The sequence below is a fragment of the Pieris napi genome, chromosome 18 (genome assembly GCF_905475465.1).
Source record: "Pieris napi chromosome 18, ilPieNapi1.2, whole genome shotgun sequence".
Taxonomy (NCBI): domain Eukaryota; kingdom Metazoa; phylum Arthropoda; class Insecta; order Lepidoptera; family Pieridae; genus Pieris; species Pieris napi.
In genome coordinates, this window is record NC_062251.1 from 5370943 (window position 1) to 5488743 (window position 117801).

Here is a 117801-nt window from a genome sequence, read left to right on the forward strand (position 1 = left end):
TTCAAAAACCACCGAATAAAAATAACAAAAACGTACTCACAGTATGCGGCCTCGACACCAACCACTTGTCTTGTCAACGTCCGATTAACAACAGAGCGCGTGGCACACTGAGGCCTTTCTTTTATAGAAGGCGGGTGGGGATCGAAACCACCCACTATGATTTCTGCTTATATTTATTAAGCTTACAACATCACACACAGTACAAAATCTAATTATTTTACGAAATCTTACATCTAAAATGTGTGACAATTAATGTAAACGTAAGTTTCAAGAAAAAAAAAAGAAATTAATAATTTAAAAAAAAATACAATTAAAATACTTACATACAATACTTTTACGGCCTCTCCTGACCGTGCACCGTCCTCGGATGCACTGGTGATCTCTTCTTCGGGAGAACGGCATCTTGCTCGCCATGGTCACCAATATGTGGTTCGTGTATTCTTGAGGAAGCAGAAGGATCAGTACACGCAGCTAAAGGCCCACCAACGTCATCGGGGTATTCGTCTTCGCAATCTGTGCAACAGTAATCCTGTTAATTAATCACGACGACATTACATTAGTGCCTAGTCTATCATACATCACGCATCCAAGGCCCTCATACAAAATCGCACTACTAAAACTTATTTAAAAGACTTCACTTTCAAAAACCACCGAATAAAAATAACAAAAACGTACTCACAGTATGCGGCCTCGACACCAACCACTTGTCTTGTCAACGTCCGAGCAACAACAGAGCGCGTGGCACACTGAGGCCTTTCTTTTATAGAAGGCGGGTGGGGATCGAAACCACCCACTATGATTTCTGCTTATATTTATTAAGCTGACAACATCACACACAGTACAAAATCTAATTATTTTACGAAATCTTACATCTTAAATGTGTGACAATTAATGTAAACGTAAGTTTCAAGAAAAAAAAAAGAAATTAATAATTTAAAAAAAAATACAATTAAAATACTTACATACAATACTTTTACGGCCTCTCCTGACCGTGCACCGTCCTCGGATGCACTGGTGATCTCTTCTTCGGGAGAACGGCATCTTGCTCGCCATGGTCACCAATATGTGGTTCGTGTATTCTTGAGGAAGCAGAAGGATCAGTACACGCAGCTAAAGGCCCACCAACGTCATCGGGGTATTCGTCTTCGCAATCTGTGCAACAGTAATCCTGTTAATTAATCACGACGACATTACATTAGTGCCTAGTCTATCATACATCACGCATCCAAGGCCCTCATACAAAATCGCACTACCAAAACTTATTTAAAAGACTTCACTTTCAAAAACCACCGAATAAAAATAACAAAAACGTACTCACAGTATGCGGCCTCGACACCAACCACTTGTCTTGTCAACGTCCGATTAACAACAGAGCGCGTGGCACACTGAGGCCTTTCTTTTATAGAAGGCGGGTGGGGATCGAAACCACCCACTATGATTTCTGCTTATATTTATTAAGCTTACAACATCACACACAGTACAAAATCTAATTATTTTACGAAATCTTACATCTAAAATGTGTGACAATTAATGTAAACGTAAGTTTCAAGAAAAAAAAAAGAAATTAATAATTTAAAAAAAAATACAATTAAAATACTTACATACAATACTTTTACGGCCTCTCCTGACCGTGCACCGTCCTCGGATGCACTGGTGATCTCTTCTTCGGGAGAACGGCATCTTGCTCGCCATGGTCACCAATATGTGGTTCGTGTATTCTTGAGGAAGCAGAAGGATCAGTACACGCAGCTAAAGGCCCACCAACGTCATCGGGGTATTCGTCTTCGCAATCTGTGCAACAGTAATCCTGTTAATTAATCACGACGACATTACATTAGTGCCTAGTCTATCATACATCACGCATCCAAGGCCCTCATACAAAATCGCACTACCAAAACTTATTTAAAAGACTTCACTTTCAAAAACCACCGAATAAAAATAACAAAAACGTACTCACAGTATGCGGCCTCGACACCAACCACTTGTCTTGTCAACGTCCGAGCAACAACAGAGCGCGTGGCACACTGAGGCCTTTCTTTTATAGAAGGCGGGTGGGGATCGAAACCACCCACTATGATTTCTGCTTATTTTTATTAAGCTTACAACATCACACACAGTACAAAATCTAATTATTTTACGAAATCTTACATCTTAAATGTGTGACAATTAATGTAAACGTAAGTTTCAAGAAAAAAAAAAAAGAAATTAATAATTTTAAAAAAAATACAATTAAAATACTTACATACAATACTTTTACGGCCTCTCCTGACCGTGCACCGTCCTCGGATGCACTGGTGATCTCTTCTTCGGGAGAACGGCATCTTGCTCGCCATGGTCACCAATATGTGGTTCGTGTATTCTTGAGGAAGCAGAAGGATCAGTACACGCAGCTAAAGGCCCACCAACGTCATCGGGGTATTCGTCTTCGCAATCTGTGCAACAGTAATCCTGTTAATTAATCACGACGACATTACATTAGTGCCTAGTCTATCATACATCACGCATCCAAGGCCCTCATACAAAATCGCACTACTAAAACTTATTTAAAAGACTTCACTTTCAAAAACCACCGAATAAAAATAACAAAAACGTACTCACAGTATGCGGCCTCGACACCAACCACTTGTCTTGTCAACGTCCGAGCAACAACAGAGCGCGTGGCACACTGAGGCCTTTCTTTTATAGAAGGCGGGTGGGGATCGAAACCACCCACTATGATTTCTGCTTATATTTATTAAGCTGACAACATCACACACAGTACAAAATCTAATTATTTTACGAAATCTTACATCTTAAATGTGTGACAATTAATGTAAACGTAAGTTTCAAGAAAAAAAAAAAAAGAAATTAATAATTTAAAAAAAAATACAATTAAAATACTTACATACAATACTTTTACGGCCTCTCCTGACCGTGCACCGTCCTCGGATGCACTGGTGATCTCTTCTTCGGGAGAACGGCATCTTGCTCGCCATGGTCACCAATATGTGGTTCGTGTATTCTTGAGGAAGCAGAAGGATCAGTACACGCAGCTAAAGGCCCACCAACGTCATCGGGGTATTCGTCTTCGCAATCTGTGCAACAGTAATCCTGTTAATTAATCACGACGACATTACATTAGTGCCTAGTCTATCATACATCACGCATCCAAGGCCCTCATACAAAATCGCACTACTAAAACTTATTTAAAAGACTTCACTTTCAAAAACCACCGAATAAAAATAACAAAAACGTACTCACAGTATGCGGCCTCGACACCAACCACTTGTCTTGTCAACGTCCGAGCAACAACAGAGCGCGTGGCACACTGAGGCCTTTCTTTTATAGAAGGCGGGTGGGGATCGAAACCACCCACTATGATTTCTGCTTATATTTATTAAGCTGACAACATCACACACAGTACAAACTCTAATTATTTTACGAAATCTTACATCTTAAATGTGTGACAATTAATGTAAACGTAAGTTTCAAAAAAAAAAAAAAAATTAATAATTTTACAAAAAATACAATTAAAATACTTACATACAATACTTTTACGGCCTCTCCTGACCGTGCACCGTCCTCGGATGCACTGGTGATCTCTTCTTCGGGAGAACGGCATCTTGCTCGCCATGGTCACCAATATGTGGTTCGTGTATTCTTGAGGAAGCAGAAGGATCAGTACACGCAGCTAAAGGCCCACCAACGTCATCGGGGTATTCGTCTTCGCAATCTGTGCAACAGTAATCCTGTTAATTAATCACGACGACATTACATTAGTGCCTAGTCTATCATACATCACGCATCCAAGGCCCTCATACAAAATCGCACTACCAAAACTTATTTAAAAGACTTCACTTTCAAAAACCACCGAATAAAAATAACAAAAACGTACTCACAGTATGCGGCCTCGACACCAACCACTTGTCTTGTCAACGTCCGATTAACAACAGAGCGCGTGGCACACTGAGGCCTTTCTTTTATAGAAGGCGGGTGGGGATCGAAACCACCCACTATGATTTCTGCTTATATTTATTAAGCTTACAACATCACACACAGTACAAAATCTAATTATTTTACGAAATCTTACATCTAAAATGTGTGACAATTAATGTAAACGTAAGTTTCAAGAAAAAAAAAAGAAATTAATAATTTAAAAAAAAATACAATTAAAATACTTACATACAATACTTTTACGGCCTCTCCTGACCGTGCACCGTCCTCGGATGCACTGGTGATCTCTTCTTCGGGAGAACGGCATCTTGCTCGCCATGGTCACCAATATGTGGTTCGTGTATTCTTGAGGAAGCAGAAGGATCAGTACACGCAGCTAAAGGCCCACCAACGTCATCGGGGTATTCGTCTTCGCAATCTGTGCAACAGTAATCCTGTTAATTAATCACGACGACATTACATTAGTGCCTAGTCTATCATACATCACGCATCCAAGGCCCTCATACAAAATCGCACTACCAAAACTTATTTAAAAGACTTCACTTTCAAAAACCACCGAATAAAAATAACAAAAACGTACTCACAGTATGCGGCCTCGACACCAACCACTTGTCTTGTCAACGTCCGAGCAACAACAGAGCGCGTGGCACACTGAGGCCTTTCTTTTATAGAAGGCGGGTGGGGATCGAAACCACCCACTATGATTTCTGCTTATATTTATTAAGCTGACAACATCACACACAGTACAAAATCTAATTATTTTACGAAATCTTACATCTTAAATGTGTGACAATTAATGTAAACGTAAGTTTCAAGAAAAAAAAAAAAGAAATTAATAATTTAAAAAAAAATACAATTAAAATACTTACATACAATACTTTTACGGCCTCTCCTGACCGTGCACCGTCCTCGGATGCACTGGTGATCTCTTCTTCGGGAGAACGGCATCTTGCTCGCCATGGTCACCAATATGTGGTTCGTGTATTCTTGAGGAAGCAGAAGGATCAGTACACGCAGCTAAAGGCCCACCAACGTCATCGGGGTATTCGTCTTCGCAATCTGTGCAACAGTAATCCTGTTAATTAATCACGACGACATTACATTAGTGCCTAGTCTATCATACATCACGCATCCAAGGCCCTCATACAAAATCGCACTACCAAAACTTATTTAAAAGACTTCACTTTCAAAAACCACCGAATAAAAATAACAAAAACGTACTCACAGTATGCGGCCTCGACACCAACCACTTGTCTTGTCAACGTCCGATTAACAACAGAGCGCGTGGCACACTGAGGCCTTTCTTTTATAGAAGGCGGGTGGGGATCGAAACCACCCACTATGATTTCTGCTTATATTTATTAAGCTTACAACATCACACACAGTACAAAATCTAATTATTTTACGAAATCTTACATCTAAAATGTGTGACAATTAATGTAAACGTAAGTTTCAAGAAAAAAAAAAGAAATTAATAATTTAAAAAAAAATACAATTAAAATACTTACATACAATACTTTTACGGCCTCTCCTGACCGTGCACCGTCCTCGGATGCACTGGTGATCTCTTCTTCGGGAGAACGGCATCTTGCTCGCCATGGTCACCAATATGTGGTTCGTGTATTCTTGAGGAAGCAGAAGGATCAGTACACGCAGCTAAAGGCCCACCAACGTCATCGGGGTATTCGTCTTCGCAATCTGTGCAACAGTAATCCTGTTAATTAATCACGACGACATTACATTAGTGCCTAGTCTATCATACATCACGCATCCAAGGCCCTCATACAAAATCGCACTACCAAAACTTATTTAAAAGACTTCACTTTCAAAAACCACCGAATAAAAATAACAAAAACGTACTCACATTATGCGGCCTCGACACCAACCACTTGTCTTGTCAACGTCCGAGCAACAACAGAGCGCGTGGCACACTGAGGCCTTTCTTTTATAGAAGGCGGGTGGGGATCGAAACCACCCACTATGATTTCTGCTTATTTTTATTAAGCTTACAACATCACACACAGTACAAAATCTAATTATTTTACGAAATCTTACATCTTAAATGTGTGACAATTAATGTAAACGTAAGTTTCAAGAAAAAAAAAAAGAAATTAATAATTTAAAAAAAAATACAATTAAAATACTTACATACAATACTTTTACGGCCTCTCCTGACCGTGCACCGTCCTCGGATGCACTGGTGATCTCTTCTTCGGGAGAACGGCATCTTGCTCGCCATGGTCACCAATATGTGGTTCGTGTATTCTTGAGGAAGCAGAAGGATCAGTACACGCAGCTAAAGGCCCACCAACGTCATCGGGGTATTCGTCTTCGCAATCTGTGCAACAGTAATCCTGTTAATTAATCACGACGACATTACATTAGTGCCTAGTCTATCATACATCACGCATCCAAGGCCCTCATACAAAATCGCACTACCAAAACTTATTTAAAAGACTTCACTTTCAAAAACCACCGAATAAAAATAACAAAAACGTACTCACAGTATGCGGCCTCGACACCAACCACTTGTCTTGTCAACGTCCGAGCAACAACAGAGCGCGTGGCACACTGAGGCCTTTCTTTTATAGAAGGCGGGTGGGGATCGAAACCACCCACTATGATTTCTGCTTATATTTATTAAGCGTACAACATCACACACAGTACAAAATCTAATTATTTTACGAAATCTTACATCTAAAATGTGTGACAATTAATGTAAACGTAAGTTTCAAAAAAAAAAAAAAATTAATAATTTTACAAAAAAATACAATTAAAATACTTACATACAATACTTTTACGGCCTCTCCTGACCGTGCACCGTCCTCGGATGCACTGGTGATCTCTTCTTCGGGAGAACGGCATCTTGCTCGCCATGGTCACCAATATGTGGTTCGTGTATTTTGAGGAAGCAGAAGGATCAGTACCCGCAGCTAAAGGCTCACCAACGTCATCGGGGTATTCGTCTTCGCAATCTGTGCAACAGTAATCCTGTTAATTAATCCCGACGACATTACATTAGTGCCTAGTCTATCAAACATCACGCATCCAAGGCCCTCATACAAAATCGCACTACCACAACTTTAGTTAAAATACTTCACTTTCAAAAACCACCGAATAAAAATAACACAGAACGTACTCACATTATGCGGCCTCGACACCAACCACTTGTCTTGTCAACGTCCGAGCAAGAACAGAGCGCGTGGCACACTGACGCCTTTCTTTTAAAGAAGGCGGGTGGGGATCGAAACCACCCACTATGATTTCCGCTTATATTTATTTATTTATTAAGCTTACAACATCACACACAGTACAAAATCTACTAATTATTTTACGAAATCTGACATCTAAAATGTGTGACAATTAATGTAAACGTAAGTTTTACAAAAAAAATAATAAAAAAGAAATTAATAATTAAAAAAATACAATTAAAATACTTACATACAATACTTATACGGCCTCTCCTGACCGTGCACCGTCCTCGGATGCACTGGTGATCTCTTCTTCGGGAGAACGGCATCTTGCTCGCCATGGTCACCAATATGTGGTTCGTGTATTCTTGAGGAAGCAGAAGGATCAGTACACGCAGCTAAAGGCCCACCAACGTCATCGGGGTACTCGTCTTCGCAATCTGTGCAACAGTTATCCTGTTAATTAATCACGACGACTTTAAATTAGTGCCTAGTCTATCATACATCACGCATTCAAGGCCCTCATACAAAACCGCACTACCAAAACTTATTTAAAAGACTTAACTTTCAAAAACCACCGAATAACAATAACAAAAACGTACTCACAGTATGCGGCCTCGACACCAACCACTTGTCTTGTCAACGTCCGAGCAACAACAGAGCGCGTGGCACACTGAGGCCTTTCTTTTATAGAAGGCGGGTGGGGATCGAAACCACTTACTATGATTTCTGCTTATATTTATTAAGCTTACAACATCACACACAGTACAAAATCTAATTATTTTACGAAATCTTACATCTAAAATGTGTGACAATTAATGTAAACGTAAGTTTCAAAAAAAAAAAAAAAATTAATAATTTTACAAAAAATACAATTAAAATACTTACATACAATACTTTTACGGCCTCTCCTGACCGTGCACCGTCCTCGGATGCACTGGTGATCTCTTCTTCGGGAGAACGGCATCTTGCTCGCCATGGTCACCAATATGTGGTTCGTGTATTCTTGAGGAAGCAGAAGGATCAGTACACGCAGCTAAAGGCCCACCAACGTCATCGGGGTATTCGTCTTCGCAATCTGTGCAACAGTAATCCTGTTAATTAATCACGACGACATTACATTAGTGCCTAGTCTATCATACATCACGCATCCAAGGCCCTCATACAAAATCGCACTACCAAAACTTATTTAAAAGACTTCACTTTCAAAAACCACCGAATAACAATAACAAAAACGTACTCACAGTATGCGGCCTCGACACCAACCACTTGTCTTGTCAACGTCCGAGCAACAACAGAGCGCGTGGCACACTGAGGCCTTTCTTTTATAGAAGGCGGGTGGGGATCGAAACCACCCACTATGATTTCTGCTTATATTTATTTAGCTTACAACATCACACACAGTACAAAATCTAATTATTTTACGAAATCTTACATCTAAAATGTGTGACAATTAATGTAAACGTAAGTTTCAAGAAAAAAAAAAAAGAAATTAATAATTTAAAAAAAAATTCAATTAAAATACTTACATACAATACTTTTACGGCCTCTCCTGACCGTGCACCGTCCTCGGATACACTGGTGATCTCTTCTTCGGGAGAACGGCATCTTGCTCGCCATGGTCACCAATATGTGGTTCGTGTATTCTTGAGGAAGCAGAAGGATCAGTACACGCAGCTAAAGGCCCACCAACGTCATCGGGGTATTCGTCTTCGCAATCTGTGCAACAGTAATCCTGTTAATTAATCACGACGACATTACATTAGTGCCTAGTCTATCATACATCACGCATCCAAGGCCCTCATACAAAATCGCACTACCAAAACTTATTTAAAAGACTTCACTTTCAAAAACCACCGAATAAAAATAACAAAAACGTACTCACAGTATGCGGCCTCGACACCAACCACTTGTCTTGTCAACGTCCGAGCAACAACAGAGCGCGTGACACACCGAGGCCTTTCTTTTATAGAAGGCGGGTGGGGATCGAAACCAACCACTGATTTCTGCTTATATTTATTAAGCTTACAACATCACACACAGTACAAAATCTAATTATTTTACGAAATCTTACATCTAAAATGTGTGACAATTAATGTAAACGTAAGTTTCAAGAAAAAAAAAAAAGAAATTAATAATTTAAAAAAAAATTCAATTAAAATACTTACATACAATACTTTTACGGCCTCTCCTGACCGTGCACCGTCCTCGGATACACTGGTGATCTCTTCTTCGGGAGAACGGCATCTTGCTCGCCATGGTCACCAATATGTGGTTCGTGTATTCTTGAGGAAGCAGAAGGATCAGTACACGCAGCTAAAGGCCCACCAACGTCATCGGGGTATTCGTCTTCGCAATCTGTGCAACAGTAATCCTGTTAATTAATCACGACGACATTACATTAGTGCCTAGTCTATCATACATCACGCATCCAAGGCCCTCATACAAAATCGCACTACCAAAACTTATTTAAAAGACTTCACTTTCAAAAACCACCGAATAAAAATAACAAAAACGTACTCACAGTATGCGGCCTCGACACCAACCACTTGTCTTGTCAACGTCCGAGCAACAACAGAGCGCGTGACACACCGAGGCCTTTCTTTTATAGAAGGCGGGTGGGGATCGAAACCAACCACTGATTTCTGCTTATATTTATTAAGCTTACAACATCACACACAGTACAAAATCTAATTATTTTACGAAATCTTACATCTTAAATGTGTGACAATTAATGTAAACGTAAGTTTTTAAAAAAAAAAAAGAAATTAATAATTTAAAAAAAATACAATTAAAATACTTACATACAATACTTTTACGGCCTCTCCTGACCGTGCACCGTCCTCGGATGCACTGGTGATCTCTTCTTCGGGAGAACGGCATCTTGCTCGCCATGGTCACCAATATGTGGTTCGTGTATTCTTGAGGAAGCAGAAGGATCACTACACGCAGCTAAAGGCCCACCAACGTCATCGGGGTATTCGTCTTCGCAATCTGTGCAACAGTAATCCTGTTAATTAATCACGACGACATTACATTAGTGCCTAGTCTATCATACATCACGCATCCAAGGCCCTCATACAAAATCGCACTACCAAAACTTATTTAAAAGACTTCACTTTCAAAAACCACCGAATAAAAATAACAAAAACGTACTCACAGTATGCGGCCTCGACACCAACCACTTGTCTTGTCAACGTCCGAGCAACAACAGAGCGCGTGGCACACTGAGGCCTTTCTTTTATAGAAGGCGGGTGGGGATCGAAACCACCCACTATGATTTCTGCTTATATTTATTAAGCTGACAACATCACACACAGTACAAAATCTAATTATTTTACGAAATCTTACATCTTAAATGTGTGACAATTAATGTAAACGTAAGTTTCAAGAAAAAAAAAAAGAAATTAATAATTTAAAAAAAAATACAATTAAAATACTTACATACAATACTTTTACGGCCTCTCCTGACCGTGCACCGTCCTCGGATGCACTGGTGATCTCTTCTTCAGGAGAACGGCATCTTGCTCGCCATGGTCACCAATATGTGGTTCGTGTATTCTTGAGGAAGCAGAAGGATCAGTACACGCAGCTAAAGGCCCACCAACGTCATCGGGGTATTCGTCTTCGCAATCTGTGCAACAGTAATCCTGTTAATTAATCACGACGACATTACATTAGTGCCTAGTCTATCATACATCACGCATCCAAGGCCCTCATACAAAATCGCACTACCAAAACTTATTTAAAAGACTTCACTTTCAAAAACCACCGAATAAAAATAACAAAAACGTACTCACAGTATGCGGCCTCGACACCAACCACTTGTCTTGTCAACGTCCGAGCAACAACAGAGCGCGTGGCACACTGAGGCCTTTCTTTTATAGAAGGCGGGTGGGGATCGAAACCACCCACTATGATTTCTGCTTATATTTATTAAGCTTACAACATCACACACAGTACAAAATCTAATTATTTTACGAAATCTTACATCTAAAATGTGTGACAATTAATGTAAACGTAAGTTTTACAAAAAAAATAATAAAAAAGAAATTAATAATTTAAAAAAATACAATTAAAATACTTACATACAATACTTATACGGCCTCTCCTGACCGTGCACCGTCCTCGGATGCACTGGTGATCTCTTCTTCGGGTGAACGGCATCTTGCTCGCCATGGTCACCAATATGTGGTTCGTGTATTCTTGAGGAAGCAGAAGGATCAGTACACGCAGCTAAAGGCCCACCAACGTCATCGGGGTATTCGTCTTCGCAATCTGTGCAACAGTAATCCTGTTAATTAATCACAACGACATTACATTAGTGCCTAGTCTATCATACATCACGCATCCAAGGCCCTCATACAAAATCGCACTACCAAAACTTATTTAAAAGACTTCACTTTCAAAAACCACCGAATAAAAATAACAAAAACGTACTCACAGTATGCGGCCTCGACACCAACCACTTGTCTTGTCAACGTCCGAGCAACAACAGAGCGCGTGGCACACTGAGGCCTTTCTTTTATAGAAGGCGGGTGGGGATCGAAACCACCCACTATGATTTCTGCTTATATTTATTTAGCTTACAACATCACACACAGTACAAAATCTAATTATTTTACGAAATCTTACATCTTAAATGTGTGACAATTAATGTAAACGTAAGTTTCAAGAAAAAAAAAAAGAAATTAATAATTAAAAAAAAAATTCAATTAAAATACTTACATACAATACTTTTACGGCCTCTCCTGACCGTGCACCGTCCTCGAATGCACTGGTGATCTCTTCTTCGGGAGATCGGCATCTTGCTCGCCATGGTCACCAATATGTGGTTCGTGTATTCTTGAGGAAGCAGAAGGATCAGTACACGCAGCTAAAGGCTCACCAACGTAATCGGGGTATTCGTCTTCTCAATCTGTGCAACAGTAATCCTGTTAATTAAACACGACGACATTACATTAGTGCCTAGTCTATCATACATCACGCATCCAAGGCCCTCATACAAAATCGCACTACCAAAACTTATTTAAAAGACTTCACTTTCAAAAACCACCGAATAAAAATAACAAAAACGTACTCACAGTATGCGGCCTCGACACCAACCACTTGTCTTGTCAACGTCCGAGCAACAACAGAGCGCGTGGCACACTGAGGTCTTTCTTTTAAAGAATGCGGATGGGGATCGAAACCACCCACTATGATTTCTGCTTATATTTATTTATTTATTTATTTATTTATTAACCTTACAACATCACACACAGCACAAAATCTACTAATTATTTTACTAAATCTTACATCTAAATTGTGTGACAATTAATGCTAACGTAAGTTTTACAAAAAAAATAATAAAAAAGAAATTAATAATTTTAAAAAAATACAATTAAAATACTTACATACAATACTTATACGGCCTCTCCTGACCGTGCACTGTCCTCGGATGCACTGGTGATCTCTTCTTCGGGAGAACGGCATCTTGCTCGCCATGGTCACCAATATGTGGTTCGTGTATTGTTGAGGAAGCAGAAGGATCAGTACACGCAGCTAAAGGCTCACCAACGTCATCGGGGTATTCGTCTTCTCAATCTGTGCAACAGTAATCCTGTTAATTAATCACGACGACATTACGTTAGTGCCTAGTCTATCATACATCACGCATCCAAGGCCCTCATACAAAATCGCACTACCACAACTTTAGTTAAAGCACTTCACTTTCAAAAGTATGCATCCATCATCTCACACATTCTCATACTTGAACTTGTAAAAGTTCCCACGTAAGGAACGTGAACCAGGACTGCGCCTGATATGTGTTCAAAGAACAAATCTTCCGGGACAGCGCCCGCCACGCGCACAGGATGCACGTCTACCAAGGCCCGCTTCTCAAGGTTGCTGGCCTCAGGAACACACCATGACAGCACTACATGGGCAGTCCGTTTTAACCAGCAAGGCACGCACTAGCCTGTAAGCATAAGTTTCACAATAAAAAATTAAATAGAAATTAATAATTAAAAAAAAAATACAATTAAAATACTTACATACATACTTATACGGCCTCTCCTGATTGTGCATCGTCCTAAGATGCACTGGTGATCTCTTCTTCGGGAGAACGGCATCTTGCTCGCCATGGTCACCAATATGTGGTTCGTGTGTTCTTGAGGAAGCAGAAGGATCAGTACAAGCAGCTGAGGGCTCACAAACGTCATCAGGATATTATTAAGCTTACAACATCACACAGTACAAAATCTACTAATTATTTTACAAAATCTTACATCTAAAATGTGTGACAATTAATGTAAACGTAATTTTCACAAAAAAAAAAGAAATAATTTAATAAAAAATACAATAAAAATACTTACATACAATACTTATACGGCCTCTCCTGACCGTGCACCGTCCTCGGATGCACTGGTGATCTCTTCTTCGGGAGAACGGCATCTTGCTCGCCATGGTCACCAATATGTGGTTCGTGTATTCTTGAGGAAGCAGAAGGATCAGTACACGCAGCTAAAGGCTCACCAACGTCATCGGGGTATTCGTCTTCTCAATCTGTGCAACAGTAATCCTGTTAATTAATCACGACGACATTACGTTAGTGCCTAGTCTATCATACATCACGCATCCAAGGCCCTCATACAAAATCGCACTACCACAACTTTAGTCAAAACACTTCACTTTCAAAAGTATGCATCCATCATCTCACACATTCTCATACTTGAACTTGTAAAAGTTCCCACGTAAGGAACGTGAACCAGGACTGCGCCTGATATGTGTTCAAAGAACAAATCTTCCGGGACAGCGCCCGCCACGCGCACAGGATGCACGTCTACCAAGGCCCGCTTCTCAAGGTTGCTGGCCTCAGGAACACACCATGACAGCACTACATGGGCAGTCCGTTTTAACCAGCAAGGCACGCACTAGCCTGTAAACATAAGTTTCACAATAAAAAATTAAATAGAAATTAATAATTTAAAAAAAAAATACAATTAAAATACTTACATACATACTTATACGGCCTCTCCTGATTGTGCATCGTCCTAAGATGCACTGGTGATCTCTTCTTCGGGAGAACGGCATCTTGCTCGCCATGGTCACCAATATGTGGTTCGTGTGTTCTTGAGGAAGCAGAAGGATCAGTACAAGCAGCTGAGGGCTCATAAACGTCATCAGGATATTATTAAGCTTACAACATCACAGTACAAAATCTACTAATTATTTTACGAAATCTTACATCTAAAATGTGTCAGTACAAGCAGCTGAGGGCTCACAAACGTCATCAGGATATTATTAAGCTTACAACATCACACAGTACAAAATCTACTAATTATTTTACGAAATCTTACATCTAAAATGTGTGACAATTAATGTAAACGTAATTTTCACAAAAAAAAAGAAATTAATAATTTAATAAAAAATACAATTAAAATACTTACATACAATACTTATACGGCCTCTCCTGACCGTGCACCGTCCTCGGATGCACTGGTGATCTCTTCTTCGGGAGAACGGCATCTTGCTCGCCATGGTCACCAATATGTGGTTCGTGTATTCTTGAGGAAGCAGAAGGATCAGTACACGCAGCTAAAGGCTCACCAACGTCATCGGGGTATTCGTCTTCTCAATCTGTGCAACAGTAATCCTGTTAATTAATCACGACGACATTACGTTAGTGCCTAGTCTATCATACATCACGCATCCAAGGCCCTCATACAAAATCGCACTACCACAACTTTAGTTAAAACACTTCACTTTCAAAAGTATGCATCCATCATCTCACACATTCTCATACTTGAACTTGTAAAAGTTCCCACGTAAGGAACGTGAACCAGGACTGCGCCTGATATGTGTTCAAAGAACAAATCTTCCGGGACAGCGCCCGCCACGCGCACAGGATGCACGTCTACCAAGGCCCGCTTCTCAAGGTTGCTGGCCTCAGGAACACACCATGACAGCACTACATGGGCAGTCCGTTTTAACCAGCAAGGCACGCACTAGCCTGTAAACATAAGTTTCACAATAAAAAATTAAATAGAAATTAATAATTAAAAAAAAATACAATTAAAATACTTACATACAATACTTATACGGCCTCTCCTGACCGTGCACCGTCCTCGGATGCACTGGTGATCTCTTCTTCGGGAGAACGGCATCTTGCTCGCCATGGTCACCAATATGTGGTTCGTGTGTTCTTGAGGAAGCAGAAGGATCAGTACAAGCAGCTGAGGGCTCACAAACGTCATCAGGATATTATTAAGCTTACAACATCACACAGTACAAAATCTACTAATTATTTTACAAAATCTTACATCTAAAATGTGTCACAATTAATGTAAACATAAGTTTCAAATTTTTTTTTTAAAATTGTATTTAAAAAATAAAAAACCTGCCTCACACCGCACGCAAGCCAACATATCACGCGCGCATCCTTAACATAAGGAAATAACACATTAGAAACAGCTTTTGACGGCTACCCTCAATATGAGAGCGAGGTAACGGCGTCCTAATAGACCGTTCACGGGAAGCACGTGGCAACTTATTCTAAAATTAACGGTTCTTTAAAAGGCTTATTTGTGAGCGAAATCCTATCCCACTTCTGATTTTAGCAACCAGAAGTGATAATCAAATAAAAAAAAACAATTCTAAAAAACCTACGAAGTGATTTAACCAAAAATAACTTAAAAAATAAAATAAATAAAAATAAAATATGTTTATTATGGAACATAAGATACATGTATCACTTATTACACGTCATTAAATTTGAATTTGTAGGCATCCCTACTCATCGGCAAAGAAGACAGAGGGTGTAGGCCGAGAGAAAAAGCCGGCGTAAAAAACTCTCGGTACTCTTTTAAAACAGCAAATCATCAAACAACACTTATTTAAAACAAATATCGCAAATCATTAAAGAACAAATCACGGTATTCTCGAAATCACACTAAATCTACCTTAAAATGTACTTATACAATAAAAACAACCGTTAACCTTAAAATAATTACACAAAAATCACCGAATAAAAATAACACAAAACGTACTCACAGTATGCGGTCTCGACACCAACCACCTTTCTTGTCAACGTCCGAGCAACAACAGAGTCCGTGGCACACTGAGGCCTTTCTTTTATAGAAGGCGGGTGGGGATCGAAACCACTATGATTTCTTCTTAACGAATTTGTAATAAACAAGTTTCGTGATATTACGTGTACTCGTTCCACGACCGAACCCGAATCGACCACAGAGTCAAACGGCAGTCATAGAAACGAATGTCAAAGATTTCTTTAATATTTATTATTAAGAAGTTTTAAATGATATATATACTACTTTCAATAATAACAATAATGACTATGGAGTCTTTATTATTATCGACCGTTAATTTATAGATCGTCGTTAATTTATAGATCTAGCAACATTGATAAATTAAATAAACCATGACACTAACACAATTTCTTCAATATTAATTATAAAGACTACAGACTATCAAATAGTCGTTAAGTTGCAGATCCATCAATATTTATTGATAAATAAAATAAACCATATAACGGTTTTCAACTAATTTGACCCCGATATTACCAAATGATGATGAATGTCAATTTCTTAAACATAAATAATAAATGCTATGCATTTACCACAGACTATCAATCCTTAATATTGTTTATTATTATCTTAAATATATTTTTTTTCTTGAATTAAATATCAATCTTTGTATTTATGTAACAAAAATACAAAGATTGATTAAAAAATCCTATACTTGACGCTGGCTAATGCACAGATCGTGCCAGAGCCATAAAAAAAAATTTGTTGTGGTGAAAAGTTTGTTACAATACAAGTTTGTTGTGGCGATTTTGTATTTCAGAGAGAGCGTTGAGTTGAGCTGTAACACTCCTCAGTTTTTACTGTTGACACTGTTGACTCCGTTTGTCTGTATACCCAATATCCACTTACTCCTAAACTCTGCAACAAATTGGCGGATTGGTAATGAATGGAATAACTTTTACGTTCATCTTGTAAGTATCGAACCAACATTGCAACCAAACCAATCTTTTTTCAGACCTTTCAATGCATTCTTTACCGAAACCAGACAATTTTCCGGAGCGTTTCAAAACATGGAATACCTTGGTCGGTGGCAAATTGGAAACTGAGTGGCTATACCTACTACAGCAAAAGAAAAGTTTGTGACAAACATTTCACAGACAGGGATCGAAACCGTTACAAGAGACTTAATGCACTTGCCGTCCCATCACTTCATTTGTTGGGTAAGTTTCATCAATAAACCATTACTTAACTTACAGAATTACTAGTTAGAGAGGTTTCTAATAGAATAGGGTTCTATACTTGTCAATGATTTGTTATCTTAATATTATTCTTACTATTTATTTATAAGTTAGTTAAACTGTGGGTCATGCATCTTCAACTCTTCGTCAGTTGTGTCAGTCTATCGTCCCATTGACACTACAGAGCTGAATGTGAGAGAGTGGGTTTGTGGAATCACCATCATCATCAACCTAAGAATTGGCCCACTGTTGGGACTTGGACACAGGCCCGTCACATAAATTATCCATTCTATATTCCACAATAAACTCCACTTTGGTTTAACAGACTAAATTATGAGCTGAAGACCTATTTTAAATCATTTGTGTTATGTATGGTAGCTAATCTGGTTAAAAAAAAATTTCCAGACAACTTTGCTGTGCTTGGAGATAGCAACAGGGTCTCAAGCAAGAATCAAGCTCTTCTAAAACAAAAAAAAGTAAGTAAATACATGAAACAGTAATATCAATAACCGTGCCTACGCTGTCTGTCTGTGGATCTGGTATAAGAAAATAATGTCATTTAAGTATCTTTAGATTCTTTAGTGTACAATAAAGATTTTTATATCTATCTATCCATGATTAATGTTCATTGTTTATTTGTAGTTATAGTGGAATATGTACACAGCATGATGCAGCTTTACTGTCCATCTTAACGGACCACAATTACTGTACGGTCAGCCGGTATACAAGGATGGCTTCCAAGAAAGGTGAATATAACATATATGATAATAATATATAAAAGAGTAGTTAAATACTAAAACCTGACTACAAAAAGGTTGAAATAAGACCAGCTTATAATTCAAATATTATATTTAATTAATCTTCATGGGAAGCCAGTTTATGAAATGCGAATGTGGGGTCTTCCGACAAGGAATATCTATGAGAGTAAATATATTTTGAAGGTTAAACAGGTCTTGTTTCAACCTTTTTGTAGTAGGGTTTAGTTTTTAATTTTCACTTAAAGTTCTTTAGTACCTATGTTTCGTATTGGATATTGTGTATATGATCTTTTTTTTTTCAACTTTTTATTTTGAAGCTACATAATATGTAAAATTTTTGAAATGGTCTTTAATTTTTGATACACTTGACGATGGTATTCGATCATGATGGTACCCGAGTTTAGTCAGTCATAATGGCACTTGTGATTTTCCTTTTTACACGCTTTATATTATTAGCTTCACCTGTATGTATGTATGTATGTATGTAACCGACTCCTTCGGACTCGATAGACGAAAAATATGGCACAGAGCGCCCCACGCTTTTTCACAATAATACCAGTATTTTTTGTTCATGACCATTTTCAACCTAAATTAGGAATTATTTTTCACTTTTTAGTTTGATGTGCTTTAAGAGCGTGTTTTTTAGTTTTTTTAAACTATTATTTATTTATATCTTTATGTTTTGAACATGTAACAAACATAAGAATATTATTTACAGGAGGAACCAAATATACCGTACTTCGATACCTGCGCAGCGAGATTTGTGTAAGAGAGCGAAATCTTTCAAAGACAGACTATCCCAGGCTGCTAAATTATGCAAAGTCAATGCCTTTAGAGGTGAAAAATATGAGCAAACGAGCTCAGCTCCGAAAGGTCGACGTTTTACCGTTGATGAAAAAGTGCCCTTTCACTTTATAAAAAAAGTCCCAAAGGGTATGGATTGCTCTACAAATATTTTACATTACCTTCAAGCAAAGCGATGAAGCGTCTTCTCTCTCAAGTGAAAATTCGTATGGGTATAAATCCTACGTATTGCAAAAAAAAGGGTGCGTGTACTTATGTACGCGCGTAAGAAGTTATACTTCTTTGGCTTTCTCTATTTTTTTTAAATATTAAATAAATAATAATAAATATTTAACGTTAATAATTTAATAATATTTAGTATATTATTCAATTATCAATTAATATTAATAATAATTATTATTTATCATTTTATTATATTATTCATTTAATTTAATAACTAGATATGGTTCATAACCTTTTAACTAAGTAACAATAGGTCTTTGGGAAAAAGCATTGCTAAATTTCTTTGAAAAATAATTAAAACTCCTTTATTTGTTTAAAAGGTAAATGTCATTATGGTCATTCAAAATTTGCGATCTTCGAACTTCACTCATATTCTATTTCTTTTTACTTGTAGATTGTCTTATTCCTATCTCGCTCGCGCACGCTACAATCACACTAACAATTTTGTGTCACAGTTGCGCGCGCATCGTAAAATTTCACTCTCATCAATTTTTCATAACGCGCCTAAAGAAGTATAACTTCAAAAATCCGCCATATTGTGCTGCGGAATAAAAAACACGACCGCCTCTGCAGCTTAATAATTGATGAAATGTCATTGAGAGCCCAAGTGACATATAATGCGTCAAAGGACAGTTTGGAAGGATTTGATAATAGGTATGAGGAACAATTTAATGACAAAAGAAATGCTGTATACCATTGACACCATAGAGGAGAGAGTTAAATGGGAGTATTATCAGCAAGTATATGCCGCCGACAAAAGGGCGCATCTTAGATAAAAAAAACTTTAGAGGTGTCAAGGGTCACCCGGATGGAACGAAATTCCTTTCGATTAATTTATATGTTAATTGGTATCATAACAGTATGATAGATTTTCTCGACACCAATATTACGACGAAAAAAAAAAGCCAACATCACGAGGTGTTCCCAGGCGGTCACCCATCCAAGTACTGACCTCGCACGACGTTGCTTAACTTCGGTGATCGGACGAGAACCGGTGTATTACAATAGCAAATAGCAAAAAAGTGTCGTGACAACCTTTCGTAAGAATTTTTTCCGTCTAACCCCCTTTCACAACGCGCGATAAGGAACTTCGTTCCAATAACTGAAGAACACTTGGTGCCCGATAAAATGAACGATATGAGAGTGAAGTTGGCAGCGGATCATCTCACTACCGGGGGTGATGTGCCGGAAGAATGCAAAAATTTAATAGACATTACACTTCTATTAGATAATATTTTTGACAGCTTAAATATAAGCTCTTTTCACGTGCCAAATGGCAAAAAGTATAAAGGTGCAGTAAAAAGAAACTCACCCCATTTTAAACTGTGGAGGAAGGCACGAAAAGTTTTAAAAAACTCGGGTGTCTGTAAAGTCGGTTTACTGACGATAGTTCAACGTGACGTCATAAAAAAATATTGATGGGATGGTTGCATTTTTCAAAAAAAAATTAAATTTTATTTGTTTGATAGGTATTTTGTATGGATATAGAGAAGGAGGTAAATGGAAATCACAATTGAATTGATCAAGTTACATTTATTACAATACAATTATGTCAATTTTAAATGGAACGCCTCAGTGCGAGGTAACTCCTCAGAGCGAGGTAACGCCTCAGAGCGAGGTAACGCCTCAGAGCGAGGTAACGCCGCATGCGTCGTTTTTTCGTGCGTGCAGCCGGCTCCATCGAATTATAAGACGTCACGTCAAAAATCAGGTTTACTGAAGTCACTATTCCGTCAGTAACTAACCTAATAAATACCATTGAAGGCATGGAAGAAATATGGAAAGTCGTCACAAAACAATACGACTTAGATGCATTATTAACAAGAAACGTAAACCAAGACCCAATTGGGAATTTTTTCGGGAACATTGGCAGTTACGGAGTGAGAAATGTTTCCCCTAACACTGTAGGGTTTGAAAGCGCACACAAGGCGTTACTGTTGAATAAGAGCGAGGCCGCATTAGTACGTTGCGCTGCGTTGCGTCGTCGCTGCGTCATTTTTCATATATTTTTGAAGTGAAACTTCTTTATCGGGGTTGGAAAAAAATTTAGTGTAACATTTGTCACATTTTTCGGTTACGCGCCATCTTTTTCTTGTCCCTACCACGGTTGATCCGAAGAGATTCGAAGCCATTAGTAACAAAAATATATAATAACGATAACAATGATAGTAATACTAATAATTCTATTACAATTAATGAAATTCTGTAATAATCTTAGTACTACATAGTAGTACAGTAATAAGTTAAAATGAAATAATTGTATTTGTATTCATGTCTATGATAATAAAAGCCTCTTGTTAAACTTTATCTAATTTAACTTTATTTAACCAATTTCTGTACAGTTGCATATAGTAGATCATTTTTCCGAAAAATAAGGTCATAAAGAAGTTTCACTTCTTACGTGTGTACACCTAGTACACGCACACATTTTTTATTATAACATGCCCCACTAGACCGTTGCGTCGTCGTGCGCGATGTTTCAACGGATCGACGGACGAGAGACGAAGCGGGAGGGAGGGTGATGCGCTGCGACGACGGACAGTGATCCATTACTAGACGAGCGTAACGACATTTTTGACGTGACGTCTTATAATTCGATGGGAGCCGGCTGCACGCACGAAAAAACATGACGCATGCGGCGTTACCTCGCTCTGAGGCGTTCCATTTAAAATTGACATAATTGTATTTATGCGTACAAATAAATGTAACTTGATGAATTCAATTGTGATTTCCATTTACCTCCTTCTCTATATCCATACAAAATACCTATTAAACAAATATTTTTTTTTATTTTTTTGAAAAATGCAACCATCCCATCAATATTTTTTTATGACGTTGTCACGTTCAACTATCGTCAGTAAACCGACTTTACAGACACCCGATTTTTTTACCATAATGAGTGAACAGGAGATTGATATTCTCATATCTTTGGTTCAAGAAAGACCCATTATGGGATAAATCACACGAATACTACAGTGATAAATTTCGTTAAGCGAATGAATGGGCAGCTGTTTGTAAAATAATATTTCAAGATTACGAGGAATTTGAGGACCAAAATTGAGGATTTATACTTAAGTTATTTTACAACTTTTATAAGTTAATTTATATTTTTTTCAACTGCCATGGTAAAGCCCCTTCCGGACTCATGAAGTAATTAGAAATTGATCTCTGATAAAATTTACGGTTAATGATTCTTCATTGACGTGGGGTCTCAATTGTGGGAACATACTTATTGCCATTTTGTCTCGTTGTCGTAAACCATCATGTTGTGTAACAAAATTGTGTAAAACACAACATGCTTTTACGATATTAATAGTTAAATCATATGCTGTATCAATTAGCCTATGTAAAATGCGCCATTTATTTGCCATGATCCCAAATGCACATTCCACGTATCTACGAGCTCTGCTAAGACGATAATTATAAACCCTTTTCACGTTGAGATTTTGTCCGCCGTATGGGCGCATAACGTGCTTACTTAAACCAAAAGCTTCATCACCGACGAGTACGTATGGGATTGGTGGTTCGTTAATATAATCATTTCTAAGTGGTTGAGAAACAGGTAATGGTAATTCATTTCTCATTAAGTAAATTCTTGTAAAGCGTCGAAGCGCTCCCACGTCGACAAAAACAAACTTATAATTTGAGTCAACAACAGCCAGCAAAACAATTGAAAAATAATTTTTGTAATTATAAAACAGAGCAACTTTTGTCCGGTTTTATCAAACGTATATGTTTCCCATCAATTGCCCCAAAGCAAAAGTTGGCTGTGAGATCAAAATCTAATACAATATTTTGTTGTTTTTCTGTAACCTCTTCTATGTACTGTGGTCGAAGATATTTCCACACAGCTTGACAAACTGACGAAATAGTTCTAGAAATTGTTGATCTTCCACGTTTAAATTTGAAATGCAAGTTTATCGAATTTCCACTGCCAGAGTACCTGAAATAGAAACACAAAAATTAAACAGGGTGGCTCATTTAGATCTGCAATCATAGATTAATATTCTTTTTTTTTCTTTCTTTGCAGGTAACGAGATCGTGAAAAAATGGATTAGCGTGAGAGACAACTTTTTCGATATGTAAAAAAATTAAAAGAACGGTTCGTAATTATTACAATCAGTTGCAATTTTTGTTGAAAATTACCCAAAATAAAACTGACCGTAGCCTTGAAAACGTGCCTGATGAAACGGAACGAAACAAAAACACAACATCATCTTCTCCATCTCAAGAAATGTCCTCGTTACCCCCAGGACCTTCTCGCTACGTGCCTGCAAGCCGCAAGAGACAAACCAAGCAATAGATGATTTCGAGGCGCAAACATTAGAAGCGTTGCATGAGACAGAAAACCACTTATCATTTTTAAAGGAATTTTGCCTTCTTGCCGTCCAGGCTTTACGAAATTACAGACTTTGACATTCCAAAGCAAAGTTATAAATATCATTACCGAAATGCGGTTCGGGGAACAGACTCAATCAACACCATTGCAGTCACGCGGATATCAAACTGGGCAACAGTATCATGCAACACCATTGCAGTCACGCGGATATCAAACTGGGCAACAGTATCATGCAACACCATTGCAGTCACGTGGATATCAAACTGGGCAACAGTATCATGCAACACCATTGCAGTCACGCGGATATCAAACTGGGCAACAGTATCATGCAACACCATTGCAGTCACGCGGATATCAAACTTGGCAACAGTATCATGCAACACCATTGCAGTCACGCGGATATCAAACTGGGCAACAGTATCATGCAACACCATTGCAGTCACGCGGATATCAAACTTGGCAACAGTATCATGCAACACTATTGCAGTCACGCGGATATCAAACTGGGCAACAGTATCATGCAACACTATTGCAGTCACGCGGATATCAAACTTGGCAACAGTATCATGCAACACTATTGCAGTCACGCGGATATCAAACTGGGCAACAGTATCATGCAACACTATTGCAGTCACGCGGATATCAAACTGGGCAACAGTATCATGCAACATGTATAATATGCCCTTAATAGCCCTTAATAGATAAGCTTGTTCAGTGCATATGCCCTTAATAGATAATAGCTTATTCAGTTTCTTAATAGATAAGTTTGTTCAGTGCATATGCCCTTAATAGATAATAGTTTATTCAGTGCATATGCCCTTAATAGATAAGCTTATTCAGTGCATATGCCCTTAATAGATTATAGATTATTCAGTGCCTATGCCCTTAATAGATAATAGCTTATTCAGTGCGTATGCCCTTAATAGATAAGTTTGTTCAGTGCATATGCCCTTAATAGATAATAGTTTATTCAGTGCATATGCCCTTAATAGATAAGCTTATTCAGTGCATATGCCCTTAATAGATTATAGATTATTCAGTGCCTATGCCCTTAATAGATAATAGCTTATTCAGTGCATATGCCCTTAATAGATAAGCTTATTCAGTGCATATGCCCTTAATAGATTATTCAGTGCCTATGCCCTTAATAGATAATAGATTATTCAGTGCGTATTCCCTTAATAGATAAGCTTGTTCAGTGCATATGCCCTTAATAGATAATAGCTTATTCAGTGCATATGCCCTTAATAGATTATAGATTATTCAGTGCCTATGCCCTTAATAGATAATAGCTTATTCAGTGCATATGCCCTTAATAGATAAGCTTATTCAGTGCATATGCCCTTAATAGATTATTCAGTGCCTATGCCCTTAATAGATAATAGCTTATTCAGTGCATATGACTGCAATAGATAAAGTTAAAGCTTATTCAGTGCATATGACTGCAATAGATAGTTAAAGCTTATTCAGTGCATATGCCCTTAATAGATAAGCTTATTCAGTGCGTTTGCCCTTAATAGATAAGCTTGTTCAGTGCATATGTCCTTAATAGATAATAGCTTATTCAGTGCGTTTGCCCTTAATAGATAAAAGCTTATTCAGTGCGTTTGCCCTTAATAGATAAGCTTGTTCAGTGCATATGCCCTTAATAGATAAGCTTGTTCAGGACATATGCCCTTAATAGATAATAGTTTATTCAGTGCATATGCCCTTAATAGATAAGCTTATTCAGTGCATATGCCCTTAATAGATTATAGATTATTCAGTGCCTATGCCCTTAATAGATAATAGCTTATTCAGTGCGTATGCCCTTAATAGATAAGTTTGTTCAGTGCATATGCCCTTAATAGATAATAGCTTATTCAGTGCGTTTGCCCTTAATAGATAAGCTTATTCAGTGCATATGCCCTTAATAGATAATAGCTTATTCAGTGCATATGCCCTTAATAGATAATAGCTTATTCAGTGCATATGCCCTTAATAGATTATAGATTATTCAGTGCCTATGCCCTTAATAGATAAGCTTGTTCAGTGCATATGCCCTTAATAAATAATAGCTTATTCAGTGCGTTTGCCCTTAATAGATAAGCTTGTTCAGTGCATATGCCCTTAATAGATAATATCTTATTCAGTGCGTTTGCCCTTAATAGATAAGGTTGTTCAGTGCATATGCCCTTAATAGATAAGCTTATTCAGTGCATATGCCCTTAATAGATTATAGATTATTCAGTGCCTATGCCCTTAATAGATACAAGCTTATTCAGTGCGTATGCCCTTAATAGATAAGCTTGTTCAGTGCATATGCCCTTAATAGATAATAGCTTATTCAGTGCGTTTGCCCTTAATAGATAAGCATGTTCAGTGCATATGCCCTTAATAGATAATAGCTTATTCAGTGCGTTTGCCCTTAATAGATAAGCTTGTTCAGTGCATATGCCCTTAATAGATAATAGCTTATTCAGTGCGTATGCCCTTAATAGATAAGTTTGTTCAGTGCATATGCCCTTAATAGATAATAGTTTATTCAGTGCATATGCCCTTAATAGATAAGTTTGTTCAGTGCATATGCCCTTAATAGATAATAGTTTATTCAGTGCATATGCCCTTAATAGATAAGCTTATTCAGTGCATATGCCCTTAATAGATTATAGATTATTCAGTGCCTATGCCCTTAATAGATAATAGCTTATTCAGTGCGTATGCCCTTAATAGATAATAGCTTATTCAGTGCATATGACTGCAATAGATAAAGTTAAAGCTTATTCAGTGCATATGACTGCAATAGATAGTTAAAGCTTATTCAGTGCATATGCCCTTAATAGATAAGCTTATTCAGTGCGTTTGCCCTTAATAGATAAGCTTGTTCAGTGCATATGTCCTTAATAGATAATAGCTTATTCAGTGCGTTTGCCCTTAATAGATAAAAGCTTATTCAGTGCGTTTGCCCTTAATAGATAAGCTTGTTCAGTGCATATGCCCTTAATAGATAAGCTTGTTCAGGACATATGCCCTTAATAGATAATAGTTTATTCAGTGCATATGCCCTTAATAGATAAGCTTATTCAGTGCATATGCCCTTAATAGATTATAGATTATTCAGTGCCTATGCCCTTAATAGATAATAGCTTATTCAGTGTAAGTATAATCTATTAAGGGCATATGCACTGAATAAGCTTATCTATTAAGGGCATATGCACTGAATAAACTATTATCTATTAAGGGCATATGCACTGAACAAACTTATCTATTAAGGGCATATGCACTGAACAAGCTTTTCTATTAAGGGCATACGCACTGAATAAGCTATTATCTATTAAGGGCATATGCACTGAACAAGCTTATCTATTAAGGGCATACGCACAGAATAAGCTTTAATATTATCTATTAAGGGCATATGCTCTGAATAACCTTATCTATTAAGGGCAAACGCACTGAATAAGCTATTATCTATTAAGGGCAAACGCACTGAATAAGCTATTATTTATTACGGGCATATGCACTGAACAAGCTTATCTATTAAGGGCAAACGCACTGAATAAGCTTTTATCTATTAAGGGCATATGCACTGAACAAGCTTATCTATTAAGGGCAAACGCACTGAATAAGCTATTATCTATTAAGGGCATATGCACTGAACAAGCTTTTCTATTAAGGGCATACGCACTGAATAAGCTATTATCTATTAAGTGCATAGGCACTGAATAATCTATAATCTATTTAGGGCATATGCACTGAACAAGCTTATCTATTAAGGGCATACGCACTGAATAAGTTAGTATCTATTAAGGGCATATGCACTGAACAAGCTTATCTATTAAGGGCAAACGCACTGAATAAGCTATTATCTATTTAGGGCATATGCACTGAACAAGCTTATCTATTAAGGGCATACGCACTGAATAAGTTATTATCTATTAAGGGCATATGCACTGAACAAGCTTATCTATTAAGGGCATACGCACTGAATAAGCTTTAATATTATATATTAAGGGCATATGCACTAAATAAGCTTTAACTATCTGTATTGCAATACTTATTCGTTAAGGAAAGCACCAGCTGGGGTCACCGGTACTATCTACCAGGCGCCAACTTATCTTTAATTAGCGTCTGTGCACTTGAAACACCGACCCAAGAGTCTTTACACCAAAGAGCACAAAATCGAAGTTGCAGGAAAGAGGTTTATTATTTTCTGCCTCTTACCTCTAATCGGCTCTTCAATAAATTTATCTTCTGTAAGCTCTCAATAGAGTGCCCAGTCTCTTCTTCCACACTCTAAACCTGCTGTTCTAAGCTCCTTAACTTCTGTTGGAGTAACCCACCTTCTAGTTGTAACGATGAAACATCTTGAATGATTCGAGGCACAGATGAAAGTATCTGAAATTATTTTTAAAACTTAAGTTAATTAGAAAAGCTCTTTCGGTTTTTGATTACGGTTAAAAATAATATTTATTGTACTTCTCAAACTCACTACTCACTCACTTTTTTTATTTATTTTTTTTATTGAGAAATATTTACAGCTTTTTAATAACTTACTTATTAAATACAATGTTCTTTTACGCCATTAAATAAATCTTATCATAATAGTTAAGTACTATGTAATAACATTAACTGGATTGGTAACAATAAAATGATTTTATTAAACTATATAAATATATATCAAAGAAAGTAATAAGCTAAGTAAAAATTAGTTAAGTATGGAGGTAAATATCTATTTGTTTGTATTTGAGTTCTTATGTGTGGGTAGTTTCATAAATACTAACAGGTGTGGGTAGATAATTTTTTATAAGTAGGAATTGTCACGGTGCAGCCATTATTGTTTAGTATTACTGTTATGATAAAAAAAAATCATGTGTCCAATTCACACGTGGTAGAAGTGAAACCTTCAAAAACAAAGTTTTTATAATTAAAATATGTAAATTAGACTTTTTCTTTACTAAATGTAGGATCTTTTCTTTAAAAAAATATATATTTTAATGTTAAATTTTTATTTATAACTATAATAATCTTTAATTTGGTAAAAACTAAAATAATAAAAGATTGAAATAAATTCACAAGATCCAACGTGGGAGAAAATGAGATAGGAAGCATTATACAGTGTATAAACTTTTAATTAAGTGTAGTACGAAGTTTTCACTTCAAAAAGTTTCTATAACTAATGATTTGTAAATAAAATTGATAAATAATCTAATTTTATAATTAAGCTACTTACTTGACTTACTTATTAAATTTTCATCAAATCTGTTTTTTTATTTCAGAAAATGTTCAAATACACACTAATTTAAAGTTTATACACTGTATAATGCCTCCTATCTCACTCTCTCCCACGCCAAATCCTATTAATTTATGTGTCTGTCTCTTTTTACTATAGGGCAAGGGCATACTATATTTAGCTTATCTATTAAGGGCAAACGCACTGAATAAGCTATTATCTATTCAGGGCATATGCACTAAACAAGCTTATCTATTAAGGGCATATGCACTGAACAAGCTTATCTATTAAGGGCAAACGCACTGAACAAGCTTATCTATTAAGGGCATATGCACTGAACAAACTTATCTATTAAGGGCATACGCGCTGAATAAGCTTTAATATTATCTATTAAGGGCATATGCACTGAATAAGCTTATCTATTAAGGGCATATGCACTGAATAATCTTATCTATTAAGGGAATATGCACTGAACAAGCTTATCTATTAAGGGCAAACGCACTGAACAAGTTTATCTATTAAGGGCATATGCACTGAATGAGCTATTATCTATTAAGGGCATATGCACTGAACCAGCTATTATCTATTAAGGGCATATGCACTGAACAAGCTTATCTATTAAGGGCATATGCACTGAACAAGCTTATCTATTAAGGGCAAACGCACTGAATAAGCTATTATCTATTAAGGGCATATGCACTGAACAAGCTTATCTATTAAGGGCATATGCACTGAATAAGCTATTATCTATTAAGGGCATATGCACTGAACAAGCTTATCTATTAAGGGCATACGCACTTAATAAGCTTTAATATTATCTATTCAGGGCATATGCACTGAACAAGCTTATCTATTAAGGGCATATGCACTGAACAAGCTTATCTGTTAAGGGAAAACGCACTGAATAAGCTATTATCTATTAAGGGCATATGCACTGAACAAGCTTATCTATTAAGGGCATACGCGATGAACAAGCTTATCTATTAAGGGCATATGCGCTGAATAAGCTTATCTTTTAAGGGCATACGCACTTAATAAGCTTTAATATTATCTATTAAGGGCATATGCACTGAACAAGCTTATCTATTAAGGGCATATGCACTGAACAAGCTTATCTGTTAAGGGAAAACGCACTGAATAAGCTATTATCTATTAAGGGCATATGCACTGAACAAGCTTATCTATTAAGGGCATACGCGATGAACAAGCTTATCTATTAAGGGCATATGCGCTGAATAAGCTTATCTATTAAGGGCAAACGCACTGAACAACCTTATCTATTAAGGGCAAACGCACTGAATAAGCTTTTATCTATTTAGGGCATATGCACTGAACAAGCTTATCTATTTAGGGCAAACGCACTGAATAAGCTATTATCTATTAAGGGCATATGCATTGATAAGCTTATCCATTAAGGGCATACGCACTGAATAAGCTTTAATATTATATATTATGGGCATATGCACTAAATAAGCTTTAACTATCTGTATTGCAATACTTATTCGTTAAGGAAAGCACCAGCTGGGGTCACCGGTACTATCTACCAGGCGCCAACTTATCTTTAATTAGCGTCTGTGCACTTGAAACACCGACCCAAGAGTCTCTACACCAAAGAGCACAAAATCGAAGTTGCAGGAAAGAGGTTTATTATTAGCCTCTTACCTCTAATCGGCTCTTCAATAAATCTATCTTCTGTAAGCTCTCAATAGAGTGCCCAGTCTCTTCTTCCACACTCTAAACCTGCTGTTCTAAGCTCCTTAACTTCTGTTGGAGTAACCCACCTTCTAGTTGTAACGATGAAACATCTTAAATGATTCGAGGCACAGATGAAAGTATCTGAAATTATTTTTAAAACTTAAGTTAATTAGAAAAGCTCTTTTCGGTTTTTGATTACGGTTAAAAATTATATTTATTGTAGTTCTCAAACTCACTACTCACTCACTTTTTTTATTTATTTTTTTTATTGAGAAATATTTACAGCTTTTTAATAACTTACTTATTAAATACAATGTTCTTTTACGCCATTAAATAAATCTTATCTTAATAGTTAAGTACTATGTAATAACATTAGCTGGATTGGTAACAATAAAATGATTTTATTCAACTATATAAATATATATCAAAGAAAGTAATAAGCTTAGTAAAAATTAGTTAAGTATGGAGGTAAATATCTATTTGTTTGTATTTGAGTTCTTATGTGTGGGTAGTTTCATAAATACTGATAGGTGTGGGTAGATATTTTTTTATAAGTAGGAATTGTCACGGTGCAGGCATTATTGTTTAGTATTACTGTAATGATAATATAACAAATTTTTTCTGTCGATTAATGTTTTCTATAGAAAAATAAGTAATTTGGTAATGTTGCATTTGATCTGTTTAAAGTGTACAGTAGGTGTAGGGTAGACAACGAACATCCAACTGTAGGACCATTTATTGCCAGTTCTTCTCGTCAATTCTAAACCCTTGATTCGAGAACTGGCAGTAAATGTAAGATAAGAAGCATTTATTTATTGATGTTTATAAGAGAAAATTGTGTTACTTAACTTAATAAATAATTTTGAATTTTCAAATAAAATTGTGGTGGTAACATTGTAGTTTTATAAATATTTTATTTTGGTAGCTTGTTTTTTTAAACTAAATAAATCTACTGTCTACGGTTTTATAACTATGCATACAACCTGCAGTCTCTTTGATTAATTTCAACAATGACAGTTCTGGTTTGAAATGCAAAATTTTCAGAGAATATAATCCAAAGTTTGTCTGCTCTATATCCTAACCAGTTACAGCACTAAAATTCACCCGTTTAAAGATATCATATTATAAAAACAGCATAGCTATGATTTCAATGCATGCCCCTTGGGTTGAGACTCATTTGCTAACCACTAGGCCAACACTGCCCTTGACCAAATAATGGCTATTAACGTACCCCTAGCGTTACTATTAAAGCAAGAAGATAATTATAATTACCAACTTACTTGAGTTGTTGTTTCATCTAATGAGTTACTAAGTTGTTTCATATACAGTTGAAGTCTTGTCACTGTATTGGCTATGAATATCTGAAATTATGGTAAAATTATCATTTTAAGAGCAAAGTTAGGAAATACAATTGTCCAGCAAGATTGTTTATGCATGTACCCACTTATTCGCTTCTATCATACATCAGTCTCGTAGCACTCTTTTAACTAAAATATACTTTTGTCTCTTTCTGCCAAACTGTGTGTATGCTCGGATGATGAGAGACAGATTAATTATAACTATTAACCTGATTTAGTTTGGGTGAATAAGTGGGTTTATTTTGAAAAGAACAAGATAGTATGAATAGATTGAAGTAAACTAAGCATATCAGATTAGAAGATATAAAACTTAACAATAATAATAATATGCATTTGACAGCTCATTGGTCTAGTGGTTAGTACCCCTGACTGCAAATCCATGGGTCCCGGGTTCGATCCCCGGCTGAGACAAACATCGATTTGATGAGCATTTGGTGTAGTGCTTAGGTCTTGGGTGGTTAAATATGTATTTTTTTGTCTATCTATCTATAATATGTATGTATATTCATTGCCTAGTACCCATAACACAAGCTTCACCAGCTTAGCATGGGACTAGGTCAATTAATGTGAATTGTCCAATAAAAAAAAATGCATAAAACAATTTATTGCTGATATCTCATAATATTGGTAAGAAAATAAAAGTGAATTTAACTAAATTTACCCACCTCTTTTTCTTGATTCCCACTAATACTCCAAGCTCGGTTGATCCAGTCCTTGGGGTCAAATTCATTATCAGCGAAAGTTTTCAAGTCCTAATTAAGAAAACGGACATAATAAGGATTTGTTTACTTTATGAAAACCTAAACTAATATCATCATTTGAATATATAGTACTGTAGCGTTTGTGTAGTACTTTCTTTCATATTTTGATGTATGTGGCAACACAAATACCGGCGGTTAATAAAAAGAAGAAAACTAATGTCACTCAAGACAGACTTCAGAGGAGTGAGATATGTATATTTTTTCCATGGGTTTTGCTATAAGAATATAAATTAATGACTCTTGTTTTGTGAAGAATAAACTAATGAACAAAGTTAAATATGGGTTATGATTTATTATAAGATAGAACATCCCATAGTACATACCATTTTTGCACTTTACGTATGTAAGTTTAGTAAAATTATTTGAGAACACTTTTTACTTCATAATAAACAATATGATTTTATTATATTTTACTACAATTTCTTAATGACATTGTATAATTATTAATTTAATAACAAATAATAATAGCGGACAATATACATTAGACAGCTGAGCTGACACATCAAATCCGCTGACGTCTGACACTATTGCCACATACCTATATAATACATATAACCGTTATATTATAAATTATAATGTTGAATTGTGTTTGTTGAATTTCACCAGATTTGAAAATCATTTAGCATTAATAAGTTATAAATTAGTGTGTAAAATAGTAATCACTGAATTCTAATTTTTTTTAAACTACTGATAACTGACAAGCGTAGTTAATAAAGATACGATTAGTTAAAGTAAGTATTATATTTTTATCTCCTTCTTACGTATTAGGATGGCTTAAGGCTTTAGAAAACAAATGATAAGTATTAAGTCCCTTCATAGTTCATTACTTTAGCGCGGTTTTAACTTTTAGCTTCAGTTCGTATTACAGGACAATAATATGTAAAGGCTTTTAGTCTGTAAATTGAGAAGACAATGGACAATTTTAAATTGTTTTTCTTTTATTTAGTTTTATAAAATGGTTTTAGTCAGCTGTCAGAATTTTTAATCATAACACAATGTTAGAAAAATATGGATTACGAAGTTTTATTTAATTTATATTATGTGAAATGTGAATGTCCTCAAATAATTCATTAGTTTTTATGTTATAATGCTAACGATTATTCCTCATTTCTTTGCTCAATATCTTAATACATTTATCAGTGTAATAAAGGTATATTCAATTTGATTTTAACAATAAACCGTACTTATAGCCTATTTAGTTCTAAACCGTATATATAGCCTAGCTACCTAATTAGGTCTTATATAACTTGGTGTGCATTCGTCTAGTCTGCTTAAGCCTTAACCTTGTGAATTTTATTTAATTCTGACTGTGTGAATGGTTGTCAAGCTCAATAAATTGACTACTACCATTATTTTCCCAATATATTGAATACTTCTGTTGGCACTTTGGCAGTTGCATTTTGGCAAAATATTTTTAGTTATACATATAGATGATTCACATTGGCAAATGTGTTACTAAGAACTGTTTTTAATAAATTTTTCTTGTATTTCAGCGCTAATTTAAGAAACTAGACATGAGACACAATGAAGGCAAATTTGATGAGAATTCATATTGTATGCTACTGAAAAAGTGTAAAGAAAAATTACCATGTGATTTCTGTGATAAAACATTTGAAAGCAGGTATGAGGTTCTTTATCCTATTTCTGAAGTGCATATGGTGATTATTTCTAGGCCTTTTAGACATCTAAGATTATAAAGCTGAATTTAATGTCTTATTATTAGATGTCAAAAAAAGTATATAGTCCTATAAGGAGGCAGATACTCTAATACAGGGGTCTCCAAACTACAGCCCGAGGGCCACATCTGGCCCACGGACAGAGTTTGTCCGGCCCCCGGAGAGCTAGCATACTTGAAAACTCCTTTTAGAGAACATTTTTTGTGTACTTCATTTTGGAGAAGGTCTTCTCACACAAATAAGTAGTATCAAAAACAGCCCACGAGCAAATTTATGCAACTTATCAAATGGTGTCAGTGGAAGACTTATAAAATTCCAACAAAGATGAGTTTTGATATTTGTTCTTAATTATATCACTGCACTGTAGTAATTTGATTCGCAATGGCATCAAAATCCGAGAAATGAGTATCAAAATTTATTTTCAAAGCACTCAACGTTTCGATTGCAAAATCGATAGGAAACTCAGTCTCAGTGGTGTGGCTGAATATTTTACCACCGGCAACAATAATATGGTTTTGGCCCTCGGAACTTACTGGAGTAATCAGTATGGCCCTAAAGCTGAAAAGTTTGGGTCTCCAGCTCTAATACATTGAGATATATCTGTAGCATATAATCATCTATTCTCTTCTTTCCTACACCACCCTCACTGTCGTGTAAGCAATAATAGGTGTAGAAGTTATTTTGGTTTTAATGGCAAGGATAGTTATTAATAGTTTCTTCAACCTCGTGTTATTAATTTGTTTCGCTTATTTATTTGTCTTCATTTTACAGATATTCAAACATAATTCACAATGCACATCACATTGTTATACCTTTGTTGAAGCAGGAAGTTCACCAATGCAAAGAATGCCTTCACCATTTTCAAACAGTTAACGAGCTAGTCAAACACCTTTTAGAGAAACATAATCAAGTCTCAGCATTGCAACAAACTGCTAACAAAAGAATATATAATGTTCCAAGTACAAGCACAGTATCAAATAAAAAATTAGAAATTATTAGCATTTCGGATGATGAAGATAATATAGAGAGTAAAGACAACATTTTAAACTGTTTTAAACATTTAGAAAAATCACCTGTGGAAAAAAAAATTAAGAAGGAAGATATATGTATGGTTAAGGGCTCAAAGAGCCAAATAGATACATGGAATGTGGCAATTGACAAGAGGGTGACGGGGTTTGATTTGTATGATTCTGTGAAAGATATTAAGAATGAAGAATATATATTGCCGGATGTGTATTACGATGTTAAAATATCACCAAATACAGATAGAACAATCACTAATTTACAATTAACAAATACAGAGTCAATAAGTAACTGTAAAAGTGGAAATAATGATGGAATGTTACAGACAAAATTGAATAAAGATAATGAAAGCTGTTTAAGTATAAATTATAATGAGCTAACTCAATCGTGCAATTATAAATGCAAGTATTGTCAAAATGTCAACATGTTCCCTAACAGGTATGTTTCTCAACTAATTTATAAATTATTCATTCATTAAATTTTAAGTTTTGTATGAATGAATTTGTGCTACAGTGTTTCTTTAATAAGTAAATAAGTTGATCAGCTATTGCTATACATATGTACTTGTATTTCTTCATTACTGAAGAAGTAGGTCAGCTATCTGTGTCTACTTGTACTGATATAGAATTCGGAAGCCAAAATCAAGGGGTTGTAGCATCATTTGTTTTAATTTCATATACATTTTAGTTTTTAATTAAAATTTAATAGATTCTATTAATTCAAAATTCCAACATGTATAAAAAACAGGGTGCGTGTACGCGCGTAAGAAGTTATACTTCTTTGGCATTGTTAAAAATAGTTTTTTATTGCATACAAATAATTTATAACTATAATTACAATTAAATAATCAAAGACTGGAAAAGGAGTCATTATAGTCAATAAAGTTCAGTTTACATTTGAAAAATTAAATAAATAAATATTGATTATTATTCTCTTAGATTAAGTGTAACATAAATTCTATTATTATTCGAATGTTGTTTTTTAAATTATGTCCAATGCCGTAGCATCTTCCGTTCATCGTAAAATTCCACTCTCATCAATTTTTCATAACGCGCCTAAAGAAGTATAACTTCAAAAACATTGCTTAATTCTTTCTAAGTAAGCATCTTTACTTACCATGTCATTTGTATGTACAAAAATAACTTGTACACAGAAAAGAAATTAAAATGAAACCTTAAGATTAGGAAACAAATGATTTTTATTCTATTTGATTCCCTTATTTAAAAATGTGTACTTTTAAATAAAATTCTCTCTATGTCGTTACTAAATAGTACTTTATGGTATTAAATTTTTTTGTTTACCTAAACCTAATAAAGAACCTAGAACAACTTTTTTCCTACGCTTTGTTAACCAATTTCTGTAAAGCACTCGAGTTTTATTAATTAATTAAAAAAAAAAAAAAATTAAAACGTTGCTGTGGCTAAGGTTTTCGTTATATTACAAAGTAGTAAACTATCTAAGGGAAACGGTAGAACACCAGTCATGGGGACCACCATGCTTTTTTGGTGGTAATGCCATTAAATTGTAGCTTATGTGAAACGTTGGTAATTTTCAACACAGCGCCATCTGTTAGAATTGTGACTATCAAATAATTTGCAATAATTTGATAGTTATCTTTTAAGTTAGATCAAACCGCACACGGTGTGCAAATTTGATTGAAATCGGTTCGGTAGTTTAGGAGTCCATAGCGGACAAATAACGTGACACGTAATTTATATATATTAAGATTGTTCATTATTTTTTTACAGATATGCACTGACACTACATCAAATATCACATTTAGAAATAGGAAACATCCAACCGAGTCTTTGCCTTGTATGCGACAAATATTTTAGTTCTGCCAGTTTAAAAAAACATGTAAAAGAAAAACATTGCAATATCATTCCGAAGAATTGTAAACTCAATTCTTGTACAATATGTAATTTTAAATACCGTAGTTATAAAAAACATTTATACAATTATCATCACAGTTTGTTTAGTTGGGAGAGTTTTCCAGAGCCCATCACTTTGAGTAATATGTATAAATCACATGGCAACATTGCTTTGAAAACTATATATCACATAAGTAGCTCCGATACAGATATTGTTGAATTATGTGGTAAGTGTTTCAAGAAGATGAACAATTCTAATATTAAATGCATAAAAGTCAGCACATGTAAGAAGCCGGGTTGTGAGTTTGAATGCAGTAATTGCCATGATGAGTTTTTAGAGATACATTTTGTGGAGAAATGGCATCCGGTGTTTGTGAGTCGGTTTAAGTTTGAGGAAGATGTGAAAAAGAGAAAGAAGAAGACAAATGAAGATCGGTTGAGGAATATTCAGATGCGATTGAAGATGATTAATAAATTGAGTCGGTTTTATGTCTGGTTTTATTTATAAAAGAATTACTGAAAATAACCTCAAAACCTTCCAAAAATATAAAAAAGGGTGCGTGTACTTATGTACGCGCGTAGAAGTTATACTTCTTTGGCATTATTAAAAATAGTTTTTGATTGCATGCAAATAACTAATTACAATTAAATAATCAAAGACTGGAAAAGGAGTCATTATAGTCAATAAAGTTCAGTTTACATTTGAAAATTAAATAAATGTTTATTATTATTCTCTTACATTAAGTGTTACATAAATTCTATTATTATTCGAATGTTGTTTTTAAATTATGTCCAATGCCGTAGCATCTTCCGTGGGCAACTTCATTCTGATAATTTTGTGTCACGGTGCGCGCGCATCGTAAAATTTCACTCTCATCAATTGTTTCATAACGCGCCTAAAGAACTATAACTTCAATAATATGAGCCGTTTATTATCTCTCTCGGCTGTAACTGTCAAACATAAGAACATTAAAGTAGCCAGTATTATTTGAAAATATTGTTAAATTTTTAAAAACTCGCAATACCAACATTTGCACTTAGATACTGAATTTTTAAAGCAATTTTTCATTATAAAGACCTTCGTAGTACCGACGACTATTTATTTTTTCTCCTATCCTGGAATCGAACCAGAGACCTCATGATGTGTAGTCAAACATGCTAACCACTAGATCCATGAGTTAAATAATAAATTGGTAAAATATTAAACATTGGAAACCTCGTCACACAAAGAATTATAAAGGTAAATTTTTTATTTAATGTTTAAATGTATAGTACGGGATTTACAATAAAACTTTACATCATACAAAAGAAAATTAAAATAAAACGTGTGTGTACTTATGTACACGCGTTAGAACGCGTGTACATAAGTACACAGTTATACTTCTTTGGCGTAACAAGATAAAAATCTAAAGAAAAACGCTTTTTACCGGATTAAAGTTATGTATTATTATTATAAATTTACAACTATTTGACATAATTTTAAATTTATCCGACGTTTCGCGTGCTTTACAGCGTGCGTGGTCACGGTGACTGAAGACAAAAGATGTTGAATGTCAAAAGGTATCACAGCTGCAGAGAAAGTTGCCTTATCTGTATTTGTTTCCCCGGAGTTGGTATCGACTAAAAGATGGAGGGTTTTGGCAAAAATGGCTCACGGTGTCCTCTATTTTCGCGGATTGTTTTTCTTTTTGAGATTTTAATTTGGATATTATTTTTTAATCCGGTAAAAAGCGTTTTTCTTTAAATGTGTAAAAGTTATGTAAATCAAAGACAATACTAAGATAAAAATCTTTTTTAAATTTTGATTCTACGTTTGCAGAAAAAACGTCACTAACAACACAGTTAAATAAAGTTTATTTAAATATCACAAAATAAAATGTTGACTATAGCTAACTTCAGGGTGTCGGTTGTTTGTGACGGTGTGCGCGCGCATCGTAAAAATTTACTCTCATCATTTTTCCCTAACGCGCCAAAAGAAGTATAACTTCAAAAACATACGAAAACACGACGTGTATTGTACTTAATAACTATTACTTACAAACGAATTAACTTTAAGTGAGAAATATCTAACAATACGCTTATTACAAAATTTAGTCTGCACCTTAGCACCTCCACACGCCCTTAACATGCCCATGTCGGGATTCACCACAATATTTTATTACTAGGCTATTTAACAATGATGACTAATATTTTAGAAAACTAGGAAAGTATCGATTGCCAACGGAACTGGCTTGGCAGAGCTAACAGACTTCATGTAACGTTCATAGATTTGATGTGGCAACAGCGAAGGCTCAAAAGTAAATTGTAACTAATTTCTTTCTGCGAGAACGAGTCATTTAATTTTGTTTATCAGAAACATAAATCACGCTTCGAAATATAATAAAATATAGTAACATAAACGACATGTTTACTCTGAAACCTCCTACGTTCCTTTCTCCACTGCTCCGGTCCGGCGTCGGATACCGGAATGAGTCATGAGAAAAATATCGGAAGGCCGGATTGCGCTTCTCCACTATATCCGATCCGACAATAATCGATACTTGTATATTTATCATGCAACACTTATATTAACTAAAACCCATATACTTTATTTTATTAATAAAACGTTCTAAATTATGAATATTTTATTGCCCAGGCAAGTTTATTACTTTTTTTATATTCATCGATTTTTTCCCCGCTAGTTCTTTTACATCTCTTTCCAGTCCAGTCAATTTTGTAGAAACTTCTTTTATCGCACACTCTGAATATATGACCTGATCGAAGGCGTCCATGCTTCGGGTTGTCTCTCTCCCTAAAATATGGTGAGGGGGCCGATGGCTGGCCATGTGTCATACTCGTGAACGGGTGCTACTTGTGACTAGGACTTGAATTCGTGTATGCGATGATGTTAGTTATTTCGACTATGTGTTTGCGTGTTGTTACCAAGAGAGTTTAAGTGCGTGCTCCTATTTCACCATGTCTCCTGCTGATAGAAGCAGATCTTTGTTTTTAATTTATTTTATTATTATTAATTACTTAAGATGTCACGTGGAACATTGTGTAATGGTTGCAGCTCCTTACAAACATTGTGTAAAACAAAAAACTTGGCGATTAAAAAGAGTGGCGGAGAGTTTATTGCCAGTTCTTCTCTTCCGTTCTACGCCCTTGATTTGAGAACTGGCAGTAAATGTAAAATTAGAAGCATGTAATGTATATTTCTTTTTTAACGTTCATAAGTGTACATTGTGTTACCTAAATGAATAAATGACTTTGATTTTATTGATTTAGACCGATTCCAACTTTTCTTGTTTTGTGTATTCTTCTCAACTTTAAGATGCTTCCTTTTTTTTTCTTTATTCCTACTAACAAATCAATTAATCTACTCTTTAATTAATAAAATTTATTCACGCCGACGACATTTCAACGTAATTTCTAATAATAGCAACAAAGGAGTGTTTATAATTAAAGTAATTGTTTTTGCCAAGTAGGTTATTTTCATTTTATCCGCACAAATTTTCTAATTAACTTTGCGTGGATTTTGTATATGTATATGTTTTATATATGTGGGGAAATATTTTAATAAGTAGGAAGGCTTTTAATTTAGTTTTTTCTTTAAAATATTAAGTGCTCGTTTGTTGAATGTTTCAGTATTTTTGATATCTATAAATGTACTTAATTCTGTTTCGTATATTTTGTTTATCTATAATCTGTTTTGGCGGTCTATATTGTCTATGTGGTTTCTTTTGTGTGACTTATAAATAAATAAATCACTTGCTCAGGTTCTACTATCATCATTATGCCTTCATGACCATGTACCACTGAAATGGCGTCACACGTTTTTGAATACAATTTCAATAGTTATCTCAATATCCATATCGCAGATGTCGCATATATATTTATTTCTTGACGTTCATAAGTTGAGGATGGATTGTACGTGAGGATGTGTATGTGGGGTGAGCTCATGATGCAGGTGATTTAGCGCCTAGATTCTAAAACTCCTTTTAAGTATATCACTACATAGTATAAAACAAAGTCGCTTTCTCTGTCCCTATGTCCCTTTGTATGCTTAAATCTTTGAAACTACACAACGGATTTTGATGCGTTTTTTTTTAATAGATAGAGTGATTCAAGAGGAAGGTTTATATGTATAATAACATCCATTAAATATTGGAGAAGTACTGTTATTTTTGAGGTTTCTAATGTGATGTCGTAAATAATTACATATTATTATAATAATAATTCAGTGGCAAGTATATATGAGTTTTGGCTTGGGATTGCATCTGTTATGATAATTTGTATTATAGAGAAATACTAAAGAAGAGTTGTACTTAAATATAGTAGTTACGAAATTGTAATTACTAAATACAATTAGCTATTTAAATGCATAATAGCCGATGCATCTTGCAGCGTTGAACCCGTGCAAAAATAACGCAATATTTGGCTGCGTTGAGAACAGAGAAGCTGTGGAGTATTTTAACTATTTTTTTGTATGTAGGAGACAAACGAAGGCTCATCTGATGTTAAGTGATCACAATCACCCAAGTCAATTTGCCAGAAGGCTCGCAAGGTTGCCGGCCTTTCAAGAAAGACGCTCCTTTCTTGATGGATCCTTAGTCTATTTATTTATTAAAGTTTACTACGGCATATATAATACTATATCTGTGGTACATATGTTTTATCTAAAATGTATGACAATTTAGTTATAGGTATGTTTTTTAAAAAAAGAGCGTGCGTAAAAAGTACACATGTCAGAAGGGAAACTTCTCTGGCAAACTAATTTTTAACTCTTGTTCATATTTATACAAATCTAAAACTTTAGATTTCCGAGACTTAGAGGGAGGGAAAAAGGTAGATATGTTAGGAATTTAATGAATTTAATTGTCATTAAAATATTAAAAGTTTCGAAAATTAATATAAATTAATAATTTAATTCTTTAAATTTATTTCTTCGGTAATAAAAACACGTGGCATTTTAATTTACAATTCGTCATTTGAGATTGCAATAAATTATTTTGCAATACTAATATTTCATAAATTCTCCTTACAAAGTTTTAATTTTAAAATAGAATAAGGGAATTCGCCCTTCTCACTCTCTCTCAATCGGCCTCAAACGCTCTCCCCCTTTTCTTCGACAAAAACTATTATATAAACTATAAAACTAATATTATTATCCGTAAAAAATCTTAAAATAAATCAAATAAATGCTCCATGCATTTCGTATTCAGCTACCCAGCGTAGATTCGACCAGTGTACTACAGTACAGTGTAGTGTCCGCAAGCAAAACAGCTTGCAACTTCACAGTGCGTATAAGGACGTTTATAAAGTATATGAACAGTGTATAATAGTGTTATATGTAGGTATATAGTGTATTTACTATTGTGTGTATGTTAAGTTTGCGAGTATTAATACGAAAGTATTCGTCAAGTGTTTTGCATTGTTATACTTATAAAAACGTTTAATATATTTCATTAATTGTGAATTGAATGCATCATTTCTGTGTGTTCTGACACATAGTTGTCTATTATTATTACGTAATTTAGTTTTTAAAAGAGTTCAAATAACACAACACTTTCCGAAAGCCTATACCAATCTGCTTTGGTTTTGGAAATTAAGGAATTTGTACATTGTTTTAAAGAACTACTCCTCAAACTACTACTTAAAATATTTACTTACACACACGCACACATACATAACATACATTCATCTAGAAGAGCAATGTATGAATGAATTTCTGTGGAAGAATCTTCAAGACCCAATGCGTACTCACCTTGTTTGAACAAAATTTAATTGATAATAAAATAGCTTCAAAGTAAAGTTCGAGTATATAGTATAGTATGTTTTCAATGTGAGGAAATCGGCATGTCATGAAAACACTCAGAAAAATGCACTATAAAAATTAATGAATTACGTAGAAATGTTTTTTTTTTTTTTTTTATAGAACGAGGGGCAAACGGGCAGGAGGCTCACCTGATGTTAAGTGATACCGCCGCCCATGGACACTCTCAATGCCAGAGGGCTCGCGAGTGCGTTGCCGGCCTTTTAAGAATAGGTACGCTCTTTTCTTGAAGGATCCTAAGTCGAATTGGTTCGGAAATACTTCAGTGGGCAGCTGGTTCCACATAGTGGTTGTGCGCGGCAAAAACTGCCTTGAAAAACGCTCAGTTGTGGAACGGCGGACGTCGAGGTGATACGGGTGGAATTTCGTATTCTGTCTCGACGTCCGATGATGAAATTCAGCTGCAGGTATTAATCCGAACAACTCCTCTGAACACTCTCCATGGTAAATGCGGTAGAAGATGCAGAGTGACCCCACATCTCTACGCAACGCCAAAGGATCAAGCCGCTCGGAGAGGGATTGGTCGTCGACGATTCGAACCGCTCTGCGTTGTATACGGTCAAGTGGAAGGAGCTGGTACTGGGGAGCCCCCGCCCAGAGGTGAGAGCAGTACTCCATGTGGGGCCGAATTTGCGCTTTATATAGTTGCATGCGGTGGCCCGGAGTGAAGTACCGCCTCGCCTTGCTGAGCACACCAAGCTTTTTGGAGGCTAATTTAGCCTTTCCCTCCAAGTGACCGCGAAACTGAACGTCGTTCGATATGTCAACGCCAAGTATTCCAATGCTGGCTGTGGCTTTAAGAAGAGTGTTTTCGAAAAGAGGAGTAGCGTCTGCTTTTAAGAACTTTAAACGTCATTCATTGGTAAACTTTGTTAGCAGTGTTGACCTAGTGTCTCCAGCGTACGACATGTCTTAGACCCAAAAAGTCGACGGCGTGCGTCAGGCATGGTTGATCACCTACTTGCCTATTAGATTGAAAAAATGATAATGAAACAGATTCAGAAATCTGAGGCCCAGACCTAATGAGGTTGTAGCGCAAAAGATTTTTTTTATAAGTGCGGGACAATAAAGCATTCATTCATAGTTCTTTCATATCAATTACAAAACTCTGCAATTAATTTCAAAATTTATCTATACATATTATGAAAAAATAATAAAAGAATTATATAAAATTGTAACATAAATGCAAATATTTTACGTAAAATCTATGCAGTAAAATAAAAAAAAATTGATAAAAATCTATGATTTAGAAAATTTATTTTAAGTTTAATTTACATTTAAATTTTAGTGTTACTAATTCTATTAATTTTTATAATTTAATAACAAATTACGTAGTAATTATAAATAAAAATCAAAGAACTTTAGATTTAGTAATTATATACTTATACATATTTAAACATATCTTGTGCCAGCAGTTGCGGTTATACAAAAATTTAAATAAATTTTATTAGTAAAAAGCTGGGAATAGAAACTTTATTTTAAAAAATTAAAGTAAATTACGAAAATAGTATACATATAATTATTTATTAAAACTAATCCAATTTCTTTTGAAATGAAATGTAACTTTTTGGTGTCATCTGTTTTGTTACGTCTGGTAATGGTGGTTTAATCACAACTTATTACCAATATAACACACGAAAATGTGTATGTAATATAAACAATACAAACAACAACTTTAAATATATATAACGATTTTATTAATGTTAATAATATCCGCATATACTATATAGGAATGTATTTCGCTAAATCTATATATATATATATATATAAGAAAAATTGTCTTCGTTTGAGGCTCCTTCACGCCTAAACCACTGATCGTATCGACATGAAACTACTGCCATTCTTCAAATTTTTCCTAGATGGTTTATGGCTATTTATTTTTTAAATTTCAACGTTCCTTCATTTTTTTATTGCTGTTTTACTTTTATGAAAATTTATCCCGCTAATAAAAACAAAAGAGGCTTCCTAGAACCTCAAAACGTCAACATCTGTTAAAAACTCGATATTCGAAAATTTTCAATTTTCTTAGCGGGAAGTTAAAAAGAAGAATTTATTATTTAATTTATTTATTTCCTATTTTAATTCGCCCAGCAAAGCGGACGGGAAACGGCTAGTACTATATAACCAATCTTTTAGGCTCGAACAAAACATTAAGTAGGTTATATATTGTTTTTAATAATTATTGTTGTACTCTAATCTCTGATTTATTGTTATCTGTGCAACGCGGGCACGCGTCCGATGACGCAACTATTTTGACACATTTTTAAGCCCCAATGACCGCGGACATCTTTCATCTCCCAGCTGTTATTGGCAATATGTCAAATTTATGAGAGTACAAATAGAAAATAATTACGCTAAATGCTCGTTACTTATTAAAGTAATCTTCAGTCTGTTTAGGGCCGTTGTATCGAAAATTTTATGTCACCAAAATGTCCAAAGCAGCGGGTTTTATTTCATATTAAAATATGTTGTCTCACGTCTATTTAATGTATATTGCGAATTATTATTAAATTATTTGCAAGAATATGGTACAAAAATATGTACAAAAATGTTATGGTGGTACAACCTAAAGTTTGGATATTCGGCCATACATAGCGTGCAAATTTATCTTAAAAGGAAATTAATTATTGTTTCACGTAAATAATTATTAATAGATTAGTACATTAAGTCGGTTTTTAAAACCTAGTAGAAAAGACCTTAATTGCCATACAAGAGATGTTTTGCGCATGTATATTTGAATCAAATAAGCTATTGCGTATATAAACTGCTATTTTCGTTATAGGATCGTAGTTATGTATATTTTTTATTTATATTATTATTAAATAATAATAATTTTGTTTTGTTTTGTTGACGAACATTTTTAGTAAAATATAAAAAATTTTCACCAGCGCAAAATTTTCGTTGCATTCTCTTCAAGTGTGAGAACAGGAAAGTGTGAAGTGAAGTGTTTTCATCGATTTCTGATACGGTGTGTTTGGTCGCTTGTGCGCTTGCGCGGCACCCACTTTATTAGCTTTCGCAAATATTCATCTAGAATTCATCACGTTCCTTTGATCATCTCATCAAGTCCACGTTTCGGTATCCAAAGTTATGTTGTGGAGATTTTTCAAGTTTTCGTTGGTAATTAATACGTCAACGAACTTTCGAGCCCACCTGTCAGTATTTTTGAAAATTCTTTCCTTCTTGATTAAGTCTTTTCTTAAGTATATAAAGACAAACATACATAAATTGTATAACTATTAAGATAAATACATGTAATTTGTGTAACTTAGTTCCTTGTCTGCCTGAAATTTCACAACCAAAATAATGAATTGCTTTGTTGTTTGTGGTTGGTTTATCAAATTCTTAATCACGCCGTGTTTCGCTATGTCGTTCCCATAGATCGAACTAATTCTCTAGAAGTTTTTTTTTTTTTTTTATATAATAGGGGGGCAAACTAGCCTGCGGGACGACCAAAAAGGGCAGTCTACGCAGCCCATAGACACCCATTTTTGCTTTGTAGTCCATCTTCTTCAGACGGGATTCTTTTTAGATAGAATCCTGGATTTTTTTATAGATTTAGATATCACGAAATTATTTATATTTTTTTAGATACACTTTGGGCAATTGTCTGGACCTTTCTCATTAAGTACAATAACTATCTTTTGTTTGCTTTAAAAAGAAGTCTTTGACATTATGAACTCCAACATTGCCTATGTACGCACGCGCTTTTTTATAAAAACACTAGCGGACCCAGCGAACTTCGTTCCACTTAACATTGTAATAATATCGTTTTAACTTTAGCTAAACTTAATTTAGGATTTATTTGAGGTAATAACATTAATACAACTTTTTTCCAAATACAGAAATGTTTTATTGCCTGCCATTACGAAAAAAGAATGACGGTTTTACACATTAGGCCTCCTCTCTCTAGCGCTAATATAGCGAGACTGCATGTTAAAGTACTTTTTGATATACAACATTTTTTGTTTTGTTATCCGGCGCAAGAACAAAGTGATAGGATTTTTTTATATGCGTAATTTTGTCAAAAGATGGCACCACATGCAGTTTGCATTCGTAAAATTAATTAATTATTTTTTTTTATTTGATAACTTATCCGATATTTTATTACTTATTCTGCTAATCGGAGCGGAGAAGAATCCACTAAAAAAGAGATAACTAACATCGGTCCAGCCGTTCTCGAGTTATAAGTGTTGTAACAAACACGACTTTCTTTTATATATATAGATAATATCCCGTTTTTTTCAGTATCTAATTTTTCGGTGACAAACCATCTCTCTTGAAATATTGATTACGAACCTATTCAATAATGTAGACAATTATTCCTGGCAACATTGCACGTGACATTTAGCCGTGAGCACTGCTTTAAATAATGGAATTTGGGCCAATCAATTCCTCATTGTTAGCACAAATACTTGATTTATGTAATTCAGACACGCAGACGAACGTAAAGTCTTTTGTGGGAATGCGTTAATTTGAATGCAGTGTTTATGTTCTAAAACAACGTATGCATACAATTAATGATATTGATAAGGAGGGAGCTTGTAGTTTATTGTTTATCAGAATGCCAAAATCGTAAAATGACTGCTTTACGACTGATTTGAGCGCGACCGCCGCTGTGAAAACCTCTGTAAGAGTTCGAAAAGTGAATTACAGAATCGCAAGGCAGGTTTGAATCCCGGCATTTGACTTTCTATGGTCGCATTTAAGAGTCGCTCGTACGATGAACATCGTGAGGAAACATGCCCTGATCAGCTACTTGCCTATTAGAAAAATCAATGGTCACTATATATATAGATAGTGCTCCAAATCCCAAATGAGTTTGTGTATCGCGATTCCAATTTCGACATCAGCGCTACAGATATCGAGAGAACTTATGAAATTGTTTCCTTTTCTTCACCCCTTATGTATTAAATAATAATAATCTTTATTCATTTTTACTCACAAAAACTTAGTACATAAACAAGTGACAGTTATATACTATTATAAATAATAGTTAAAAAAAACTAAAAAACACGCTTTTAAAGCACACGGGTTGCTCGATAGACGAAAAATATGGCACAAAGCGCCCCACGCTTTTTCACAATAATACCAGTATTTTTTGTTCATTACCATTTTCAGCCTAAATTAGGAATTATTTTTCAGTTTTTAGTTTGATGTGCTTTAAAAGCGTGTTTTTCAGTTTTTTTAACTATTATTTATTCTTTAGTTAATTTTTTTCCATTTTTTTTCGGATTATTGCATTGTCATCGATCTTTGACAGGTGCGCAAAGTTTGAATTAAATCTGTCCGTTAAAAGTGGGTCAAAATCGAGTCCGACGGAGTCGGATACATACATACATACATACTGGTGAAGCTAATATAAAGCGTGTAATAAAATAAATAATTGTCTTTCTTCTATTTAGGGAAAATGCTAGTTTGTGTGAGACTGATGCCTGCTAAAGGTAAGAGTACCAGGTCATCAGACCTCCACCACTTCGTATCGACAGAAGGTCTTAAAAAGTAGAGAAAAATTTAGTGAGAATAAACAATCATTATTACATAGGCAACGTTAACAAAAAACATATTTATAAAGATACACATATAAGGAAACCAAATGGGGTATGGGTGGGTGCGTAAGTGTGTGTGTGTGTGTGTGGGTGGGTGGGTGCCTGTGTGTAAGTGTGTGTATGTGTGTTAGTGTGTGTACGTGAGTGTGTGTCAAATGCGCACATAAAGGACGATTTGTGCACAGCCGGGGTCGAACCTACGACCTCAGGGATGCGATTCGCACGCTGCGTTTGTATATATACTTATACTTTGAAAACACTTTGAAACACAATCAGCCCTGCGATTCTGTAACTCACTTCACGAACTCACACAGCGGTTTTCGCATCGGCGGTCTCTCTCAAATCAGTCGTGAAGCAGTCATTTTATGATTTGGCATTCTGAAAAGGTGGAAGCTTGTACTTTATTGTTTATCAGAATGCCAAATCATAAAATTACTGCTTCACGACTGATTTGAGAGAGACCGCCGATGCGAAAACCGCTGTGTGAGTTCGTGAAGTGAGTTACAGAATCGCAGGGCAGTACAGTCTACATTTGTCTTTATGGTTTATAATGAGAGTGATAAAGACAAAATATTGATTAACCGGCTCTTATCTATTTTAATATGTTCATCGAATCGATAAATCTGTTGCGTTGAAAGTGATAATTTATCAAGCAATTTTATCGAAATTTTTGTAGTAATTGAGATTTGTTTTGAGGTTTTGAAAGTCTGCCACAATTTGACATATAAAAAATCGACGTGTAGTGCTTTGTTTCATGATCCTGTTAGGCCGGGAGATAGTGACACACAAAATAGTGGGGATGTTTTATCCCGCGTATACTAAAGCGTCCGTCACGTCCGAGAGCCAATCACAGCCCCCCCCCCCCCCCCCCCCGGTTCCCAGTTCCACTCCTCGGTCCGGTTTTCTAAGAATATTATAATTTAATTAAATTTTTATTCATGTGCTTTACAAAGATTATTCAAATACGAAGGCTAGATCAGCACATGTCAATATAACCTTGTTATCTATATATATAAAAATGAAACCCGTTTTCCGTTGTCACGACATCACATGAAAACGGCTTGACCGATTTGGCCAATTCTTTTTTTATAATATTCTTTGAAGTACGAGGATGGTTCTTACGGAGAGAAAAATTAAAAAAATTGAGTGAAAAAGTCTAAAACAACGCTTTTCTATATTCCCATGCATAATATTCGTAATAATATTTAAAGGCAATTTGAACTTTAATACCATATCATAAAGTTCAAGTGTTAGTGGAGGGGTTCTGGGAAGGTAAATTTTTTTTTTTTCAGTTTAATTTTCAGTCGCAGCGCCAATGTCGGCGCCGCGACTGACTTTAACTATTTACATGAAGTAAGTAGTATTGGTGCGTTTCTCACGATGAGCACACGGGTGTGAAGTCAGTGGGAAAAATGAATTCGCGAAAACAACTGAAACGACGATTTAATTATTTGTTGAAAAATTTATCAATTTTGCTGTTGAATGAGACCTTCGCAAAATAGAACTAATTTGAGTGTACGACCAACCAGGCTCCAGAAGATAAACTACTTGTTATATGGAAATTGTATTCGTTTTTACTACAAACTCCCAAGCGAAATTAGAGAATTATCACTAAATAAATTCAAAGCCCTCGTAAAACGTAAATAATTAATAAAGCTTTTTATAAATTTGACGAATATTTAAATGATCCTAATCCTTGGGATTGATTTGCTCCAGTTAAAACAATTTGTATTACTCAATACTTGGCGATTAAAAAGAGTGGCAGATAGTTTCTTGCCATTTCTTCTTAAGCCCTTGACTTGCGAACTGGTAGTAAATGTAAATTTAAAATTAATTTAACTACTTTTTGACGTTCATAAGTGTACTTGTTTACCTATATGAATAAAGATATTTTGAGTTTGAGATCTAAGTTGCGGTTAGGTTAGAAAAATTAATAACCAAATCATATGGAGCGAACAGTAATCGGATCCGATAGATTCTTCTATATGAGGCTGGTTCAGTCTAAATACCTGAAATAATTTTTTTTTTTTTTTTTAAAGACAATTCACACCAATTGACCTAGTCCCATGCTAAGCTGGTGAAGCTTGTGTTATGGGTACTAGGCAAACGGATATACATACATATTATAGATAGATAGACATATAAATACATATTTAAACACCCAAGACCTAAGCACAACACCAAATGCTCATCACATCGATGATCGTCTCAGCCGGGGATCGAACCCAGGACCCATGGATTCGCAGTCAGGGGTACTAACCACTAGACCAATGAGTCGTCAAAGAATATATTCGTATTATAACTACTATTTGGATAAAAAATAATCATTTAAATTACTTTCGCTTTTCAACACCATTCGTCAAGGCCACGAAAATTAAAAAAAAGACTCATTAACATCAAGGGCATTTAGTAAGTACTAATACATTAATCGTAGTTATTTGAAATCAATAGAAATGAATTTTCTCAGACAACTAAATAATTTAAAGGTAAAAATGCTTATATATTTTAAAATCCATATTATACTCGTATAATATGGAGTAAAATTTCACCTTATTCGGCAGCTAAGGACAAAGATCTAATAACTTTTATAAATCTCGTTCAAGACTTCATGCTACTTATTGCATATATTGAATTGTATGTATGTTACTCGATTATATTTCATTCATTGTAGTAGTTGATGCTCGATGTCCTTCAATTTCTTCCGGATTGGTGAGCATCTTGTAGTCCAGTTTTGTTTGTTTCGCCGGGTGTGGGAGATCTACGTATTTCACTCTCCTCTCTAATTCTTCGCCCTCCAGTATTTCCGTGCTGACCGTATCTCGTATAAGGCAGCGGCTTCTTGAATACGGAGGTCTAGTGGAAGTATGCCGGCCTAGTAGGGTTGCTGCGTGTAATGATGTCGTCCTATAAGTTTTTGCAATTTTTTGGACAAAGCCCCTTTGCAGATGATTTAGTTTTCTGCGTACACAGATTTTATTTGTCGCGGGAGCCCACACCGCTTCCGCATACATTAAGAAGAGGTTTTTGGGGAACTTTGACGTGAGGCAGTCGCCGTACTACTTCTATAAATGAAGAGGAGTAATATTGAAATAAAACAAATGTTACTGAAATTATGACAGACATTTAATAAACCTCCACTGGAATTAATTTCAAGCTTGGTAGCTATATTTATATATTTATTAAAATATTATGTTGGTATAGGTAGTTTCCCTGTAGTTGTGCTAATCCAGTCTAAATACTCATAAACCCTAGTGAAAACATCTGGTTCTCCTTGAGCACAAGGGATGTTCCAAGATGGAATTCCAACTAAAGAACCCTGGTAAGCAAGAGTGCCGCCGGAATCACCCTGTGGATTGGAACTAATGTAAATTGGTCACAGGCGAAATGTTCTACTTTTAATAAAAAAAAAAAATTGGCTCTGGCTGAATTAACAACTCTGCGGCTACTAGACAACTCCAAATTTAATAAATATCAAGTCGGGGTCATCAATTTAGGTATTGATTTTATTGTCACCTAGTTCGGAAATGTAAGAAATTAAAGATAATAATAATAATTGCCCTCGGCGAGCAAGATTAGCGTTACCAATCACCACGTACGCTAAACCCCTGGAATGTTTAATCAGTTTTTTACAGTTGTGACGCACAAAATTTTACAGTAATTACTACCAGCAGGGTTACAGTACAGTATTATTTTTAATTCTTAAACAAAAGCTTTTGTACTCGAAGCAGTTTAGCAAATTATTTATTATTTTGATTGGTGCATAATTAAATGACAATGTTTTATGTTTCCTATATCATTGAATATTAAAAGATGTACTGTACTTACTTGGCAAATGCCTTGATTAACCTCTTTGTATGTGCAGAGTAGTTTGTCAGTAATCGGATTATACTTTTTGTAAGCTTTGAGTGAGCTTTCCTGACATTCTTGCACCGATAGCGATTTTACTGTCAGCTTTTGTAGTTTACGTGGTCTTCTTTCTTTTGACTAAAATATATAATATTACTTGTATTACCTCATAACATAAGTATTTTTATATGCGGGTTCGCGGAAAAATCTACCTTAAAGAACGCCTTAGTTATTTTTAAATAAATAAACGTATAAAACGGTGCACAATGCACAAAGCAATTGGAGAGGTATCACCTTGCTCTCGACCACTTCCAAGGTTTTCTGCAGAATTATATTGGACAGGTTGTCTGGAGCCGTCGAGCCTCTCCTTCGCGTAGAACAAGCTGGCTTCCGGCCTAATCACTCGTGTACCGACCAAATTAATACTCTTTTTGTATCATTCTATAACAGGCATCAGAATGGCAGAGGGAGATTTATCTTACCTTTGTTGACTTCGAAAAAGCTTTCGATACGCTGAGATGGAGCAGCATATGGTCGCGACTCTCTAACATTGGTGTCCCGCCAAAGATAAATAATCTAATAAAGGAACTATTCTTGTAGAGTGACTCACGATGGCCTCGTTTCAGACGATATTCAAGTGCATGCGGGCGTCCGTCAAGGCTGCTTACTCTCGCCACTACTTTTCCTGGATGTTCTCGACGGGATTATGCATCGCACACATCAGAACAAGCGCCGCGGAATAGAGTGGGGATTAACCAACATCTTGGAAGATTTGGATTATGCCGATGACTTATGTCTACTAAGTCACAAGCACCGCGACATGCAATCTAAGTTGGACGACCTGGAACGCGAGGCGGGAATTGCGGGACTCAAACTCAACACCCGGAAAACGAATGAAATGCGTGTTGGAGTTGAGAACCGCACCCCATTACGGATGGGTGTAGAGGACGAAGAAAGCGTCCAAAAGTTTGATTACCTCGGAAGCGTCGTGTATGAAACTGGAGGTACAGAAGAGGACATCACTTCACGCATTGCCAAGGCCCGAGCAACCTTCGCACAATTTCGACCTGTATGGCAGTCACGGATGTTAACGCGTCAAATCAAGTTTAAAATATTCGTATCCAACGTCAAGTCTGTGCTGCTCTATGGGTGTGAAACGTGGAAGGTCACCAAAGACATGTCGCACCGACTCCAAGTCTTCGTCAACAGCTGTCTTTGCCGTATTCTGGGTATCTACTGGCCTGAAAAAATCTCCAACGAGCAACTTTGGGAGCGCTGCCGAGAAACCCTGCTCAGCCAGCAGATCAAGCGACGCAAGTGGAATTGGATAGGTCATACACTTCGAAGGGATCCCAATCATATTCCCAAGTAGGCGCTTGATTGGGACCCGCAAGGAAAGCGGCGGAAGCGTGGCCGTCCCAAGCAAACCTGGCGCCGTACAGTTGCAGATGAGGCAAAGAGAGCCGGAAAGACTTGGAGCGAAGTAAAATACGAGGCTCAAGACCGAACGCGATGGAGACTCACTGTGGACGCCCTCTGCCCCAACTAGGGGTTCTAGGACATTAAGTCAAGTCAAGTCTAGTATAAAACGGTAAACAGCAACATTAACTATATATTATTATTAATTGAAAGTTTTTTAAATGGCACCTTAAGTTGCAGCATGCCACTATGGAACTAGCTTTCCAAGTATCTATTTCCTAATTCCATTTACAGAAATATATAATATATATAAGAAAAGAGCAGTGTAAGTAACCATGAACGGCCTTATCACTTAACAAAAAAAATATTTGTATAATCTACTTACATTAATGAACCCAAATCCAGCTATTATGAGATCCAATCCACCTGGAGTATTCTCTGTTGGCAATTTGATTAAACCAACTTTCTTCCCCAACTGAATTGGTCTGTTCACTAGAATTAGACTTATGTCGTTCGCAAGTGAGGTTCTGTTGTAGTTTTCATGATTGATGAATTTAACAATTCCATATTTCGCGCCGTCGCCGAAATAGTCTATTGTACCAGCCACTACTTGTATTCGCTCTTTGGGATAGCTATAATTCATTTACATAGGTATTAGTCTAGTACTTACCAAATAACTCTGCTGATCTTATTTAGGTTAAAATCTTAATGGAGACCAAATTTTGAAATATACTATTGATACTCTGGTCGCGTTGGAGGTGATGCCAGTTATAGAATAGAGATTACACTTGGGTACTTTATCCTGTCAAAACTTTATTTAATAATAATCTTTATTATAAATACTAAAAATAGAAAAAGCCAGCCATGTCGTGACAGGCTCGTGAGAAATACATACTCTATCATGCAATGGGCTGCAGTCAACACCAACCAATGGGAGATAATAGAGCTTCCACAGAAATGGATCAGCACATTTCGGTTATTGTATACTCTCAATGAAGCCAGGTATGGGAACTCTCCTTCAGCAGCCTCCGTTCCTCCGACTATCTTCGGAACTGCCTTCGTAGCTAAAAAGAAATTAATAAATTTAATTTCAATTTTCTTTTTCCATCTCAGTGGTTGAGTCAGGCTTGGTCGTAGTCAAAAAATAAATCTAGTTCGTAGATAATAATTTTATTAACTTAAGAAACAGTCCTTTAAAACCTACCTTGTGCAGACCATATCAACACGCAGAGAAGCACCAAGTACCGCAACATGATAATGTATATTGATTCTAGAATAATAATCGAAATTCAATTACTGAGAATTTGGTAAAAACAATAAGTCCGATCATTTTATGCTAATGTGTAAAGAAGTTAATTAAATTTTATGAATTATCTATGCTTTTAAAACCTGTTGTTTTTCTCTTTACTTGTTTTTATAACATAATCACTATTTAAAATACAATTATAAAATTTTAGTTTTTGAATTCTCTCTACATAAATCGCTCAGGTAACGTACGATAAGTTACCAAACCTTTTATTTGTACAAGATGTCTTAATATTTAAAAGTTGAAATTTTTTCGTCGTTTAATAATGTATGGCAATATTATTTTCTTACTTGGACCCAACAAGGCCCAACCTCTACCTATAAGGGATTTAAGTGTGTGGATCGCATTAAATTTCCCCCGTCCGATTCGACATTAAGTCAATTACTAACAAGGCTAGAATGCGGGGAGTAAACTTTACATCGAGGTCTTCTCCCCGCAACAGCACCCATGCCTAATATCCTACCTTCACTCCGAAGGCAGCGGAGATCTCACCTTCCCTCAACTTGAGTAGCTTGTCGTCAAGGTAGTCCAAGCCATGGTGGTTACGCGCAAACTGAAGTATGATACCCCACGGTTGTGAAAAATGTACCGATACAGATGGATAACCACATTCGAATTCTCGGAGTTGATGTGGATGCTAGACTCACATTTAACAGACATGTGGAGAGGGTATGCCGGAAGGCCATCCAGATATATAAGCAGCTGGCCAAAGCCGCGAAGATCGAATGGGGACTATACCAGTAAGTTGTCGCGACCGCGTACACTGCCGTTATTGAACCAATCTTAATGTATACGGCCGCGGTGTGGGCTCCCGCGACAAATAAAATCTGTGTACGCAGAAAACTAAATCATCTGCAAAGGGGCTTTGTCCAAAAAATTGCAAAAACTTATAGGACGACATCATTACACGCAGCAACCCTACTGGCCGGCATACTTCCACTAGACCTCTGTATTCAAGAAGCCGCTGCCTTATACGAGATAAGAAGGGGGGTCAGCACGGAAATACTGGAGGGCGAAGAATTAGAGAGGAGAGTGAAATACGTAGATCTCCCACACCCGGCGAAACAAACAAAACTGGACTACAAGATGCTCACCAATCCGGAAGAAATCGAAGGACATCGAGCATCAACTACTACAATGAATGAAATATAATCGAGTAACATACATACAATTCAATAATATTTAGCCATATCACTAAGCACTTATTATGTTTTTTTAATGGTTTTACGTCCTTTGCATATTTTTCCATTTAATGTATACAAAAATAATTAGGCCTTGCTGTTGAAAATGGAAATTATGTTTTTTTACAGTCAAACTTCAATTTGTTTTACGTTATTTATTGAGGCTTTTGGATTTTATTTAACATCCTGCCAACGTAATGAAAAGCATCGCTGAGTAATTAAATTCGATTAAGGGTTATAACCCGACTTGACTTTAAAATATTCGTGTCCGAATATTCAAGTCAGCGCTGACTTCAAGCCACTGTACTGACTTCAAATCAGTTTACGCAGGGTTTTTTTCGGGTCAGCACTGACTTGCCTCGAATTTGTAGTCAGTTACTGACCCTGTGTAAATCAGCTCTTATAGAATGTCGCAATTGTCAGAAAATTTACTATTAATTTACTTATTTTAAAAGTAATAAATCAATAAGTATATTTAGAGATTTTCAATTTTTTTTTTAAACTTTTGATTTTTTTATTCACTTTGCTATTCTCTTATACAAATTTGTTATTTTTATACAAACCAAATTTTTAGGATAATTAATTTGGCATTAATTTACTTCTTCCATATCCATATGGTAAAATACGAAATTAAGCGAAAAAACTGGCCGCATGTATAACAAAAGAAAAGCAAGCTAGGATGGGAACCTTCCCTCTTTAGTGGAATTTTAATTTGGTCACATGTTACTAGTATGGATTTTCATTTTAAATATAAATATACTAATAATAACATAATTACAAGAATCAGTAATAAATAAAACGAATGAATACTATCCTAAATAAACCTTAACAAGAAACTGACTTAAATCAGTTCAAATAATGCACCACTAGATGGCGCTGACGGACTTATAAAACGAGCTATCGTTGTATTTTTAAATAGCGGAAACTACACAGACGTTACTTCCGTCAGAAAAAAAAATTTACTCCCTAGTCGCGCCTAAAGAAGTTTTACTTCAAAAACTACATATATGAGTAGGCGTAGGCATTTATATATTATATCTTTGGCTATATCTTTAGTTTAATTGTTGTTTGTTAAATATTTTTGTTAGCTGTAGGATTACGAACTAAAAAAATCTTTAATACTCTAACATTTACAGCCTATCGAATGACAAGACTGCAATGAGTGACGCGCGATCGGTTAGCGACTCCGAATGTTCAAGTTGTGAGGAAGACGTGGATTCTGGGATAGCTGATGAACCAGTCCCACAGAGACGGGACATTGACTGTATGGATTTAGCTGAATTCTTCACCTACTGGTAAGTTTTTTCTCACACATTTGTTGTCACCGACCAAAGTTGGTTGACTTTTATTAAGAGTCGGTTTTTAGGTGAAACTTCTTTAGGCGCATAAGGGTAGGCAATAAAAGGGGAAACGTCACGAAGATGTGCAGCGTTTTTGTCGAAGAAAAGGGAGAGAGCGATTGAGACCGATTGAGAGAGATTGAGTAAAAATACATGCTATTGGTTGATGTATTCGTTTATAGTTACATATTAGAACTTTAGATGGCAATTCAGTGGCATTACGTCTTGTGTAATAAACGAAAATTTTTAATTTATTTATATTATCATTAGCACGTATACAGTGTGAATATAGATATACAAATACTCCATGTATTTGTATATCTATATTCACATATTGGTACACGATCATCTATCGTGGCTTTTAACAACACGCAAGTACATAGTCGAAATAACTAACATCACCGCATACACGAATTAAAGTTAAAAAGAATCAAGACAAAATCCCTGGACAAAGGGAACACCTCTGTAAACATTTATAATGAGGTTATCCTATTACTTCCCTCGTGTAATGTAAAGTTTGTTTGTACATAAATGGTAATTGAGGAAGGTATAAACGAGTTTAGAAGGTAAGAAATCTACCTAATGCAGGTCTTACGCGTTTTAGAATAGCTGCGTAATAATAAATTTTAGAATAAGGTAATAAATAAAACAATGTATAGGGAAATTATTTATTTTAAAATATTACTAAAAATTAAATTGTTTTCATCGTCGATCTGAAAATTGACCGCCATAATCATTATCTACAACATTAACTCCCCCGCCATAATCATTATCCACAACATCAACTCCCCCACCATAATCATTTTCGACAACACTCACTCCCCCGCCATAATCATTGTCTACAACATTGACTCCCCCGCCATAATCATTGTCTACGACGTTAACTCCCCCCCATAATCATTATCAACAACACTCACTACCCCGCCATAATCATTATCTACAACATTGACGCCCCCGCCATAATCGTTGTCTACGACGTTAACTCCCCCACCATAATCATTGTCTACGACATCAACTCCCCCACCATAATCATTGTCGGCGATTTGCACGCCATTCTGAAAAAAAAAATACGTAGTTTTAGTTAAAACATTTAAAAATATTGTTAATCGCTTATTAATTTATAATTCAATGGTAATAGACAATAAACGAGCTGCCTTGCGATTCTGTAACTCACTTTACAAACAAACAAGTAAACAATAAACTACAAGCTCCCTCCTTATCAGAATGCCAAATCGTAAAAAGAACTGCTTTATGACTGATTTGAGCGTGACCGCCGCTGTGAAAACCGCTGTGAGAGTTCGAAAAGTGAGTTACAGAATCACAAGGCTGTACAATAAAAACTACAATCACTGCAATGACGTCATAGCCTAAAACGCGCTAACGATGTTATTCCAACTGAGGATATATAACTTCTCGACTTTAGCCACTAAGGTATAGTCAGATTAGAAAGGCGGGATTCTTTACTTTGCTCACTCTAGTGAACTTCTGTCCTAACGTTGAGGCGATTGACCACCCCACGACGGCCCAAGCCGAGGTCCGAATCTCGCAGGAGACGCCCATGCGCAAAAATCCATTCCGGAAGAGCTGAGCCGAACTGAGCTGACACGGCCCTTTAGGCTAACAGCGTGATTAAAAAAACAAACAAAAAATCCACTGAAGAAACCTCATTTCGCCCGAGTTACACTCGCAACAACAGCGGGATTCAACTAATAATATAAATCAACTAAAAATAGCCACTGGTGTAAATATACCACTGGGGCCCGTGACAATTCTTTTGATGGGGCCCTATCAGTAGAAATCTTTTCAGTTTAATTTCAATAAACTTCGAGATTTTCAGCGTACTCAATTAAACGTTGCATATGTCCCACTAATGGCCATAGGCCTCCTCTCTTAGGCGAGAGGGAATAGTCTATAGTCCACGTTAGCCCAATCCTTATTGGAGACTTCAAATTCATCCATAGAACATTATATCTCTTGGGCAGGGGCCCTTTTGGGTTGGGGGCCCGTGACATTTTGCCAGCCCTGCCACCCTATTGTTACGTCACTGGGCCCACCAGTCACTAGTCAGCATTTAGACTGATTCTGACCTCTCTTTATGTCAGAGGAACATCACCATTCTTCCTCAACACATAGCTAAGCCGTTAACAAATTCACAATAAATTGGTAAATCGTTAAATAACATTCTCTATTGAGACCGGCTATGGTTTTTTAATAGTATAGGGGAAAGCGAGCCTACCGGCCGCCAAAAAAGAACAGTCATAGCAGCCCATGGGCATTTTAGTAGCGTTTCTTGCCTTTGAGAGAGTTACTCTTACTTTAAACAATTGGAGGTCGTATCTCCCAGGAAAGACACCCACTGGAGTTGATTCCATAGCTCGCTAGTTCGCAAAAGAAAGTGTCTTGTGAAGCAGACCGTGGAAGATGCTGATGGGATCAACCCAAACAACACTTCAGAACACTCTCCATAGTATTTTTTTTAAAGACAATTCACACCAATTGACCTAGTCCCATGCTAAGCTGGTGAAGCTTGTGTTATGGGTACTAGGCAACGGATATACATACATATTATAGATAGATAGACACATAAATACATATTTAAACACCCAAGACCTAAGCACAACACCAAATGCTAATCACATCGATGTTCGTCTCAGCCGGGGACCGAACCCGGGACCCATGGATTCGCAGTCAGGGGTACTAACCACTAGACCAATGAGTCGTCAAAATATATACTTTATAATATCATAAATAGTATACTTTGTAGAATACGCATAGAGACGCAATGTCTCTGTTCAGAAGAGCCGATTGGAGATTGACAATTCTACAAGCCCTGTATTGGTATTTATTGAGCTGCCTTGCGATTCTGTAACTCACTTTTCTGTAACTTACAACCGCTGTGTGAGTTCGAAAAGTTAGTTACAGAATCGCAGGGCTGGTGCACAAATTAAATAACATATTTATTAATCTACTTACATCGCCTTCAAAATGGACACCACTCATATTGATCCGTACTCTTTACAATGCTATCGAACACTAAATACATACAACGCATTATCAATGATAAGATATCGTTAAAAACTATAAGTGAGGTATGTTTGTCACCTTGTTGCGCCAAATACGAATGTATTTCCTTCTTTTTCTTCTTTCCATTAGGAAGGTTTTCCGTCCATCTCTTGGAGCCTGTCTTGTCCTGTGCTACATGCAGCAACTCTTAGACAGTCGCAATACTCGTCCACTCCCTATTGAGCGTTCAAGTATTACGTAACGTATTTTTTCTTTTCGACTTACACCACATAATAGTAACTTAAGAGTCACTAGGTGGTCACGAAACGTTTTACTATACTTGGGTACAGTACTGTTCGTGGGTACTGAATAACGTTACGGTGAGTTACATGGGGGGGGTTTCAATAATCTCCAAAAATTGCATTACGTAATACTTGAACGCTCCCCAACGTTGCGAAGATTGATTTCTTCCTTCCACCGTTTACCCTGTATTTTACCCATTATAATTAATTGAAGGCGGTCATAGCCTGGCATATAGAACATATCAAAATATTAATCTTAAGTTAAGTTTCAAGTTCAATCTCTGCTTACGAATGTTATTAAAATAAATTTCTCCAAGAAATAAACGTTTTTTTATGTAGTAATCAATATTGAGAAATATTAAAACGATTCCTAGTAGCGGATTAAAATGTAAGATAACACAGTATGATGATAGTGTTCAATTAATCAGATGATGTCCTATTAATATAATAATTTAAAATAATAAAACTTTATTCATGACAAAGGTTGTCGCAAATTTCATATATATGTCGCTGTTAAGTAGTTAAATCAGAGTGTTAATTGAATCTCTACACAGTTAATTAAAGATCGATATTCAATCAAATCGTTTTGATTTAAATAAAGGAGCGTCGAAAACGTTTAACTATCTATCTGACCGAAAGACAGCGTGTTGATTAATAATGTAAAACAAGATGGCGGTCACGACAACAGCTGATTGCTTTTAGAGTTTTTTGTTTCAAATTGTGGTCTTTGGTGTGATCTCAAGATCTTGGAAATTCCGTGTTTTGTTTTATTGTAAATGTTTAGGTTAGGTTAGTAATAATTTTAATTGTGTTAGTAAGCATATTTTTCATTTGTATCGTTGATATTAATTTTGTTGTTAAAGATCTTTTGTAGTTCCTTTTTGTATGTCTTGTCTCGCCCATACAATTTTTGTGGAATAGGCTCTAGCTAGTATCTAGTTTATACTTAGGTTGAGCAACATAACATTAACTTAACATGTCATTTATAAAGATAAAACGAACCAAATATCTGCAGGAGAGCAGGTTTTATTTTTTGTAATTAAAGAAACATAAAACAAAAAAAATATATTTTTACTGGCTATTCACTTTCATAAATAATGAAACGTTTAACGTTTCGTTTAGGAAACTCGTTAAACGTTTCGTTCAGTCACTTGTCTGACGGAACTTTAGCGACTTAATTGAATATCGATCTTTAATTAAATGCCTAGAGATTCAATGCACTCAATTGATTTTACTACTTTACTGCGACATATATATTAGTCAGTGGTACATGGCACGATTAAAACCGTTTTTGGAGAAAAAGTAGGTTTCGTGTTACAACTAATCAAACACAAGTCTTATTTAGACTTTAAGTATGCGTGAATCTGCATGAAAAATAAAAAAATAAGAAAAGGAGCATCGTAATTAAAAGAAAGCTCTTCAATACTTGTACTGTACTAACTTATGGATCACAAAACCTACTAAAGCGCAATATACAAAGCTACAGGTGTGTCAAAGAGCGATGGAACGATGCTTGATAGGAAAGAAAAGAAGAGACAAAATAAAGAATAAAGCGTTAAGAATAATAACTAAGGTAACAGATGTTACAATAACAATAAATAAACTAAAGTGGAAACGGGCGGGACATGACAAGAGGAACAGAAAAGTGGAGCAAAAAGCTATTAAACTGGTGCCTAAGGCACAGCAAACGAAAAACAGATAACTCAGAAGGAAGACCACATTAAAGAAACAGCAGGTGGTACATGGCAGAGAGTGGCACAGTCAAAGAGGAATGGCGGGATTTGGAGGAGGCCTTTTCCAAAAAAGGGGAACACAGATATACTAGAAGAGGATTAAAATAGTTTTTTTTTTAATGTAATTGTAAATGTATCTATGTGTTAGTGTGTGAATGGGTGTGAATTGGGTGGTAAACAACCCAATTGTTCTTCGTGAACTCGGTTTCTTTGCACAATATTAAAAATTAAAGAGAGATATTAAAAATATTATTCTTATTGGTCCAATCGTGTTTGAGTTTTGCGCTTAGCAACATATTTTGCGATTCATTTATTTGTATAGATGACCTCCCAAATGTGTCTGGATAACTTTAGATTGGAACAGAAAACGCGTGATCATTTAAAAAGTCTTTGTAAATTACTTGTCATGATTATTTTAGAACACGAAAGTAATATGAATAAAGAAATTAAACAAAAACGCTTAGGACTATTTCGAAATACATTGCTACACGATTTTAATCAGGCGTTATAATTTTCTTACACGCAAGTGTCCTTAAGATATGTAAATGAAACTCTTTTGTTTTACGTAAATTATACTGTATGGGTTTGCCAAAGAATTATCTATTACAAATATATTATGTTAATTACATATTAAGTAATTCTTAATATAAAACTTAACAGAATATATAATCTTCACCATTAGATCCCTGAACATCCACATCCCTTTATACACTCACACAGCGACGGTATCACCTAAATTAAGGTGATCCCCCTGCCCGTTTGCCCCACGTTTTGTAAAAAAGGCCGGCAACGCACTTGCGAGGCTTTTCGTAATATCAATGGGTCCACTTAACATCAGATGAGCCTCCTGCCCGTTTGTTATAAATAAAGTCTTAAGTTGCTTATGTGGTTATAAAACCCTGCTGAGTTTTGCTTTCGTTAAGACATGGTTGTTTCAAGTCCCGTAATAGCATAGGCCAGTTATATCTGCTTGTAGCCGAGTAGCCCTAAACATTTATGCCGGAAATCAAATCCAAACAGTTTTGGGAAATAGGCACATTAAATCGTGTGCACTGTGGGCAATTTTAGTCTTCTCAATGGAGTCTAAAGTCTAGACAGTTTAGTCGGCGTTATTCAGCATTATTTATTTACACTTCGTTCCAATATAAAAATTTAACATAATCTAATATATACAATTTTCGTGTCGCGGTGTTTGTAGTTAAACTCCTCTGAAACGGCTCGACCGATTCTCATGAAATTTTGTGTGCATATTGGGTAGGTCTGAGAATCGGACAACATATATATTTCATCCCCCTAAATGTTAAGGGTAGTCCACCCCTAGACTTTTTTTATTTTTAGATATTTTTTTATGATAAGCATAAAAAAATACATACAACCCCTAATTTTCACCCCTCTACAATCAACCCCTATTTTTTATTATAAATGATAAACATGGCAAAACGACGTTTGCCGGATCAGCTAGTTAAATATAAAGGAGGGCAACTGGCGGCCTTATCGCTTTCGAGCGATCTCTTCCAGGCAACCACTGTGAGAAAAGAAAAAAATTGTATTAAATTAGATGAGGTAGGCAAGAAGTGCAAAAATACATATTTCATATTAAGAAAAAAAAGAAACAAACTACACTTATGAACGTCAAAAAAAATATGTATATTTATATATATATGAAATACTTTACATTTACTGCCAGTTCTCAAATCAAGGGCGTAGAACGGAAGTGAAGAACTGGCAATAAACTCTCCGCCACTCTTTTTGATCGTCAAGTTTTTTGTTTTACACAACGTTTGTAAGGAGCTGCAACCATTACACCATGTTCCACATGATAGCTTAAGTAATTAATAATAATAAAATATATTAAAAACAAAGATCTGTCCTCTAGCAGCAGGAGGCATGGTGAAATAGGAGCACGCGTTTACATTCTCGTGGTAACAACACGCAAATAAGTCGAAATGACTAACATCACCGCATACATGAATTCAAGTACGACCAGTCACCACAAATATTTACAAAAAGACTATTTCTTATAGTACAGGAATTGACATAAAGACATTTTGTCAGTTCACTCAACGGACAATTAAAATTGTCTGTTAATATACATTAATTATTGAAGTGAAACTTCTTTATCGGGGTTGGAAAACAATTTAGTGTAACATTTTTTCGTTACGCGTCACATTTTTCCGTTACGCGCCATCTTTTGAAGTGAAACTTCTTTATCGACGTATGGGAGAAATTTTGTAGCAGGTTACGCGCCTTGTTGCTTTTTGAAGTCAAACTTCTTTATCGGCGTTGGAAAAAAATTTACACACATTTGTCACATTTTTCGGTTACGCGCCATCTTTTTCTTGTCCCTACCACGGTTGATCCGAAGAGATTCGAAGCCATTAGTAACAAAAATATATAATAACGATAACAATGATAGTAATACTAATAATTCTATTACAATTAATAAAATTCTGTAATAATCTTAGTACTACATAGTAGTACAGTAATAAGTTAAAATAAAATAATTGTACTATTTGTATTCATGTCTATGATAATAAAAGCCTTTTGTTAAACTTTATCTAATTTAACTTTATTTAACCAATTTCTGTAAAGTTGCATATAGTATATCATTTTTCGAAAAATAAGGTCATAAAGAAGTTTCACTTCTTACGTGTGTACACCTAGTACACGCACACATTTTTTTCTAAGTATAGATTGTATCATCGCTCAGGGTACGCATAGATTGTATAATATCAATAAATCGATCTCAAGGAAACAAGCAATACACAATCAGGTGTTAATACATATTTAATGAATCAATGAATCGAACGACTAACTTTCACTGAAATTGAATTAATTAACACGTTTTCTCGGAGTTATATAAACTAATTTTACTTTGTTTCTAGTAAATAATTGTTATACATTGTCCCGTAACAGGACATGATTAGTCTGTATCACAGTTCTTGAAGTGAAACTTCTATAGGCGGTAAAATTTTTATGGAACGTCACGAAGATGTGCTTGTAGAAGATAAGGAAGAGAGCGATTGAGACTGATTGAGAGAGAGTGAGAAGGGTGAATTAAACATTATAGAAATTATATTTTTAAAATTAAAATTTCGTAAAGAGAATTTATAAAATACTAGCAAACCCGGCGAACTCCGTTTCGCCACCAGATGGCTTCGTTTTATGTAACATTTCGTTTGGTGATCCCGCTTTTCTGTTGAAATTTTTCCTGAATTTTCTTTGCTATAAGCCTCACGGAGCCGGAGACCTTTCCAACGAATGCAAAACCGTGGAAATCGGTTCGTGCGTTCTGGAGTTAAAGCGTCAGGAAGGAAAACCCGACTTATTTTTATACGTATTTTTATATAGTAAGATTAGTATTTTATGCAAAATAATTTATTGAAATCTCAAATGACGAATTGTAAATTAAAGTGCCACGTGTTTTTACTATCGATGAAATGAATTAAAACAATTAAATTTATTATTTATATTAATTTTCGACACTTTTAATATTTTAATGACTGAAGTCTCGGAAATGTAAAGTTTTAGATTTGTATAAATATGAACAAGAGTTAAGAATTAATTTACAAAGAAGTTTCACTTCTGACATGTGTACTTTGTACGCACGCGCTTTTTTTGAAGTGAAACTTCTTTATCGGGGTTGGAAAAAAATTTAGTGTAACATTTCTTCGTTACGCGTCACATTTTTCGGTTACGCGTCACATTTATTCGTAACGCTCATCTGTTTCTTGTCCCTACCACGGTTGCTTCGACGATATTCGAAGCCATTTAAAATATCGATAACAATCATATTAAAAATTCTATTACAATTAACGAAATTCTGTAATAATCTTAGTAGTAATAAGGTAAAATGAAATAATTGTATTATATGTATTCATGCCTATGATAATAAAAGCCTTTATCAAATTTAACTTTATTTCTGTAAAGTAGCATAATATAGATCATTTTTCGAAAAATAAGGTCATAAAGAAGTTTCACTTCTAACGTGTGTACACTAGTACACGCACATATTTTATTTTATAGAACAAACGGGCATGAGGCTCATCTGATGTTAAGTGATACCGCCGCCCATGGACACTCAATGCTAGAGGGCTCGCGAGTGCGTTGCCGGCCTTTTAAGAATTGGTACGCTCTTTCCTTAAAAAAAACATTTACAGAAATAATAAATTAATAAATAGAAGACTAAATATGTAAAAAGTTTGCCCTCTGTGAAGCTTTAATGCTGACATTCCTGTATTGCAATACTTACTCGTTGAGCGAGGAAAGCACCAGCTCTGGGGTCACCAGGCACCAATTAAAATCTTTTTTTTTTTTAAGTCAATTTACACCAATTGACCTAGTCCCATGCTAAGCTTTTGAAGCTTGTGTTATGGGTACTAGGCAACAGATATACATACATATTATAGATAGACATATAAATACATATTTAAACACCCAAGACCTAAGCACAACACTAAATGCTCATCACATCGATGTTCGTCTCAGCCGGGTCCCGACCCATGGATTCGCAGTCAGGGGTACTAACCACTAGACCAATGAGTCGTCTTTGATTAACGCCTGTGCAAAACCCACGGCCCAATAGTCCAAAGTGAACAAAATCAAAGTTATTGTGAACAAAGACCATTTTGTTACTAATATTGGAACGAAGTTCCTTATCGCGCGTTGTGAAAGGGGGCTAGACGGAAAAAATTCTTACAAAAGTTGTCACGACACTTTTTTGCTGTTTGCTACTGTAATACACCGGTTCTCGTCCGATCACCGAAGTTAAGCAACGTCGGGCGAGGTCAGTACTTGGATGGGTGACCGCCTGGGAACACCTCGTGATGTTGGCTTTTTTTTTTTCGTCGTAAGATTGGTGTCGAGAAAATCTATCATACTGTTATGATACCAATTAACATATAAATTAATCGAAAGGAATTTCGTTCCATCCGGGTGTCCTTTGACACCTCTAAAGTTTTTTTGACGTGATAACGTCTTTAAAATCGTTTTAGTCGGGTGACATGTTCAGAAACTTGTGTGAAACAAACCAAAACCTCACGAGCGCGATCGCAGGTATAACGAGAGAGAGACGGACCGATCTCCAGTCTCATCTCGAGCGCTGCCAGTCATTCCGTGAATGTATGAAGAAAAATGTATATCATAGTCGAATAAGTAAACTTGTCATTTTACACCCGAAATTTATCATCAAAAGTGTGAATAAAACGATAGATGTACTTAATTTAAAATTTGAAAAAATTGTTATCTTCATTAATTCCTTACTTCCCAAAAACTTATATCACCAATAAGACGTTATCACGTAAACATCTCGATCGTAAACCTACTTTACAAACAACCAATATTTTTTTAAATTATTTTGGGACTAGGAACTAAGTTTGTCCATTTAAAATGCAACCCTAGCAGGCCTTTGCCCTCTTCCTAAATGTATCAGCATATCTGAGTCAAGCAAAAAGGCAACGAGTGCGGCAGAAATAACACATCTATTTACATTCGTAACATTAACCAGTCTCCAAGCGGCATACTGGGGCGCGGACGCGACGCGCGAACAAATATCGTCTGTGCGCGCGAGCTTGACAGCTGTCACGCAGCTTTTGCAAATGGCCGTGTCGTTTGTCAAAACGCGCGCGAACAAGTGATCTGTGCGTTTATTGCGATGTTTTGTTTATTTGATGAAAAAGATGTTTTTGACGTGATAACGTCTTTAAAATCGTTTTAGTCGGGTGACATGTTCAGATACTTGTGTCACACCAAAACCTCACGAGCGCGATCGCAGGTATAACGAGAGAGAGACGGACCGATCTCCCGTCTCATCTCGAGCGCTGCCAGTCATTCCGTGAATGTATGAAGAAAAATGTATATCATAGTCGAATAAGTAAACTTGTCATTTTACACCCGAAATTTATCATCAAAAGTGTGAATAAAACGATAGATGTAATTTAAAATTTGAAAAAATTGTTATCTTCATTAATTCCTTACTTTCCAAAAACTTATATCACCAATAAGACGTTATCACGTAAACATCTCGATCGTAAACCTACTTGACAAACAACCAATATTTTTTAATTTGGAGTTAAAACTTATGAAGCATTTTATTAGTCGGTGAATTACATATATTATTGTGAAATATATACTTTCAGGTATTGTTAATCTATAGTGTATCTAATATATAAAATTCTCATGTCGCGGTGTTTGTAGTTAAACTCCTCCGAAACGGCTCGACTGATTCTCATGAAATTTTGTGTGCATATTAAGTATGTCTGAGAATCGGACAAAATCATGTTAAGGGTAGTCCAGTCCACCCCTAAATATTTTTCTTTTATTTTTAGATATTTTTTTATGATACAGCATTAAAAAATACATACAACCCCTTACTTTCACCCCTCTACGATCAACCCCTATCTTTTTATTATAAATGATATACATGGCATAACGACGTTTGCCCGGTCAGCTAGTATATTATATGTATATATATTTTAGATCAGTGTTGGCCTAGTGGCTTCAGCGTGTGACTCTCATTCCTGAGGTAGTAGGTTTGATCCCCTGCTGTGCAATGGACTTTCTTTCTATGCGCGCATTAAACATCCGCTCGAACAGTGAAGGAATTGCTTGCTATTAGATTGACAAATGATCATGAATTGACCAGATCTAAAAAGATTGTAGCGCCACTGATTTTTTTAATTTTTCATTGTAAATCTGTATAATGACAAATTCCACAACATCACTGCGTATTTTCGAAAGAAATAAGCAATTTAAGATCACCAAAACACACACTCTCACACATTGCACATTCCCACACACCTAAACAAGTAAATTATCGGTACCTAGGTGACACTAAGTTTTTTTTTTTATATAATAAACGAGCTTGCGGGACGACCAAAAAGGGCAGTCTGCGCAGCCCATAGACACCCACTTTTAGTGGGTACGTTGCCGGCCTTTGAGGGAGGAGTAGACTCGCTTTTTAAATATTTGGAGGTCGTATCTCTGAGGGAAGACCCCCCCCCCCGCAGCCGATTCCACAGTTCGCTAGAAAGAAAATGCCTTGTGAAACGGAAATAAAAATTAAAAAAAAAATTCCAACATATTAAACTCCAGGAGTTATGGAACCTGACATAAGTTAAATTATATATATATTAGTAGATAAATAATTAGAAGTGAAACCGAAATGTAAGCAATCATCGCACACTTGAAGCCAAAATGAGCATTTTGTTTTCCCCACACTCATATTATTAATATAACATTCTCGTTTCCGTAAAGTCCAATAGGTGTACACTATATTCTTTATAAGATATGTTTTATTTATTTATTCATTATAACAGTCAAATATACACTAATTAAAATTTTCTTTACCTACATAGCAATAATAAAGTTAAAACATAACAAAAAGAAAATTAAAACAAATTTAAAAAGTTTGGTCCTTGTAGCTGTGTACCTTTAACGCTGGCAGCATTTCCTCGCTGTATTGCGATACTTATTCGTTGAGGAATGCACCAGCTCTGGGGTCACCGGTACTATCTACCAGGCGCTAACTTAAATCTTTAATAAGCGGCTGTGCACTTGAACCCCACGGCTCAAAAGTCTCTACTCCAATGGGAACAAAATCGAAGTTGGAGGAAAGACTATATTTGAGCCGTTTATTATTTTCTGCCAGCTCTGCGGCCAGTCCAGCAGAACGGGGCAAACGTGTCCACACAAGTAGCATCCCATACCAAAGCCCGTCCCATCTTCCAAGGGATCAGATATCCCATCAGGCCGCTTGCCATCGTCTCTGGTGAAGCCTGTTGGCTCCAAAATGGCTGAAACATTGACAGAGGCAAGAGAACGGCGAGATACGTCAAGTTAGTTTTTGATGTGAAACATCTATAGCCGCACGTAAACACGATTTCTGGCGTGGCGACGCGACGCCACGCTATATGATGGTATATATATATACAGTCTAAATGCAGTAGTGTGTACGGTGTGTGTATTTCGAAGTCACTGATTAAACGAATTAAGTAATTGAAATAAATTCGTAATTTTTTGTATTTAATGAAAATAAATGTTTATTCAATAAATAATCATGGTTATCTGGAAATAAATCGTGATATTTTATTTTATCATTATGACATATTTAGTTCCTATCACAATCTGTTCTTTTCTGCATATTACTTTTACAAAATAATGTCGATGTTTCACATCTGCCAGGCGTCCCGTGACGGCTCATTTTTTTTTGTTAGTCTTGCAACCCCACTACCCCTAATTTTATGTTAGTTATAATCTTATATTTTAAACGATAAAAGCCAGTTGAGACCCGGCTTTAAACAAAGTCTCATTTAAATATACTTTGTAAACTCTTTATAATGGTAGTCGTTATAACTATAACCTCTCTATAACGTAAATATTGTTACATTTATTTAGTTTATCACAAAACCCATACATTGATTTTTATACGCAACAACATACTTAAGTGTAATTCTTTTTATAATCAGCTTACAAAAACCAATTGAGGTGCCGAAATAGCTAAGAAGGACACCTGAGGTCATAAACAGCCGTCTCGCCTTTGTTATTGTTAATTGCAATTGTGTGGTTAATTTGGTCTCAGTTACTAAACGCACCACCATCACCTGTCGTGTATTATCAATCGTAAACAAACTTTGAAACTGTCAAGATGGCCAGTAAAAGAAAAGCGTTATGTATTATATGCGTTTAGAATAATATACCTATTGATATCTCTTCACTCCCTATAACGATAACTCTTTATAACGATAAAAAATCGGTCACTTGACATTCGTTATAAAGACTTTATACTGTATTTGAACATATACAACAACCAAACTTAACTCGTGAGAAGCTATTATTCTATAATTAACGAACGAAAAGTCCCGAAAGATAAAATTGTCATTGCTAGAAACGTCAACCATGACATCAAAGACAGCCGGACGCGACCAACTTCCTTTTTACTCGAAACGGATACGTTTTTATTGATTTCTAGAAATTTCTAAAAATTCATGATCGAACTTACAGACTATATTACAGTGAATTGACGTATTATTATGTTATTAGACTAGTCTTAGACTTTTATTTGTTGTATCTGTATTTTTGAAATCCGATTTTATTTATTAATCTGGTCTTATTAAGTTGCAGCTAGGTGAGGGGTACCGGGTTCGATTCCGGTTCGACTGCAAGTTTTAATTTAATTTAAATTTGTTCTCGGCCTTTGGGAGGGTTGTGCGGTACCGGGCGAGTGCCTAAACCGTACATGGAGGACACCGTCGAATTTCCAAAGACAAGCACGAATTATAAAAAATCCTATACTTGACGCTGGCTAATGCACAAATCGTGCCAGAGCCATAAAAAAAATCGGGTTTATTTATTTCGTGATTCTACAGCTAACATAAATTATGTATATACAAATAACAATTAAACTAAAGATATAGCCAAATAAGGAATACATATATACAAAAAGTTCAAACATTTACGAAAGGGAAAAATCAATAATAATTATTAAATACATTTAACTAAGTAATACCTAATTCGGCTGTGTTGTGTGATAGTGTCAGTGTGTGTACGTGATGTGTGTATGGTGTGCTCATGATGCAGGTGATTTAGCGCTGTGGATATTATCAATACAAGTATTGATATTTAGCATATTCTTATAAAATCATGTTTAACGTGTGTTTTTTGACGAATATAAAGAGACCAAACAACTTTATACCAGCGCTAATACAAAGAATCATGTTTTGAACCAATTTTCAATGCACTGTATTAAGAGTTTCGTCTTTTATTTAATTTAAAATCAATAAGATCCTAAAATGGAGGGAATTTTTGAAATTCGAACATCACTATTTTTACTTTTAATTGTTTTTTTTTATAACTGGCCAGTATTACAAACTTCATAAATATTTCTTAGTGGCCTGTTACATGTCGTACATTTTTTTAACGAAAAATGTAGACAAAGAAATATTGTATCTATTCGTATATACTCTATATTAAAATGAAATACGATTTTAAATAATCGCTTTTTGATTTGAGTTAAAAGTAAAAGCAAAAAAGTAAAAGAAAACAAAAAGAAATTACATTTTATTTTAAATTATTGTTTTCATTTGGCCTATGTCATACTGCATACATTTCTACGTCCCTACATTGATAAACATTCTCTTTATATATCACATTGATAAACATAAATTATATAAATACACAAAATAATAATTTTATTGCAACTGTAAATAAAAGCTGTACATAAATTAGTATGTAATGTGTATGACGTCATAATTATTCTGGAAACTTCGTGGGTGCTTGGATATTAAACACGTAATAACTAATAACAACACATTAGGAAGATTAACAGTAGATACATATTAGTATGACTTTCAAATGAAATACTACGTTGTTGACATTCGAGTGGTATTCTTACGCCCCAACCCAATAATTAATCCACAATCTTAGATTGAAAACAATCTGAGATCAGATCGTAACAGTCGATCGATCTCCTATCTGCATCCCAATAACCAAACCCTACGAAGACTATCTATTAATGGCGACGAATAAAATGCTCTTTGTCGTTCTATTTTACCGAGTTTTACTCATATTTGATAATCAATGTAAACCAAATAAAGTAAATAAAACCGTACAAATAACATTACAATATACATGTGTATGTTTAAAACATAGCAAAAACTTTTTTAATTATTTAAAAAACTCGTGTAAGTTAAAATTTGTTAAAATAATTAACTATTGAAATCGAGCTTTCGTCAACTGTCATTTTATCTATCCACAGACACCGATACGACCTCCCATGGATAGCTTGTATCGACAGATGGCTATTACAATCCGTCGATTGGTTATTGGCACCCTTGTTACAAAATTTGGATAAAGATTATTATCTCCGATGGTGGATTATGGATTGAGATAGGTTATTGGGTTCGGGCGTTAGCTTATCGGTTCGGAAATTAAAACCACTAAAAACCGGTTTAGAGGGATTTTTTTCAGGGATTCAAACTCACCTATTAATGTTAAAAATAATTGTATATATTACGATGCGATAAAAATTATTCGTATGTACTTTTATTATTACCAGAACAACATTAATAACTTTATCTGTAATTAAAAAAAAATGTGTGCGTGTACTAGGTGTACACGTAAGAAGTGAAACTTGTTTATGACCTTATTTTTCGAAAAATGATCAACTATATGCAACTTAACGAAATTGGTTAAATAAACTTTAACAAAAGGCTTTTATTATCATAGACATGAATACAAATACAATTATTTCATTTTACCTTATTACTACTAAGATTATTACAGAATTTCATTAATTGTAATATAATTATTACTGTCATTGTTATCGTTATTATATATTTTTGTTATTTGCTACAAAATGTTACACTAAATTTTTTTCCAACCCCGATAAAGAAGTTTCACTTCAAAAACTTTGTTCGTGTGCGCGCATGAATATGTGTGCTCTCTGTCCTGTATATTACATACTATCACTTTTACCTCTGCCATAAATTTTAAATTAAATTTATTTGTACCTGTAATAAAAAGTTTTTATTCATAAAAAGAACAACATTAATACTTTATCTGTAATAAATAATAAAAAAAGTGCGTGCGTCCAAAGTACAAATGTCAGAAGTGAAACTTCTTTGGCAAACTAATTTTTAAGACTTGTTCATATTTATACAAATCTAAAACTTTAGATTTCCGAGACTTACAGGGAGGGAAAAAGGAAGATATGTTAGGAATGTAATTGTCATTAAAATATTAAGTGTCGAAAATTAATACAAATTATAAATTAAATTTTTAAAATGTATTTCTTCGGTATAATAAAAACACGTGGCATTTTAATTTACAATACTCTCCTCTCTCTCAATCGTTCTCAATCGCTCTCTCCCTTTTCTACGACAAAAACGTTGCACAACTTCGTGACGCTAATATTATTATTATTGCGTTTCATCCGTATAAAATTACCCTCATGGGCCTAAAGAAGTTTCACTTAAAAAAAACTGTGAATGTTGTGTGAACTCTATAATATTGATATTAAGACGCAATTACTCTACCCATAGAGTCAATATATTTAATCTTTCGAGTACAAACAAAAGTGAGAAATAAACACAATATATATAGATACATATAGTGTGTGCACACGACCGTTGAAATGTCGATAATTTATTCTGACAGTTATTGCCGCATTCGATATCGATCAATCTCAGACAATGTTTATTTAAAGAAAATATTTTATGCATACCTACTACATATAATACATATGTTTAACACTTGCGGCGCACCACCAGTATGTGGAACCAGATGCCCACGGGCAGGGCTCAAGAGAGAACCAATTCTTAAAAGGCCGACAACGCACTCGCGAGCACTCTGTCATGGATTTATCAATTAACATCAGATTTAGAAGTAGATTTTGAAGTAAGGAAGGGGATGACAGGTCTGGGCGTTACTGTATACGATTTTTTGCGTTTTCTGAGAAGATTTACTATGGTAATATATATATATTTTTTACCATAGGAAAGTAGAGATTTCAACGAACTGAAAGCACACCAACTTTTTGAAAAAAGCTGAAATTTTGACGTCAGAATTTTCGATTGAAAATTAGGGTGTTTTTTCGATATTAATTCAAAATAAGGTGAACAAATAAATATTTTTAATCAAATAAATTACAGTGTATTTGGGACATAGAAAGGTAAGTTTTCACCAAATTTCGTTAAAAAAAAATAATTTTTGTTAAAGATACAAATAAAAAACCAAAAACTTGGTTTTTTGAAATTTTCACATAAATTTTGAGGTTATGTGAAAAATGTGTGAATACAAAAGTTTTAGATCTTTTTATTACCTCCAACTTTGCCATTTAACTTTCTTGGATAGGACTTGTAGTTTTGCCGGAAATCGAGATAAACCGTTTTTTACCCTTAAAACTCCCCCCCTACCCCTTCCCGACCTCAGATCGACCGTAATTTATTTTTCCTTTCATTTTGATCATATTCCCCAGCTTTTCTAATGGGTTTCATCCTACTGTAATTTTTTTAGGTTTCAAAAATTATCGGCACTGGTCTATAGATAATACGTTGTTATAAAACTTTCAATGTATTATTTATACCGTTTTTCAATTGTGTAGTTTTTATACAAACGTAGAATCAAATTTTAGAAAAGATTTTTATCTTGTTACGCCAAAGAAGTATGACTTCGTTTTTTTTAAGTGTTGCTATATAACTATAGCAGTACTAAAACCGCCTTTAAAGTAATAAAATACAAAAATGCGTTGCACTGCTTTATTTTTTATATTACACGCCTATTTTATTTTAGTACTAGCTGGCCTGGCGAACATCGTACCGCCTAACAGTCGATTCTTTATTTTTTTTAAATACTTATTCTGCTATTTGGGACACCGGTCTAGCTAGTAAGATAAAAAAAAGAAAGTTGATAATACAACAAATACATTATGTCAAAAAATAAAAATTTACCTTCCCGGAACCCCTCCACTAACACTTGAACTTTATGATATGGTATTAAAGTGCAAATTGACTTTTAAGTATTATTACGAATATTTTGTATGGGAATATAGAAAAGTGTTGTTTTTTAGACTTTTTCACTCAATTTTTTTTTAATTTTTTTCTCCGTAAGAAGCATCCTCGTACTTCAAGGAATATTATAAAAAAAGAATTGGCCAAATTGGTCCAGGCGTTGTTGAGCTATGCGCTTACCAACACATTTTGCGATTCATTTTTATATAATACTAGTGGACCCGACAGACGTTGTCCGGCATGATATTTAAAGCGATTAGTAAAGCAAAGTATGAAAGTACCGACTGCAGCGCCATCTGGCGGGCTGATTTGTGAATCTAAACCATTCCCAGATCCCTTTGAACACACACAAAGAATTTCATCAAAATCGGTCCAGTCGTTTGAGAGAAGTTCTGTGACATACACACTCACAGAAGAATTATATATATAAAGATAATTAATTAGCCTACGGACACATCACCTGTTTATATAATTAGACTATTATTATATAATTAAACTAGATTATTTATTAGTAAAAACAAATCAATCAGCAGGTCAGTGCGCAGTCGCGAGCTACGCATCAATTCTGTCATTTCTCTGGCAATGGACTCATTGAGTCATGACATTGTTAAAAATAAAAACACGTGGTAATGACATACACTGATTTATTGGTGAATTATTGCGTTATGTCATCAGAGGTTGTTTGCGTGTGTTACACACATATAATATATAACATATAATATATAAAAAAGCGCGTGCCCACAAAGTACACATGTCAGAAGTGAAACTTCTTTGGCTAACTAATTTTAAGTCTTGTTCATATTTATACAAATCCAAAAATTTCCGAGACTTAGGGGGAGGGAAAAAGGAAGATATGTTAGGAAATTAATGAATTTAATTGTCATTAAAATATTAAGTGTCGAAAATTAATACAAATAATATTTTAATTTTGTTTAATTTATTTCTTCGATAGTAAAAGCACGTGGCATTTTAATTTACAATTGACATTTCAATAAATTATTTTGCATAAAAGATAAAATACTTATATTTCATGAATTCTCTCTACAAAATTTTAATTTCAAAATTATAATTTCTAGAAGGTAATTCGCCTACTGCGTCTCACATCGGTTTAGCCTGATCGGATAGACGTGTAAGTCTGAGTCTGGTAGAGTGGTAGATTGAATTAATATCAAAGAAAAAAAATACTGCAAAAAATAAATGAATCATTATATTGCATAAGTTTATAAAAAATGCTATGCAATAGCTTTACCGCGGCAGTCCCCGAGTGCCCCACGTTTTTTTCTTTAAATTGTTTTAAACATTCACCATGTACCACGGAATTGTAATCTTACCCACAACACAGGGGCCCTGTGTTAGAGCGTTAGATCAATTTTGTCCATATTCTGTCATGAATAAAGTTTTATTAATATTATTAAAATAAGGTGGTTAATTTTTTAAAGGCAATGTGTGTATAGAGAGTATTTAGTCTATAAGTTTTGACAATTATAAACTTTTCATATTATTATGACATGATAATGCATGCCTATTTTATATGGCTGATTGTGGGGAATTTTTATGATTTATCAATCGGAATGTACCACTTTGAAAATATTTTATAATTATTCATATTCATTTAGAAACACAAAATGAAATGTTTAAATATATTCAACTCAAAAAATATATTTAAGTCAAAATTTATCACGATTAACGAGCTATATTATGTTTGCTTATACTTGTCACATTAAATATTGTATGTTATATGTATATTAAATAGTGTACCATTGAGCGTTGCTTTTATATAAATAACTGTAAAATATGTAATAACAAATCAACATAAATATATATGGGAATAAGACTCTGAATAAGCGAGGATGTTATAAATATGAATTAAAGGTTAATAAAATTAAAATAAATATAGTAAAATACAACACTACGCTTGTGAAACACGGGCCACTAACGATTGTTATTTTTCAAATATCTTCATAAATATAATACATTCTATTCAATTTTTATAAAACTCTAATTCTGTCTCCCTTTGATTAAATTAGTACCTTACGTCCACAATAGATGGCGCTAAATTAAATGAAATATTTCGAAAAAATCCAGTGGCCTTACAAATCTCGTGATTCATTTTCTAATAGACAGCATTCTGTATCTGACACCTCGATTTTTGAGTTTTCTTACGAAGTGTTCCTTCGCCTTACGGGGAATGTTAAATGCGCACATATACAGTCACCTGGTCTGTTCAATCTTAATATATATAAATTACGTGTCACGTTGTTTGTCCGCTATGGACTCCTAAACTACCGAACCGATATCAATCAAATTTGCACACCGTGTGTAGTTTGATCCAACTTAAAAGATAGGATAGCTTACATCTCAATTTATACCCGCAATATTATTTTATTGCAAAATATTTGTTTATTATTTGATACAATTCTAACAGATGGCGCTGTGTTAAAACTACCCTTTCACATAAGTTTTCCTACCGTTTCCCTTGAATAGTTTACTACTATGTAATATAACAAAAACCTTAGCCACAGCAACGCTTGGCCGGTCTGCTAGTTTAATATAAATTAAAAAATGCCTTCATTCGAGTACATTATCAGGATAATATTAAGTTAGTGTTACATATAATATTAGTATACGCCGTCCTAATGGCGTAACTATACCATCTGGGGCCCGTGGCAAATGTCATGGGGCCCTATCAGTAAGAATCATCACGTTGTACTCAGTTTAATTTTAATAAACTTCAAGATTTTCAGCGTACTCAATTACACGTTGTATATGTCCCACTAATGGCAATAGGCCTCCTCTCTTAGGCGAGAGGGAATGGTCTATAGTCCACGCTAGCCTAATGCGTATTGGAGACTTCACATTCATCCATAGAACATATTATATCTCTTGGGCAGGGGCCCTCTTGGGTCGGGGGCCCGTGGCATTTTGCCAGCCCTGCCATCCTATTGTTACGCCACCGCTATCCCTATTATACAATTTAAATATAGCATAAAATAATTGAATCAATAAGTATTTTCCTGGATAAAGACCTCCAAAACGTCCATATTTCATAGAAAATGGAACGCAGTGAGAATTAGATTTGGCCGGGATTCAAACCAATATCTGAGTATATTATACACTTTACAAACAAACATACTTGTTTATCGGGGATTTGTCATCGACAAATTTTTCATACTTTTGTCGTAAATAAAAATACTGCGGAAAAAACAATTTGATAATCCAGTCATTTAATTCGTTATAAGCAAAGAATACAATATAATGTTATTATTTACTTTTTAAACATTTGCACTTGCAGTTTTGGCTTAGTGGCTTCAGCGTGCGAATCTCATACCTGAGGTCGTATGTTCGATCTCCGGCTGTGCACCAATTGACATAGCGCATTTAACATTTGCTCGAACGGTGAAGGAAAACATCGTGAGGAGCGTGTGTTAGGCACAGGAGGCTGATCGACTTTTCTATTAGATTGACAGATGATCATGAAACAGATATCTGAGGCCCAGACCTAAAAAGGTTGTAGCGCCACTGATTTATTTTATTTATTTATTTATTTCGTAATATAATATTTTACTTCAAATACGAAACAGATATGAATGAAATCATTATCTGTGTTTTATTGCTCATATTAGTATCAAAGAAACCACAGATAACTATTTTATTAACGCGTTTGTGATCTATTGTTTGATGTTTAATAGCTACAAGGTTTTAAAAGCTTGCGTTTATTATCATAATTCTTATCTATGCTTCCAATAGACAATACCTAAATATATATAAAAACGAAACATTTTTTTTATTAATCTGTGCTGAAAAGTTTCTATATTAATTTATGTATTCAATTGCCGCTGGAAAATTATAACAAAACATCTCAACACTCGCAAACCGTTCAAAATATTCATTCCAGTGAGAATTTAACTCCAGAAATGATTGATGTATAAATATCTGACTCCAAGTGTTTTATTTATACCAGTTCACATATTCACTCCAGCCGTAGCGGACATGAGTACCCCTTGACAAAGCCATGTTCAACTTTTTCAAAAGAAAATCGAAGGCCGACAGCGCGAGCACGCCCGAGCCGGTCCGAAAACAGCCGAGCTCTGAGCACACAAAGCTAATTTCAGTCGAAGCGCGCACGCAAAACGACAATGTCACAAACGAAAAAACGGGAACGACTCGCAAAGATGTAGTGAATCTATTACTCCCCGAAACAGATTACAGCCAGAAGACCACAGTTGGTGCATTCCTGAACATCATGGGTCGCAAGAGACGCAATAAACGAAAGCGTGAACCCTTTCGAACGCAGGAGAACCCGAGCCACAACACTATACGTCCCGCATCGCCTACACTTGCCAAAAATACCGAAGACGCGCCGCGTACGGCTGACGATTCGGACTGCGTGAGACAGATCGTTCTATCGAAGTACGCAAAGACTCCCAAACACGTGTCACATGTGTACGTGAACGAACCAAATTTGGATGATAAACGACATGCAGAGGCACTCCTGCGCGAGATCGCAAAGACTATAGACTGTAACATAGATCTCAATGATCAAATGGGTATTGAAAACAGCAAGCCTGAAGCAGTTTATGACACGGTTGAGGAGCAGATTGACGCATACAAAAACGAACTCAAAGGGGAATTGGAGAAGCTTTTACAAGATGATACCGGAGATACAGAAGTTCTAGAATCGTCTGCATTTATAAAGAAGTCGAATTTGAAGCCTCCACGCGCTGAGGAGGGTTGTTCAGATGATGATAGATCTGATAATGGAAAGAAGCGGGTTACGTTCAGAAAGCATATCGTCTTCGATGATGGCGAGCAACAGACTGATGAAGAGGCTGATTCGTCGTTCGAATCGCTTACTTCTGAAGAAACAGAGTACTTAGAAGACCCTGATTATAACAAGACTGTCATTAAAGTCGAGAGTCCCTTGATCCGGATTGACTGTGTTGAAGATTTGAAACGGATATCCGGCGATAACAGTGACAGTGGTTTCCTTGAGTGTGATAAGGAGTCCGGTGATGAGACAAGTGTGAAAAGTGTTGAGAGTGAGAGTGAGGAAGAAATAGAGAGGCAGGAGGAGTTGGAAGATGATAGCGATATAGTTGTTATCGACGAAACGGACGCGTGAGTATTTTTTTTATATATTTTAAAGAAAAAACTTTTTAACCGGATTCAAGTTATGTATTATTATAAATACCAACTCCGGGGAAATAAATACACATAAGGCAACTTTCTTTACAGCTGTGATACTTTTTGACATCCAACACCTTTTGTCATCAGTCACCGTGACCACGCACGCTGTAAAGCACGCGAAACGTCGGATAAATTTAAAATTATGTTAAATAATTGTAAATTTATAATAATACATAACTTTAATCCGGTTAAAAAGTTTTTTCTTTAAATGTGTAAAGGTTATATAAATCAAAGACAATACTATATATATTTTAACTTAATCAAAATGAAAGCGTCTTTGTAACCAAACTTATATATAACAAATTACATTTAAAGCAATAATAACGCGACTATTTGATTGAAAAGATCACTTAGTACCGATAAGGCGCCCGTTGCAATATTTTTTGAGTTTGTCATTATTTAATGGTGGCAAATACTAGTAAATAAAAAAATAATAATTTTATAGGTAAATAGGAATAAATAATGAAATAAATACATGTAGATATGTTATACATTTTTGTAGTTTAATAATGAAGTGTTGTAATCTAGTTACCTCAAACATAAACAAATATGAAATACAATTCTGTTTTTGGCAAACTTAAAAAAATGGTTCTGTCTCTTTTCATCACAGTTTTAACGTAATATGACAGAAAGAGACCATTCGTTTTAATCGTTTCAAGGTTACTTTTTTCGTTTTTTAAAAAAAATCATTTCTCCTCCCAGTATAATGATTTGAAATAGTAAAAGTATACTACTAACTATTCAAACCAAATGACCTACAAATAAGAAATCCTACTTGGCAGTGAATAGTGTTTTAGATAGGTTAGTGGAACATCGGAATCCATTTGAGATATTTTCTAAATATTATCGTGTAACTCCTTCGAAAGGAAACATTTTGTGTAATAAAAAAATCACGTCAAATTATAACCCTTCTTCTTTGATTTTAAGTGTTGCCATATAAAGATTTGTGTGCCAAATTTTTTGAGTATTCGTCGTAAATTTCTTTCATCAAATAATCTTTATATGGCAACACCTATAAAAATTAAAGGAGGCGGTATAGATTATAATTTGATTTAATTGTTTTGAGTTAAATGTTTGAGAAAAATTTCTTAAATTTTTTAATTTTTTTATTTAAAAAACTATTTTAGTACTGCTAGAATATTTATGTGGCAACACTTAAATAATTCAAAGGAGGCGGTATAGGTAATAATTTGACGTGATTTTTTTTAATAACTCTAGTAAGAACGGGACGTAACATGTGGGTTCAAGTTCGTAGGCTAACATTGAAAAATATTTTTTTATACAATTCTTTTTAATCAATAATAAGGCCCCGTATAGTTGCGATACAACGATTCGGGGCCTTAGTCAAGATGCCTTTATAGTAGTGTATGTAGAAAGTCGAAAACTTAAGGCATTTTGACTTAGGCTCCAGGTCATACAATGATTCGATACCATTTTCATAGTATCGATGTGTCATTCGCCTCAAAATAGGTTTCAGTTTCGGCGATTACATCTTTATCAGCGCAAAACTTCTTCCCAGAGAGCCATTCTCTGTTGTTTAAATCTATAGAATACGGTAGAATAATAATTTTGGATTTATTACGATAAGCTTCAAACACTGCTCAAAATTCGTTGTTGTTTTTGGTCGCCAAAAAGCAATGCACACACATACGAAATTCTTATATATATCAATTTTTTTAAACAAAAAGTTCCTTCACTACACTATATTTCACAAATAGTACGATAGTTGTCAAATTTATACATGTGTCTTTTGTTTAGGGCTATTATGTTTATTTAATGCTAATAGCGCCATCTATGTGTTAGCCTACGAACTTTTAAGCCTTATTATAGCCGAATAGACCAACCTAGGAGTTCTGGCACCTCTTAATAAAATATTACTTAACAGGAGCTTGATATATTCGGTAGTAGGCTCAATTTTCAAGAAAGCATTGTTAAGTGCCTATCAATTTTTTTTCTGCTTAACAAAAATTGCTAGTATAGTGTAAACTCTTTATAACGAATTACAAGAGACCGTGCCTTTGTTTCGTTATATAGAGTATTCGTTATATGGAGGGATGAGAAAAAAAACAAATTTAACCAATTATTTAATTTATATATATAGATAGGTGACGATGGTGCGTTTAGTAACTGAGACCAAATTTTCCTACAGGCAATGTAATCTAAGAATAATGTTAATGCAATTAACAATAACACAGGCGAGAAGGTTGTTTATGACCTCAGGTGTCTTTCTTAGAGACTTCGGCACTTCACTTCAATTTCGACTATTACACTTAAGTATGTTGTTGATGTCTAAATATGAATATATTTCTTCGTAATAGAGAATGGCTATTACGCTATTAAGAGTGATTTAATGTACGGATTTTGTGTTAAACCAAAAAAATATATCTCTTTTTACGTTATAGTGAATTTTTCCTTATAACGAATGACGTTATAAACAGTTTACACTGTATTTATATTAAATTTTTTGTAAAATTTATGTGTACCATAATTGTCATATATTTAAGATAAAAGAGTTTATAACATATACCGTAGATGAAGTTTTACATATGATGTGGGAAACTTCAATAAATAAATAAAATACATCGCACAAAAACAGAAAGTAATAATAAAAAAATTGCCCCATCATTTTGTTCGTTGTCGATTTTTCATTAACATCCGTTGACGTACATCGTCCGTGAGGTTATTTTTAACTTTAAATGCGTCTTCATTAAACACTAGTCACGCCCACGGCTTTGTGTGAAACTCCCAAGATTTAGGGGAATAAAACGTACATGATGACGATATTAATTTATCCCTAATGGGAAAGGCAACGAGCTTTAGTCCATACAGCCAATTAAACGTATATTTTTCTATTAACAAGTGACAATTTGCTAATAAAAATTTTCCCGCGGTTTTTACATAGACGTCAAAAATGCGCGCGTGATGTTAGTGCGTAGTTATTTTATTGCCATACTAGCGGACCCGACAGACGGTGTCGTGTCTTAACTATAAATATTGATTTCGAATAATTGGTATAATCAATAAAAAAAATATTGCAGAAACAAAGTGTTTATTCTTCTAATGCTTTATGGTATACAACATTCTTTGATTTTCTGGCGCGTATAATTATAGATAGTTTTGTTGGTATTCCGGCATTATATATATATAGCGACTGCCCTTGAGATTTATTTATCGACATTGCAAATTTTAACCGCACTGGAAAAACATTGCAATCAAGTTTAGTTGATGACAGTGACAGCTCAAAAACGTCAAACCAAGACCGTTTTAGAATAGACTCACCTCAAATGTATCTCAGAAGCAGTATTTTTCAAATTATTAATAGAAATATATTACTAATATACTTGCGTTTGTATTCTTGTTTATAATGTGAATGTATGATTCATAAATGATTCTAGTAAACGCGCGTATGGCACGTATTGTCTATGGTATATTACAATTTTTAGTTATCTGTGACAGCGTCATTAATCACGCGTAATGCGAGTTTTGGCGCCATTCATACATATAGTACTTCGCGGGTTTTTTTTACTATTTCATAAATGATAATAGTCTGGCAATTTATTCGCGGGAAATTATCAATTCTTAATTTAAATTTCAGTTAAATTAGTTCAGTTACTAACCTTTGATAATAGTGAATAAGAAGAAATATATTATTAGGAATATTTTAGATTAGTCAAAAACTGCGATGACAATTTTCGCGCTATTCTGTCTTGTACTAATTTGCGCGGGAGAAATTAAATTCATATTTTTTATAACCATTACAAAAACAAATTAATGTAGACTAATTAATATTTATTTATAGTAAATGTGAAGAAAACTATTACCTTAATATTTAGTCTTTGGACATAAACTTTGACGCCATTAGTATGTTTTGTTCTGAATTGCGCGGGAAAATTTTATTCTTACTTTAAAATTTAGTTTAGTTTTAAATTGTTAATAACGTGTAATCGTTTAACGGCCAGTTTAGTTTAAATGAGATAATATTGGCGCAAAAATGTGTTCTGAATTAGGCGGGAATATTTTGTATTCTTATTTTAAAATTCATTGAAATATAAAGACAAATGAGTTTAGTGACAAAAAATTGTCTTTGTTTTTTCAATAAGTCTATGGGCTGACGTTAATTTTGGCGCTATTACGTCTTGTACTGAATATCGCGGAAGAATTGTTATTATTTCTTAAGTTTTCGTGTCTACGATTAGTGTATTGAAATTGTGGATGATGATGGAAACTAAAATATGGTAGGTACTAAACGAAAATAAATTGTTTTTCAATTCCCTAACGGATACGTGATGTTTTTGATATTGTTTATATTGCAATTTCGAATTTGGATTAATGCCAATGTTATTGAGAAATGAGATCATAGTATATTTATTTTCCGCAAACGTACAAAATGTCTGGAAAACATATAATCGTTCACTACTATTTACAATATTCTTAACTTATACATACATAGTAATAGTAAAAATTAAAAATGGATAAGTAGAAAATAAAACAAATTTAAAAAGTTTGGTCCCTGTGGCAGTGTACCTTTGATGTTGATATTTCCTCGCTGTATTGCGATACTTATTTGTTGAGCGAGGAAAGCACCAGCTCTGGGGTCACTGGTACTTTCTACCAGGCGCCAACTTAAATCTTTAATTATTCCAGCGTTACCACAGGGACCAAACTTTTAAAATGTTAATTTTCTATTTATCATTTTTGATTAAATTAATTTGAAATATAAAATTAGCCGCATACATTTAACATTTATTACTAATGAAACACACCAAATAATAATACTAATAATCTAATAAAGGAAGGTACATTTTAAGTGTGTAATGTGTGTGTGCTGTGGTTGTAACTGGCCCTGGCTCAGAATTATGCTGTGGAGCAGACGTGTTCCACGGCGCTGGTCATTCTGCCAGAGACCACAACAGTTAGTTGGCGCCTTAGACGCAAAAAAAAGAAAAATAATGTAATAATAATAATAGTTAAAATTAACAGTGTAAGTAAAGAAGTCTTTGAAGATTTAGTGTATAAAAGTAGGTATATAGTAAATAAAAAAAATAATTATTATTAAGAAATAGATATATAAATATTTTTGGGCGGATTAAAAACTAGATTTCGTGGGATTTTTGTATAATTTGCTGATAAATTGCAACAATTTCATTGCATTATAAAATAACCTAAAACTTATTTAAAATCATTGCTATTTTCTATTATCAAACTATAAATCACTAACTGTATCGAGTATCTAAATACATTTGTTCAAGTGGAACATCTGTTTTGTATTAACTGTATTTAAAATGGATTCCAACGTTTAACTGTTATCATTAAAAATATATTTTCTTTTAGACAGTATATATAATAGAACCTTAAAATCCAATTGAAGTTAGAGAATAACGATTTTGGGTATTTCTCACTGTACGGTCCCTGAGTCATGGGGTGCTTTAAATAATAGAGGATTTTAGTTTTACTCTATATTAATCACTTGCGTACAAATTCAAATTCAAAAATCATTTAATCATATAGGTAACACATTGTACACTTATGATCGTCAAAAATGAAATGTATATGAAATGCTTCTAACTTTACATTTAGTGCCAGTTCTCAAATCAAGGGCGTAGAACGGAAGAGAAGAACTGCCCTGCGATTCTGTAACTCACTTTTCGAACTCACACAGCGGTTTTCGCATCGGCGGTCGCTCTGAAATCAGTCGTGAAGCAGTCATTTTATGATTTGGCATTCTAATAAACAATAAACTACAAGCTCCCACCTTTTCAGAAGCACCAGCTCTGGGGGCGACAACTTAAATCTTTTATTAGCGCCTGTGCACTTGAACCCCATGGCCCAAGAGTCTCTACTCCAAAGGAAACAAAATCAAACCTGGAGGAAATTAGGTGTTTATTATTTTCCGTCTGCTCTATAGCGCCAGAATTTGTCCTTGTTCGAAAGAGGTGAGAAGGGGTTAAAGTGTTCCCACAGGTAGAAACCCAGACCAAAGCTCGTCTCATCTTCCAAGGCATCAATCAATCAATGTCATGTTGACAGGTCACGGTGGCTTCTTGTCGTATCTTCACAGGTTCAGGGTTAGACAAAGTGCTGCCTGTCCTTGTGACGATGCAGCTGAAGAGACAGTGTTGCATGTTCTGACCGACTGTCCCATGTATGGATACGACAGGTATAACGCTGAGCAAGCTATGGGCATGAGGGTAACGGAGACGAGTTTGAAGGGAATAATGCTCAATGTTAGGTTGAGGGGCATCTTTTTGGGATTTGCTGTGAGGGTCATGCAGGGGGTTGTCAAAAGAAATAGGTAGTAGTAGAGTAGTAATATGGTAATAGAAAGTAAACATTCGGGTTACCAATACATTTATGTAAGCTTTTTAACACCTCCGACGACTATATAGTCGGGGAATAATCTGGAAACGTTTAAAAAAAAAAAAAAAAAAAAAAGGCATCAAAGAGAAAGAGGAACTGCTAATAATATTGTCTTTTTCAGGAAGGATCTTGTCAACCAAGAAACGAAATTCCAAGCACAAGTGGCCACACTGACGGAACTCGCTGATAACAGATGCGAGGAGATAGAAAGAGCAAGGGATATAATCACCTCGTTCCGGAAAGAGATAGATGCTAAGGACCAGGAAATTGACCGTAAGTTTTACTGATGGTTGATTGAGGGCTTACCTTTTTTTATATAGGGGCTGTTCAAGTATTACGTAAGCACTATTGCCCCCCCCCCCACACACCCCCTCTTTGATTTTATTTTATTCTTATTTGGTGATTGCGTCAACAGTAATTATTTACTTTTTACACATATTACCCACACTTTGTCTATACTTGAAAACGCTATCCATTATCGAGGATTCCTACAAAAAATTAATGCGTTTATGTACTATTATTCTTGAGAGCTTTGCTTACTTTTGCTGACAAGAGGAGGGGGGAGGGTAAATTGCAGTAAATATGCTTACGTAATACATGAACGACCCCATAATAGGGGGCAAACGAGGCTCATCTGATGTTAAGTGATACCGCTCAATCACAATGCTGAATTCTCGCAAGTGCGTTGCCGACCTATGAATTGGTACGCTCTTTTCTTGAAGGACCCTAAGTCGTATTGCTTTGGAAATACTTCAGTGGGCAGTACCAGCTCCTTCCATAACCGTATTCAACGAGGAGCGATTCGAATCATCACGTTCCAAGCGGCTTGATCCCTTGGGTAAAGATGTGAGTCTGCATCTTCTACTGCATTTACCATGGAGAGTGTTGAGAGGAATTGTTCGGACTAATACTTGCAGCTGAGTTTCATCGGACGTCAAGGCAGAATACAAAATATCATCCGTATCACCTCGACGTCTACAACTGCGCGTTTTTTAAGACAGTTTTGCCGTGAAACCAGCTGCCCATTGAAGTATTTCCGAACCAATTCGACTTAGGAAAGAAACGAGTGTATCAATTCTTAAATCGCCAGCAATTGAATTGTTAGTATCTATCGGTTTCACTTAACATCCAGGGGGGCCTCCTATGCGTTTGCCATCCATAAAAAAAAAAGATTTTTCAAACCTTCCAAGCTTCTAGAGGTACCGCCACTGGTTTTTTTGTTTAACCATATTAATACCATATTGTGTAGCCCGTATTTTAACGTCCTTTTTTTCGTAACATCGTTTTATTTGATATTTTATTTCCTAATATATTAAGATCTTATCTAGGGATGCATTTGATACCGATATATCGGCGATACTTTGGTTTTGCCGATATATCGGCATCGGCGATATTTTAATTGCCGTTTCAACGATACTTTTCAAATTTCACGCTTTAAAAAAGTAATGTAAACGCGCATCTTGTATGATCTACTTCGTAGTTCGTACAACGTTCTAGTTTTATTCAGTTTATTGTCTCTCTCACCCGCGTATTCCATTTCGCTAGACACTTTATTTATTAACACTTTGTTGCATTACAATATAAAAATTGAACATAATTAAATGAAAAGGAGGGCAACAAGCCTTTTCGCTTTTGAGCGATTTCTTCCAGGCAACCACTGTGAGAAAAATAATGTATTAAATTAGATAAGGTAGGCAAGAACAAACATACATATTACATAGTTAATAAGACAAAACTTAACAAGCACTAAAAACAACTTTAACTAAACTTGATATATTTTACCTTAATTAAGCGTTGGTATCGGTATCGGTATCGGTATCGACGATATTTCTATAAGAGTATCGGCATTGGTATCGTATCGGCAAAAAAGCGTATCGATGCATCCCTAAATTCTTATGCATAATCGCTGAGTCATTTAATTCCATACTAAGCCCGACTTTTGTCAGGAGATACGTCCAAAGTGTTCAAATACACGATACAAAGAAAGTGCATTAACACTACAAGTCAAATTGGCAATAAGCCAGCACAGTTTCCTTGTATTCAAAATAAAGTATAACCTTGAAACACGTCATGCGAAAACCCACTGGGAACAAAAGGGAACTCGTGTATCATAGGCGATACTTGAAAAGAAACTAATTTAAAAAAAAATGGTGCGTGTACTTATGTACGCGCGTAAGAAGTTATACTTCTTTGGCTTTCTAAAAAATAGTTTTTGCTTGCATGCAAATAATTAATTACAATTAAATAATCAAAGACTGGAAAAGGAGTCATTATAGTCAATAAAGTTCAGTTTACATTTGAATAATTAAATAAATAAATATTATTATTCTCATACATTAAGTGTAACATAAATTCTATTATTATTCGAATGTTGTTTTTAAATTATGTCCAATGCCGTAGCATCTTCCGTGGGCAACTTCATTCTGTTAATTTTATGTCACGGTGCGCGCGGATCGTAAAATTTTACTCTCATAAATTTTTCATAACACGCCTAAAGAAGTATAACTTCAAAAAGATTCTTAGATTAGAGATTCCTGGGCCGTGGGGTTCAAGTGCACAGGCGCTAATAAAAAATAAAGTGGTTTTTTAATTTGTATTTTTTATATCCATGATTTACTACCGTACGAAAGACATGGCAATAATACACGTGTCTAAGACTGTCTTCTTTAAGTATATCTCAACAGCAGTGTTGGCCTGGTGACTTCACCGTGCGACTCTCATCCCTGAAGTCGTAGGTTGGAATTGGCGCACAGCTGGGGTTATAACCTCTGAGAGTCGCACGCTCGACCCAAGCCAACCCTGTTCTAAAGCTTATTATAAAATTCAAAAGCTTATTATAAAATTCAGAAGCTTTTTATAAAATTCAAAAGCTTATTATAAAATTCAAAAGCTTATTATAAAATAAAAAAGCTTATTATAAAATTCAAAAGCTTATTATAAAATTCAAAAGCTTATTATAAAATAAAAAAGCTTATTATAAAATTCAAAAGCTTATTATAGAATTCAAAAGCTTATTATAAAATTCAAAAGCTTATTATGAAATAAAAAAGCTTGTTATAAAATTCAAAAGCTTATTATAAAATTCAAAAGCTTATTATAAATTTAAAAGCTTATTATAAAATAAAAAAGCTTATTATAAAATTCAAAAGCTTATTATAAAATTCAAAAGCTTATTATAAAATTCCAAATTCACTCCTGTATTTATTATAAACGATATATTAAATTATCATAAAAATAATTTGATTCCAGGATTAAAATGCGACCTCGCATCAGCATACAAAGAATCAGAATTGATCCGACAGCGAAGTCGGTCGTTGGAGGAAGAACTTGGTGCAGCCAGGAGCTGTTCCGCAGACCTCGCCGACCAGCTTAGCAGACGAAATGGTATGTGAATGATGATGATTAATTATCCATTAATTAGAAGCATCCAATTACTTTCTGTATTCTATTTGTTGTAGGATAAATATAATTATTATTGCTCAAATAAAATCAAAACCAAAGCAATGCAAGCAATCCTCTGGTGTCTTATTAGCGACTGAATTTAATGGCGTGAATCTCTATATAATGTTGGAGAAAAGACTGAATTCCTTTTTTTCTATATAACCAAATTATGGTTATTGAAGTGAAACTTCTTTATCGGGGTTGGAAAAAAATTTAGTGTAACATTTTTTCGTTACGCGCCCTGTTGCTTTTTGAAGTCAAACTTCTTTATCGGTGTTGGAATGAAAGTTCTTTATCGACGTATGGGAGAAATTTTGTAGCAAATCGTCACGTTTTTCGGTTACGCGCCATGTTGCTTTTTGAAGTCAAACTTCTTTATCGGCGTTAGAATGAATTTTTTATCGACGTATGGGAGAAATTTTGTAGCAAATCGTCACGTTTTTCGGTTACGCGCCATCTTTTTCTTGTCCCTACCACGGTTGATCCGAAGAGATTCGAATCCATTAATAACAAAAATATATAATAACGATAACAATGATAGTAATAATTGTATTACAATTAATGAAATTCTGTAATAATCTTAGTAGTAAGGTAAAATGAAATAATTGTATTTATATTCATGTCTATGATAATAAAAGCCTTTTGTTAAACTTTATTTAACCAATTTCGTTAAGTTGCATATAGTAGATAATTTTTCGAAAAATAAGGTCATACAGAAGTTTCACTTCTTACGTGTGTACACCTAGTACACGCACACATTTTTTTTTTTAAAAAAACTCCACTGATTTTCAGTGGACCACAATTTTAATCAACAGGTAGGATGTAAATACCCACAAAAACTGTTTTTGATCATTGCTGAGGTAAGAGGGTAGACAGTGAAATTTTTTGTCTACCTTCTTCAAACCGCGATGTCGCAGTAGCGGCATCTAGTATGTGGCTACAATCGTACGTTACCTTGGCTGCTGGTGGGACCTTCGAGCCAGTCAGTGGTTAGACTGGTCGAGGATCCTTCCGTTAGGTTGGAAGAGCAGCATCTTCCTTCCTTCATATAACCAGCATAATAACTTGTCATTTTCAGATGAAGCAATAAGAGCAATACGTGCAGAGTTAGAAGACTCAAATACAAGATGCGCGGAATTAGAATCGAGAGTGGAGTTGTTAGAGCGAGACAAAGCGAGGCTAGAGCAGGAGAAACTCATACAGGAACAGAAGGCGCAAGAGGTACTTTTTAGTCATATAGTATGTTTGTTTAAGCATGTTCAAGTTTATAAAACACTGTTCGAAGCTAAAAGAATATTTGTGTGTGAACCTACGGAAGCACTGAAGTTCGGCGAGTGGTGTGGTCAGTGACCTCAGGTGAATGACTGCGACATTGGAACACCACCTCGCCCCTTCCCATCTCCCCGTTAAACCACTATTTAATTCGAAATAGTCTGTCAGCTGTCTGTACTACGTATTTGAACTTCCTTGGGTTGAAGGGCCGTGACAACTAGGGCTGTTTTGGCGCAGATCAGTAGGAAAATGGATATTTATCGGCTTTTAAAACTAAATGATATATTTTTTTCTGGGAAATGTTATGTTAAAACTAACATTTTAGAACAAAATTCAAATTCAAATTCAAAAATCATTTAATCATGTAGGTAACACATTGTACACTTATGACGTCTTGTCAGTAAAGAAATACATATTAATGCTTCTAATTTTACATTTAGTAGAACCTATTGGATACAAGGGACAGTAAATGGTCCATCTAGGATAAATCGCACTATATTTATTTGCAAGTTGTGTTGGCCTAGTGATCACAGCGTGCGTGCTTTTATCCCTGAGGATGTCGAAGGTCTCTCCCGGTCATCTATTGGTCCATGGCCGGATATTGAATCTATGACCTCAGGGATGAGAGTCGCACGCTGAGGGCACTGGGCCATCACTGCTCAAGTAATATATACTAGCTATACAATGATACCTCTCATTCTTCTGAAAGAAAATAAAAAAACCAGACGCTACTTCTGGTCTTGGCCTGAGACTTCTGTATAATTTAACTTGATAATTACTTTATTAAAATGGCGTATTTATGATTCCAGGCTCTATCAGCAGCAGAGGCGAATATATCAAAATGGCGATCCGCTCACGAAGCCGCTCGATCACAAGCGGCCGCGAGAGCGGAGAGAATTCTCGCGGATTGCGAGTGGAAGATGAGGGAGTTGGAGAAGAGAGCTAGAGATGCTGAGAGGGAGAAGAAAGAGGTGAGGTGTTTTAGCATTTTAAAGTTTGTTGTTTGAAACAAAATTGATAATTGAAGTAAGTAATTAGAAGTAACAGTCTAATAGGAATACCGATTTCAAAAGTAAATCACAAAGTCAAAATATAATCCCATTCTGGAATGGGAAATTCTTGGAAACAACAATCGTTCCAAAACTGAGCGTTTTTAAGGAACCACATAATATTCCAATCGGTACTTAAGGCCCGTCAAGAAAAGGGCCACCTCCCACCTCCTGAAAGCCGGCAACGCACTCGCTAGGGCAGATTGAGAATCTATAGACGGTACACTTAACATCCGATACCTCCAGCCCGTGTAATTTGTTTTTTAACCCTAATTCACTAATATCTATAGCTATGTATTAACTTGACACTCTGTTTCTTTATTGAGCTCTGCCCTCCCCCCATTTCTATAAAAAAGGGTGCGTGTACTTATGTACGCGCGTAAGAAGTTATACTTCTTTGGCATTATTAAAAATAGTTTTTGATTGCATGCAAATAATTAATAAAATAAAATAAAAATAAAATAAAAAGCCTTTATTGTTGTTAACAAGTTTTACACAGAGTGGTTTCGTGTGCCTAAAATTACTTATGACTACTATCTAAAAAACACATTTTGACTATTAACTAGAGTTTAACTAATATACTAAAAAATTTAATATTTATTGACTATCGGCAAACGGTAGTTCGGATACAACTTGTCTTCCGACAAAGGCCTCCTCTAAAGCTCTCCAGTCTTTTCTCATTTTTGCGGTGCGAGTCCATGTTGAACCCGCTATTTTCTGAACGTCATCCTCCCATCTCTTAGCCTGTCTTCCTCTATGTCTCTTTCCGTCTAAAGGGTACCATTCTGTGATAAGTTTTGTCCATTTTTCTTGCTTTTCTCTCATCATATGCCCTGTCCACCTCCATTTCAGCTGTTTGTATGTTGTGTATGCATTCTTAAACTTGGTTTTACTTTTGATGTCTATTAATTTTTCTCGGTCTTTTCTTTTGACACCTAATGTACTTCTTTCTATGCTGTTTTGGCAAACTTTAATTTTATTTGCTAGATGTTCTGTCAATGCCCAAGTTTGACACCCGTATAGTAAACATGGTAGAATGCACATATTAAATACCTTCCTCTTTTCTTTCCTAGGCATATCTTTGTTCTTCATCACTTCACTGAGTGACCAATATCTTTTCCAAGTATTGGTAACTCTTCTTTCAATCTCTTTTTCCATGCAGCCTTCAGTAGATATTAGCTGTCCTAAGTATACATATTCTTGTACGTACTCTATTTGCTCATTGTTTACTTTTATCGTGTCTGTTTGTGATGAGTTTGTCATGATTTTTGTTTTATTTAAATTCATCGATAGTCCAGCTTTGTCACTTACATCTGCTAGTTGTTGCAGCATCATTTCTAGTGATCTTGAATTTTCCGAGAATATTATTAAGTCGTCTGCAAAGCGTAGGTGGCTCAAGTTTTCACCGTTTATGTTTAGTCCCTCATTTGTCCAGTCTAGGTTCCTAAATATTATTTCCAAAACGGCAGAAAATAATTTGGGTGAGATAGGGTCTCCTTGGCGTACACCTCTCATGATAGGGAATTCTTCGCCTATAGTTTGTAACTTAACTTGCGCAGTACTCTTGGTGTATACATTACGAAGTAATCGTATGTATTTTGTTTGTACACCCTGTATTTTTAGTGCATCCCAGATATATCCGTGTTCTAGTGTGTCGAATGCTTTATTGAAATCGACAAACCCTAGGTAGTAGCTTTTGTTGTATTCTTTATATTTTTGTAATATTTGTCTAAGGGTGTGTATATGATCTATGGTTGAAAAATTTCGACGGAATCCAGCTTGTTCTTTGGGCTGATTCTCTTCAAGAATATTTGTAATCCTCAATAGTATAATTTTAGAAAATACCTTATAAATATTAGACATTAAGCTTATGGGCCTGTAATTTGATATATCTCCTTTGTCACCTTTTTTGTGTAGTAATATAATTGTAGATTTAGTCCAATCCTCTGGAATATTTTCCGTTTTAATAATTTCGTTAAATATATTTGTAAGCATTGGACCAATTACTGGTGATGTAATTTTCAGTATTTCATTTGTTATGAGGTCTGATCCTGGAGCTTTATCATTCTTTTGTGTACTAATTGCTTTTATGGTTTCTTCGTTTAGTATTTCAGGTATTTCCTCTTCATCGGTAGATGCATCATATTCTCTTACCACTTGTCCCAACTTTTGACTATGATATAAATTTCGATAAAATTCTGTAGCAGCTTTTAGTATCTCGGGTCTCTTCTCTGTAATTTTACCATCCTTCTTTTTTATATTTAGTATCCAATCCTTTTTTCGATTTAGTTCTTTCAGTGCCTTTTTTATTCCTCCGGTTTTTTCTATATAATTCTTCATAGTATTAGATCGTTTCGTTTTTCTTTCGTTCCGTAGTTCTTTGCTTATACTTTTGCTTATTTCTGCGATTTTTCGACGGTTGTCTTTAGTTTTCTTTTCTTGTAGTAGTTCCTTACGTTTCAGTAGTAGTTGTTTACTTTTGAGTGAGACTTTCTTCTTGCTGTTTGTGTTTACTTTTCCAGGTATAGTTTTTAGTTGGTTTAGTAGTTTGTTGTATTTTTCTTGTATTGATACGCCTTCTTTACTGTCCATTGATATTTGTAAATTATTAAGTAGGACTTCTGGTTCGCCTTTGTATTGAATAACTGCGTATTTATTATAAAATCGTCTTGTTTTCTTAGGGCGTATCCCTGTCAGTGTAGCTCGAACCATTCTATGGTCTGTATTAAAATTTAAGTTATGTATGACCGACACATCTTTAAATATTTTTCTATTGTTAGTCATAATAAAGTCGATTTCGTTCTTATAAAGGCCGTTCGGTGAGATCCATGTCCATTTATTTCTTAATTTCTTTTTATAAAAGCTATTTAGGATACTTAGTCTGTTTTGTAATGAAAAATTGACTAACCTTGTTCCATTTTTGCTTCTAGTTCCAAACCCGTAGCTTCCTATACTAAGTTCTTCTCCGATATTTTGTGTACCGATTTGGCCATTAAAATCTCCCATTATTATGACGTTTTTATATGCAGTTTCAATTGTATTTTGGAGGTCTTCGTAAAATTTCTCGATTTTTGTTATGTCTTCCTTTTTGATAGATTCCGTCGGTGAATACGCCTGGATAATGGACCAATCTTCTTCTTTTTCTATATTAAGTTTAATGTTGAGAATTGCGATACGTTCAGTTATTCCCCTTATTTCTTCTATTTTGTTTATAAGATGTCTTTTAATCATGAATCCTATTCCATACATACCCGGCGTCTCTCCTTTATGATATAATATATACTTTCCATGGTCTTCTATATGTTCTCCAAATCTTCTCATTTCGCTGATCCCTATAATATCCCATTTTATTTCTTGTATAGCTAGTTCAAGTTCTTCAAGTTTTTCGGGTGTTCTAAGAGATCGACAGTTGATGGTTGCTATTTGAATATCATTCGTTTTCTTTTTAGTGTGAGTATTGACGTTGACGTTATTTTTAACCTTTAGAGGGTCGTGGTCATTTTCCCCCACGATGACCAGTCGGCTTGGGGGAGCGTGGTGTTTTGTACTTGTGTTGTTTATATTATAGGTATGTCGTGTTTTCCGTTTACCGATATTCAATTGTTATTGCTTATTATCTAATGAGTTTGAGGGGAGGGAATTGCTTCTAGTTCGCATTAAATCAAAAGCATTTAATCTGTTGGCGTTCGATGGCATGAAGGTTTGTTGTTTCCTTGGTTGATTATTGTTTTCTGGTGATGTTGATGTTTCTCTTCTCCGTTTTCCATTGCTTGTATTGCTTTTTCCTTTTATTATTATTTTATCGAATTTTAAGTATGCGATATTTCCTTTCTTTCTCTCCTCTATAAGTTGTGGCTGCAGTGTTTTCCTTTTCTCCAGCACTTCCTTAGTATAATCTTCTGAAATGTATACATCTTTAAGATTTTTCTTCATTTTCATTATTTCGTTCTTTTTCCATTCATTCACGAAAGATACCAAGGTAGGTCTTGACTTATCACCTGCTTTTCCAATGCGATAGATGTTATTCACATCGTGATCTTCAATATTTATGCTTAAGTCGGTTTTAAGAACTTTTTTCACTTTTTGTAGTAGTTCTAGGTTAGAGTTTTCGTCCTCTTTTATACCAAAAACTATTAAATTATTTTGTTTCTTAGCTCTTTTTAAGGTTTCCAGGTCTTTCTCGACGTTTTCTAATTTTGTTTTTAGGATTTTATTTTCTGCTATGATAGGTTGTAACTTTTCATCCATTCTCTCCATTATTTTGTTAGTTATAGAAGTTTGTAGCTCCGTGGTTTGTTTTTGCATTTCATTTTTCACTTTGTCAAATAAAAGTTGAAATTGAACATCCATTTTGTGTTGTTAAAAAAATTATAGTATAGGAAATATAAAGAATTCCGAAATTGCACAGTAACAAATGCTCCTTCAATAATGTGACAGTACAAATGTCACTGCAATAAATGCTCTTTACAGTAATTTCTACGTATTTACCTCGAACTTTATTTGGTATTATGTTTAAGCAACACGGTCGTAGATACAAAATAACCACGTAGAAAGTTAAGCAAATTTTTCTTTCTCACTTCACTTGCATATATTTTATTGTTCACGTTTTTTTTTTTTAGTCACCAACACAATAACACTTTTGAAAAGTAGATTTTTTGTATTTATTCCGTTGTCCACAAAGTAACTATCTTTTCCAGGGATAGATATTCCGCTGATATTGTTTAATTATTACTTTTTATAGTATATTTTTACCATTAACTATATTTAATTGATTTTTTTTTGTGGACTCGATGCAAACGTTACGACTACCCTATTTTTATGCAAATAATTAATTACGATTAAATAATCAAAGACTGGAAAAGGAGTCATTATAGTCAATAAAGTTCAGTTTACATTTGAAAAATTAAATAAATAAATATTTATTATTATTATATTTATTATTATTTTCTAATATTAATTAGTATTGATTTAAATATTCAATTTAAATCACTTCTGATTCAGACGCACATATAAAATTTCCCACTTGTATAATGAAAACAAAATGAAAACACATGTTTTGAATGTAGAAACTCAAAGCATGTGGATAAATATTATAAATATAACACAGTGAACAGAGGCGGCGTGCAAGCCAACATGCGCCACTAACTTCATTCTGTTAATTTTGTGTTACGGTGCGCGCGCATCGTAAAATTTCACTCTCATGAATTTTTAATAACGCGCCTAAAGAAGTATAACTTCAATTAGTGGGCAACTTCATTCTGTTAATTTTGTGTCACGGTGCGCGCGGATCTTAAAATTTCACTCTCATCCATTTTTCATAACGCGCCTAAAGAAGTATAACTTCAATTAGTGGGCAACTTCATTCTGTTAATTTTGTGTCACGGTGCGCGCGCATCGTAACACTCTCATAAATTTTTCATAACGCGCCTAAAGAAGTATAACTTCAAAAAGTTGCATTAATAAAGCGAGACCTTATGGAGTCATTTTAATTGTGATTTTCAGTTATCAGAAACAGTGGATCAACTAAAATCATCTCCACCAACTCCATCTCACATTGCCGAGCTCCAGCAGCTACGGGGTCTTCTATCGGAGCAGCAACGTTCAGTACAGTCTTTGACGCTTCAACTGCAGATGGTTGAGACGAGGGAAGAAAGTCTGAAACTGGAGGTCCATAGGCTGAAGGATCTGCTGGAGAAGGAGGCGAGGATTATGCATGATAAGGAGGAACAGCATTTGTTGGTGAGTTAAAAATTCGTGGTATGCTAAGAGGTGGTAAAAAATCATTTAATTAAAGAATGAAGAGCGTAAAAAAAATTACGTCTTCATAACATTCACATCAGGTGAGCCAGCTACCCGTTTGCCCCCCTGTTCTATAAAAAAGGCCGGCAGCGCACTCCCCAAGCCCTCTGGCAGAGTAACGATCTATAGATGGTGGTATAACTTAACTCTGGGTAGTTTGCCCCATGTTCTATTAAAGAAAGCCCGACAACACACTCTCGAAACCTTGTGGCAGTGTAAGGGGCTACAGACGGTGGCATCACTTAAGATCAGATGAGCCTCCTGTCCGTTTGCCCCATATTCAATTTAAAAAAGGCCGGCAACACTCTTAAAACCTTGTGGCAGAGTGAGGGTCCATAGACGGTGGTGGTATCATTTAACATCAGGTGAGCCTCCTGGGCGTTTGCCGCCTGTTCATTAAAAAAAGGGCCGGCAACGCACTCGCCAGCGTGGCATTGACAGGGTCTATAGACGGTTGTGGTATCATTTAACATCAGGTGAGCCTCCTGGGCGTTTGCCGCCTGTTTATTAAAAAAAGGGCTGGCAACGCACTCGCCAGCGTGGCATTGACAGGGTCTATAGACGGTTGTGGTATCATTTAACATCAGGTGAGCCTCCTGGGCGTTTGCCGCCTGTTCATTAAAAAAAGGGCCGGCAACGCACTCGCCATCGTGGCATTGACAGGGTCTATAGACGGTGGTATCATTTAACATCAGGTGAGCCTCCTGTCTTTTTGCCGCCTGTTCATTAAAAAAAGGCCAGCAACGCACTCCCGAAGCCTACTGGCAGAGTGAGGGTCTATAGACGGTGGTATCATTTAACATCAGATAAGCCTCCTGGCCGTTTTCCCCCAGTTCTATATAAATAGGCCGGCAAGTTTATGTATCCCCAAATATTGACACTAAGTAATTTCCTTAGGCCATAGATAGACTCAACCACCAACATTCAGAACACATAAGCACAATCAAATCCGAGCATTCAGAAGCCATGTCTAGTGCTGCAAGTGCCCGTGCAACCCTGGAGAGAGCACACGCAGAGAAGACCAGAACAACTCTTGCCAACTTGAGGATAGAAACGGAAAGAGATACGAAGAATGCTGAGAGGAAGTTGCGGGAGGTCACTACTAGGGTAAGATGGCTTCAGACTATGTGTATGATGAAGTGTTTTTTGAATTTATACTTCTTTAGGCGCGTTATGAAAAATTCATGAGAGTGAAATTTTGTGATGCGCGCACCGTGACACAAAATTAACAGAATGAAGTTGCCCATGGAAGATGCTACGGCATTGGACATAATTTAAAAACAACATTCGAATAATAATAGAATTTACGTTACACTTAATGTAAGAGAATAATAATAAATATTTATTTATTTAATTTTTCAAATGTAAACTGAACTTTATTGACTATAATGACTCCTTTTCCAGTCTTTGATTATTTAATTGTAATTAATTATTTGCTTGCAATCAAAAACTATTTTTAATAATGCCAAAGAAGTATAACTTCTTACGCGCGTACATAAGTACACGCACCCTTTTTTTATTTATTGAGTGTCAGGATGGTCCGAAATAACGGCAATTTTTATTTACGAAATTGCTCTGACGCTAGTGACTGTGTCACTAGACTACCGGCCCCGGTGGGGGACGCCAAACCCAGCCGACCTAGTTTAAATAAAGTACCCTTTTAGGACCCTGCAGTTAACGGCACGGCCACAGATCTGAAGATCTGAAACTACAGGTGTTTTGTAAAACATGTCAAAAACAACATTTAAATATGCGAGCGGGGGCCTCATAGCCTAGCGGTCTTATTAAGTGGCAGCTAGGTGAGGGGTACCGGGTTCGATTCCCGGTTCGAGGGCAAGTTTTAATTTAATTTAAATTTGTTCTCGGCCTTTGGGAGGGTTGTGCGGTACCGGGCGAGTGCCTAAACCGTACATGGAGGACACGGTCGAATTTCTAAAGACAAGCACGAATTATAAAAAAATCCTATACTTGACGCTGGCTAATGCACAAATCGTGCCAGTGCCATTAAAAAAAAAAGATCCAAACCGTTAACTTTATAGTAAGCCTTTTTACACAGCTTTTCTTTGATACATTTCTTAAATTTATTAAGCAGAGATAAAAGAGCCTCTAGGATTTTATTAAAGAAGAGTATCCCTTTTCCCAAAAAAGAATTACTAACTTTAGATAGAACATACGAAATTCCAGTTTGAAAATCTGAAAGAAGTATTAGCGGCGAAGGAGGCACAATTCGAGCGAGCGATCGCCGAAGCGAACAGCAAAGCAGACTGGGACATTCTGCAATTGAGACATCTTCTGGACAAAGCAGATATCAACTACGCGAATAATGTGGAGATGATGAACGAGAGATTCGAAAAGGAGAAAGGTAAGGTGTAGCTGCCATTCCAGGTAACCTTACGAGCTGCCACGGATTTAGAGCACAGAAAAGAGGGAGAGGGTGACAATAGAGAAAAAGAGAAAGAGAATCTATACTTGGTATCACAATAAATATAAAAAACACGTCGGGTTGCACTCCGGGAGTGCCGGCAGAAGTGAAAACTTGAATATTAACCTTGTGCATTTTTGATATTTTGGAATGGTTAGGGAATAATTTTGCACGAATTGCTTTAATTATCAGTATAAAAGTACTATCATTTATGTGGTAGAATATAATATTTATTTATTGCGCTATCTTACACAAACATGACAATTTTTGTTATATTTAAATACGCTGCGCCAGCTGTCTGCTCTCCATCCGTCTTACGAATTTTCGATCAAATCACGAGTCCTGACGCGAGTTTAACATTTTTTACCCATTCCAAAAAAAGTGTAAAACGCCGCTATCGAATTTTTCATTTCAAAAACTGCGTGCGTACAAAGTACACATGTCAGAAGTGAAACATCTTCGTAAATTAATTATAACTAAGGTACTAAAAGCACCAATAGATGATCATGTTCCAGTTTATGATCACTCCATGTATTTGTATATCTATAATCACACTGTTTACACACTATATACAATATACATGCTAATGATAATATAACTAAATAAAAATTTGACGAATTTTATTATCATTAAAATATTAATAGTGTCGAAAATTAATACAAATAATATTTTTTTAAATTTATTTGTATTAATTTTAACACGTAACATTTTAATTTACAATTCGTCATTTGAGATTTCAATAAATTATTTTGCATAAAATATAAATACTAATATTTCATAAATTCTCTTTACGAAATTTTAATTTCAAAAATAGAATTTCTATAAGGTAATTCGCCCTTCTCACTCTCTCAATCGCTATCTCCCTTTCCTTCGACAAAAACGCAGCACATATTCGTGACGTTTCGGTTAAAAATTTTACCCTCATGCGCCTAAGAAGTTTCACTTCAAAATCTGAAATATTTTGAAACCTTTCAGAGCGATTAATAGAAGAATGGTCGACCAGACTTCGACTGGTTGAAGAGCAAGCCACAACGAACGCTGAAGATGCAAGACGGAACCTGGAGACAACCAGAAGCAAACTCATAGCTGAGAAAAACGAACAGATCAGTAAGATGAAGGAAAAACATCGGTTGGAAATGGGTAAGTGACTTTTTTAATAAACAGATTTGATTATATATTCTCTCTAGCTGTTTTAGCAGCGCACGCCAGAATAGCTCGTAGATGGTAGATTTTTGAAGTTATACTTCTTTAGGCGCGTTATGAAAAATTGATGGGAGTGAAATTTTACGATGCGCGCGCACCGTGACACAAAATTAACAGAATGAAGTTGCCCACTAATTGAAGTTATACTTCTTTAGGCGCGTTATGAAAAATTGATGAGAGTGAAATTTTACGATGCGCGCGCACCGTGACACAAAATTAACAGAATGAAGTTGCCCACTAATTGAAGTTATACTTCTTTAGGCGCGTTATGAAAAATTGATGAGAGTGAAATTTTACGATGCGCGCGCACCGTGACACAAAATTAACAGAATGAAGTTAGTGGCGCATGTTGGCACGCACGCCGCCTCTGTTCACTGTGTATTTATATTTATAATATTTATCCACATGCTTTGAGTTTTCATTATACAAGTGAGAAATTTTATATGTGCGTCTGAATTATAATCAGAAGTGATTTAAATTGAATATTTAAATCAATACTAATTAATATTAGATAATAGTAATAAATATTTTTTTATTTAATTTTTCCAATGTAATCTGAACTTTATTGATTATAATGACTCCTTTTCCAGTCTTTGATTATTTAATTGTAATTAATTATTTGCATGTAATCAAAAACTATTTTTAATAATGCCAAAGAAGTATAACTTCTTACGCGCGTACATAAGTACACGCACCCTTTTTTTTCCTACTTATTTGATATTTTGTACAATTCACGCAATATCTTTATATATTGTAGCCTATGTGTTATTCTGATTTTTAAGCTATTGTAAAATTTCATTAAAATCCATTCAGTAGTTTTTACGTGAAAGAGTAACAAACATCCATCCATACTTACAAACTTTCGCGTTTATAATATTAGTAGGATTAATCCTTATTAAAAATACTTTTCAATATTGGGATAAATACAGAAGAGCAATGGGAACAGTTTATGGAAGACAAAGAGAATTGCCTAGAGCGAATGAAGTCTGAATGTCGGCAAGAAGGTGATGAGGAGAGAGTCAAGAGGGAGAAAGACTTATTAGAAGAAATTGCAGGTATATGATTCACTTCTTTTCAGGAAACCACAGGTCTAAAGTGTCAGGCACAGAAGGCTGATCACCTACTTGCCTATTAGAAAATAATCACTAAACAAATACAGAAATCTGAGGCCCAGACCTAAAAGATTGTAGTGCCACTGATCTTTTCGTTATGAGCCTCCTGCCCATTTGAACTCTGTTTTATAAAAAAAGGCCGGCAACGCACTTGCAACCCTTCTAGCAGTGTGAGTGTCTATGGGCGGCCGTATCACTTAACATCAGATGAGCCTCCTACCCATTTGCACTCTTTTCTATAAAAAAAGGCCGGCAACGCACTTGTGACCCTTCTGGCATTGTGAGAGTCTATGGGCGGCCGTATCACTTAACATCAGATGAGCCTCCTGCCCATTTGCACTCTGTTCTAGAAAAAAAGGCCGGCAACGCACTTGCGACCCTTCTAGCAATGTGGGTGTCTATGGGCGGCAGTATCACTTATCATCAGGATGAGCTTCTAAAAAGACTAGTAAATCCATAGGATATAATTGTTCTAAAACAAATGATGAACGCAGATGATAAAAATTTCCAGAATTAAAATCTCAAGTGCAATCAAAATCACACGAATTCGACGCTTTAGCAACGAAAACCGCGGCCTGCGGTCGAACACTTGCCGTCACTGAACAGGAACTAAGGTAATTATTCACCCCCCCCCCCCCACAATCTCCCCCCTCCCCAGTCTTCTCACCCTATTAACCCCCTAATTAACTATTTATTTTGTCATTACTATGTCTTTATGTATTTCATGATTCTTTGGCCTCGGCTAAAAGAATTGTTTAATATTCTAATTTTGTGGTCAAAAAGTATCTGTACTAATTTGAGAGCACCTTCAGAGGAAATAAAACTGCAACAGTACTTCAAATACTTCGAGTATTTTTATTAATTTACAAAAGTACGATAATGTCAAAAAAAAAATTAAAAATATAATATACTAGTAGACTCGGCCAAGCGTTGCTGTGGCTAAGATTTTTGTTATATTACATAGTAGTAAACTATTCAAGAGAAACGGCAGGAGAACACCAATCCACCATGCTTTTTTGGTGGACATGCCATTAAAGTGTAGTTTATGTGAAACGTTGGTATTTATTTTGATAACGATCAATACCTAGGTACGAATAAAGAGCCTTTTCTAGCGGTGGTATTTTAATAAAAAAAATTAATAAAAGGAATATTGAAAAATGAATATAAGGATAATTGAAAAGATTGGTCACTGTGACAGTGTACCTTTAATGCTGGCATTGCTTTACTGCTATATATTCGTTGAGCGAGGAAAGCACCAGCTCTTGGTGACTGGAACTATCTACATTCTACCTGCCAACTTAAATATTAAACATTAAATAAATTATGAGAAAAATTTCCTCTCTAGGTGATTAACATTCAAACTAACTCCATCTAAGTTTGGTAGCGAAATTAGTCCTGGGGCTTGAGACATCACTTTTCGACGGTCTTGACCCACTAAATCAAATTGCTTTACCGTTAGTGGGTCAAGACCTTCGAAAAGTCTCAAGCCCTTGATACTAATATTGCCTTTTGGACAAATTTGGCTACCATTGCATGTGAATGTCATTTAATGAACACATTTCATCAGACACATCAGTCCAAAGGGCAGTATTAATATTAACGACTAGAAGACTCGGCCAAGCGTTGCTGTGGCTAAGATTTTTGTTATATTACATAGTAGTAAACTATTCAAGAGAAAAGGCAGGAGAACACCAATCGACCATGCTTTTTTGGTGGCTATGCCATTAAATTGTAGCTTATGTGAAACGTTGGTAATTATTTTGATAAGGATCAATACCTAGTACGAATAAAGAGCCTTTTCTAGCGGTGGTATTTTAATAAAAAAAATTAATAAAAGGACGCTTATTGTGACGTAACTATAAAAGATAGAGACATGCTGTCGCGACATTTTTTATAGAAAGTGATGTGTCCTGAAAAATTGTAACACATCATTTTGTTCTATCATTAATAGTTTTCGTAGCGCATGCGATTGAAGGAAGTTTTTTGTTTATATTTTACACCTTGGGTTAGATTATTCCAGTTATAGTAAGCATCCCTATTTTTTTTGAAAATGAAACATAGCCTATGTCACTCGGGAATAGTGTAGCTTGCCAACGGTAAAATAATTTTTGAAATCGGTCCGGTAGTTTCGGAGCCTATTCATTTCAAACAAACAAAAAATCAAACATTTTCTCTTTATAATATTAGTATAGATTAATGTCGCGTTCCATCGCGTTCGGTCTTTAGCCTTGTATTTTACCTCGATCCAAGTCTTTTTGACTCTCTTTGCTTAAACTGTAGTTTGTTTGGGACGGCCAGGCTTCCGCGTTCCTTGTGGATTCCAATCAAGCGTGCTGGGTATGATTGGAATCTCTGAGAGATAAATTCAAGGAAATTAATATACTTACCTTACCCTCGCCAATATATTTATGAAAATATTATGTATGTATACAAAAATTGTGATAAGTTTACTAGAATAGATCATACGCACAATGTTAATACTCGGAACAAACGCAGGCTGCAATTTTCCCGTACTAGACTATTTATTAGTAATTCTTTTTTGGGAAAAGGGATACTCTTCTTTAATAAAATTCCAGAGGCTCTTTTATCTCTGCCTTTTAATACATTTAAGAAATGTATTAAAGAAAAGCTGTGTAAAAAGGCTTACTATAAAGTTAACGATTATCTAGTTGATAAAATTGCCTGGGACTAGTGCTAGACAGGCTGCTTATAATTAATTTGCGATATTTGTTTTAAAATAAGTTTGATAATTTGCTATTTTAAAAGAGTACCGAGAGTTTTTTACGCCGGCTTTTTCTCTCGGCCTACACCCTCTGTCTTTACCGATGAGAGATGCCTACAAATTCAAATTTAATGACGTGGAATAAGTGATAGTTAGGTCTCATGTTCCATAACAAACATGTTTATTTTATTTAAAGAAGTTTCACTTCTGACATGTGTACTTTGTACTCACAATTTTTTGTTCTATTAAGTCCCCATAAATAAACGTACCCTCTAAAAATCCCCAGAACATCTTGATTCCCCCTAATATTGTGGGGATTAATAAGTAAAGCCTTAAACAAAACGCTGATACCGGGACCCGCCGTTCCTTCAACCACCTGCTCACCCGTTAACCGTTTCCTGGAATATCTGGCTGCCAGCTCTGACTTGCTCCTTGCTTCAGTAGTGAGTCTTTTCCAGTATAAAACCCCTTGTTCGGAACAAAATAAGTGTACTTAGTTACCTATATGAATAAAATTATTAAAAAAAAGTGAAACCATAGACTCGCGCCGATAACCGCTAACAAAAGTTCAAGGTCATAGACTTTTTATTTAATAGTAATATGCTCTAGTATCGTTTAGTACTTTAATACAGATACCCAAACGATAGACTCGCGCCGCTAACCGCTGACCGCTAACAAGAGTTCAAGGTCATAGGCCATAGTTGATTTTTTTATTGGAACGAGGTTCCTTATCGCGCGTTGTGAAGGGGGCTAGACGGAAAAAATTCTTACGAAAAGTTGTCACGACACTTTTGCTATTTGCTATTGTAATACACCGGTTCTCGTCCGATCACCGAAGTTAAGCAACGTCGGGCGAGGTCAGTACTTGGATGGGTGACCGCCTGAGAACACCTCGTGATGTTGGCTTTTTTTTGTAGGGATAAGAAATGAAAATTATTTTTGGAATCACTTAACTAAATTAGTCTTGTTGGAACGAAGTTATCGAGCGTTGCGAAAGGGGGCTAGACGGAATAAATTACGACCAAAAGTTGTAACGACACTTTTTGCTATAGTTGTTATATTTTACATTTTCGATTTAGCTATCGCGAACGTCCATACCACGTTGAATACACCGGTTCTCGTCCGATCACCGAAGTTAAGCAACGTCGGGCGAGGTCAGTACTTGGATGGGTGACCGCCTGGGAACACCTCGTGATGTTGGCTTTTTTTTTCGTCGTAAGATTGGTGTCGAGAAAATCTATCATACTGTTATGATACCAATTAACATATAAATTAATCGAAAGGAATTTCGTTCCATCCGGGTGTCCCTTGACACCCCTAAAGTTTTTTAATAGTAATCTGCTCTAGTATCGTTTAGTACTTTAATACAGATACAGAAATCTGAGATCCATAGAGAAGTGTGTTTTTTTTAATAACCAAAAAAACAATGAATAAACATTGGTTTTAGTTTCGGCTGGGTCGGCGCTTTGCTGTCGGCCTGCTGCACGTGCGTCCTAACAGGATCATTCCGTCTCGCTCTAGCAACCTTTCTTTTACTATTAGCCTTCTTTTTCTATTCACGCATAAAGAAAAAACAAGGCGTTTGATTACACTAAATGTCGCGTTAAATATATTTTTATTCTAATAATGTATGCGATATGTTTTTATGTTAAGCAAATTTAGAACTGCCATTTTGGACTGAGTTAAAACATTTTAAGTTCATCAACACATTCATTCTAGTCATAACAATCATTGTTTAGCTCAAATTGCTAGTCTATAAATAATTTTTTCATTTATACTCATTTATTGTTACTGAATGTTTAAATTTTATAAAATATACATAATAAAAATCTAATAATTTGAATGTTTTCTTTAATTATTCAAAATTTTATTTTAAATTATAAAATATTGCTTTTTATTCCATAACAAGCTATTCTAAATTCAAATATCCCGCTTCAATCTTTAGTCGCATATATTTTATATCTTCAACTATATTCCAAATTCAAAAACTCCCGCTAAAAATAAGCGGCGTAGTTAAACTTTGAATCTATACAAATTTATTTTTCTATTGTTTCTTAATTAAATTTAGAATACTGTATTCTAAATTCAAATATTTATGATTTGTAGAACATCTTGATACACAGAATACAATCACAACTTTCGACTCTATTCCAAATTCAAAAACTCCTTGAATTATTTCAATACAAACTTCTATATACCTACTTGACACTGGCTAATGCACAAACCGTGCCAGAGCCATAAAGGAAAAAAAAAAAAAAAAAAACTTCTATATGCAATACTCAATATCTCTGTCCCTTACTAACTTACCTAGAGAGGCACTAGAGCGAGAAAAAAACTTGCGAGAGAAGAGGGGAGATGATGCGGCTAAACTGAAGCAGGTCGAGAAGGCTTCGAGGGAACAAATTGAGCATTTGACAAGAAAGTGCGCATGTTTAAGAAAACTGTAAGTATATTAAATAAGGTCACTCTCATAATCGGGCATTAAATTTGGTAGCCCAATATTAACTTTTATGTACGACTCTGTGCGTTAAATAATAGAGGATTTTAGTTATACTCTATATTAAACCACTCCCGTACAAATAGAATATAAGCAAAATAATTAAATGTTAATTGCTATAAATCCCGCACGTTGATATTGCGACTGTCGGCCATCTTACGCCCGAACCCAATAATCAATCCACAATCTCAGATTGAAAACAATCTGAGATCAGACTGTGACAGTCAATCGATCTCCTATCTGAATCCCAATAACCAAACCCTACGAAGACAATCCATTTTTGGCGACGGATAAAATGCTCTTTGTCGTTCCATTTTACCGAGTTTTCACTCATATTTGATGATCAATGTAAACCAAATAAAGTAAATAAAACCGTGCAAATAACTTTAAAATATACATTTGTATGTTTTAAACATAACAAACAGTTTTGTTAATTATTTTAAAAACTGGTGTAAGTTAAAATCTGTTAAAATAATTTGTAATTGTTCAAATCGAGCTTTCGTCAACTGTCATTTTCATACACAGACACCGATACGACCTCTCATGGATAGCTTGTATCGACAGATGGTTATTATAATCCGTCGATTGATTATTGGCACACTTGTTACAACATTTGGATTAAGATTACTATCTCAGATGGTGGATTATGGATTGAGATAGGTTATTGGGTTCGGGCGTTAGTGACGTCGTCGAACTGTCAGTGTCAGTACCGTGAGCAAGGTCAGCCAGCGCTTACGCGTATTGAGTTCATCTAACACGTGTTTTTTATTGCTTTTTATTTTCGTTATCCTGTTTTATTTTTGTTATCATACTTATCCTATTAAAATGAGCAAGAAAGTTAAATTAACAGCCGTGCTCGTGATATGATTATTAAAATGGACAATTATTTCGTTAAGGAGAAAGAGGACTCTAAGTTATTGATTCAAAATATAAACCGTGCCCTAAAAAATGCTTCGGACACTGAGGACATGCTAATTTCAAAGCAACATGTGACGGACATTTGAATATTATTATTATTAACTTTTTTGTAGTCTGTACTTTTCTGCGGTGGATGACGTCACGCAGCTGTTATTGTGACAAGGTTCCATCGCCATGTTAACGTAAAATTGTAAACACCGTTAGATTGTAATCTATCTCGCGAGATTATAAACTGTCGAAAGATTGTGAACCTCAGCTTACTGCTTACAATTTAACGTATTATTATTCGGTAGATTGTACTACACTAACTTAGTTATCATTCAAACTTCTTTGGTCAATTACAGATTAATTTTACTTTCCAACAATTTCATATAACTACCGAATAATAATACGTTAAATTGTTAGCAGTTCGTTGAGGTTCACAATCTTTCGACAGTTTATAATCTCGCGAGATAGATTACAATCTAACGATGTTTACAATTTTACGGTGACAGCCATATGCGGGGCAATTTGGCTATACTCTCGGGGCGTAATTCCGACGATTTAGGAAATCGACACGCTTATAAAACTAAGAGAGCCTGAATGAGCAGAATGTACAGCCTTGGCTCGTACAGACTCCTTTGAGTCTTGACATAAAAGCCGGCTTCGGATCGGCTATTATTTTTAACAATAATTATTAGTCTAATAGCGATTTAAACAGTTAAATCGACTTCAAGTCCCTATCTACATTGGTTAGCTAATGGCAAAAAGGTTTTATATTCAAGTGTACAACAATACTGGCCACTTAGAAAAAAAAAAAATATTCTACACGAAATTATATTCTAGCCATAAACCTCTAGCCATAGCCAAACTAATCACTTTCTTTAACTAAATCTAACGAATAAAGAGTTTTAATAATATATTATCTCTGTTATATTTGTATATTTCTGGGAAAAGAGTGGTAATACATTATTACATTTTAAACATTCGTCAAAATGTGCCGTCGTAATGTACGGTTACTGTGTCATATGTTATCAATTTAAACGTTTCTATTCTAGTTTTGACGACATGCGCGCACGTTTGACAGCCCGTGAGCGCGTCGCCGCGGAGGAGTCGCGCGCAAAAGACAAGGAGCTGCATCATTTAAGGGCTGAGGTTGCCAGACTCACAAAGCTGCTCGTGGAGCAGGGGTAGGTCAGATATTACAATCATTGTTTGTTGAACGTGATATTAATGTAATTTTTGGAACGAAGTTCCTTACGGCAGGCTTGGAGGAGATAGGGATTTTGCTGCGCGAACGAACTGAAAAGAATGTGATAGTAAAACCGTAAGAAAAAGTCCGTGGAATAAAACCGTTAAATGAGACGTGCGCAGGCGCGACAGTCGTATTCACAAGCGAGTATTGCGCAATATTTTTTAGTCTGTGTTTCGTCGGCAAGGAGGACACACGCGTGCTCGCTTCCCAAAAATGGCAGAATGATAATACGAAAGTTAAGGAAAGAGAGTTTATCGTTGTTTAGCCGTTGAAAAGGTGGTATTGCTCCCCTCGTGTTTGTATTTTTTTTCTCAAGTCTTTTAAGAGATTTGCAAATTGTGTCAATTCTACATTAGCCGAAGGAACTTCGTTCCTACCTGGTGTCCCAAACCGGGCAAACCGGCAGGAGGCTCACCTGATGTTAAGTGATACCGCCGCCCATGGACACTCTCAGGTGGCTCGCGAGTGCGTTGCCGGCTAATTATCTACTTCAGAATAATAAGTAATCACTTAAATTATCTATAATAATTTATACAAAAAAACTAATTGCAAAATATATTTTCTTATACGAGTAGATCCCAAAAACTCGGCGCAAGAACGAGAGCAGATGGTTGTGAGAAGAAAGAAGAAACAGAAGAACAGACACAGAGGAGAAAGGGTACATTATTATGTTATTAAATATGTAGGTTTGTATAACACTTATTTACTACGAAACTTTAAAAAAAACGTGTGGCACTCGGGGACTGCCGCGGGAAAGCTATTGCATAGCATTTTTATCAACTTATCCAATTATTATTATTTATGCAGTATTTTTTTCTTTGATATTAATTCAATCTACCACTCTACCAGACTCAGACTAACGCGCCTATATAATCTGTCTCACTCTAACGCGTATCGGCCGCGCTTACGCTACGTCACCGATCTCGTCAGAGAGATGTGAATACGCAGTATGCGTTCTGTCCCTCTCTAACGCGTATTGGCCGCACCTATTACGTCATCGTGTGTTTTTATTTTCGTTACGGAATTACTTGATTCGGTCACCGCGCACCAAGCCCGCGATAAAATCTATGCAATAGCTTAATAATAATGTGTAGGCTTTTCGCAGCGCAGCACTGGGTGGAACCTTCTTTCTTTGCATACATACGCTATATAAACTCATCTTACTTTTTAGCTTCTATTTCTTTAATGTGCAATTTTTGACAAGAGAACTTAAGAAGGTGCCAGAGCAGATCCATGCAACTTCCTCAGCAGTAGACCGCAATATCGCACCACACAACTCCCGAAACTCTTTGTATTGACTCCGTCGAATATACAATATAAATACTTCTTTCTTCTTCTTCTATTAATTTCATTACATAATTATGTAGGATACACGAAATTAATAATTCCCACTATAAGGTAAAACGACTCGGCGAAAGGTCTCTATGGAGTTGCTGAGAATGTCCACCGCACGATAACGATAGGGTGGCAGGGCTGGCAAAATGCCACGGGCTCCCGACCCAAGAGAGCCCCTGCCCAAGAGATATTATGCTCTATGGATGAATGTGAAGTCTCCAATACGCATTGGGCTAGCGTGGGGACTACAGACCACTCCCTCTCGCCTAAGAGACGAGGCCTATGGCCATTAGTGGGACATATACAACGTGTAATTGAGTACGCTGAAAATCTCGAAGTTTATTATATTAAACTGATAAGATTTTTACTGATAGGGCCCCATCAAAAGAATTTGCCACGGGCCCCAGATGGTGTAGTTATGCCACTGGTCCACCGAGTAATTTTTCCTCACAGTCTTAAATTAACACTTGCACATACAGTGTATATCTCGTCAAGACAAAATGTATGTCACAAAATGTATATGCTTGAGAAATCACTAAAACATATAATCTGTGTAAATCCATAATTAAGACATCATTTTAGACGGGCGTGACCCACTAACGACAATTATTGTATGAAAATGGTCACACAAAGCGTAGCAAATGTCCAGTGATGCCAAATTCTATAGAATATTGCCTTAGGACCAACTTCAAATATCTCTAAATATCGATTAAAAACTCTTACAGTTTTTGTGGTTCGGCTTACGATACAATCGATCTTGGAGTATATTATATGATATTTCTGTTTGATGTTTATGTTTGGTTTAGTTTGTTGGTTTTTTTCGAGGCTTATTATAAATTGTGAAAATAAAAAAATTATCAGTGTTAGCCTAGTGGCTTCAGCGTGCGACTCTCATAGCTCAGGTCAAAGGTTCGATCCCAATGGACTTTCTTTCTATGTGCGCATTTAACATTTTTTCGTATGAAGGAGAACATCGTGAGGATACTGACATGTCTTAGACCCAAAAAGTTGACGGCGTGTGTCAAGCACTGGAGGCTGATCACCTACTTGCCTATTAGATTGACAAATGATCATGCAACAGATTCAGAAATCTGAGGCGAAGACCTAATGAGGTTGTAGGGCCACTGATTATTTATTATTAATTAATATAAATTGTATAGAATCGTGCGTTTTTTTTTAATCTTGTATAAAGTATCCCTAAACCCCACTAAATAAATGTACCGTTTTAAACCCCCAGGACATCTAGATTCCCCCTAAATTTGTAGGGAAAGCCCCCAACAACAACACTGCTGTCATTCCCATATAACTTTCGATTAGCGTTAGTGGGTTACGACCGTCGAAGTGATTTTGTCTCAAACCCCTGGATCATTATTATTGTTATAAGTTATAAATACAATATATATTGAATATCAAAATAATATATTTTTTACACAGGTGGAATATTAAAAACACCAGAATTGGCGCGTAAAAGGCCAACGTTGCCGGACCTCGAACCTCTCCCGCCCGAATTAAAACCCGCCAAATCAGATTCACAAAATGGCCGCCGTCGTGCCAAAAGCGTCGATCTACCAGCCGTACAAGTGCCAGTCAGAATAAAACAACTTGAAAACATTAATAAAGAGCAAACATAGATTATAATAAACTGTATCGCAATTTTTAATCTATATACGAATTGTCTGTGGTACGATTTAAATAAGTATACGATTATATAAGCTGTGTAATTGTTACTTTGACTCCGACTTTGTATGCGTAAATATAAATATATACCTACAATACAACGTTTTTCCTTTATTTCCTCATTTCTATACTAATATTATGAAGAGGAAAGGATTGATTTTTTGTTTGTTTGAAATGAATAGGCTCCGAAACTACTGGACCGATTTCAAAAATTCTTTCACCGTTGGCAAGTTACACTATTCCCGAGTGACATAGGCTATGTTTCATTTTCAAAAAAAATAGGAATGCTTACTTAAACTTGAATAATCTAACCCAAGGTGTAAAAAAAATAAACAAAAAACTTCCTTCAATCGCGTGCGCTGCGAAAACTATTAGTAAATTCAATTTTTCAGGACACATCACTATCTATAAGAAATGTCACGACAGCTTGTCTATATCTTTTATAGTTACGTCACAATAAGCGTCCTTTTATTAAATTTTTTAAATTTAAATTTTTTTTATTTAATTAAAATACCACCGCTAGAAAAGGCTCTTTATTCGTAACTAGGTATTGATCCTTATCAAAAAAATTACCAACGTTTCACATAAACTACACTTTAATGGCATGTCCACCAAAAAAGCATGGTGGATTGGTGTTCTCCTGCCTTTTCTCTCGAATAGTTTACTACTATGTAATATAACAAAAATCTTAGCCACAGCAACGCTTGGTCGAGTCTACTAGTAGTTTATAAAAATCGGTTATCTGTAAAGTCGGTTTACTGACGATAGTTGAACGTGACAACGTCATAAGAAAATACTGAATGGTTGCATTTTTCAAAAGAAAATTTTAATTTTATTTGTTTGATAGATATTTTGTATGGATATTGAGAAGGAGGTAAATGGAAATCACAATTGAATTGATCAAGTTATTTAATTATTATAGTTACTTATGGTGCGTTCCACTAAGCGCTCACGACGATCAAAATGCTCCTTTAGCCATTCCACATACCGACCGCGGTCGTTGTGGTCACGGCGAAAACGTCACTCATGACGTTATGACTAATGCTCACGCAACGCTCACAACGACCCATCTAAAGAGGTGGGTCGTTGTGAACGTTGAGAATAATTTGGCGCAATTTTTGAAATTTTGTTTTGAAATATGACAAATAATAATATTATTATATTCAAAGCTTAAAGATGGCGACAAGAAAAATCACATTTTCATAGTCAATAATACGTGGCCTAAGTTGTCGGTTTTCACGATTATAATTTTTTATAATTGCATCCCATTCTTCATCTGAGCTAGATGAACTAGTTTCTGGAGCTTTATTGCGATGCATAAGCAAATATCCAACTGCCGTCAAAGCCATTTCGATTATATTTAAACTTAAGTTGTTTGATAACTTCACCAAAATTATTTATAAAATATTCAATTATTCTTCACTTTTAACATAAATAAATTTAAGTCACAAATATTAAAACTTATTGTTTATGATTACCTAACCTCCTTAAAATTCTACTATTTTCAAACTTGACATTTGTAATATTTACAAATTAAATTAGTTAATTAATTAATTACTAATTAATTTAATTAGTTAGTTATTATGTCAATTTTGCACTTCAAGCCTAAAATTAGTCTACAAAAAAATTAACAAATATTGGTCTCTGTGGTGTAACTTTAAAGTTGGCAACACTTCGCTGTACCGTATCAGATGGACTTTTTGGCGGGAAGTCAAACTAAGCGGGTGTTTTAAATTTTGCGTTTTTTCAATAATTAATTTTTTTGTATATAATTGTTCTTTTTTTTTCTGTAAATAGAAAATTTGTAACATTTTGTGAATAGTAGATAATAATGAGTGAAAACAGCGCCGGGGGGCGGGCCCCCGGTGACAAAGACGCCAAGAAAAGAAAATTAGAGGTGACTAATGAAAACTATAAAGTGTTCACTAAACCAAATTATAAAAGACAATTTCCAGACAACCACAGCACGGATTGTGTGGTTTATGTGGAATCCCAAGAAGATGAAAAGTTAGGGAACAAAAATCCCATCACGTTAACTAAATTATTCACGGACAATGTTAAAGGAATAGTGGGAGTACACCGAGTGAATGCTCACAAAATCGGCATCACTTTTAAAAAACCAGCTCCGGCCAATAATTTCCTAAAACTGGACAGTTTTTTAGGAAGACACAAATTTAAAGCTTTTGTTCCATCTCACCTGACTGAAGCGACGGGCGTCATACGATATGTGCCCAAGGAGCTAACAAATGCGGAAATATATAAGAACATAATGTGCGACACGGAAGTGATTTCCGTTAAAAGATTCATGAAAAAAGTTGACGGAAAACTGGTCCCGCTCGGCACGATTTCAGTGACTTTTGCTGCCACAACGCTGCCCCAATATGCATATATACAGATGTTCAGATACCCGATCCACACCTACATTCCACCACTGCTGCAATGCTTCAGATGTTTCAAATTCAATCACTCAGCTCGAGTTTGTCGCGGAGAGCAAATGTGCTCGTCATGTTCCGGCCGGCACTCCTACAAGGAGTGTGATGTAGATGAAATTATATGTATTAACTGTAATGGCAATCATTTGGCAATCTCCAGGGATTGCCCCATTAAAAAGAAGAAAATGGAGGAAAAAAAGAATAAATATCTTAATCTCAACAGAAGTTATGCCACTGTGGTGAGTACAGCTCCCATAGCCCCTCAGATGTTAGACCCTAAAGAGTTTCCGGCTATTACTAAGCCAAACAATAAAAATGTGACTACAGGCCCGTTCAATGCACAACAAATTCTCAATAACGACATTATCATTAATGCCATAGTAAAATCACTTATTACTCTGGGTAATGATAAAAACGACACACCCATTACAAATAAAAAAATTAAAGAAATACTTTTAGCTAATTTATTAAACTAAATAATGGATACATTTTTAAACATAGCACAGTTTAATATACAAAGCTTACAGAGTAAGAAAGCCTTATTGAATAATTTTTTATCGAAACATAATATTGATATCTGTTTATTAAATGAAACTTGGCTTAAAAGCACTAGTATAATTCCAAACTTTGCACCATATAATTTTATATATAAAAATTCAGTTAATACCCATAATGGTGTGGGTATACTAATCAAACAAAATTTACAGTATGATATAGTTAACACTACTTTTCATGAATCCGTTCAAAATATCTGTGTAGCTGTAGAAACATCTATGGGCAAATTGCACATTCTTTGTGTATATTGCCCTCACAATAGTGATGTCAACAGGTTTAATATTCGCACAATGAAAAAGGTTTTACTTGAAGTACCTAAGCCATGTATAATAATGGGAGATCTAAATGCACACCATATAGTTTTTGGATGTCAATCAAATAATAGTAGAGGCAATAGTTTATACAATCTCATTGATGAACTAGACTTGTGTATTTTGAATGATGGGAGTGCTACAACTGTTCAAATTCCAAACAGAAATGCATCTG

At 35.2% G+C, this 117801-nt stretch overlaps 3 protein-coding genes, 3 long non-coding RNA genes and 1 other non-coding gene across 15 annotated transcripts; 4 read left to right on the forward strand and 3 right to left on the reverse strand.

Moving 5' to 3' along the window:
- The first annotated feature begins 16827 nt into the window (after window positions 1–16827).
- Window positions 16828–19079, forward strand: LOC125058495. Its single transcript, XR_007118424.1, has 5 exons — window positions 16828–17089; window positions 17166–17370; window positions 17794–17864; window positions 18031–18134; window positions 18865–19079. It is a non-coding gene; the product is annotated as an uncharacterized LOC125058495 (long non-coding RNA).
- Window positions 19080–22731: 3652 nt separating this feature from the next.
- Window positions 22732–32993, reverse strand: LOC125058614. 2 transcript variants are annotated; one of them, XR_007118456.1, is made up of 6 exons: window positions 32858–32993; window positions 32439–32525; window positions 31696–31776; window positions 30383–30556; window positions 27712–27885; window positions 22732–23115 (listed from the first exon to the last, which is right to left on the reverse strand). It is a non-coding gene; the product is annotated as an uncharacterized LOC125058614 (long non-coding RNA). The 2 variants fall into 2 exon arrangements; XR_007118457.1 differs by lacking the exon at window positions 27712–27885.
- A 492-nt stretch (window positions 32994–33485) lies between these two features.
- Window positions 33486–37642, forward strand: LOC125058622. Its single transcript, XM_047662731.1, has 4 exons — window positions 33486–33684; window positions 34028–34155; window positions 34982–35671; window positions 36982–37642. The coding sequence occupies exons 2-4, from the start codon at window positions 34049–34051 to the stop codon at window positions 37610–37612; spliced, it is 1428 nt and encodes a 475-aa protein (XP_047518687.1). The 5' UTR covers window positions 33486–33684; window positions 34028–34048; the 3' UTR covers window positions 37613–37642.
- Window positions 37643–42336: 4694 nt separating this feature from the next.
- Window positions 42337–114426, forward strand: LOC125058268 (apical junction molecule). 8 transcript variants are annotated; one of them, XM_047662318.1, is made up of 16 exons: window positions 42337–42436; window positions 57357–57515; window positions 87769–87920; window positions 90897–91031; window positions 92167–92309; window positions 93170–93331; window positions 98912–99148; window positions 100106–100315; window positions 101393–101570; window positions 102606–102770; window positions 103763–103888; window positions 104457–104559; window positions 108979–109110; window positions 111120–111251; window positions 111892–111974; window positions 114086–114426. In XM_047662318.1, exons 2-16 carry the CDS (start codon window positions 57379–57381, stop codon window positions 114280–114282), a joined length of 2292 nt encoding a protein of 763 aa, XP_047518274.1. In that variant the 5' UTR covers window positions 42337–42436; window positions 57357–57378; the 3' UTR covers window positions 114283–114426. The 8 variants fall into 8 exon arrangements, with proteins under 8 accessions (XP_047518274.1, XP_047518266.1, XP_047518271.1 ...); XM_047662310.1 differs by lacking the exons at window positions 42337–42436; window positions 57357–57515 and adding exons at window positions 68119–68237; window positions 79999–81221; XM_047662315.1 differs by lacking the exons at window positions 42337–42436; window positions 57357–57515 and adding exons at window positions 68119–68237; window positions 79999–81221 and having other exon boundaries at window positions 111892–111998; window positions 114086–114224.
- LOC125058269 (chymotrypsin-2-like) lies at window positions 51570–55141 on the reverse strand. Its single transcript, XM_047662319.1, has 5 exons — window positions 54938–55141; window positions 54629–54797; window positions 54119–54365; window positions 52294–52452; window positions 51570–51814 (listed from the first exon to the last, which is right to left on the reverse strand). The coding sequence occupies exons 1-5, from the start codon at window positions 54984–54986 to the stop codon at window positions 51656–51658; spliced, it is 783 nt and encodes a 260-aa protein (XP_047518275.1). The 5' UTR covers window positions 54987–55141; the 3' UTR covers window positions 51570–51655.
- Window positions 58215–60631, reverse strand: LOC125058270. The gene is made up of 2 exons (XR_007118365.1): window positions 60534–60631; window positions 58215–58615 (listed from the first exon to the last, which is right to left on the reverse strand). It is a non-coding gene; the product is annotated as an uncharacterized LOC125058270 (long non-coding RNA).
- On the forward strand, window positions 107752–107870 carry LOC125058944. The gene has a single exon (XR_007118557.1). It is a non-coding gene; the product is annotated as a 5S ribosomal RNA (ribosomal RNA).
- Window positions 114427–117801: the final 3375 nt, after the last annotated feature.

Coding starts and splice junctions, on each gene's coding strand:
- LOC125058268 (XM_047662310.1), top strand. CDS start 80,116: ATGTTCAACTTTTTCAAAAGAAAATCGAAGGCCGACAGCGCGAGCACG. Junction 87,921..90,896: donor TAAGGACCAGGAAATTGACC/GTAAGTTTTACT, acceptor ATTTGATTCCAG/GATTAAAATGCGACCTCGCA. Junction 109,111..111,119: donor TGCGCATGTTTAAGAAAACT/GTAAGTATATTA, acceptor TTTCTATTCTAG/TTTTGACGACATGCGCGCAC.
- LOC125058622 (XM_047662731.1), top strand. CDS start 34,049: ATGAGACACAATGAAGGCAAATTTGATGAGAATTCATATTGTATGCTA. Junction 34,156..34,981: donor GATAAAACATTTGAAAGCAG/GTATGAGGTTCT, acceptor TTCATTTTACAG/ATATTCAAACATAATTCACA. Junction 35,672..36,981: donor GTCAACATGTTCCCTAACAG/GTATGTTTCTCA, acceptor ATTTTTTTACAG/ATATGCACTGACACTACATC.
- LOC125058269 (XM_047662319.1), bottom strand. CDS start 54,986: ATGTTGCGGTACTTGGTGCTTCTCTGCGTGTTGATATGGTCTGCACAA. Junction 54,798..54,937: donor GTTGATATGGTCTGCACAAG/GTAGGTTTTAAA, acceptor ATTTCTTTTTAG/CTACGAAGGCAGTTCCGAAG. Junction 54,366..54,628: donor GCAGCCCATTGCATGATAGA/GTATGTATTTCT, acceptor AATGAATTATAG/CTATCCCAAAGAGCGAATAC.